General features: G+C 50.1%; 23 protein-coding genes across 23 annotated transcripts; 9 read left to right on the top strand and 14 right to left on the bottom strand.

Annotated features, from left to right (window-relative positions):
• Positions 1-243: 243 nt before the first annotated feature.
• On the bottom strand, positions 244-1038 carry ALTATR162_LOCUS457 (uncharacterized protein; the record flags this gene model as incomplete). Its single annotated transcript, XM_043308051.1, has 1 exon — positions 244-1038. One exon carries the CDS (start codon positions 1036-1038, stop codon positions 244-246), a length of 795 nt encoding a protein of 264 aa, XP_043163986.1.
• Positions 1039-2231: 1193 nt separating this feature from the next.
• ALTATR162_LOCUS456 (uncharacterized protein) lies at positions 2232-2669 on the bottom strand (the record flags this gene model as incomplete). The annotated part of the gene is made up of 1 exon (XM_043308050.1): positions 2232-2669. One exon carries the CDS (start codon positions 2667-2669, stop codon positions 2232-2234), a length of 438 nt encoding a protein of 145 aa, XP_043163985.1.
• Positions 2670-13651: 10982 nt separating this feature from the next.
• ALTATR162_LOCUS455 (uncharacterized protein) lies at positions 13652-14342 on the bottom strand (the record flags this gene model as incomplete). Its single annotated transcript, XM_043308049.1, has 2 exons — positions 13652-13936; positions 14052-14342. The coding sequence occupies 2 exons, from the start codon at positions 14340-14342 to the stop codon at positions 13652-13654; spliced, it is 576 nt and encodes a 191-aa protein (XP_043163984.1).
• Positions 14343-15623: 1281 nt separating this feature from the next.
• ALTATR162_LOCUS454 (uncharacterized protein) lies at positions 15624-16817 on the top strand (the record flags this gene model as incomplete). The annotated part of the gene is made up of 3 exons (XM_043308048.1): positions 15624-15666; positions 15719-16073; positions 16151-16817. 3 exons carry the CDS (start codon positions 15624-15626, stop codon positions 16815-16817), a joined length of 1065 nt encoding a protein of 354 aa, XP_043163983.1.
• Positions 16818-18542: 1725 nt separating this feature from the next.
• Positions 18543-20166, bottom strand: ALTATR162_LOCUS453 (uncharacterized protein; the record flags this gene model as incomplete). The annotated part of the gene is made up of 4 exons (XM_043308047.1): positions 18543-18620; positions 18672-19362; positions 19409-20037; positions 20089-20166. The coding sequence occupies 4 exons, from the start codon at positions 20164-20166 to the stop codon at positions 18543-18545; spliced, it is 1476 nt and encodes a 491-aa protein (XP_043163982.1).
• A 3995-nt stretch (positions 20167-24161) lies between these two features.
• ALTATR162_LOCUS452 (uncharacterized protein) lies at positions 24162-26747 on the bottom strand (the record flags this gene model as incomplete). Its single annotated transcript, XM_043308046.1, has 4 exons — positions 24162-24410; positions 24464-24915; positions 26377-26509; positions 26559-26747. The coding sequence occupies 4 exons, from the start codon at positions 26745-26747 to the stop codon at positions 24162-24164; spliced, it is 1023 nt and encodes a 340-aa protein (XP_043163981.1).
• A 1772-nt stretch (positions 26748-28519) lies between these two features.
• Positions 28520-30554, bottom strand: ALTATR162_LOCUS451 (uncharacterized protein; the record flags this gene model as incomplete). Its single annotated transcript, XM_043308045.1, has 4 exons — positions 28520-29406; positions 29469-29480; positions 30217-30326; positions 30394-30554. The coding sequence occupies 4 exons, from the start codon at positions 30552-30554 to the stop codon at positions 28520-28522; spliced, it is 1170 nt and encodes a 389-aa protein (XP_043163980.1).
• An 86-nt stretch (positions 30555-30640) lies between these two features.
• On the top strand, positions 30641-31601 carry ALTATR162_LOCUS450 (uncharacterized protein; the record flags this gene model as incomplete). The annotated part of the gene is made up of 3 exons (XM_043308044.1): positions 30641-30877; positions 30927-31274; positions 31323-31601. The coding sequence occupies 3 exons, from the start codon at positions 30641-30643 to the stop codon at positions 31599-31601; spliced, it is 864 nt and encodes a 287-aa protein (XP_043163979.1).
• A 219-nt stretch (positions 31602-31820) lies between these two features.
• Positions 31821-33217, bottom strand: ALTATR162_LOCUS449 (uncharacterized protein; the record flags this gene model as incomplete). The annotated part of the gene is made up of 6 exons (XM_043308043.1): positions 31821-31904; positions 31958-32149; positions 32198-32484; positions 32530-32868; positions 32924-33020; positions 33068-33217. 6 exons carry the CDS (start codon positions 33215-33217, stop codon positions 31821-31823), a joined length of 1149 nt encoding a protein of 382 aa, XP_043163978.1.
• Positions 33218-38283: 5066 nt separating this feature from the next.
• ALTATR162_LOCUS448 (uncharacterized protein) lies at positions 38284-43723 on the bottom strand (the record flags this gene model as incomplete). The annotated part of the gene is made up of 3 exons (XM_043308042.1): positions 38284-39102; positions 43251-43589; positions 43640-43723. The coding sequence occupies 3 exons, from the start codon at positions 43721-43723 to the stop codon at positions 38284-38286; spliced, it is 1242 nt and encodes a 413-aa protein (XP_043163977.1).
• Positions 43724-44274: 551 nt separating this feature from the next.
• ALTATR162_LOCUS447 (uncharacterized protein) lies at positions 44275-46015 on the top strand (the record flags this gene model as incomplete). The annotated part of the gene is made up of 3 exons (XM_043308041.1): positions 44275-44374; positions 44424-44871; positions 45889-46015. The coding sequence occupies 3 exons, from the start codon at positions 44275-44277 to the stop codon at positions 46013-46015; spliced, it is 675 nt and encodes a 224-aa protein (XP_043163976.1).
• Positions 46016-47200: 1185 nt separating this feature from the next.
• ALTATR162_LOCUS446 (uncharacterized protein) lies at positions 47201-48928 on the top strand (the record flags this gene model as incomplete). The annotated part of the gene is made up of 1 exon (XM_043308040.1): positions 47201-48928. The coding sequence occupies one exon, from the start codon at positions 47201-47203 to the stop codon at positions 48926-48928; it is 1728 nt and encodes a 575-aa protein (XP_043163975.1).
• Positions 48929-56071: 7143 nt separating this feature from the next.
• Positions 56072-57655, top strand: ALTATR162_LOCUS445 (uncharacterized protein; the record flags this gene model as incomplete). The annotated part of the gene is made up of 1 exon (XM_043308039.1): positions 56072-57655. One exon carries the CDS (start codon positions 56072-56074, stop codon positions 57653-57655), a length of 1584 nt encoding a protein of 527 aa, XP_043163974.1.
• A 4509-nt stretch (positions 57656-62164) lies between these two features.
• On the top strand, positions 62165-62725 carry ALTATR162_LOCUS444 (uncharacterized protein; the record flags this gene model as incomplete). Its single annotated transcript, XM_043308038.1, has 1 exon — positions 62165-62725. The coding sequence occupies one exon, from the start codon at positions 62165-62167 to the stop codon at positions 62723-62725; it is 561 nt and encodes a 186-aa protein (XP_043163973.1).
• Positions 62726-64182: 1457 nt separating this feature from the next.
• Positions 64183-65010, bottom strand: ALTATR162_LOCUS443 (uncharacterized protein; the record flags this gene model as incomplete). Its single annotated transcript, XM_043308037.1, has 2 exons — positions 64183-64281; positions 64330-65010. 2 exons carry the CDS (start codon positions 65008-65010, stop codon positions 64183-64185), a joined length of 780 nt encoding a protein of 259 aa, XP_043163972.1.
• Positions 65011-67482: 2472 nt separating this feature from the next.
• Positions 67483-69463, top strand: ALTATR162_LOCUS442 (uncharacterized protein; the record flags this gene model as incomplete). The annotated part of the gene is made up of 3 exons (XM_043308036.1): positions 67483-67530; positions 67582-69334; positions 69372-69463. 3 exons carry the CDS (start codon positions 67483-67485, stop codon positions 69461-69463), a joined length of 1893 nt encoding a protein of 630 aa, XP_043163971.1.
• Positions 69464-72102: 2639 nt separating this feature from the next.
• On the bottom strand, positions 72103-72750 carry ALTATR162_LOCUS441 (uncharacterized protein; the record flags this gene model as incomplete). Its single annotated transcript, XM_043308035.1, has 3 exons — positions 72103-72390; positions 72461-72685; positions 72745-72750. 3 exons carry the CDS (start codon positions 72748-72750, stop codon positions 72103-72105), a joined length of 519 nt encoding a protein of 172 aa, XP_043163970.1.
• Positions 72751-75393: 2643 nt separating this feature from the next.
• ALTATR162_LOCUS440 (uncharacterized protein) lies at positions 75394-75978 on the top strand (the record flags this gene model as incomplete). Its single annotated transcript, XM_043308034.1, has 3 exons — positions 75394-75399; positions 75459-75683; positions 75754-75978. 3 exons carry the CDS (start codon positions 75394-75396, stop codon positions 75976-75978), a joined length of 456 nt encoding a protein of 151 aa, XP_043163969.1.
• Positions 75979-80824: 4846 nt separating this feature from the next.
• On the bottom strand, positions 80825-81464 carry ALTATR162_LOCUS439 (uncharacterized protein; the record flags this gene model as incomplete). Its single annotated transcript, XM_043308033.1, has 2 exons — positions 80825-81009; positions 81071-81464. 2 exons carry the CDS (start codon positions 81462-81464, stop codon positions 80825-80827), a joined length of 579 nt encoding a protein of 192 aa, XP_043163968.1.
• Positions 81465-85419: 3955 nt separating this feature from the next.
• On the top strand, positions 85420-86998 carry ALTATR162_LOCUS438 (uncharacterized protein; the record flags this gene model as incomplete). Its single annotated transcript, XM_043308032.1, has 5 exons — positions 85420-85624; positions 85863-86011; positions 86062-86130; positions 86309-86459; positions 86508-86998. The coding sequence occupies 5 exons, from the start codon at positions 85420-85422 to the stop codon at positions 86996-86998; spliced, it is 1065 nt and encodes a 354-aa protein (XP_043163967.1).
• A 2571-nt stretch (positions 86999-89569) lies between these two features.
• Positions 89570-90956, bottom strand: ALTATR162_LOCUS437 (uncharacterized protein; the record flags this gene model as incomplete). Its single annotated transcript, XM_043308031.1, has 3 exons — positions 89570-90648; positions 90700-90831; positions 90878-90956. 3 exons carry the CDS (start codon positions 90954-90956, stop codon positions 89570-89572), a joined length of 1290 nt encoding a protein of 429 aa, XP_043163966.1.
• A 6857-nt stretch (positions 90957-97813) lies between these two features.
• On the bottom strand, positions 97814-98629 carry ALTATR162_LOCUS436 (uncharacterized protein; the record flags this gene model as incomplete). Its single annotated transcript, XM_043308030.1, has 1 exon — positions 97814-98629. One exon carries the CDS (start codon positions 98627-98629, stop codon positions 97814-97816), a length of 816 nt encoding a protein of 271 aa, XP_043163965.1.
• Positions 98630-101682: 3053 nt separating this feature from the next.
• Positions 101683-102153, bottom strand: ALTATR162_LOCUS435 (uncharacterized protein; the record flags this gene model as incomplete). Its single annotated transcript, XM_043308029.1, has 2 exons — positions 101683-101955; positions 102001-102153. 2 exons carry the CDS (start codon positions 102151-102153, stop codon positions 101683-101685), a joined length of 426 nt encoding a protein of 141 aa, XP_043163964.1.
• Positions 102154-121005: the final 18852 nt, after the last annotated feature.

Below are 121005 nucleotides of genomic sequence, written 5' to 3'. Positions count from 1 at the left end.
GAGCCAACGCGCACAACACTAATAGGGACACATAACTTTGGGCGTGCGCCTCGCGCCCACCGGTGCCACAGCTAGTGAGCAGGAAGCCTCATCATAAAGCAGCGGATCCATCCGCCGAAAAGGTCAACCTCAAGAGTATTGAAGGACTATCACCACTCCTGCTGTCACCCTTTCATCGACAACACCACGTCGATTCTTTGCCAATCTTCTCTTCTTCCTTGCCACGCACCGTGTCTTCTCTACTCACAGACACAACCATGGTCTATTGGCAGCTATGCGAGCCTCGTAGACAGCCAAGAGTCCTTGCTGGTACATCCAGGCTCCGGCGACCGCTATGATGTGCATGACGTGGTGGCTGATATCTGGCAAGCCGAGGTCCCTACCGATAGCTTTGTCGAGAAGGTGAGTTGCATAGATGCCGCCTCCGACGCCGTTCCCAATGACGAGGCTCCAGAACTCTTCCAGCAGCTCGACGCGTTGCCCTTGAGCGTGGAGGTACCAACAGCGCAGCCCGGGTATGGCTGCGACCGCTCCAAAAGCCACGTGCGCGCTGAGCCGGTCTTTCCGAGATCTCGCGTCGTGCTCTTGAACGCGGGCGAGTAGAAAAAGAGACAGCCCAGCAGCGGCGGTGACGAGGGCTGTATACGTCCATCGCTCGCCCTGTCGGCACTCAAGCGAGGCCAGCGTAAAAGAGACTGAAGTGGCCCAGATCGCGCAGACGATGCCCACGTGGTCGATGCGCAGCCAGAACCAGGCGTGAACATGATCGGCGAAGACGTGGTAGAGGGTCGAGCTCGCGAAGCACAGAGCCGTAGCCACGAGGTACAACGAAACACCTACAGCATCACGGGTGAGCGGACCCTGGTGAACAACGGCGAAGCGCACTATGCTGGTGCCGAACCAGAGCGCGCCGAGTAGATGCGACCAGATGTTGAGAGTCTCGGTGTGCAGGCTTGCGATGGAGAGTACGGACGCTCTGTAGGGTAGTTTGTCCGGTCGCCTTCGACTTAGGCTGTAGAGATCTCTTTCCGTACGCATTGGGTACTGGCGGCGGCGTCGAAGCGTCTCGAAGCTTGTACCTGGGCGGCGTGGGTGATTTCGAATGGTGTAATATACAGCCGGGTCTCTCGCCTTTAAATGGGGCGAGTGAGTGGATAAGCCTTCAGCTGGCTTGCCCTGCGCATCCCGGGGGTTTCTGTCCTGAGTGAAGATGTTGAAATGACAGGAGAGATCTTACTAGATTTTACCGCACGAGAGTCTCGACACGCGCCACTCTCTCCATCTAGAACAGAAACCTTGCCTAGACGACGGACCCGACTACCGCTGTGGTGCTCACTTAGAGTGGTCCCTACCCGAGTGGTTCTATCCAGAAGCAGTACGATCCCAAGTGGTATCAGGAGCACAGTGTACTGTACGTAGTATCCGCATCTGCAAGCCTATCGTCCTCCGCCCTGGCGATCAGAAGAGTGAGTTGTTGTGCTGACGGCATGTTGGTTTGTCGATCTAAGTGCCAGTGTGCATCGATATGTGGTCTTTGCAGCGTCCAAGCTGCTGATTGCACTGTACTTTGCTCTGCTATACAGTAGCAACCGCTCATCCATACTGTAACGTGCTGAAAGTGTTCTGTTCGGGGCTTGATTCCTGCTTGCGACTGTGTAACCCTGGATGCTCCCCTAAAGTCGTCGAGCATCGACCGCAGTGAGCACGCAGAGCCAACTCGTACCAGACCGCAGCTGGCAAATACAACAGATGGCGTGCGAAGAGGCGCTGGAAACGGTTTTTTCGTTCTGGATAGCGGAGATATGGTTTGCCGTTCAGGAACCCGATTAAAGGAGATCTGGATGCCTGAAGGACACTGATACTGTATGACAGAAGGAAGGATCGATATGTAGACTGTTGTACGTAGCATGGACGCGAAATTGTATCGGGTTTCTAATCACGTACACTGTCAAGTGTGTGTCATGTCCCTTGCCTTTCGTTGTGAGCACGTCAGCGTGGGCAGCACGACACTGTCCTGCAGTATTCTTGAAGTTGGGGCACGTCTTGTAGGATAAAATGGTCGCCTGCGCACAAGTTCTGGCGGCTGGGGAGCCTTATTGCGGACTTTATTGAACAAGTCTAACAACAAACCGTCGACAATGCCGCGTGCTTTACGAGTTCTGTACAGGCGCATGTCTGTCCGCCACAGGTATTATCTCCACGACAGAAAGTCATGTTGTATACCGAGATCGTCACACAGTGGCAGGTTCAGCAACGGTACATAATCTAGATCTGACGTTGTCGAACAACCTGGATATCTCCTTCATCTCCTGTACACAAATGTCTCTCTGTTGCTGCAACCTCTCTGACAACTCAGATGCGACTTGCCGCTCCCGGCGCAAGTCCTGGATGACAGAGTGGGCGGACTCCAATTCAGCCTTCTTGGCCGCAAGCTCGTTCTCCGCGCTCACTCTGAGCTGCCCGTTCTCTGTCGCCTGTACTTTCAAGCGTTCGCACTCCTCGACCACGTGGATATGGTCCTGCTCTAGCAATGCAAGACTCTGCTCCAACTGCTCGATCTTGCTTGTGAAGCTGACATCGACCTCTGTCAGGCAATCAGGCGCCCCAGGGGCTTTGATTGCCTCAAACGTCTTCCCCACCCCGACGGAAAGCTCTACGCATGCGCCCATCGTGTGTTTACTGAGATGTTTCTGAAACAGGTGTGCCTTATCTGGCATGTAGCTCCAGGCATAAGGTTCGTCCGGGCTGGTGATGAGCCTAACTTGCAGGGGGTCAATCCGGAAGCCTAGCTGCTGCTCTTGTCCTGCATCAGCGAACGCGCCTATCTGAGTGCTTCTTCCATACCGATGTGCTGTGCAAGCTTCTCGCGGCAGAGGGTTCTGCATCTGGCTCGCTCCTCGTTCGACTTCTTGGGGAAGGCATCCATCGTCATTTCGCAAGACAAGTCACTGGAGGTTGGTCAGCTCACTAGCGAACAGCTCTCTCGGCGTCGCTGCGTTATCTGACTGCAGCTTTCACAGTACTATACTGTACTGTACTGTCCGACGTGGGGAGAGGAGGGTCGCGACGCAGGCAACGGCCCGTGGCCTCACGTGGTGATTGTTGGGATGCAGAACCACACGGGATAAGAACCACGCGGGATAAGAACCACGCGGGATAAGAACCACGCGGGATAAGAACCACGCAGGATGGAAAACCACGCAGGACGAGCATCGCCGAGGGCAGCAGCTGGGTGCAACGGTCACGTTACTGCAATGTACACATGTATGCTGCAGACTTCTTCACTTATATAGTCGTAATGTTTTTCGTTCACCCTCTTAGTCAAGTGCAACTCTTATGAGATGTCGCAAGATATTCTACCAGAGCTCATTGCCTCGCCCTTACCACTAGTCGCCGATAAGAATCAGGATCATCTCTCAAAACTAGGATGGACGCCTATCGCGTTCGCACCACCCAATTCAGGTGCTACGACGGCTGTGGATACTACGGAACCATATCCTCCACAAACAAGCCTGCACCTGCTCCTCCATGCCTCTGAAGCGTTACTCGCGAACAGCCAAAAGTTCTTCGACCAATCAATCGAAGAAAAAAAAAAGATGGGAAAATTGGCGCAAGATTCCAGGAGAGAAGGAGTATATCATTCTGCAGGCCTTGGAGGACTGTCCAGAGCTCTTGCGGGAGTCGGCAAAGATGTATTGGGACTGTATGGGGAAGCTCCTAGAGGATACGCTGGAAAGCATTGAATGCTCTCTGGATATGAAAGATTGCGGGAGCACGAAGGGAAAGCAGCTACTCAGACAATTCATTGGACCTTGCAACACTATGCCCACAAGGCAGAAAGACAAAACAGCCTCACTGCTCTGTAAGAGGCTGAAGCCTTGGTTAGTAGTACTTGGCCTGTGGCCTTCGTTATAGCTGGTTGGGATAGGCTGCAACCCTCGGAGCGTTGTCAGGGCTTCATCGGCGCTCCACGGACCCTTAAAAGTTTCTCGAACCTAGCACTACGTGATACATAGACTCAGCGCAAGCGTAGTGTAGCTCCTCTATCGAATTCATTACTGTTATACCTTGCACTTATGGTCAACCCATCGCACCCTTACATAAATAATGTAAACAGGTATCGAAGGAGGGAGATAGGGTGCATCAATAGTAGGTTCCCGGCGCGTTCTATGCTACTCTCCCTCATCGCTATCGTCCCACAACCCCTCGCTGCTGGTACTGCTACTTGATACGCATTGTACTTCCGCCATCTCGTTACCGCGTACTGCGTCACTACGGTGTTTAGCAAGGGTTATAAGGCCAAGCTTACCCCAGTGTGTAAGGCATAGCATAGCTTCTAGAGTCTCTTCGCGGAGTCGACGTCGTCTAGAGTTCAGTATAAAACCAGCAGAGCTGAAGACACGCTCCGCCTCCGTGCTCATTGCTGGGATAGACAGCATGTCGATTGCCATGCGAGCAAGAGAAGGGTACTTAGCGCGAACAGCTGAGCGGAGCCAGTATTGAAAGGAGACGAGATCGTCGTCAGTCTCGAGCTCAGCCTCAAGGTACAGCGTCAGCTCATCACCGATCTTTTGCGGGTGGGGTAGATGACGCTGCTGTTTAATAAGCTCGTCAATATTGCTGTACTTCATCCGCTTACGGGGCCGCTCGTTACGATTGCGTTCGCTCAGGGGTTGGCGCAGCTCACTGTCCTGGGATAAAGCAAGGGAGCTTTGGCGTGAGCTATAGAAGTCGACAGGAGAGGTGTTAGGCCTGTAGTCTTGCTCCCATAGTCTCCTAACCGCCTCTACGCCACATTTGTCGTCTTGCGGACCCCATTCTTTCGCTAAGTACTGATACTTTAGTGTCGCACGGATAGGTGCGGTGTTGCAAATATGGGAAATTAAGAAGAGTGTATATGTTCTATTGTTTGTAGCATCCTAGCTCAGCCTATATGGAGGTCATCACATGGCGTTATTAGTAATAAGGTTCATGTTCCCGACAGCGCTTGGCTTGCGACAACAATACAATCAGTTCGTACAAAATTGCCAACTCATCTCATCAGCAGCAGATGGTTGAGCCGCGCGATGAGCACTGTAGTATACTGTAGACGATCGTGCGATATGCAGAGGGCGTGTGAGGATCGTCGACCGGGTATGAATTGATAGCCGCCGCCAATATCGTAGCCCCAGTATCTAACAATAGAACATTCAAGCATATGACCGATAGATGCGCAAGCTATAGCTCCTAATTCCCGACCGACCTAATCGATTCCGTATCGAATATCCGCGCTCTTTAAAATCAATAGTTGTCCTTCTCAGCGATGTTCTTATAGCTGGCAAGTTTTGCAACCAGTAACGTTACTAGGGTATTGTCTGTTCGCAGTGTTTTCTTCGTGGCATAGGTGGACATAGATCAACAATCCAATCCTATATCCGTTGTTCTTGTTGTTATGTAGGGCATCCAGGACGCTCTGGAAAATAGTGAGTAAACTATCAAGAGGTAGCGGCTGTCAGGACGCAGCCCTGCACCACTACGCCATGCAACCAAAAAGGTACGTATGATCAGTGAACTACTGATCAGGGTGCAGGATAGTATATATTGTCAGCCAGGCCTGACAGCGGCTGATAGTGCGTACATGCTGTGGGTTGTCATCGTAATCGTCAGGAACAGGATGTTGATGGTTTTGAAGTGGATTGATTGGGTGATGTGGGGAAGTATGCTTCAGCTCAAGGTACGATTCTCTCATCTTTATACATCATATCTGGCCTGTACAGAACAACTGTAGCCACAACATGCATGAGCTACGTGCTCAATCCAGTCGTAGCGATCCCTCGTCCAGGCCGTGAGTTGGCGTTATTTTCAGCGAATGTATTGCTTGTGAGCAAGGGTGTAGATATATGTTGGTTGACTGACTTATGCCTTGGTTGGCTTTCGTTGGCATCCGTGAGCTCCTACAAAGCGGCGTTACGCACTGGAGAAGGGCTAGGAAGGAAACAGGTTAATCATGCCTCGGCACAGTGTGCGTAGACCTGCTGCAGAGAATGGTCTGCCAGGGGCAAGACCTGGCGTAAAACGGCGCTTGGCTTCTGCTTACACTGCTATCCGATCACGCAAACGACAGTCTACCCACTTAGGCAGCTGTAGAATAGTGCGCCACACTGTGCGCAACGCGACCCTATTCTTAACATCTGCGCGACCTACATTTTTGACCTTAGTACTGCTGGACGCGAAGTATGCGATCAGTGTGTTGTTCCGCGATCCTGCCACGGCGCAGGACCATCCGCCCGATGGGGAGAGGACTGATGAATGTGCGATGTTCGAAGAAGAAGAGAATACTATGCAAAGTTGATGGGCGTATGGCGATTCCTTCACCGGCGCACCCATGTAATCAATAGCGTCTATCCTACACGGCAGACATTTTGCACGAGTGCTGCGACTTGCTTATGCCCATGCCGCATGCCTACCCCACACTGAGCACAGTCCAGCTGTCGACCAATCACGTCATAAGCCCATGTGATGATGTACTAGCTCACTTGGCTGTTCGGGCCAGTGTAGCCACATACGCTCAATCGCACACTCAACCGCACGCTCACTCTTACAGTCAATTACGCAGTCAACTACACAGTCAATTACACGTTCAACTACACGTTCAACTACACGGTTAGCTACACGATGCCACCTCAGCGGAAACGTGTGCGAAACGGCTTCAAGGACGTTGGTTCCAGACTTGTCAACAATCAAGCTGAATACAAGCGCTTGATTGAGGCTTGATCGAAACTCCAAGCCGATCAAGCCAAGCTTCTGCCTAGCAATTTTGCAGTCAATCAAGCCTTCCTCCCTAAGGCTTGATTGATTGGCTTGATTGGCTTGATGTTTTAGCGTCAATGTTGGTGAGGCTATTTAGTTTGCCGTACTAGCGATCTCGCGATGCATTTCTAGTGTTGAGTTTCGCTTAGTCAGCTATGCTTTAGCGCACAACCTTGATGTGATTATCTCCGTTCTAGAGCTGCTAAAGCCCACCTGTTCGCGTATACTGACGCGTTTTTTGGTGTTATACTTGCCTCTATCGTCGCTATGTCGCCTCCCCGACCCCCTAAACGTCCGCATAAAAACGCTTTTACACCAAATAAGCGCGCCAAAGTCGCTGCTCGCGGCACTAAGTCGCAGCCTTTCAACATCGATGAGAGCCACCAGCTACCTCAGCGTCTTTCACCACGCAAAGCCCTAGCGATTGCCGCGTCTCAGGCTACCGAGCCGCCCACGTTCGAGTCGCAGTTTCGCGAGAGTCAGCCTGAAGCCGCTATTGTAGCGCCAACCGAAGGCAGCAGCGCCGCGACAGTTGCTATAACTGGGAGGACGAGGACAGTAGTGAGGACTGCAACAAGGGTCTTGATGAGCGCTTTGCCGACAACTTTGATGGCATAGATTGGGCGCGCTTGCCGCTATATTGCAAGCCTGTAGCTACCCAGAAACAGCGCAAAGCTGGGTATACCGCTACGGCTATCGCGTTGCGCTTATTAAGGACCCCGATCGTCTTTTCTTTGTCTGTCGCTATTGCCACCAGCACAAGTGGATAGACGCAGGGCAAGGTGGTATATACGAAACAACGCTCTCAACGTCAACCTCAGCACGCCATCTCGAGCAGCTCAGACGCGGCCACAGCCTCGCAGCTCCTGGTAAAGTGCACAGCGCTACGAAGGCAGGCAAGGGTGGCCTACGCGCTATCTTGAAAGCTACCACTGCTAAGGTATCGCAAGGTATCGCCAACGAGCTTGGAGGCTTTGATTGTCAGGCCTTTCGACATACCGCAGTCGCCTGGCTCGTAGACGGTAACCACCCGCTCTCTGAGTTTGAGAAGCCTGCGTTTCGACAGATGCTTGAAGCTGCAAACCCAGAGGCAGCTGCAGCGTTGTGGACGTCTCACGCAAGCGTTTCGCGGTACGTGATGCGTCGTTTTGACTTCATGCTGCCCCAGGTGGTCGCTAATCTGTCAAAGTCGCTTAGTAAGATCCATATCAGCTTTGACGGTTAGACGACGAAGGGCGGTAAGCGCGGCTTCTTAGGCGTTGTTACGCACTACGTTAACAGCGCTGGCGACCTTGTAGACCTCCCTATCGCGTTACCTCAGCTAACAGGCGCCTATACTGGCGAGAAAATTGCTGAAATTATTAGCAAAACTCTGCAGCAGTTTAGTATTAACTCGCGTACTATTAGCTACTTTATGCTTGACAACGCTACTAATAACGACGCTGCTGTCCTTAGGATTGCGGAGCAGATGGGCTTGAATGCCACCCATCGTCGCCTCCGCTGCGGTGCTCATACTCTTAACCTAATCGGCCAGGCGTTGCTTTGGGGCAACAACAACGACGCGTACGACAACGATAGCAGCGAGGCTGCTGTTGAGAGCGAGCTATTACGCAACTAGCGCGAGGATGGGCCACTTGGCGTGCTTCTCAGCGTGATTAACTACATCAAAACGCCGCAGCAGCTCGAGCTTTTCGAAACATTCCAGGGCCTAGCTAACAGTGAGCTGCCCGCTGATCAGCGCGAAATACTTGCTCCCGTTAAGCCAGTTGTTACTCGCTGGAACTTATATTATTCCGCCTTTGAGCGTGCTGTTAAGTTACAGCGCGCTGTTAACGCTTACGCTAATCATCATATACGTCGGATACGAGATGAGGACACGTACGCGATCAGCCGTGGTAGCAAGCTGCCTGAGGCTGCGACCTGGATGCGATCCGACGGCCTCACAGCTACTGACTGGGCGGTCGTTACTGAGTATATCGATGTGTTGAAGCCGCTGAAGTCTGCAACAAAGCGCCTTGAAGGACGTGGCAGAGACGCTGACGGTCGCGTTGGAGGTGGCCGTTACGGCGCTATCGCTGAGGTTATCCCAGTCTTTGAGTATATACTTACTTACTACGAGCAGCGCGTTAAAGCTTACGAGTCCGTCGACTATAACGCGCACAACGAGGCGCCTGAAGACCATCTCTTGATTAATCTCCGCGCTGCCTGGGCGAAGGCTAATAATTACTACAACAAGCTCGACCTCTCACCCGCGTACTATGCTGCAACTCTACTTCATCCGCGCTATAAAACGTATTGCGAGCTTGTCTGGGCGGACAAACCTGAGTGGCTAGAGGCTAACAACTGCGCGTTTCGCGCGCTTTGGGCAGAGTACAACACCTTACCACGCGCGGTAAGACGGCCAAAGGTTATCTCTAGCGAGATCGACGACGCTATTGAAGCCCTCCTCGACCCAGACGGTGCCGCGGCTGCTATTGATGGCGATATAGATGAGTATGAGAGGTGGAAGGCGCGCGAACCAAAGGTCAACAAGGACAGCTACGCTGCCGTTCACCCTATTAAATACTGGGTAGGCTTGCGTGATCGCTACCCCAACCTTGCCCGGATGGCTATTGATGTGCTTTCTATACCTGCTTCAAGCTGCGAGTGCGAGCGCATGTTCAGCGAGCTTGGCGACCTCCTTGAACCCCGACGGCGGCAGATCTCACCCCAGTTACTAGCAGCTATACAGTGTGTACGGCGGTGGTATAGGGCTGGTTTTGATCAGTGTAGTAGCAGTGCGACAGCAACACTAACTGACGCTGAGATAGACACTATATACGGATTGTGCGATTGGGATCGTGAAGATGAGTAGTTAGTATAGGCAATTAATCTGTATAACTCCAAGCCAATCAAGCCAATCAATCAAGCCTCAAGCTAGTACTGCAAACAAGCTAATCAATCAAGCCTTTTGACACAATGTTCAAGCCTCAAGTCAAGCCGGAGGCTGAGGCTTGATCGGCTTGATTGTTGACAAGTCTGGTTGGTTCGGCATGGACACACCTTAATAACGTATCAAGGAAGCTGAAATATTCGCAACACTTAACGAAGGGCCAATCCCATCGCTTTCAAAGGATTTCAAGAAACAGGACAGAGGAGGGATTATCAGCAGCAGCCATCAAACACCATACCTTCCTTAACCAGGTCCTCGATATAGACTCCAACTACCATACGCTGTGCATGATTGCTTTCACGCAAAACCAAATCGAATCTACAAGAGCCACTATACTTGATGAGCTGATTGAAAGGATACGAGAAAGACAGAACGATCCATTGGTCATATCTTCCAGCATTCGATCACTGACAGCGGATTTGGAGGAACGTGGAACGGTGCAGCCGCCTCAAGAGCCCAGCCAATGGCTAGCGAACGCCTCAGAGAAATGGTTCGTATTCACGCATGCTCGGCTAGAAGGAACACGAGAACTTCTCGGCGAAGACATGGTGCATAAGATCAAAAGTTCACATTTAGGAGATGACTGGCGAGCAGTGACAATGCACTTTCCTTCTTGGCCAACACCAGAGAACTTGGACTCTTGTTTCATGAGACTGGATATTCGAGAAGAAGACGTGGAAGAGCTTGCAATGGCGCTTTTCAACGTCAAAGTAGAATGGGTTTTGGGCGTTTGGCAAATCGTCTATGGAAATGGGATGGTGCAACTTATACCTCAATCCGAATTTACTCTAAAAGGCGTCTTGGACGAAGATATCGTTACGGTTTTCAAGTCGGAAATACATGGCGCTATCACTGAGTGTCCCATACGAGTGGGAGAACGAGCCGAGGGGAAACACCGAACGGAATGTGTCTCAATGGCTTTTTTAAGAAAGGAGTGCACAATCACTTTGATAATGGGCTTAGACAGAGGTATTGAGATTCAGAATAAGCTCAACTAAAAGATCGCTGCGTAATACCACGCCTTTCTCAAGCCTCTTTCTCTACAAATTGTCCTCCCAAGATATATAGATCCCAGCTTGAATCAACCTTCATTGACCCATTCGGTGAGTCAGAAAGTGGTGTATGCTTCTTCGGTCCTTCGCCATCCTTCTCAATCACGGTGACTTTGCTGGACTTCCATTCGATCACCTGTCCCCTGCCTTTTACCATCTTTACACTGTTCGAAGGCACATTCGTGAAATCTGTACTTTTGTCGGGCGGTTTTACATCTTTGAGATCAAAAGCCTGAACGGTGTTAATATAAGACTTGGAAGAGGCGAAGAGGCGTACCATGAGAGGTCTTTGGCGACAAAAGTGCGAACAAACTTGGTAGATCTTCGCTCACGCGTCTGTTGGTTTCTGGTTATAGAGCGGTGCGCTTGCGTGGGGAGATGTTGATCGAAGGAACGGCACAGATGGAATGCGCAATGCCGTGCCGGAAAATGAGTGTGAGATTTGACGCCCACAAGAGGTGGTCGGCTGCTATATGGCTACTGCCGGAGGAGTTTAAGGTAGTAGAAAACTGTTGGCGGGGTCGTGGAGCCATGTAATTTGTCGCAAGCGTCAGGCACCAGCACACGTACTTGGGCCGTAGAATAAAATGCGATAAGAGTGAAACCGAAGCATGTAGATTGCTCGCTCTACTCGTAGAATATTATATAGCTGAGAGCTTCACTAGAGTTTTAGTAGTCATGCCACAATGCTACTTTTGCGTCCGCGTCTGAAACGGCCCAGAGCCGCCGTTGCCCCGCACTATCACGTGATACAGGTTCCAGGTAGTGTCACCTTATTTTGCCAATTGTTTTTCGTAGTAATGATGTGCCATAATGACAATCAATTTGAAAGCATTCTTGTGCACTTATTTGTGCAGTTAGTCGTACTAATTATAATAACACTGACTATACTGATGAGTACGCTATGCACCTAGCTGTGCATTCGACTGTGCACTTGATTGTGCACTCGATTGTGCAGTTAACTGTGTACTTGACTATGCACTTAGCTGTCCACTAATACATATACTGGAGCGCCTTAGCAATATCCATACGAGGGACTATAACAATGTCATGATATGATGAAAAGCAGCAGTAATCGCGCGTGGATGTGGATCGTGGAAACAGGTACTAAGTACCGCACTCCTCTTTCACACCTCCATCCTTCATGCCTATCCTACTAAGTTTTTAAGGTGTATATTCATCTAAGAACATTCTTAACAAGGATTACTAGAAGCGATCGCTAATACGTATGCTGAGGAACGAACTAATGCATACATAGCCCGTGCATTTTGGATTCTCCGCTTCCCAGTATTCTGCAAGCCCCTTCACACTTGCAGGCAAGTGTTTGTTGCTTCTGCAGACGGCAATCGTATCAACGTGGAGAGGAGGCGTGGTTGTAGGCGATGAGAGGGGCGCATGTACGCTGTACAAGGTGATATAAAGTCCGTAGTCGATCTCCAGCTCTTCCTTTTCTAAAGATCTCTTCTTCACTGCGCAGTTACTTTTATCCAGTTCAATCCTCCGACACCTTCGACGCCCTCGATTTCCCGTTCATTCTCAGCCCCCTTCAGCGCAGGGCCCCTCGTACACCCACGGCCTTCACTGTACGTTATGAAGCTTTATTTCAGGACTGAGATAGCCTCTAGGTGGCCTGAGGCTCAGCTTTTCCATAATAGGCACAGCATCCAAATGCAAGCTAGTAGAGTCGGCGCAGCGGTTGCTTCCTTTGAGCACAGCCTGACTTCCACAGCAGTCTTTGTTGAGTCACTATGTCCAACTCTCAAGAGCCAGGCCGACAGAACACCAATCTTCCAGCAAGACAGCCCGCCACCTCACAGCAATCCACCGCTCTTAATAGCCGCGACCAACCCGCAAATGGAGCTCCCAGCATTCGTCCCTCCTATACAACGGCAGATTTAGGATTACGAAGAGACGGTACTCAGACGCGCCCGACAGGTAGCGACAAGCGCGTAACAAATGGTGTATAGTATAAGTCCATAAGTCATCGTGTTCGAGACAGTGTTGTTATCAAGGCGTACAGAGCTATCTCGCGTTAGCTGGCTATTATCAGGTGGTCATGCAACAGTGATAGAAACAATGGATCTTGAGATTACTCAGCCACTTGAGCAAATATAGGCTATACACGTGATCCCAGCTACGATATTTGCGTTACTATCTGGGGTCATTGATGCCAAGTGTCCGGAGCGAGGTCGGCTCCCGACGTGCACGGTCACTTCCCACATAGCACTGCACCTAACATACGGTCATGTTTCTTGGTATAAGACATCGCCGGCTGCACTTTGACATTAACGTCGCCAGCCAGCATGCGACGGAGCACCATTAAAAAGCGCTGACAAACGAAGCTGAAAGACATATGGGAACACAGTCATGCACTGTATATAGTCGTTTGTTTGCGCTACCTCCCTTACCATATCCAGCTTTCTGTAGGGTTCCGACAGTATAAGGGGCCCATGTAGGCTTTTCAGTAGTCACCGTTCGTGATAGGTAGTAACTGATATTCAGAGTCAAGTAGACTTGCCGATGGCTGCGGTGGTAACGTGGGAGTTCGAGGGAACGAGGTCAACTTCCGTAATGAAGATAAACGATATTGTGAAGCCTATAAAATCTGCTATTGATTATTTAGAAATAACAGCCAGGTACTTGGCCAGCGTTTATCTTTGATGCAGATTTGGCGGTTGTGTATTGCGGGATAGTGCGAACAAAGAGGGTGTAGAAAGCGCTTTGTAGGTCTAAGTCAACGGATGTCAAAAGTCACTGAATATGAACCTTCAAGAGGAAGTAATAACTGTCCGGAGAGTCATAAGGGCGAGTGCGTGCACTGATCTTGGTGCGCAACAACGGTAGGTATTGGTGCCCAAGGGCATCGCAGCGGGCTATCTCATCCGTGGGGGCCACTCTGGACGCCGACCAGTGTGGATGTGTTGGAGCGGTCATATCTGTAGCGGCGGCCGTCGCCAGCCTCATACTTACGCTTGACGCATTGTGCGTTCTCGTCCAGGAGCCGTTGTTCGCACTGGGCTCCAATGGCCTGTTCGTCGTCTTGTTTGTCTTCGGTGTTTACGTGTAGGTGCGCATCTTCCTTCTTGACGGTTGGCTCTGGTTCGGGCGACGACTTAGCCTCTGGTGGCAGAGTGTCGAGGTCCAGTGGTGTGTGTACTTCCGCCTAATTTATTGAGACGGCGAGCGCGGCCTTGTCGCGTTAGTTGCCTCATGGCATGTGTCTTCCACTTGCCGGGCGCCGGGCCGAACTCGGGAAAGCTGTCGTAGAACTAATTGACCGCCTCGTCTCGCTCATCGGCCTGTCCCATTGTGAAATAGGCGCCATTGGACATGATTGCGCAGGCTGTCTGCTCGATGCGGCCCGGCCGCTCCAGGTTGGCGAGGCAGTCTTGTGTGATACTCAGGCCTTTGGCCAAGTCCTTCTTGTGCAGTGGAGTCTTGTGATCGTTAAATGGTGTATACCATTCGTTGGTGAGCCTGCCTATCTTCTTATGTCGCTTCTTCGCGTCCTTCTTGCGGCCACGCTCATCGTCGGATCCGCAGGCTGGGCGGCCGCGTCTGGTGCCCATTGTAGCAGTGTGTGGTCGGCACGGCGATCGGCTCAAGTGTAGGTGTCGCCACTGTCTGTAGATGTGTGGCGGGGCTCGCTGGTAGTCGCGGTGCTACTGCGTCGGTGCTGGTGATTTAAGTCTGGTGGGAGACGCGAGGTGCGGTTTTCGGCATTCGACGTGAGCAAAGAGTGGGTAGGACGAGGCGCGGTGACTGAAGATATGAGGACTACGTAGTGTGAGCTTGCATCGCTACGCGCAAGGCATCTCATGATGAACCGCAGACCCACCTTTCATCTTGCACCTCATTTGTCGCGTCATGCCCATTGTGAGTGTCCGTAGTTTGTTGGAGAGTATAGGAAGACTACCCTTCCCAGCAGGGTAGATGCATTGCTTGGTGACGGTTCAGCACCGTCAGGCTCTGCCATCGCCGGCGACGGTTGGCACGTCGGGTCGTGAAGCTGCTCATGGGCGTCGCTGTCGCTGTCGCTGTCGCTTCCGCCAGCCCAATATTGAGAGCAGTCTCGCTTTTCGGCAAAGCACCATGTGGGGTTGGTCTCTCGAGTGTTTCTACGGCCAACCCGTCGTTGGGGTGAGATTGCCTCGGTTCCGGGAACTGAGGCCGGCTGGCGCTACGGTGTCTTCGCGCCTTCCGCACTGCCGGTCGTCGGTTGCGCCTGCTTTCTCAATGCTTCATGGTGCTAGTGGTTTGGGTTGGTCTTGTCATTGCTTTGTGTGAGATGTCAGGCACGGTGATATACTGTAACCCTCTAGTGTTCTGCCACAGGTTCTAATCCCATCTTTCCTCTCGCGCTAGCACGTTCTGGGATTAGCACCAGGTTCGCCCCTTCGTACATAGCTCGCTCCTCCCATAGAACCAATACAACACGATTCAATCATGTTTCATATCTGGTCCTGTTGACATGAGAGGCTGTCTTGCCTACTAAATACTGGTGCTGCGTGCTCTTGAATCGGGGTGCGCGATAAGGCGGGTCTCCACGGCAGCCATAGTGATACGATAGTTGTGTGCAACGTTTACCAGCACCCCGCTAAGCGTGCCAAGAGCCCATGTGCGATCACTGAACGCTAGAACCTCTCCTGTCCATTGAGCAAGCGCTCCGTTCTACTTTAACACCATCTGCTAATGAAACCGCTTAATATTCACGCTCAATATGACTGTATGGCGGCTTTCATTAATATTTGTTCACAGTACGCTCTTTCGAACAATAAGATGTTCATGAGCCTCACTCATCTCCAGGGACTGTCTCCTTTACTTCACGCCGACATGGCAAGAATAGCAACATGCTGCAACAATTTTCAAGCAAGTTGCTAGGCAAAACAAGAGGTGAGCTACGCTGCCGAAGTATAGGTGCAAGACTGCTTACTTGTGCGCCTAGAAGCCACGTTCGACGCGTTGTATTCCCACTCTGCTGGAGGATGGCATCAACAAGACGATATTGTCCATCCTTTCAGTGGCTGCGGATGCGTTAATGACCACCGACACGTTCAAATTGGAACAGTCTGGACTTTCGATCTTGATAGCGACATCCTGCGCATGGATAAAGAGGGGCATCATGGTCAGATTCCTCTTGAGCTTGCACATCGGAATTCCATTGCAGCGTCTGACTTTGAATCTTACGATCGGCCATTGCGCCCCAAGAGTGTAGCGTCAACTATATTCCCACCACCGTACTCGGAACTGAAACGCCGTGATTTAGACCTATCGCTTTTGAAGCGACGCGAAGCATTTTGGTCAGAATCCTCAACGACTCTGCGTTTTAGTGGCGACATGTCCTATGCGGCCTACATAACAACTCCACGTTTCGTAGGCTTACGTACGCGGTCGTCAGAATCGTTGCTCTGGACTTTACGATTGTCGAAATTAATCTCCCTCGTCGCGGTACCGGTGGCTACTTGGTACGGCTACAGGATCTTCCAAATTGGGAGCCGTGGAATGGAGACATCATCCGGGTTGGTGGAGTATCTATTGTCATGTGCCAATATGTTGCCTATGCTACCAGGCTTATTCGAGCGGATTTCAAGAAATGGACAGTGCGCAATCTGAAGCAAGACCCTACTGGGATACCCGACGGATTTAGGACGTATCTTATACTCTCGGTGCACGAGCTCATTGTATATCAGATCAACAGCCACGTTGAAAGATATACAAAAGCCAAGCGTCTATTCGACAACACGGGGGCATTCTCTCCTGGGGCCGTTGACCTCCTCCTCAAGTCTACACAGCACCGTGCCCCTACGACATGTATTGACGATCTTCCCATTGAGTTGCAAGATATGATCCTGGACAAGATTGGCGTAGGACCACTTGAACGGGCCAAACTTGGCTGCAACCTCCAGATCGGACCTGTTTTTAAGTGGAAGTGTGACGACCGCAGCATAGAAAGGGAAGAAGGCCGTCGAAACAGAATCGCTGAGACACCAGTAGAGTCTCAGATCTGGTTTGATGGTTGCTTTAGCGGTGTAGCATATAAATAAAGGTGTTTATAATAATAGTATATCCCGCTCTATACGAACGGCAACGGATTTTTCTTAAGATATAGGCGCCAAGCAACAACGTCTTTGGCATGGTTAACCAGGTGCATGCTCCCACCAATCTTTTCCAATTCGTGCCCTTTAAACTTAAATGGGAGCGTAACTTTTTTTTATTTTTTTTTTTTTTTTTGGAATCGTTCCCATTTCCAGCGACTTGCTCTCGATGCTGAGCCTTAGTAGCGCTCCACAATTCCCCCACCCGCTTGCTTTCAGCAAACATAAAATCCCTTTGAAAGAGAGTGCCACCAGGCTTACGTAGGACTTTGAATACGCACCAGTCTGCGCAACTGACGTCGCCCTCAGCCTCCTGAACAACATCATACCCCTCGGCTGCGGTAAACAGGAAGCGAAGCATAGCTCCTATGGGTCTTCGATAGACATGCTCGTCAGACTCCAGCACTCTCCAGGGTAGGTCAGGAGCAGCTTCAACGTTGTTGTCGTTAAGGTAGGCTTTGTGGACGAGGATTGGGGTTGATCAGGGTTGCTCGCCCGGTCCTACTGTTGTTCCTAAGTTGTGTTGTTCAGCACGATTCGTAAGTCCGTAAGCGGTAAGCCGAGCACTACCGTATACCACTGTGGCGAAGTCTTTGATCCGTCCAAGTGGTTATGCAATCGTAATAGAAAGCATGGATCTTGAGGTTACTTTTTTACTTGAGCAAATATACGCTGTGCACGTGAAAGTGAAAAATTAAAAGGGTGGGCGATTGAAAATGCATGTGATACGCGGCTTAAGGGTTCCCCACTACGATGCTTGCGCTACTATCTGGGGTCATTGATGCCAAGTGTCCGGAGCGAGGTCGGCTCCCGACGTGCACGGTCACTTCCCACATAGCACTGCACCTAACATACGGTCATGTTTCTTGGTATAAGACATCGCCGGCTGCACTTTGACATAAACGTCGCCAGTTGCACTTTGATGTACTGAAAAAATGTCTCCTTACGAAACCGGCGAACAATCGACCCAAGCGGACGTCGGAGCGCCATTGCTCGCAAACCTTGCAACAACATCAACTGTACAAAAACATCTTCAGGAGATCGCACCACTCTTGGGAACGCAATCACATCTACAGGGCATAACAAAGCTGAAAGATGGGGTTTTTGCGTATAGGTGGATCTCAGAATTCCAGTGTCTTTGTACCGATGTTCTCAACAGCGTAAGCAGACAGTCACGTTACATTACTGCAAACAATGACAACGCTTCAGGACTATAAAGACACTGTAGCGAAAGCAGGCGCAGTGGTTCGAGAGCCGCAGCCGAATGAAAATGGCTACCCCCGAGCCGCGGTGCTACTCCTCCACAACGCCAGACTTCACACAAGTGACGATGAAATATTTCTCCTTCAATGCTTTCCTATAGACACGAAAACACACAAAGCAATCATTCATCGCATTCTGGAATTGGATCCCACGTTCAAAACTGCCAGCGTTACAGACATAAATACGAAGCTCTTTACACAGAGTCTTACAGTTCCTGCGATGAAGGGCGAGGCATCATTGCAGTCAGACTCGCTTTGCCTGGTACTGCAGAACGTCCGTTTGGAGATGGTACCGCAACTAGTTCCTTTTCTCCTCGTTCCCCGTCTCACATCCAAAGTCGAAGTAGCATAGCCAGGCGTAGTAAGAGACAGCTCATGCCTGAAGACTTTTGAGCCTGTAGCTAAATTCAATTTAAATTTCGCCGAAACAATAGCTTGTTTGATCATGTCCGAACAGATCTAACATTCCATAAGAGGGCAAAGTGGTGTCCTTGCTACAGTCAGCTCGATCCGCAGATGATGTTGTAGGCCGCTGACTTACCTCGGTTTCCTCTGAACTTGGTACAAGGTCCCCATCGGGGTCCATATGAGATGTTGGGCTAATTATCCCGTGCTCTATAGTGCCTGCCTCTTCGAAAGGTGATGCAGAGTTGTACTGCTGTTCCGGAAGAATAGAGATGTCCGTTGAGAAGCGCTGGCCCTGTGCTTGAGTTGTACTCCCATTGTCTTCTGGCATTAGGATTGGGCATACCGTCGGAGGCTGCACGTCTTCATTTCCGGAGACTCTCCGCCGTTTGGCGGTGTTTGTGTATGTCTCCGCAGTGGAACATAGTTGCTGGCTTTGTAGGGCATGACGAATGGGTACAGGTCCTTGTGAATCAGGAGACATAGTATGGGAGGGTGGTCTGACATCCATCCTGGTTTCAGATCCGGCGGTAGATCGCGGAAATGTATGCTGGGCGTGTTCGTTGCTGCCTATGTTCACGCTTTTTGGAAGTATCGTGTCACCTTGTGTAGAGCTTTTGATTTCCACGTGACGGCAAATCAACTTTGCTAAACGAGTGCATCCTTCTGCAATCTCGGCTACATTCACTCCTTGGGCCTGGAGACCGTGAGTAAACTCCTTTATCACTATGGAATCGAGTGCCCGGGATTGCTTTTCCGCTGTCGGGAGCATGTCTTTCCGGTAATCGCAGAGCAATTGTATATCTTCTTCACTGACTCTTTCTATACTGCGACGCGTCAGAGAATGCCGAATTTGGTTGTTTTTGTGCTTACTGCCACTTGAGGCCATTTATTGAACGCAGAGAACCTGGGCCTCCAATCTCTGCGATTTTCAAGTATCTACGAGAGAGAGTATATTTCTTAGCCACAGTCTTCGTCTCTATACCAAGTTCTAGAGCAATCTTTTCCAAAGCGGCGGTTTTGCTGTCACGCCCTTTTGAGAGGTGCAGTGGCTGCAATACTGCACATTGGTCGACTGCATCTCCAAAGAGAATGAGCCAATGCCGATACGCTGTGGTACTTTGGTTCGTTGGCTGCTCTATTCTCTCGTACATCGCCTTTGCCTGTGCAATCGGATCCGCCGAGGAGAAGCCATCATGGACTTCAGGTGATTGTGTTGTGATTTGAGCACCAGTCATATGTTGAGCGATTTCGTTTAATCTCCTTAATCTCTGTAAGCTCCTTTCTCCTTTCCCTGCAACGCGTTTTTCAAAGTACTCTTCGTGTGGTAGTCTGAGAGCATCGTGTGGCTGTTGTGTGGCTGCATCGGCGGCGCGGACCGGCACCCGAAGATGTTCGATAGCATTAAATGCATCGCGAGCCCCAACGTTTTCTGGAAGAATCCTACACCACTCGTGTATAGTCCCTCTTTGTATGAAGCCACGAAAACATTCAAGCAAGGCCTAAATATTGCTCAGTCATACACCAACCCCGACTCGAAAGGACCGGCTCACTTTGTTTTCGATGACATCGGATGGCTTGCACAGATTCAATGCTTGGATCAAGTCCTCCTGATACTCAGGAAATGCCATTTCTCTCGGAAGGGGGACGGTGGTGTTCGCAGATCCAAGGACGAGGGGGATTCCGAAAGCAGTTTGGATTTGAATGTGCGTCGCGCACATTCAAATCAAACTACTTTGGGAGCCTTCCGTCATGCGGGGACAACTCTAACCGTCTTTGCGTAAGCGTGAGTCTGTCATTCGGCGATTGTGCCAGTCGGGGTTTCGCCTCGCTTAAGCACATCACCTCCGCGCTTGCCACTCGCTTCATTACGGATCGGCTCCTAGACTCGAACGCTATGCATCAGCTAGACCCTGCACTTGACCTTGACCTTGTCCAATGTACCGGATCTCTTCCACCCACGACACTAGTGTTTGCAACGTCGTTCCTTGAGGCGCGGGCCGCCTGGCCTCCCTTCTGCTGCATCGACTGCCTCACTGAGCAATCTCCCCGCATGTGCTAGTTGCTTGATTACCATAATCAACCCGCGGCACCGTCCTAGGTGGCTTTGATTAGCGTAGTTTTCGATAAGCCTAGGCCCTTCAGCGCAGGCCCCGCAAACTGTGATGAGGCCTACTATGACCAAGTCTATCGTGAGATGAGAATGAGATGAGAATGAAATGTGATCGACCTGTGCACAGATAGGGTCTCTCTGGTTCACACTGAGGGTGTTCAACGCTTAGCCAGGTTATTGAAGACGTGCCGCGCGGATTGCCTCATACCCACACTCTCGTCCATGCCGTTCGTCGGCAAGCGCCCTGACTGGAGCGACCCTCCAGACAGCAGTGACCTCTCAGTGTCTGAAGCGTTGCCCAAAGGATGGCCTGGAGTCGGTTGGACGACTGAGATGCTCATATATCATGCAGCCTTCTGCAAGGCTGAAAGGTCCTCCATCCGTTGCTTTACCGCTCTTCCATGCTCAACAGTTGCCTTCTTTCGAACCCGATCTCCTGGGAAGATGGGTCACTATTCCGCAGCTGTGCCTCGGGCATGTGGCTTACCAAGATTTCCAACCCAAATTTCGTGGAACAAGAAAGAGACTAATCTTCAAGCCCGGCCCTGCACTAGAAAGCGGTCGTTACTAATTCCGATGGCATATCACTCTTTGGTTCAATCCACAGTTCTATTATACTATTATAAGTGTTCTTATTCGCCCATCGTCTCATACTCAGTTCCCTTCCTCCTCTCCGCCGAACTCCAACTCCGAACCGGCGGTGTGTATTTGTACTTCGGGTTGAACGGCGTCTTGCACTTGTCGCAGCGATACACTCCGTCTTTGTTGGGACCTAGTGCGATCGGCACTATGTTGCGACATTTAGCGCAGAACCAGTCTCCCTTTGATTTGGGGCAGTAGGCGATGCTGTTTAGGCAGCGGCCGTTGTGCGAGGCGGGGTTGGGGAAGTCGCATCCAGAACAGCGGTATGGTGTTGCTGCTGGCATTGTTGGTAGATTGGTATGAAGGCAGGTTTGAGTTGGAAGTTTACAAGCGGGCGAAGATTGTTGCTTCGTGAAGATTGATCTGTGACGAAGACGAGTTGATTGAGGATTGTGAGGTGTGGATGTGCTTGAAGTTATGTCGTGCCTGGAGACAATGTCGGGAAATGTGGTATTTAAGCTTGGTGATAGCTGAGTGGTATTTCTTTTGAGGTTCTTCTTCTTTCTTTCGGCTTCGTACCGATAAGTTGCTAAACATATGCAAAGGAAAGGTTTGCGCGTCGTGGGGTGGTCGGCGACAATGATTCGCACAAAGGGTAGTTTTTCGGTACTCTTCAACGGCCTTATTGGATACTTGGATATAAGTCTAATCTATTGCGGGCTGGCGGTTTCTAATACCCGTCTTTGACATCCCATCATCTCCAAAAGGTCGTCCTGGAAGCATATAGCCAAACGTCGAATGACCTCACATCACTCAAAGCGTCACTTTTTCGAACATCAATCCGAAGACAACCTCGTTCGTCCCGAGTGATGACCAGAGTTCTGAAGCAGGCGAGAGTTACTAGGGCGCACACGAATTTGGGCACGAAGGGATCGCCACATCACTAGCCAGGCTCTTCGCCAAAGCCTGCAGCTGGGGTGGAGTCACACAACCAAGGGTAACCCACCTCATACAGCACTCCTGTATACCAACCAGATACTTGTATTCGCCTATCGGATGCAAGCGCAACTGGCTTCGGGTTTGTTCACGCCACAGGCATAGCTATATCATTACTACTTGTTTTCAGGTGCTCATCAAAAGTGGGATACACTTTTTTATAGTATCGATCTATGGAAGAAAAGTCGGGTGCAGAATAGTGGTTGGGGGGTTCGGCGTCCATCTTCGAACGTTGTTCAAACAACAGAGTGAATTAATGCTAAAGGGCGGGTGTGTATCTAGTAGTACAAAGAAGCAAAGATCTGCAGCTTGTCGGTCATTCACATTGAATCTTTCTGCATCCTAAGAACCAGCGATATTCGATGGCACCTGTTCAGGAAACCGGGAGACCAGTTGCCCGGGCTTTTCGTTCAAGGTAAGGTGACTGACAAGGTGTTTGGTGCCGGAGAAGCCTCTCCTTCTGACCCTGGCAGATATACAATGCCATACAGATCAATGCATGTCAATTTCGTTATTTATATATTCTGAGCCGCTAACACAGGGCTTGAGCCTGCGTCGTTTTATAATGGAACCGGATGAAAGCTAACGCGGCCTCTACCGTAAGCCTCTCGCGCCATCCAAAGGACGTAGTCGTTGCAAATATGTGCAACCTGTCATCACGAGCGTCTCGGACTTGGGGCACATTTGGCGTTTCCGAATCGGATATCTGTTATCTCAGTCTCTAAAGATAGGGGCGGGGAAAGAAACATACCACAAAAGATACGTGTCAGATGAAGTAAGCGATACTGCATCGTGGACGGTATCACCTATGTATCACCTAAGTATCACCGATGTATCAGGTTTATGTTCAAAAAGGAGAGAGAACAGACCAACGAAAAAAACAACAATGATCAAGACATAATCTATCATCGCAAGCATAAACTTCTCCTGAGCTCATTTTTTTAGCATTTCATCCGACAATACGAAATGAGCCGCAATGGTAGAGATGACCGCATCTTTTCGTTCATCAGATTGGGAAGAGTCTTGCCAAATAGAGACAAATAGTCTATCAGAACTGGCATAAGTAAGACAGGACGGTTGTACGGCTGATAAAGACCCCATTCTTCTAAGCTCTTCTGTAAGTGGGGAAAGGATGCCTGAATTGTTGCTTCTATGTTGCTACGGTGACGTGCGAGCAGAGCTATAGGTCCTTTGCAGAAATCCGATGGTATAGGCATAAGAACAAATCTCTCTCGATGAAGAAATGCAGTCCAAGTCTCAAAAGCGAGGTCTTTACGGTAGGAGTAATCGAGCGTAGCAAGCACACTGCAAAAGTTGTCGAAGATCCTCTTGTGTGCGCGCTCGGTTGCTTGCACTGGACAAACGTCATGTCGCCGCTCACATAGGGCCTGCACGCCCTTCTCTTTCCAATGTAACAAATCGTCATGTCCAAGAGGAACGTTGTAAGGATTTGGGGGGAAATCCGCTTCATAGACGTCTGGCTGGACGAAGACGGCCAGGAATTCTCGGAAAGCTGGAATCTAGAACGTATCAGAATATTAGCACACACAATCTTTCGACATGACTTACAATAATCTGGTGATGATCAGGCGGCGAGTTGTTTAGTGATAGCGTTGAGGCAAAATCAAACATCCCGGCCAAGGCCATGCTTGATGTGGGGATAAGACAAAATGGAGGGCATCGAGCTTCCCTATGGTATATATATCGACTGCAAGCCCTGGGCGGTTAATACCCCTGTCTGTCTCAGCGTATGGATGGTCATTTCAATCGCCTTTTTAATTCGCGAGACTTCCGGCTCGAATTGGTACAGCATAGAGAATTAATTTATCCAGAAGTGGCAGTAAGAGAGTACGTATTGCAAGGCTATACATAGAGATTTTTAAATACCATCTAGACGGACATTCCTATGATACGATAAAAGCCAGTAAAGGTCATTCACCTCCTTCTGTCGCTTGTTCCGCGGGATTGCCAATTGAACTGGTATGATGGGGGTGGACTGAACCAAATCTTACCAATTCCATGCCTTACGGAGAACCATTCAGGATGTCTCAATGCAGGGGGCTTTGCGATCTCCGCGCTTTGTTCGATACCGTCTTGCTCTTCCTTTGCATTGCCGATTACGAGGGGGTGATATACGATATCTTGATATTCAATCGTCAAACTCTCGCCCCAGTCGAGAGTGGTCTATAGTAAGTTAGCTTAGTCGAGAGTAGGTTAATCAGAATTATATCACCAACCTCGATTTCCTCGTGGAATGCAGGAGTCCATTTCACACCGCGAGCTCGAACCTCCCTCATAATTACTCGCCTGCGAGGCTCACTCAGAGTGGCATCTCTTAATATGAACCTCGCGAGTTCATCCTTCTGCGTAATTTCTTGTAGTAAGCGAAGAGCTTTCCACTCCTCAGTGTTATGTTTCCGAAGCGTGTCGATGAGCAGTTGGAAATTGGTATCGTCAAACGAAAGACCCTTGTATTTGTAGATTGCGAGAATGGCGTCCTGTCCCCATTTATCGTAACGCTCCTCGAAAAGAATGTTAGCATCGTTGGGGATGGTAGGCTCGACGGGTGAGGCAAGCTCGGCGGGTGAGGTGGCGACTACAGTCGTCTTCGTAATTGCAACTCCCGGTCGCGGAAGCTGTTTCACGCTTGACTCTACTCTTCCAAGTTCGATATCGTCGCCATGCGCTACTGTAACGAGTGAATGTACGGCAAGGAAGAGGCCTATGGACGAGCAGCAAATAATGGTTAAGATAGTAATGGGTTCCATGGCAGCAACGGAAACGTCTCCAGAATAGTCAATGGAAAAGAAGCATCGACGATAACGTGCTTCTTTTGTAGTCCAACCCAGAAAGCTGTCATACTCCCATCTTCTCATCGCGGCGCCCATCTTGTGCATCACGGCGCTTCGGGTCTCATGCCCAGCGAACGCCATAATGGCCCGATCATCCCAGGTGTCGCGTACCTATCCGGCTCCCCATGCATAGCCAATCATCTCGTCTCATGGCGCTGCCTATTCTAATAAGGTATAAAGGCCGGCCCCCCTCATAGCATGGCGGCCATCTTTTGCAGTGTGGCCGCCATCTTCTACAGTGTGGCCGCCATCTTTTACAGTGTGGCCGCCATATTTGCTAATCTTTACAGCGTAGCACGTATTCTTAACTTCACAGCGTACCTCTTCTACAGCACAGCGTCAACACGTCGCAATCGTCGTTCACCCGACCGCCTCCGCGATGCCTAGACCAAGCAAAGAGTTGGATCTGGCGATCAAAACTATCCTAGCCACACCGAACGCTGAATTCAGTGTACGGACGCTTGCGAGACTCCAGGAAAAGTTCAGCAAGACCCGGTCTCGTACGAAACCCATGTCTGACAAGCCGACTGCTACCCTGTCAACGGAGATAGGTGATGAGTTCGTCAATGCCGTATGCCAAGCCGAAGAAGGCGCAACCCAGACCAGGCGTTTGTGGGAAAAGGTTAGAACGACTTTAACCCTCTGGGACATTGCTGGGAGTCCCGAGACACACAAAAAGTGTGAACTGTCTGCGCGTCAAAGGTTATACCTGGATTTCGCAAGCACAGCATTTGACATCGCGCGTCTCGATGAGCAAGGACGCGATTTCCTTTTGCTATTAGCATATGCAAAAGTACCGCCGATGCCTCAGGAAACACTCCATCTCTTACAACGAAAGTTTTCCTGGTTGGTAAGCAGCTGCACAAAGGCCAGAGTGCTTCTAGATGAATACTTCACCGAGGACAAGTTCCTGAAAAGAGTGTTCTCGGCACCTGCACGTAAGTTGCCAATACCGTGCATTAGCTGCATATGATACTGACTACGGCAAGCGAGCGTTACGCATGACGCGGCAACTACCAGCTCAGTACCAGGGGTCCGATCTGAGCATACCCTATCTCATCACTCATATCCCATTTACCATTGCTCAGGTCAGCCGCATGCCCTCGAGAGTGCTACCATGAGTTACTTCGAAATCGAAACAAACCCACATGCCGAGTTCGATCCCTGGGAAGGTTCTAGTATACCCTTCAATCAGCCCTTCGATCAGGCTTTGTGGAACGCGAATGCCAATACCACCAACCTCCCTGAGTTGACCGAGACTGAGAGTGGGTCATGGCAATGAACGAGCTGCGTATTACCCAAAGCCTCTCCGTTCACTAGAACTTCGGGATTATCAAGCTGGTCTACAAAGACGATAACGTAGGAATACGGTCCGGAAAACACGGTTGTTCCCGTCGCTAGGACAGCACCGAAGGAGTGAGACAGCTCTTCCTTCCAATACATTAGTAAAACAAAGTCTATGCTATTATTGTGAACATACTTTACATAGCTGCTCTATGCAGATTCGAATGCCCGCATGCCGATCGACGTTGAACGTGGCGTGGGATGTTGTAATTGTGACCCCGCGCGCGTAACTACGTAATGTGTCATCGCATAAAACCAACACCAGTTTTTGGAGGTCGCTTGACGGTTTGAGCTTTGAGATATGTGCGCTATTTCGGGATTGCATTGCGATCTGAACTCCTGTTTTTACGGTGTTTCGTGTTGGGATGACCGCGGATCTTGTTGAGCGTGACGTAGCAAGAGCAGCCGGTTGAGCCGTGCAGCAATTGAGCCACGGAAAGCTTGGCATACTGCAACTGGCTTGCGAGAGTTCTTCCAACACCAGTCGAAAATGTTGCTGCCCTTGCGATCCCCTTTAAATTGTTCCATCACATCGAATTTCACGAGGCCTCACTTAGCCTTGTTGCGCCAGGCTCACCGCCTCGCTGTATTAGTTCACCGGTAACAGCCCCGTACCTCTTCCAAGCCCGAACACCACCAGCCAAAATAAGGGAAGATACATTGCGGCACGAACACCCATATTTATGCACATTTGAATCTTGCAAAGCTTACTGACTCCCGCAAATGCAAGCTGTAATCGCTGTTCATTGAGGGATCGAGGAATCGTGTTGGTGTGAAAATATAGGCAGCAGAGTTGTCAACAATCAATCAGGCCTGGACCAGTGCGATCTCTTCACGATCTGTATGGCTGCAATAACACGTTGAGGGAGTGCCTATGCGACGTCGACAAGCATAGCGGACGAGTACCTGCAGCTACAACTTTCCGCATCGCGGTACCCTTCTCATTGACATCATCGAATCGTGTGCGCAATGGCCAGAATGCTTCTTAGTGACTACATCCTTGAGAATAAGTTCTTCTCGAGGGTATTCCCAGCATCAAGATGTGAAAAAGCGTCAAAAGAACAGCGATGCATTTATAAAGGAAGGCTGTCTTCTGATTGGACATAACCGTCTGAGCTGCGCGTGGCGAGGGTAGAATAGCCAAGGCAAAAGATACGTACATGAAGTGACTCTCGGAAAGACGGGAAGACACACATAGGTGCTTAGAGCGACTGTCGGCAAACCGCGCTAAGCTTACATGCATGCATAGACCAATTACTACATGGATGCATGCAGCGACTGTCGGCAAACAGCGCTAGACTTTACCAGCGACTTTCGGCAAACAGCGCTAAGCTTGCGTCCATGCATGGGCCAATTACTACATGGTTGTGTCGAGCGACTGTCGGCAAGTAGAGAAGAACCCAATGTGCTGTAAAAGAAGCCGAGATAGGAAAGACGAAGAGTCAAGCCAAGGGTTCAAGTTGAAGGTACCTTTCAGAAATTTCTCCTTCAGGTGGCCTCCGCCATAGTTTTGCCATTAATTCACAAGTTTATGGGTAGTGGCGGAAATTTCTATGCATTATGACGTGTCGTCAAATAAGGACATGTTTGCTACTTAAATCGACCGTTTAATCAAGCCCCGTAACCTTCTCAAAACCTTTTTGCACACTCCTAAGAAGCATTTCCATTCCGACAGTGCCGCTCTATCAAAGATGTAAGCAAGTTTTCCAATGCACAATTTCCTACTAACACAGAATGAGGTGCACGCATACCACTACGATAGTCGTCTATTTCGATGAAAACGGTCGTAGAAGAACGCGAACAGAGGTTAGAAGAGAGGATTGTGGAAGATCAACGTGCCCAACGTCCGACAGCAATCCAAATCGACGTCTTCAACCCCTAGGCTGCCCAAAAGCCGTTTACAACAACTTCTAGGAGGAGGCTACAAAGACGGAAAGGACACAGAAATATGTCGGTGAGCTCACTGCCTGTTGTGTTTGGAGCACGGTCGATACTACATCATACACATATCAAGACGCCTAGCAGAATCATTGGGGTAGACTTGAATATGTAAGCAGCCCTCAGACAACGCGAGTTGTGCGTGCACAATGAATACATCTAGTGTTGCTCTTGAGCCTTACTCAAAAGCCACGCCTCTATCTTTTCTGCAGCACGTTCATCGTGACTTTGAGCTGATGTGGTGTAATCCTCGTCTATCCATCCATATGTACCTCCTGAAAGGAGAATTTCCCCAAATCTTCTGCAAGATCCAAAGTCTAGTAGCTTTGGGTTGTCATCGCCATCAATAGCGATGTTTGTGGGATTGAGGTCGTTATGCGCGAATCCAAGAGAATGAAGGTGCCTCAAAGCCGCACGGATACCGCGCATGCAAATATCGATATCGAGAGGGCGTGGGACATCCTCGTGGCGGTATTGCAAGATGACGCTGTGCCTCTCAAGAGCAATACCAGTAAATCGACCACGATTGACGGTGCAACCATGGAACCTGACAATATTTGGATGAGGGTTTTGTTCAAGAAATTGTAACACCTCTGCTTCTCCGAGTAGCATTTGTGGCAGGAGCTTTGCCTCTTCCTCGTTATCAAGACACAATAGTTTGGGTCGCTTGATATAGAGGTGACTCCGGGTTTCCTCTGATACTACGGTCAGAGTGGTGGTTTGCAGCGGATATACCCTCTCATCCGGAACTCGTTGTAGAAGTCGATTTAGATCCTGAACAGTTAAGTCGTACTTCCTTATATCCTTTGTCTGACCAAACCACGCTCTGTCGTGTTCATCGATGTAGGTAAAGGTACATCGTACGAATGCGCCGGTCTCTAAGTTTTCTACTTCGCAAAGGGATGTCAAATCTTTCTTTGAGCGAATTTGAGCACCGATGCCAGGGTCGGCGCGCATTGTTCGCTGCTGTTTGAGTAGACGCAGGATGGAGACGCAGGACGGAGACGCAGGACGGAATCGAGATAGGGTTATCGCGTAAGTAGGATCTGTAAGATATTGATTAGTGACGCAGGTTCGAAGACAAAGCAGGTCCAGAAAAGTAACTCACTATGTATGTATTCTGTATGATTAGCAGTGAGAAAGACAAGAACCGATTCTGCGAGGCACTGAGCGCTCGCCCTATATGGTTGTTTGACCGAATGGTTGACTATGAGCTAAAGCTAAATGCGAAAGGATCTGGGAAGTCGCTGGGCAGCGTGGTTCAATTTAATTATGTTAGTGCGGGTTGTCGCTGAACGCCCATGCGAGTATGGCGTTGTTCTCGCGCTTTCTAAGCGTGTCGCTTGAGACGTGTATCGGGCCGAAAGTGCTCATTAGCTAATTATCATCAGAGGGGTAGCGCAGCCGTGTATTCTTATGAGGATACTTTTAGCGCCGCTATATTAATAGATCAGAGCTTATTGGATCGGCAATTAGTGCTGTTGTGCTGCGCGACTTAGCGCCCTGGCTGATACCGCTAACCTTCATTCGGCCGGTCTTGACCCGCAGCTTGCGGTACTATAACTAACCATCCCCCAATCTAAAGTCACGCTAACTTGTCTCCTCGACCGTGTCTAACGATGGTGGATTCCCTTGAACTGTGGAAGCAACGTCACAATGTATCTAGCAATGCTTTTCTAGACCTTTTGAACATTTTGCGCAATGATGCTACGAATCCTCACCGCACAACACCACTACCAGTAGCTACTATTGCGAGACCGTTTGCGCCACATTCATTAGCAGTTCCTAAGCCCTCTAGTCATCAATTGTCTTTGCACGAGCAATCCGTCCAACTAAGCTTGTCGACGTCCTCGTACTATCAAAGTAATAGTTCGCCATTGCAGAAATCTTCCCCCAGCGGGTTTCGAGTTGCAAAGCGGAGTCGCGGGCGCCTCGCGCAGCAGGCCTCTTGCGCTCGTTGCTGGTCCTGGAAGCGAAAGGCAAGGTTCACTCACAACACCAGAAGGGAATGCGCTAACAAATTTAGTGTGTACCTGTAGAGAGTTCGCTCTGCGCTTGTTGCAAGAAGAGCAAACTGCCACCAACTCTTTGCGTCCGAATACGCTTTCTTGACGAACCAGTTTTCGCGAAGTGTACGAGCTATCCCTCGATCCCTACGTTTAGCTTTAATATCAATCAGGGAGACAGTCGACATATCAAGAGAAGCTTGTATGGGGAGATCTCTCCTTGTGCTATCCTCCAAGCACTGTGACTCTTCAACACTTCCGAAATGGGCCAACCATGGAAGTCAGGTGTTGCCAGTTCGAAGTCAGGAGCTTCGAGGAGACGTGCCTGTTCCACAAGACGACTTCAGGCTGGAAGAGCATGAAGACTACGCCATTTGCGTTGTCCCAGTTACCGTCTGGGGCGACGATCGACACCTATATCCGACAACATGTGGTCTTCTTCCTCGATCAACGAAAGGGCAGCAAGTCATGGCTAGACGATGTTCTTCAACAAGCGATACAACACGCATCAGTGAGTGGCCAAGAGCACTTGATATCGTAATCTAATTCTTTATTCTTAGGATGCCCTGCTCCAAGGAGTTTTGAATTTGTGGTCTGCTCATTGCCTTCTCATGGCAGGCTGGCAGCTAGCCGTACCTGGAGATCTTGGAATGTTTCCCGTTATACATCAAGGATCATTGCTGAATGGCACAACACCCGCTCCACGTGTGCTTCAGAATCAGCTGGATCGAATGCTAGAACAGTACTGCGCAGACAAAGAGCTCGAGTGCTTGAGCGAACTTCAAAAATCTATGCGCAGGCAGGTCAAACGGCCGTGGATAGTGGTTTTCATCGTAACAGTCCTCCTCTTACATATAAGGGAAAGAGACGTCTGGAGATTATTGTACTGGACTCTACACAACAACAATGTAAGTGTCCCACGTTGTCATTCCCGATGCACACTAAATCCACTTTAGACGTATACATGGCGGCATCCAGAGCAAGCCAATACACTTATAAAGCGAAGTGTACACGCAAGTAATGTCCTCCTGGCACATCTATATGTTGCTGGGGATGTGCCTGATTCCTTCTTGTTTCTTACAACGCATTATGCGACTATTCCTGTTGCATCAGCGAAGGAAAGATACCATTGGATGAATGAGGACAGCGCAGATTTCTCTTTGTGTAGATTGGCCTTTATCAGACAAGGGGTATCCAATTCTGTCCAAGCAAGCCCTTTGGACTTTGGTTGCTGAGCCGATACCTCACAGAGTTGTCAACAATCAAGCCAATCTGCAATCAAGCCAAATGTGGCCCCTGCTTACTAGCGGCCTAGAATATACAGGTACAGCTATACCTAGATAGAGGGATGGCACGTCTCTCTTATAGGCCCGTGGCTGATCGACAAGGCTAGTGAGCAGGGGCCACATTTGGCTTGATTGCAGATTGGCTTGATTGTTGACAACTCTGATACCTCATACCTCTTGAATGCGAAGTATCTCCTGGGCTGCCCCACGTACACCTGCGTACACCTCATCAATCGATCCACGGCATTCAATCTGTACGTTATGTTATGCTTTTTAGTCATATTCAATTCGTATCCGATGCTCACATGAAAGAGAGGTCCGCGTTGTTGTAGATATTTGAGGACCTCAGTATTGTTTTCGTTGAAGGTCTTAAGCCTTTTCGTTATGGAGTCCGGGTTGTCATCTATTCGGGTCGAATACGCGGAACGATCGTGTAGATGAGTCAACAATTCCGTCTCGGAGCAATCTAGCGAAATGGTCGCGTAGTCTTTGCAGATCTATTGAGAAAATTAATATGTATTTCTGATACAAATGAAAGAACGAACCTTGGATTCAAAATCAACAACCTGCGCAACATTCCTAGGAAATCCATCAAGAAGAAACATAGGTCTGTCTGGTCCTCGCATATCGCCCATGGCTTGGCTCAAAAGCTGAGTGGTGAGCTGAGCTGGAAGTAGGATCGACCGTTCGATGCTTTCGGGTATGAAATCTTTGTAGGGAGATTCTGAGCGTGCTGCCTCCTCACGCAACAAGTCGCCAACGGAGATGTGATGGAAGCCGAATTCCTCTGCGAGGAGTGCGCTCTGCGTCCCTTTCCCTACACCAGGACCTCCTAGGACAATTAGCCAAATTAGACAAATGTGAATAATAATCTCACCAGAAACGAATATCACAACGGGGCTTTTTGCTTTGCGCGATTGTATCTCTTCGTGCTTGTGTAAGCAGTCGTTTAACAATTGTTGCCATCCTGGCAATGTCACTTTCTCTTTGAGTTCCATGAACTCCCCAAGATCTCTTCCATTACGTTGTTCGTATACGACGGCCTGATGAATGCACTCCAGCTTATCGAGTTGTCGCACCAAGATCGCCGTTTCAGTCTTCCCATCCTCATATTCGTGCCATAATTCCAGTAACAAATCTGCGAAATCTGGGTTCGACGAGCGAAGGGTGCAAGCAAGGAATTTCAAGGCCATCTCTTCCCGTTCGTGTTTCTGTGCTGGTACAAGTCAGCGAGTGTAAGAAACAAACAGGATTGTTTGCCGAACCTCGACTGATTCCATCGGATGGAGTGATATCTCCAATCAATGCTTCCCCCATGTCGTGAACTAATGCCATACAGGCAGCCCTCATGCGTAGTCTTTCATGGGCCTAAAAAATGTCAACTTGAACTAGAACATCAAGCGGAAGGAGCGTACCCCAGGTGCCATGAGACACATGATTGCCATACGGTACATGTGATCGCTGACGCTCTCAGGATCTGGCACTCCGCGAAGCACCCAGCCCCGCCGTGGAGTGGTCTTCAGTGCTTCAATCAATTCGAGGAAGAAGAATTGCATGCTTGCCATAGTTCATACTACGATGCGATGAGGTTTTGGCGGTACCAGCGCCAGGTCATCAGAGCGGGGTAGGACTCTTGGCGTACGGTTAATCGTTGTTCCGGATCCAGATTGCATGTTAGTATTATCTTGCGTTATTGTCAGACACAACGGCACGCTTAGGGTACATGCACGCTTTTAACTTTCCATGTGCATACTTCCAAGGTTATTGACAGTACGTAACTAAATCCACGAAACTGTTGGTTGCGCTATTCGGATTTGGCGTCGACTCGTCGTCCCAATAAGCGATCAAATAAGAAGACTGCGCTATTCGTTCTTCCGTAGAATAACAAGGAATGGCACTCTCTAAATAGCACAACGGCAAATTCGGAAGGGTGGGGCATATTAAGCGCAACGAAGCCCCCTAGCTGAGTGCATAGAGCCAAGACGCTCTGATATTTTTAAAACTAGGAATTAGAATGTAACTATAGGAGGATTTGGTCCATGAACTATCTTGTATTGAGGTTAAGGCCTTACGCATCCGTCACTTACACAACATACGACAACCTACCTGTACTAACACAAAAAGATTAAAAGTTCGTAGCGGGCAGCACTATTAGACTTATTGTTCGTTCTGAGAAGGCTATTAAAGACTAGAGACGTCCGAATCACGCATAGCAGAATATAAATCCAGCATTATACTGTAAGGGGCTGAAGCCTTGACTGATAGTACTCGGCCCGTGGCCTTCGTTGTGGGTGGCATGCAACCAATCGGATGCTGCTGTGATAGGCTAGAACCTAGTCGGTTCAGTTGCCCTCGATGGAACCCTCGGAGCTTACTCCGTGTTCTAGGGACCGGTGGAAGCTTCTCGAATACATGATGACTCGATGTATATAAACTTAGCATGAGCAGAAGATAGCGCCTCCATCGAATTCATCACTGTTTACCTTGCACTTATGGTTAACCCATCGCACCCTTACATATACGAAGAAGCCCTAACATTATTTGGTCCATGGAATTGAGCCTAGGTGTAACAATGGAAAAGTTGATATTTACAACGCGCGTACGGTGTTATTAACTATTAGTCTATGCCTCTCTACCCTTGTCTTATGGAGACATTCCTAGCAAGTCATCACTTAAGCGTGTTGGGCGCACATCTTCTCTGGCCGTGCTGTCCCAAGTGCTGTTATCAGGCGTACTAACTTACCGTGAAATATATCAGCGTTTACTAGCCGCTGATCCCCTAATTACATCAACAGATTGCGGAGACCAATATTCCCTAGAGGCAGAAGGTGGAGGGTTCTAAATCCGAAGCTGTACGATAAGATGAGAGAGATACTTCGGACAACATGAGATGAGTTAAAGGAGGGAAAGGGATAAGGATACGTTTCTTATTCGAGCTAAGGAGAGGAGGTAGTTACATATTATCAACCTAAACAGCAAGAGGGAACAGAAGGCTTAAAAGGAATGTACGCATGAACACTGAACGTCTGCCAATCGCAGGCTTCTAAACCCTGCTAAGAACACTTTATGAAGTACTGTAAACTAAGCCAACAACAATATATTCAAGTAGAGAAGTGTAATGCCGTGAACTGCATTAAGATGGTTTCGCAAGTCCTTTTTGCTGAAGTCCTGTCCTTTACACGAATAGTGAGGGCATTTCCTACAACCCTTGTCAAACTGCCTGTCAATGTGATCTTCTATGTGCTCGGCATAGTGGCCCGCATTTTCCATCTGTACGAATCGGCCCTGCATCATGCAGAATGGACAGCGACGAGGCGCCGCCAGAATGCCCTCTGCGGTAATAGGACCATAAACAATGTTGGAACTTCTAGCGTGCTGTATAGCATGTCTCTCCCAGTCGAGATCACTAGAAATCCAGACTCCACACTCGATGCAGAATCTGGCCCGTGTTGGTATCGTCATGTGGGTAAAGACATCATGTTCGATAACAAGATGTACGTGAAGATCAGTTAACTTGCTGGCTTTGTAGTTGCATGGGCCCCATTGGCAGTAAACAACATCAGCCGTAACGTGATCGCTCATGTGACTTGCCGCCGCTTCTGCATTGTTAAGGTTACCAGAACTGCAAGAGGTCCACATGCATCTCCATCGCCTCTCTTTCAGGGCTGTGGTGAGCTGCTTCTTCATCTCATAGTTCTTGTTCTTTTGTGAACACTTAAGCAAGTGTGCCTTCATCGGAATTCTAAATACGATGAGCCTGATCGTTATGCGCATGTAAATGAGTCTGCAGGTAAGGCTTACCGTTTCAGCCGAGCATCACACCACGGACAGCCCCCAGAGGCACTAGGCAACGCATCTGCATAATACGGCTCATATGCGACGGATTCGGCGGCCTTAACGAAAGGGTACAGTATGTCGGGAATCGCGTGATATGCGGCATATGACCCATATAGATAAGATATTATCATTGACCGTGTGATGTCATATTTGAGTTGAACATCTAACACATACGGCAGTGGATAGGGCGATTTGAGGCTCGCGGGTGTGCGAAAGGTCTTCGTGTCTAGGGGCGTGACCGGTTCAGAGGCTAGTATCACAGAAAAGCACTTTGCTTGTCCACGCCCAATCAAAAACGTCTCGGCGTCAACGTAACCGGCTGCAGTCTTCCGTCGCTTTTCCTGCTGATTCGCATTCCTGATGCCCCGAAGCATGGTTGCAAAAGTTTCTTCGTGTCCTGCTCGGTCCAACTGAGCCTGCATCATTGTGTAGAATACTGATGGCTTTATACTACAAGATGAGATCACTCTGGATTTATTACCGGTTCTCCGAAGTACCGGCAGATGTGATACATCCTGTTTGTATGGAAGAAGCAGCCACCCAGAGTGTTGGTGGCCACGAAACAACGATGCTATGTCACTGGTGCGATCAATGCCGTCGATGACACCATCGGCAACAGCCATCGAAAGAAACAGAGTAACGGGGCACATGTGGCGCTTCGTAGGCTCATCAATCAAGATCATTGTTTTTCTTAGTAAGTGTTAGCTTTACCAGAGGATCGAAAGGCGACTCCATAATTACCCGCTCCACTTGCGGGTCGCCCGCGCATTTTCATCCCGATTATCCAGGCGGATAAGAAGCATTGCTCGAGTGGTGTTTTCAAACCGAGTAAGAAAGATCCTCGTATCGCTGTAATACAGTCCTTCTTTAAGAGCGACATTAGGATGTAGTCCTAAATGGAATATTAACAGGATACTGAAAGCGACTTGGAGACGATAACTTAGGTGATCGAAACTGTAAGTATCGCGAGCCCAGATGAATGAAAACAGGTCGTGTAAATCAGCCTCGAGCAGTTGCGGTTTTAGTGGCTGGAACTCGTGGGCATGGTAGGACGCTGGAAAGCAGAACTTGGAAGCAAGATCGGGGGTAGTACACATTGTATTGAGTCGATGTATCAGTACTCTACTTTCCCCTCTCCCCACCTCAAGGGCATATGTAGTCGTGCACTGCGCTCTAGCCGTGTGGCGTTGTGATGCCTACACAGACTCCGGGTTCGGGAAACGGAACCCTCACCAACACTGCGCCCCAACCACCACCACTAACAGTTCACCCATTCCTGTAACTTGAGGTCGCGTTCACCGGTTTGTGTTACTATCGTGCCACACGGCGAGTTGATGATGTATATTAAACCAGCGTGAAGGCTGATAAGAATGGCGAGAACGCATAATGGAACTCGAGCTAAGCTCAGCAGGAATGCACTGCTGAACGCGTCCCTTTTGACTGGCACATTCATCGTAGGCGGATCTCGTGATAGGCAGGGTGTCGCGAATGAAGTACCTGAGAAGGAGTAACTTAGCATAGCTACCCACTCGCTGCTACAGCAACACTAACAATTTTGAGGCCGTATCTGATCTAAACGCTTCGTCCGCTGAGCACTTCTCAATTTGAGAAAGTGATGTAGAATCTATACTAGGTATAAATACTAAGTTGCATCGTAACATGACAAGATCGGTAACCATGGTCCGCTTGACACCGGCGCCTCTATGCCCCCGTACGTCATCTCTACCTACAAGAACCTTAACAGAGCCCAGTTTGCTTAGCATGACACCTGTCTCGTCCATGTTGTATACGTTTTCCGGCAGAATAGCCGGGTCCTGTAGCACCTTGCCGATGACGTCGAACCACTCTGTGATCTTATCATATATGTGTATCTCATGGCGCCTCCAGTCTATGGATCTTACTCTCTTTGACTTGAGCTCGGGATGGCGTTTCCCGAAGGCTTGAGCCCAGTTCTTACCGGGAGGTTTGTTCGGTCTACTCGCGGGGGATCGACGTCGGGCGATGCTGAAGGCTAGCGTTGGTATGTACTTGATGCGGACAGGCTGCACAAAACTAGACATTAGTAGCAAGAACGCAACAAGAGCTTTCTCCTCTTCTACGGTAAGGTACTGTTGGCCTTCGGCCTTTTTCTGAATCGAGGGCCGCCCTCGCCAACGATTGTATAACGTGGTAATCGCGATGCCGCTGGAATCGGCCCGGGCAGCCCATGTTCTATCGTCGTTTGCGGGAGCCTCTGCAAGTGCCTTGCTGGCAGCATCCATCTCGACGATCGTGGTAGTACCATAGTCACGAACGGACAACCAGCGAGGATGTCCTCTGCAACCCGCTCGAATGCTAAAAATAGCTCTCTGTCCGTAGATGCTTCTAGAAGAGCGCCGCACTTGTACTGCTTTGAAGATAGCTTGGAATACAGTACAGCGCGGCTACGATTTCAACATCGCGCGAGCCGCCTCTACAGTTCGAAAGGCTGCATCGCAGCGGAATAGAACGAAGCAAGAGGTTGTGGAGGATCAGGTCGTGGAGGATCAGGTTGTGGAGCGCGGTTACGGTAGTTAGAGCAGTGTCAATCAGGGCAGACGCGGGAAGGCATGGTTGCCAGCCCGTTCTATCGATAGCGCGCTGTCCCGCGCCCGCGCTCTACCTAGCGAAGGCTGTCCGTGCCTCGCGCAGTTGTTGTGAACGCCAAGACTGTGTTCTCCATTGTTTTCTTATCGACAAGCATAGAGTGTCATTCTTCTATAGCTTATAAACCCTACACCACCTGGTTTCTATCCTGTGCCGCCCTTCACTAGCTTCAGCTGCCTCTCCCGAATGTAAAACCCGACATTGTACCAGAGTTGTGGCCCAGCTGAAGGCCAGTGTTTCCACTGCCTGAAAAGACGATGTGGTGCGACTTCCCAGCACTCTCCGCAGCCTTCGTGATAGCTTGCTCTAACAACTTGTCCTGGGCGGCGGCAATTTCTCTCAACACAGAGATGTCTTGATCTTCTCCAATAGCAGAGACTTCGATGTCGCAGAGCTCACGCTGCGACTGCTGAGTGGCGGGGAAGAGGTTGTCCAAGTCGTTGACCAACTCGGTGATGTCCTCAATCAGTCGTCTAAACTGCTTCTCTTGGTACAATGCCCATCTGGCCTTTTGCCGTACGCCGGACCGGTTCTGGCGCTCGATGGCTAGCTGACGCATCTTCTCGTGGAGCTTCGCCATCGCCGGATCTAGGTCGGTTTGTGGATCGTATACTGCAAGGCTGCCGTCCTGAGGCTCTGTCCGGCCTCTGTATCTGCTCGACACGCCTTCAGCTTCGGCAAATAGTTCTACGATCTGGCCCAACAAGGCTTCGGCGTGCTTGACGTTTGCCTCCGACCCAACACGCCCCTGGAGCGACACCGTATCTGGGACATTACTATCCAGGCTCAGAGACTTGCCCCACCGCGACAGGCGGAGTCTTGCGCTGTCGAGCTTGAGCTGACTTGTCTGGAAGTCTTTTCCAAATGTGCGGCCGAGCTGGACGAACTCGAAGCACTCGACTGTGTTGTTGAAGAGGCCAGCAAGGGCGACGACACCAACAACAAGACCGGCTGCCTCTGCCATATCGTTCGTCAGAAATAGAGCGAGCTGGGAACGTCGGATTATGGAAGATGGAAAGCGAATATCAGCATGCGCAGACGCTCATCGAGGTACGAGCGCAAGATCAGTATCTGACGTTGGAGGCAGCAGCACCAGAGCAGGAGAGATAAACGCAGCGCTATACATAGAATGTGCGGGCAGCTCAGCTGAAGCGCCAGCCCAGCCTCGACAGCCCAGCCGTGACGGCTAAGCCTCGCGCGCCAGAGCAGCTGCGGGTTTGCACAAGGCTCTCCCTCCTACACAAACCAGATCGCCAATGTGTGCGATGGCCTTACCTAGCACTAACATCACGTTCGCAGGTGACAGCAACCAGGGGCTGCAGATAGGGCACAACTCTGGCGCTATCCACCTTGCTGCACCCGGCAAGTGCCCGCTCCCGCCTTGACCAGCGCTGCGCTAACTGTGCTTTGTCTCTGCAGAACGTCCCGAGACCCCACCACAGCCCTCGTGCTTCGTGCCCTTCCGTCGCGACCCTGACTTTGTCGATCGCGGGACGCTGCTCGACCAGATCCGCAAACGATGCGCTGCGCCAGCATCGCGAGTTGCGCTGGTGGGCCTCGGCGGGGTGGGGTAGGTTCGGCAAAAGAGCTTAGGTCGGCGATCGCATCTAACGCAGGCACAGGAAGTCGCAGCTGGCCATCGAGCACTGCTACCGCACCGCTGAGCAGTCGCCAGACACGTGGGTGTTGTGGGCGCACGCCAGCAACACGGCGCGACTCGAGCAGAGCTTCCGCGAGATCGCCGACCAAGTCAAGGTTCGCGGGCGGAAGGACCCGCAAGCGGATGTGTTCAAGCTGATGCACGACTGGCTGCGCAACGAGAAGAACGGACGGTGGCTCTTAGTCCTCGACAACGCCGACGATACTGCTGTTCTTTCCCCGACAGACGGCGGCGCTCTCCAACAGCATCTGTCGAGATACATCCCCTTAAACAGGCATGGCTTCGTCCTGGTGACGAGCCGGACAAAGCGTGCAGCAATGCAGGTCGTGGAGGACAGCGACATCATACCGATCGAGCCGATGCACGATGCAGCTGCACACGCTCTGCTCCGCAAGAAGCTAAGAGATGCAGACCAGGAAGATGGCAGCATCGCTAAGCTGGCGACGACGCTCGACCACATGCTGCTTGCTCTCGTGCAGGCGGCGGCCTACATTCGAGAGCGAGCGCCGCGATGCTCGGTGCGGCAGTACCTCGAGGAGTACCGGCAGAGCGACAGGAGAAAGACAAGTCTGCTGAACCGGGAGGCGGGCCACCTTCGCCGAGACGGGGCAGCCAGCAACTCGGTCCTGATAACGTGGCAGATCTCGTTCGACCACATACGGAGCACAAGACAGTCAGCAGCAGGCCTGCTGTCGCTGATGAGCTTCTTCGACCGACAGGGGATCCAGGAAGCTCTGCTCCGCGGCCAGAGCAGCACAGCAGACGACGGATTTGAGGAGGACGGGTTTGAGGAGGACGTGGTGGCCCTGCGAGACTACTCGTTCGTCACAGTGACTAGAGACGCGAGCACGTTTGAGATGCACAGCCTGGTGCAGCTAGCGACGCGCACGTGGCTAGAGAACGAAGGACAGCTGGACAAGTGGAGAGAGCAGTTTATCTCGAACCTGTGCGCAGAGCTGCCAACGGGAGAACACAAGAACTGGGAGAAGTGCCAGGCGCTGTTTCCACACGCACAGGCGGCATTAGCGCAGCGGCCGAAGGATAGAGAGTCACTAAAGGAGTGGGCGCTGTTGCTGTACAAGGCGGCGTGGTACGCGTGGCAACGAGGGAGAGCAGGCGAGGCAGAGGAGATGGCGATGATGTCGATGGACGTTAGGAGCGAGGTGCTTGGGGAAGAGCATAAGGAGACGCTGAGCAGCATGGGGATGGTAGGGGTAGCTAGAGAGCTTGGGGGCAAGTACGAAGAGGCGGAGGTGATGAACCGGCAGACGCTGGCGCGGTACGAGAAGGTGCTGGGGCCTGAGCATCCACACACCCTGACGAGCATGAGCAACTTGGCGTCAGTGCTGGACAGGCAGGGCAAGTACGAAGAGGCGGAGGCGATGAACAGGCAGACGCTGGCGCGGAGCGAGAAGGTGCTGGGGCCTGAGCATCCACACACGCTGACGAGTATGGGCAACTTGGCGTTAGTGCTGGATAACCAGGGCAAGTACGAAGAGGCGGAGGCGATGAACCGGCAGACGCTGGTGCGGAGAGAGAAGGTGCTGGGGCCTGAGCATCCATCCACGCTGACGAGCATGAACAACTTGGCGGTAGTGCTTAACAGGCAGGGCAAGTACGAAGAGGCGGAGGCGATGCACAAGCAGGAGCTAGCGATATGCGAGAAGGTGCTGGGGCATGAGCATCCCGACACGCTGATGAGCGTATACTGTCTTGCCCACCTCCTCACACATCAGCAGCGCTACAACGAATCTCTTGCTCTGTACGAGAGAGCATGTGCTGGGTACCAAGCTGTACTTGGGAAGGATCACCCAACCACGCGTGCGTGTCACCAGCATTACGCTGACGCGCTTGCATCGCACGAGCAGTACCAGCTTGCTGTTTCTCCTACAATAGCAGATAGCACCCGAAGTGCACGCACAGGCAAAGGGTCGAAGCTGCTGCGCGGACTAGCAAAGATAGGCATTGGAAGCTCAACGTCGTCTGCGAGATGAGGATAAAAGATCCTGTATAATTATCTGCACCAATTACTCTAAGCTATTTCTAACGCTGCTGCAGGACTGTATATAAGTCTCTGCCTATACTACTATCCGCTCCCAAGACAGGCGTGGGTGGAGTCTAGTGCGGCGTTTAAGCGTGTATTCGAGCACGAGCAGCCTTAGCCTTAGCCTTCGCCTTAGCCGCCAGTCGGGTGGCTCGCGTAATAAGGGTCTGACATCAGCGTGGATAGAATACTGCTAAGCTAGTTGTGGCGTTTCTGTACGACCTGCAGGTAGCGCGCCTTGGTTGTCGATCCTGCTCTGCAGAGCAATAGACTTGCACAACAGCGCCACAACCCATAATGCCATAGAACGTCGCTCGGGATACACTCTTTACATGTCTTTGTATCGCTTGACAGACTCTTAGATACATGCATTGAACCTTTAGCACGTCCGAGGCAGTCCGAGGCGGGGCTGTAGTGTATGCTGGCAGCGCATTGTGGTATTGCTAGCCAAGCAGGAATCTGTAGGCGAAGAGACGCAGCGTAGAGAAAGCTTAAGGGTCAAGTTCTCTATCCCGAGATTTTCGACGCCTCTCAGCCATGGTTGGTTTTGCTGTGGTAGGGAGCACGATCGGCATGCCGGCACGCAGGTTTTTCCCCCACACACGGAGGGATAGTACTGCGTGTGCCGGAGAGGCAGCTAATTACCCCTGCGGTGGAGCGTTCCCCGAGCCGTTAAAGAACCCTAGGTGTGTGCTCTCGCAGCCTGCTGATGCGTAGCCGCCATCGAAGCTGCTCTTCTGTCAGCTCTCACTCAGGCAGACATGATGCTAGCACTTGGTCTATGGCCGGAATGGCCAGCAATCTCTGTAAAGAAATCTCTGTAAAGAAGCTGGTGCTGCGCTCTCTTCTTTGTGTAATTATTTACTGTCTTTGATCTAGATAACGCTTATGCACATCACATGCTTCCCTCCTCTAGACGATTCCTGGTGCCGCTTCGGGATCTACTATCGAGTGTACAAATGTACCCACATCGTGCCCCAGCAGAAGAAGGTACTTGATGCAGTACCACACTAGCATGGCGCTCCAACACACGAAGCTAGCTACCATCACCACAGCGGAGCGCGCGTTTGCGTTTAGACCTCCCCTGCCCCTGCCCCTGCCCCAGTCTCTGCTGGGGCGCATGCTCGACGCTCGGAGAAACAGTCTCGCGGGCGGATTGCCAGCTCTCTGTCTCCGCTGCCTGCGGGCTCTGAGGGGCAGGTCTCTCTGCCCTTCGCTGCACGAGCACCTTGACTTGATCCCTCTGATGAGGCTTTGGTTCTAAGGTTTGTTGTTGTTGTTGTTGTTGTTGTTGTTGTTGTTGTTGTTGTTGTTGTTGTTGTTGTTGTTGTTGTTGTTGTTGTTGTTGTTGTTGTTGTTGTTGTTGTTGTTGTTGTTGTTGTTGTTGTTGTTGTTGTTGTTGTTGTTGTTGTTGTTGTTGTTGTTGTTGTACCTTGTGGCGCTCTGCCTCGAGCGACTCCAATCTCCATTCCTCGGCCTGCTCGGGCTCCACTTCGGGCTTGGTGGTCTCAGCTCCACCATCTCGACACGCTTCCTCCTCTTCCGCGCCATGACTGATTTCTCGCTTCTGCGCCGCAATCTTCATGTTCTGTTTCTCGACGGCAAGTTGCCATTTCAGTGTCGAGATCTCGTACAACATTGCGTTGCGTTCTCGGTTGGAGTTTTCCTGGAGATTGTGGATGATCACGTTCTTCTCACTCATGCGCTGTGCAACGGTACTCAGCAAGCTCGAGCAGGCTTGCAGCTGTTCGAGCAAATGGCGATCATCGTACTGCAGGTGCGTGTAAGCGTAGTCTTTGTAAGGTCGAGGGATGGACATACATAGTATCCGGGCGACCAGCTAGCCTGCTTGGTCGTGTTGTGAGAAGCCAGGGTGCGAAAGGTTGAGGTCTGTCTATCAGACATCGCAAGGGAGGTGCTGGGAACTGAAAGCTAGTAGATCGCAAACAGAGCAAGAAGAGAATCGTGCCCGTCGAGACGACAGCCCTTGCCTCGAAGGCTTTAAGCAGAGTCACGCCCAGTTGCTGTCGCCATGGAGAGGTAGCAGAAATGCTTCTGAAGAGTGCCGCATGCCATCCCGAGCGGTTGCTCCTGATGCCAAGTGGTGTCACGGCACCCTGGGTGGTGTGTACTATTCTGGACAGTGTACTATTCTGGACAGTGTACTATTCTGGTAGGCGTGCGCATCGTCGGGCGGCCTGCACTATCTTGAGCCATATCCTTGCGCCTGGAGGCGTCGTTTCCAGCCAGTGGTCGGGTTTCCCGTCGCTGTGGCCGTTGTCGCGGCAGGGCCTGCCAGAATAGTCCTCCATCTCTCGACGACCCCCTGTGGACGGCCATAGGTAGCACACGCTGGCCTCGGCATGCTGGCGGCACAGTCGCATCTCTTTTGGACACCGAAAACTATTAAATCGGTCGCCTCCTGCGGCCGTCGACCCGCATGCAGATCGTGCATCATGTCTTGCCGTGCTGCTCACCAGACCGATGACTGGCACCAAATCACAGACCGCGCCGAGCGCCACAGGACACAGAACCGCCTTGCTCAGCGTCAATACCGTAGGTAAGAGCCGCCCCGTTCTGCGCTCCTTCGCTGAGACCCGTGCAGGCAAGAAACTCAAGGAGAGACTCGAGAAAGCTGAGGGCATCATCGCATCTATATCACGCTCGAGCAATGATCTCCAGCCTGTGAAGCCCCACGCTCCGCCCGATCCGTCCTTTCCCAAAGGCTGTGTCGAGACCGACATAGCAGATCTGCATCGCGACCGAGGTAGCCGGCCGCAAGACAGCAGCGTCGCGCCGGCGCAGCAGCAGTGTAAAGAAGAACCTCCAGACGCTCTGCTGCCAGCTGCACACTCGCTGTTTCCAACATCTGGTGGGCTCGCAGGAAGCACGGCGCAGAACACCAGTCTTTCTCTTCCACAACACTATCCTTCAACAGCCGTTGCGGTCGGCTTGGCCACACCGCTCGCTGTCGAGTACCTTCCGTCGAACATATGCTACACCAACGATGGCAGCAGTCCGTTCAACCAAGGCTACCTAGCCATGAACGGACCGTGGGTGGCGGCGGCTCAGCATCGGTATCTGTCGCATAGCTGGGTGCGGGTATTGTAGACAGAATAGTTAGAAGAGAGTGTATGTGTTGTATTGTTTGTAGCATCCTAGCTCAGCTTATATGGAGGTAATCGCACGGGGTCATTAGTAATAAGGTTCATGTTCCCGACAGCGCTTGGCCTGCGACAAACTCTCTTCTAACTATTCTGTCTACAATACCCGCACCCAACCGTGCGACAACCAGCTTAAAGGGACATCTCGTTGAGCGCATGCTTGTGCTCAGTATCTTCGCGCTTGACTGGTACTTCCGGAATCGGTCACAGTGGTAGTAATATTGTGTTTTGATATCGGGATTGTGAGGTTTACTCCGCTTTAGGACAAAGCCGTAACCGTGTTGCATGCCATACGCCTTAAGAGTACAGTAGTAGAGGTACAGTAAGGCACTCAGCTACGCCAGTAAAGCTATCACCGGTTATCAATGTTCCAGACCCCGTGCTATTCCCACAATACCCTCTTCATCGCGTAAGGCAAGGCTCAAAAGGCCAACTTCGCAAGTGATTTCAACACATAGCGGTGCTGGTGCTTTTCGTCGCCATGCCGTTCTCACGCTTGAGGGAAGTAACTAGAGAACAGGGAACTTGGTGATGCAACGAACAATTACGTGGTGTACCGCGGTGCATCAATACTCTCTACACTACTATCGTAAGAACGACTCGAAGGTGAGTTCGCGCACCATTCACTGCGCGCTCTCACGCCCTAGGCCGTATCGCAAGCTTCCAGCTGTCAGCACTTTGGGTCAGTCACGCCCTTGGCGCGCTTCCCTAGTTTCCGCCTTGTGGTGTAGACCCACTCGTCCAGGAACATCCACAACCGGAGAAGCACAAACCAGCCAGCGACAACAGCGCACCCTACCAGACTCAGCACGCTGAACCAACGAGACACATACCAAACAGGAACCCATTGTGACGTCACCAACTGCTCAGCTGCAAGCGCGACTTGCATAGAGCTCAGGATCGTAGATACGAGAGCGAAGACGAAGAGAATGGGCCCGTACAGCCGCGCGAAGAAGTCGCCGTACTGCCCATGCACCTGCTCGAAATGGAACTTGCGCAGGAGCAGCGGAGCATAGAGGTTGAGCTGCGTTGAGCGCAGCTCGCCATAGCAGTACCTTCCCGACACAGCAGCATCGTCTATGCTGCTGAGCTCTGCCGTGAAGCGACAGAAGGACGGCCAGTCAACGTCCTTAGGGATCAGGCTGAGGTGCTCTTGCTGAGCGATGTTGAGGTCTGTCTAGTGTCGAACCAGATGCTTGTATGGGCGCAGAAAGCCAGCCGCGGCCCTGCGAATGTCACTCCGGTCCTTGCCTAGCTTGTTCGAACGCTCGTCCAGATAGCCTTCCCAGAACGCGTACGACAGCAGGTACCGGGGCAGGGGCTTGATGAAAATGCGGTTGTATATCCACACCAGGTGCAGTCGGGGCTCTTCTGTGACTATGATCTCACGCCCCTTGACCCGTTGCCGATGCAAAGCGTTGATGTTGGCGCTGGATGGGGGGTGGTCATGATCCACAAGCGTGGCGCCATCGTCTCCAGGTCGGGCGAGCACAGGTCATCTTTGAGGGAGGATCGTGTCCACTGGAGATCGCTTAGAGCGATCGAGGGCTGGCTGGGTAATGAAACGTCATGAGACACTCCAGGTGCAGGCGTAAGGTCGCGAACGAGCTCCGTCGCGTGCAAGAATGGTGGCATAGCAGCGAGAAGGAGCAATGTTGTCGCAGTGAAGTTTAGTTGCGTGCCTGACTGGGGAAGCGCTGATGTCGAGACAGCGCAGCTCGAGGAGGCTCAGCCTTGCCACAGCCACATGCATGCGCACGCAGGCGCCAGGCAACCGCTGCCCTCTGTCCTCTGCCCGACATCCCAGCCTGACTGCCTTTGGATTACAACCTCTCCACGTCTCCAGTTATCCCATTTTATCTACATGTCTCGTCGCTCGTTCTTTACCCTATAGCCTGAGTGCATAAACGGCAAAAGTGGGTCGCTACGTGGATCGAAGCGCACGCGCGCCTAGTGACGAACGAAGCTAACGCGGGTCGCAATCCGACTGGTGACCGACGACAGCAACGGCTTGAGGGTGCTCCACGACCCGCGCAGCAGACACGCACTGGAAAATTGCAGGTTGTTGCGTGTCCCTCTAGAGTTACCTTCTTCTATGCTTATCGTGGTGTTACATCAGTCACGTCACAAGGATAACCTCCGGCTTTTTCCAGGTATTCTGCTGCATTGTTGGGTGTCTCTCAACATCCTGACAGCCATTCTCAAGGCTTACGCTACAATGAGCACAGGCCTGCACATGTGCTCGAGTACGAGTAATGTCTCGCAGCCTGGACACGACATCTTTAGCACACCTGACAATGACGAGTTCTACGCCGCCTACAAATATGAACAACTAGATCCGTCCAAGCAGGAGATACGTTTGCTCAGAATACTCCCTGACCGTGGAGATGGCACAGTCAAATGCGAGTTACTAACCAAGGCACCCCTCGACAGCGTCACGAAAACGTACTCCGCACTCTCTTACTGCGCCGGCGAACCGAAGCGGACGCAGTGCATCGTAGTCAATGGTCGCAAATTTAGAGCATTCGCAAATCTTGCACATGCTCTCGCGGAGGCGCGCTTTTTCTGGAAGAAAACATATGGAACGAGAGAGCTTCTTTTGTGGGTAGATCAGATCTGCATAAGCCAACACAACCTACTTGAGAGATCTCAACAAGTCGCGCTCATGCGAGAGATCTATTCGAGTGCAGAAGAAGTTCTCATATGTCTCTCAACACGGAAGATTAGCAGCCGAGGCATGCACTGGTTACACGACCTCTGTCAAAACGTCCCTCGACAAGGAGACGATCTTGATGAGCAGTACCGCGGAGAGAGCTCATTCACTCTTACCTTGGGTGTTCCTTTTGTGCGGTTTCACTGGTTCAGGCTCATCGAACATCTACTGGACAGCGTCGCGAATGCAAAGTTTGTCGAAGATTGGCTTGCAGTATACGACGTATTCGAAAGCCCTTGGTGGACAAGATCATGGGTATATCAAGAGTTCATGAGCGCGACCCGCGCTCATTTCCTTTTCAATAAGGAGCCCATTGCTTGGGCAACTGCATCGCCAATCCTTGACACGTATCTGTCTGTCGTTAGGCATCTCATCCTCGCAGATGTCCTCTTCTCAAAGATTCAAGAAAGATTCGGCGCAAATACACCTGAGTGTCACCGAATGCTTCGTATTCGAGAGCGGTCCAGCCGGGCTGAACAAGCAGAAGGACTGGTGGCCTGGATGGTCGAGAGCAAAAGTCGCTGGTCTGGACCAACCGATCTTGTTAGTTTGCTTTCGTGTTCGCGACATTATGCAACTTCAGATGTTCGCGACAAGATATATGCCATGCTTGGACTCGCGTATCCAGGATATCGGATCATTCCCAACTACGCTCCTGAGTGGTCTTTACGTGTTCTTCTCATCCATACTGCGATGCGAATCATCGAGTTCGAAAACAGTTTGGAGATTCTGACGCATACGTCAGACAGAGGAGCGCTTACCAGTTTATTGCCGTCATGGGTGCCAGACTGGACTTGCCAGGAAGACGCGAGATACCGAATGCTTGTGAGAGAAAAGCTATCCCCTATAAACACCATCAACGACCCACGATGGAGTAAAGCCAACGCTTCGTTCCTAGAGCCCACTACCTCTGACTGCTTCGTGGCTTTGAAGGCTTGGGGTACTTATATCGACACGCTGATCACTCCGGTCCATAGGGACGCTCCGAGCGGGGATCGATTGGGCGCATTTTACACAGTCGCTGGAAACACCGTGCTGTGTACCTCAGAAGCCCGTATACAGGACCAACTCTGGTTACTGTGCGGGTCACAGAGGCCAATGATACTGCGACGAGGAGAAGAGGGATATTGTTTTATTTGCGCAGCACAGACATTGGAGTCGCTACAAGGGAGCGGCATCCTGTTGGAAAGTGCCATTAAGACTCTCGGAATACAACAGATCACAATACGCTGAGCAAGGTCGCGGACAAGTCCTGTGGATCTCGGGGAAGGCAGCGGGATAGACTGGGTGCCAGCATCGTTGCAGCGAAGAGTCTGATGGGATGAGAAAGCGCTGATGAGCTTGAGACTGTCGTTCTGCCGATACTCCTCGAGGTACTGTCGCATAGAGCACCGCGGCGCTCGCTCTTGAATGTATGCTGCCGCCTGTACGAGAGCAAGCGGCATGTGATCGAGTGTCGTCGCTAGTATAGCAATATTATCGTCTTTTTCGTCTACGTTTCTTAGCTTCTTGCGGAGCACAGCGTGTGTAGCTATATCGTGCATTGGCTCAATTAGTATAATGTCACTGTCCTCCACGACCTGCATCGCTGCGCGCTTTGTCCGGCTCGTCACAAGGACGGCGCCATTCCTGCTCGAAGGCAGATACCTCGACATATGCCGCAGAAGAGCGTCGTCGCCGTCGCTAAGCTTACTGCTGTGGTCTGGTAGAGAGAGCACGGCCGCATCGTCGGCGTTATCAAGCACAAACAGCCACCGTCCGTTCTTCGCGTCACGCAACCAGTCGTGCACTAATAGCTTAAACACGTCTGCTTGCGGGTCCTTGCGGCCGCGAACCTAACCTGGTCAACGATCTCCCGGAAGCTCTGCTCTAGTCGCGCCGTGTTGCTCGCGTGCGCCCAGAACACCCACGTGTCTGGCGACTGCTCGGCGGTGTGGCAGCAGTGCTCGATAGCTGCGACTTTCTGTCTACGTCAGATGCGACATGCGAGCACTAGTTTGATGCTCTTCCACCGAACCTACCCCACCCCGCCGAGCCCCACCAGCGCGATGCGAGATACTGGCGCAGAGCATCGTTGACGGATCTGGTCGAGCAGCGTGCCGCGGTCGACAAGGCATGAAGCACGAGGGCTGCAGGGGAGTCTCAGGACGCTCTGAAGAGACAGTGCATGGTTAGCGCAGCGCTAAGGCGGGAGCGGGTACAGTGTCCGTGCACCCAACGCCCGGAGTCACCGGACGCCCGCTCCGAGCCTTGAAGCCCATCACAGAGATGAGGCTACAGAGCCACGGAAAACACGACAACAGCGAGAATTTCACTTTTTGGAATTAACGTAGTACAACGCGCGCAAAACGTCCGCTAGAGACGGCTTTCGACTAGCCAGCACTCAGAAGTAGCGCCCACTGCTGCTGAGGCGCCATGGCGACACCGTGGCCCCGAAGGTCGACCTGGCCGATCCCAATAGACGAGCATGCTACCAACCTCAGCGCTTTCCTTCGCGAGGTGCTATCCTTGATCGAGCGCAACGGAGGCCAGCAGCCTCTGCCGGCAGACATCGTTGGCGACATCATTCGCGGCGCATTGACGTTCGTACTGAAGACGCAGCACTCCCCTGACCTCGGTGGTCTCAGCGACGCGCTCAACGTCGCGCGGACCGAGGCAAGAGCGACAGCAGAAAGCACGGCGCGAACCCTCGACCAAATCAAACAAGAACTCAAGTCCACCGTAGAACTCGTACAACAGTCCGCAACAAAGATACAACAAAATGGCAACATGGCAGAAGAGGCGAGGGCGGCAGCCAAGGACGCCACAGAGGTGGGTAAAGCGACGCTGGAGATTGCGCGAGAGATCAGGAACAAGAGACCACAAGAGCAGGCGAACGGACCAATGAGCTACGCTGCGGCGGCAGCCAGGGGAGTCCCGTTAGCAGGTACATACAATGCACAAAGTGTCAAACAGCCATCTGCGCAGACGCAGCGTGAGGTCATCATGAATATTAGAGACCCCCTTACCGTACAGAGCCTGAGGACTATGAATCCTAGCAACCTCAAAATGCATGTCCAGCGTGCCATCGAGCAAAGTGGCAATGAAAACATAGTCAACGTGAAGATCGTCTCATCTAACCAGCTGAAGAGCGGAGACCTGAGCATCAAGACAGCAAGCAGCAGGGAAGTCGAGGCGCTACGACAGTTCGCGGACGACTGGGCCCACCGCATAGGCAGTGGAACTACAGTGCAGATCCCGACGTTCGGCGTCCTCGCACACGGCATACGCACGAGCACGATGGACATGAGCAAGCTCGACGAGATCAGAGCGCAGATACTGCAGGACAACCGACCGTTCATACCCCAGGCGGAGATAAGACACATAGGCTGGCTTACTAGAGATGCTACCACCAAGACGGCGACAACTATCACCATCGAGTTCACCAAACCAGAAGACGCCAACAAGATCATCGACGAGGGTCTGATCTGGCAAGGTGAGGTTTTCCAGTGCGAGCGATACGAGCGACAGTGCCGAGTGAAGCAGTGCTTCAAGTGCCAAAGATACGGCCACATAGGAACCCAGTGCAAGGCAGCAACAGCATGTGGCCACTGTGCGCAGGAGCACGACACCCGAGACTGCCCATCGAGGGCCGGACAAGCCGTGACCAGGAAATGTGCCGCCTGCCGCGGCGAGCACGAAGCGTGGAGCCGCCAGTGCCCGACCAGGAAAGACGAGATAGCCAAGGCAAGGACCGCGTACGAGATGCGACCGCGCTACCACCCCGTTTCGCAAACAGCCGGACAAAACGTGCAGACTGATATCCCGACGTCTACGATTCAAAGGAGAAGGACTAGTCAACCAGTGGCAGCTACGCAGCCGATGCAGCTTACCAGGAACCGATCGCAAACCGGACGAGGACAGAAGAGAACCAACGCTGGAACCACTATCGACCCGTTGGATCAGGAAAATCCATCAACGCAAGCAAACGCGAGCCAAAGACCGCATCGACAGATCATACCTAGCAGGAGAGCTCTAGAATCGACTAGACTCAACACCCGGGCGATGCAGAACAACAGCAGTCACCACATGGAGATCGACTCCGACGATGATGCATGAATAAGCACAACACACTAAGCATACTACAGTACAACGTGCACAAATCAAGAAACATGGTGATGGCGAGCATGCTACGGGACCCCAGGATCCATGAGTACGACATACTGGCCATCCAGGAGCCATGGAGAAACCCCTTCGCGGCGACGACACACCATCCAGCGAAACGCGTCTTCCACCTTTGCTGCCCAGCAGGAAACGAGGCAGGACCCGCCCGGGTATGCTTTTTCATCAACAAGAGACTAGACCACAAGAAGTGGCAGTTTAAGGAGCACAGCAGAGACATTTGCTCGCTCACAGTAGAGTTTGGCGACGATCAACAGGAGGAGCAAAACGTGATCATACACAACGTCTATAACCCAGCGAGGCGCAGCGAGAGCGACAGTACCGTACTAGTGGATGTCCGCACAATACTGCACGACAATCAATCCAGCGAGCAGATCCTGCTCGGCGACTTTAACTTGCACCACCCCATGTGGGGAGGCACAGGCGTGAGGCACATCGACCATGAGTCTGCAGACCTACTGGCGATCATGGAGGACTTCAACCTGGGTAGCACACTACCACCTGGAACCATCACGTACGAAGAAAGAACCTCACGCACAACCATTGATCTTTGTCTGGTGACCGTGGGGTTGGTCGATCGGGTGGTTCGAAGCCAGGTCGACCGGGACCTCGATCACGACTCCGACCACCTGCCTATCAGCACTGTGATAGATATGAGGATACAGCAACTCGATGCAACACCAAAGCGAGACTGGAAACGATTAGATGAGGCCGTCTATAACAAAGCGTTAAAACAAGCCCTGCCGCCACTTCGCAGACCCGCAAATAAGACAGCGCTTGACACGTATGTCCAAGAGATCGTTGGGGCAATTCAAGGGGCCATTGACAAAGCAATACCATACTTACGGCCGTCAGACCGCATCAGGGAAGGCTGGTCGGAAGAGTGCAGAGCAGTGCTCGCAGAAGCAAAGAGACTCAAGAGAGTACACAGCCAGCGTCACACAGGCGAGTCGTGGGAGGCCTATCGTGCGGCAAGAAACCACAAAGCGAGAACGATCAAGAAAGCACTAAGAAACGCTCACAGAGAACAGGTAGAGCAGGCCGCGAAGTCGCCAGAAGCACTGTGGAGACTCGTCAAATGGGCGAAGACGAGAGAGAACCCGGCCCCTGTGGTCACACCTGCCATCCAACACCCAGAGACACAGCAGGAGGTAACAGATCCGGCGAAGAAAGCAGACATCTTCCGAGATACCTTCTTCCCAGTACCACCGGGGGCAGATCTGGAGGACATAAGAAACGCACACTACGACAATCAGGTGGACATGCCGCCAGTGACAGAGAAAGAGGTGAGAGATGCCATACGGGCAGCATCACCACTCAAAGCACCAGGTCCGGATGGCATCATCAACAAAGCCCTGCAGGCGGGATTAGCCCAGCTTGCAACTCACCTGACGAGGATCTTCAACCAGAGCCTGCACCTAGGATACTGCCCGGCCCACTTTCGCGAGTCGACTACGGTCGTCTTACGCAAGCCGGGCAAAGACGACTACACGGCACCGAAGTCGTACAGGCCCATCGCATTGATGAACACCACAGGCAAAATCATGGACGCAGTCATAGCACGGCGACTCAGCTACCTAGCCGAGACCTATCACGTCCTACCGCCGACACACATGGGCGGCAGGAAGATGCGCTCGACTGAGCACGCTCTTCACGCCGTGACCCATAAGATATACGAAGCATGGAGCCACAACACTGGACGGGTGGCGAGTCTCTTGCTGCTCGATGTCTCCGGAGCCTTCGATAACGTCTCACACACACGCCTGCTTCACGATCTGCGGAAGAGACGAGTAGACGAGAAAACAGTAAAGTGGATCGCAAGCTTCCTCAGCAACAGACACACCAGCATCGCAATCGACGGCTTCCGGTCGATAGCATACCAGATCAACACGGGTATACCCAGGGCTCGCCGCTATCGCCTATCCTCTACCTCTTCTACAACGCCGATCTGATAGATGAATGCAACCAAGCGCCAGACGCCATGTCCACAGGCTACATTGACGACGTCGGCATCCTTGCGTGGGGCCAGACGACAGAGCAGACATGTGAGACACTGGGCAAAATCCTTGAGAAAGCACAACGATGGGCCAGCACACGCATCGGTCTTCGCCCCAAACAAGTTCCAACTCACCCACTTTACAAGATCACGCAAGCGCATTAACACAGAGGCCTTAATTCATACCGCGTGGGGCGAGATACGGCCCGAAACAACATGCAAATACCTAGGCTTAACGATGGACGCGAAACTGCACTGGAAGCAACACACCGAGGAGATCAGGCGGAAAGCGACGAAGACAGTGAATGCGCTCAGCTGTCTGGGAGGATCCAACTGGGGCGCTAGCCTCCACGACCTGCGGCGAATATACGAAGGCACAGTGCTCCCCAGATGATGTATGCATGCTCAGTGTGGTCAAACGCTAGCATAAAAGGAAAACTCTACACTAAGAGGATGCTCAACACACTGCAGAGCATACAAGCAAGAGCAGCCAGGGTCATCAGCGGGCATACAAAGCTACATCAAGAGCGGCACTAGACGTAGAGACATTTCTCCTTCCCATCGAGCAGCAAATATGGAAGCACAACTCATACACTGTCGTCCGCCTACTCGAGCAAGAACATCGCAGCCACCTCAGGATTTCAGACAAACACAGCACAGCCGACAGTCCCAGACAAGACTCGCAGACATACCAGCTCCTGGCAGAAGGTTTACAACGACATAACGAGCATGCGAACCCAAGACTTCGACAGGCAAGAGCAGATTCCGTGCTTCCTCACGCCGCCCTGGAGACAGGGCCCAACCACTTACATTGATGCGACCGCTGAGGAAGCACGGGCGCGACACGACAAAGAACACGTAAAGGAAGACAGCCTTAGCATCTACACAGATGGCAGCGGCATCGAAGGCGAAATAGGCTCTGCGGCACTGTGTCCGCTCACACAACAGGCGCGATCCGTACACATGGGTTCAGACATAGAGTCGACGGTATATGCAGCAGAACTACAAGGCATCAGCTTAGCACTGCAGATCGCTCAAGAGTATGCGAGCCGAAACGGTGCGCGACGAGACGTCGCCATATACACAGACAACCAGGCCGCCGTCTGGTCCATCGCCAAGGCGGAGGGACGATCAGGCGCCTACATCCTCGCGGACATCGCGCGACAGGTCCGGGAGCTCCAAGACAACGGACGGACAGTGATCGTCCGATGGATACCGGCCCACGTCGGCATACCCGGGAACGAGGCCGTCGATAAAGCGGCCAAGGAAGCCACCGGATGGAGAGAAGACGGCCGCAGAAGCTTGCCGGCAGACGCGCCTCCCCAGCTGTTCACTATAAGGTCGACTGTAAAAAGATGGTGCAGCATACAAGCCGAACGGGCATGGATAGCAAAGTGGCGCAAGGACACCAAGGGCCGAGCAACCTACAGACACACTCCAACGCCCACCAAGAAAGTACTCCGGCTCCACGAGGGGCTCACTAAGCGGGAGAGCGCGCTGCTGGTGCAGCTGCGGACAGAGAAGATCGGACTCAACGACTTTCTCTTCGCCCGAAGAGTGCCAGACGTCACCAGCCCGCGCTGCGACTGCGGAGCGAGACGACAGACGGTCGCACATATCCTTCTCCACTGCAGCAAGCACAGGCATCTCCGGGACCGTATCTTCGCCAACCTGTCCGGACGAGACAACATCCGGACCATCCTAGGCACGCCACAGCTAGCCACCAAAGCCATCGAGTATGTAGAGCAGACGCAGATCCTTGGGCAAAATGGGGATCGCAGGCGCGAAGACGATAGCTGAGCGCTGGGGGGAGACTGAAGGTATTGCAGACGCAGAACACGAGGCAACCGTGCCTCTACGAGCCTAGAAGTACAGTGTTCAGTTAGTAGAGCCATTATCTAGATGAGCGGACAGGCAAATGTAGATAGTGGTGGGAGGGAAACGGCAGGCCTCTGGGGACAGATGGTTCTTTGGAATGAAGTGGGGCGGCGCGGATCAACGTCCGCACCGCGTCGGCTGTCTGCCAAGCCTGTCAGCCGGGCATAGCTGCTTTTCGCGGCTGCAACCGTGTAGGATCTAATCAAATCAAATCAATCGAATGACTACCCCGCATTTCTCCAGATGCACTTAGGAGCATTCTATTTTCTAACGCCAACTGAACCTTCATAACGTATCGGAGACTCTATTGATTCCATCAAGGGTACGATCTTTTACTTCTCATGTCTTCAAACCAAGATGACCCACAAAAGCCAGTGACTCCACGCAAGAACGCGTCCAGAAGTTCAGCGTCAGTGACTCCACTGGCTCAGTTTAAGCGTTCAAGTGAAGAGCTTCAAGCAGAAATAGTAGTCGGTGCCCATAAAGACGGCGATAGCCGCGAACTGTCCGATGTCGCCACCTCAGTCGCCTCTACCGTGCTTTCCGCGTCCTCCTTGAAAGACCATGATCAGACAGAGGCCGAGATTCTCGATAGTGAAACGCTCAGAACACGATTGAAACTCGACGACTGGCGCTGTGGTGGGTGTAAACCAAATGGGGAGCCTTGTCAACGACGAATATCTAAAAAGCGACAAGTCAAGATCTGCTCCCAACTCGACCAAATGTTGACTCTTTCGCAATCAAGCGAAGGTTTCGACGATGAGCTAGAGGAGTTAATCACGCTTGTACATTGTCAGTCTCATGATCATGGATATGCTAAGGAAGATCGGCTCGAGCTCTGGGCTAAGGTCTTCCCCCAAGGCTCTGCCAGCTCCACTGTCACCACTGAAAAACAAATCAAAAAGGCGTTCGGTCGGCTGGAGCAGCGTTGCATAGGGATGAATCAGAAGAAAGAGCGCTGCCGTCGAAGTATTGGCGGCCAAAGGGTTCAAAATTGCCGCAAAACCATCGACGAAATCTTGCAGCCAGATGTTTACGAGGATGCAGAACTCCTCGAGGGATATTTGAGAGTACTTGAGGTGAATATGTATTGCCCTTCTCACATCGACAAACAAGGATATAAAATGGTCAGCACGTGGAAATCAAGCATCATCGGCATCCTTAAGAAGTCCAAACCCGAATTTGTTCGAGATGCCAATCTACTTATATCCTCGGTCGAGGACGATGCTGAAGCCGTCAATAGCGGAGCTGTATCCGAAAGTACTGATAACACTAAAGAGACTGTCTGGCGCAATGGACAGCTGCCGACTCCAAGGAACACACGCTCGTTATCGCCCGAGTTCTATCATAGTCCATCCAAGTTTTGGCCCTCAGCCTCGGACGCTAGTTCTCTCAAAAGGCTGCCAAGGTTCGACGACATCCGAAACCCCAAGGAATGTTATGATCTGGTGAAGGAGGTTGTCACACGCAACTTGGCCAAAACCCACAACACAGGGGGCTATGTGTACTTGTACGAAGTAGAGGGTAATGAAGGGGTTGTCAAGATCGGATACACCAAAACACTCGAAAAAAGGCACAAAGATTGGGCTTTTGATTGCAACCGGGAGACAAAGCTCTTATACCCACTGTCAAAGGACAGTTTGGAGGAGGTCCCGAATGCACCCCGTGTTGAAGCTCTCTGCCACAGTGAGCTACATTATTGTAGGATTCGGGTGGATTGTAGGGCGTGTTTGAAAGAGCATATTGAATGGTTTGAGATATCACCGAAGAAATGCATCCAGGTCATCAAGAAGTGGTCACAATGGATGAGAACAAATCCCTTCGAAAACGTTGCGACTGACCAGGGGAGACTTTTGAAAAAAGAGGAAAACGAGAAGACGAAGGACATGGATGAATTCATGAAGAGCGTTGCCATGCTAGCCTAGTTATTGGGGACTTTTGGTTTGAAACGTGGAGTGTGGGCAACTTCGACTTTCAGCACGGGCGATCCTCTTGGGCGTTGCGTAACATATGTGTGAGAAATATGAAACTATGTTCCTTCCTGATCCCTCATAAACGAGATACAAACTTAGCCTGCAATTCTATACCTAGCTCTGAGAATTTTCTACTTGCTCTCGTATCCTGTACGATTGAAAAGGCTGAAGGCAGCCTGTCGTAATTCAATACCCCAGGTAGAAGCCGCGTTTATACGTGTCTGTAGCTCCGCTGTCAACTGCATAGCCCTTAACAATCCATTCACTGCCTCCGAACAATCAAGCGGCCAAGACTCTCTCTCTTTTCTCACTCCAATTAATAATTTATCACCCTCTTCAACAAGGGTGTGGCCAGAACGGGTCGGCCGCCCTCCCTGCTTGTGGTGATGACAGCGAGTGTCGAATAGCTTTTATTGCAGTTGAAAAATTATTTGTGAACCAGCTAAAATCTACTCTGGATATCACTCGGCTAGCTAAATTTAGAATAGATCCTGTTACGTTCTGCAATTACCACCTGAGGTTACTTGCCAAGACGTTCACAAAGGCAAGCTTTTTCTTAGCCGACCTCGTATCAATTGTTGCGCAACTTCTCATTACCTCGCTGCTACACCTTCATTGCCTAAAGTCCTATTTTTGTGCATCAAGAAGACTTCAGCGAAACTCAGTCCACAACATTCTACGTTCATTGTAGCCCATGCTTCCGATAGAGCCCGTCAGCTTTACTATTAGTGCAGTTGCCTTGGCTGGCCTTTTCTCTTTGTGTATACAATGTTTCGACCTGATCGAGATTGGCCGGAAGACTAGCGTGTACTACAAGATTTTGGTTGTGAAACTCAGCCTAGAGAAGCGGCGATTGATGGTCTGAAGCGAAGCAGTGGGTATACTCAGGCCGGATCAGGACAGAGATCTTCTTCTGGATGACCTGGAAACGCGGACACTGGTCGAGAGAATACTCTCAAGCGTTCAGAGACTGTTCGATGAAACACAGAATCTTAAGTCGAAGTATGGTCTGGAGAAAGCATCCTCAACGCAAAATAGTCCGAAAGCAATGATTCAGGGCAGCGCGGTTTGCTCGCTGTCTTTTGAGAGCTCACCACTGGTCCAATTTCAGACGAGGTTCTCTGAGCATATTAGAAAAGTAGGGCTTGTGGAGAAGACTCGATGGGCCATTCGAGATTCAAAGAAGTTTGCCACTTTGATTCGAGATTTGAAGGATTTGCTGGATGGGCTTGGTGAGATCACAACATCTTCCAGATCAACGATCCTCAAGGGACAGCTTATTCGGGAAGAGACGCAATCAATGTCGGATCTCAACATGTTGAAAGTTATTGAGTGGACGTGTTCCGATACAGATTGGAGGAGTTCTGCCAGTTCTGCGAGCGCCTACTTTATCAATCAGAATCGGCTGACAACTGAGGGGCGAGAAGACATACAAAAGTGGATGCAGGTTGATCCTCGCCGAGAAGTTGCAGAAGGAATATCTCCAGGTCGGGATCATGTTCAAATGCTGCCAGATACTAGCGAGATTGCGTATGAATCATCACAACTCGCGGTTTCCCTGTACTCGCCACCTCATACGAGACCGAGCAGTCCTAGTAGTTCTAGTCGTCTTAGACTGATAAATTTCGGTACATGTATCCCTGTCATAGGTATGATGCGGATTTTATGCTTACTTGTAAGTAGATTGTGTGTATTCTTCTTCCGATCACCGAGAGGTCTGTGATCTAAGCTTATATACATAGAGTAGTGGGCTGATTGGTCGCTGGATAGTCCACGTGACCATGCAAGGTACCCTGGGCTTACACACCTCCCTCAGGTTCGAACGTATGTAGAAGCTGATGTGATCATAGGCCACCCCCTACCCTGTTCAGGTAGAGCTGCTTGTTTGAGTGCGGTGGGTAGCCGCTTGATTGGAGCAGTTCCAGGTGGGGATCGTCCGCCGTCGCGGTGTTGGTTGATCTCGCTGATGAGCGTCCTCAAAAGCATATGAGATCTAATTGCCTCTCGCTCTGTATGGAGGTTGGTGGTATCCCTAACAAACATGAAAGTAAAGAGCGTAAGGAGTACAGCCTCATTAAACCTGTAAAAACCGTGTAGGAAAAACCAGGAAGAGTACTGTACATTGTAGAGCTCATAATTTAGGAAATGTGTTGAAATGCAAAAGTGATACCCAATTTTCGTGTCTCTGACGAGGCAACAGTTTAGTTAGACCATCTGCTGGCTGGCTTTTGGTCTGTATGTATGAAAGATTGATGTTGTGTGCTTGTGCTTCCTGGCGAAGCCAGTGATGATGTATATCGACGTGTCGCAGTGAGGTCTTGAGGCGTGGCGTAGCCGTAGTGACTAAACGAATTGTCTGCTGGTTGTCACAGAACAGTATTTGCTCATTGCCTGGATCGAATTCGATGTCCTTGAATAGCCTCCACCACCAGAGAAGCTCAGTGCCTGCTGATGATGCAGCAACCAGCTCAGCTTCAGTGGTAGACTTGGTAACACATCGTTGAAGTGTCGCTTTCCAGTCAATAGGGGCGCCAGACAGGAAGAATATATAGCCTTGAGAGCTCCTTAGTGTAGTGTCTCGAAAGCGGCGTAAAGAGGACGACATCTAATGGCTGTAAGCTGTAGGTTAAATAAGGTGGATACATCATAACTATAATGCGTTTAGCTTCACAATACTCTAAAAACTTGGGCGTGAGGTGGCTGGCGTGGCCGTCAAGTATCAGAAGGCGCCATTGCCGGCGAGCTTTGGCTACTATATAGCGATTGAACACCTGCTCAAGCCAGGCAAGTCCCAGGGCATTGTTTAACCATCCCGTCGCCGAGTGGGAGACGAAAACCTGGTGTTATTCGGCTAAAAGGTCGTCAACCCAGCTTAATTGAATTCTAGAGGTGCCCTGGTAGATGAGAGCGGGCGGCAATGACTCCCCAGAAGCGTATACGCAAGCCAGTAGCGTTATCCATTCTCTGTTGCCATCTCTAATCGCCGAAGTACGCTCTCTTAACTCCCAAACTACCTTAGAGAAGATCCTTCTAGTGCGGCTAGCGATGCCAACAAAGAAGCCTTTCTTATACATATTGTACGTGTTGCGCTCTTCAATGCCATGTTCTCGCATCTTGGAGTGTAGTAGATTGAAGTATAACTCATATTTATGCTTACTCTCAGCTAAGTGACGCTCACGATCGATCCCGGTGTCCTATTTAGTGGTGAGCTTGTCTGCATGGCGATATTGAAACCAGGTAATCCAGCTTTAGGAAACCTCCAACTGCGCAACTGCGCTGCTAAATTTTTTTTAAAATACCTCGTGTAATTAGCAAGCCTTCCCTTGTGCATCTTTCTATACATCTTACTAACTCGTCCTCTTGTTGTGGGTTGAGTACTTGCTAGTGTTGTGCCTGGGCGCGTAGGGATCGCTGTACACCTCTGTGCCTTCGCGACGGCGTTATTTAGTTTACACTAAATATTTTTGCGACTTCGCGGTACGAGAAATTATATTTAGCTATACGCGATTCTAAATATTTAATCGCCTCTGAAATTGGATCTATGGTGGTGGAGTTATATTGATTTGAAGTTGGGATGAAACATTGTGGGGTGGCTCGACCCGCCAACTGGCTCGACCTGCGCACGGGCATTGTACCCCCTGCTTGCCTCAGGGATCTGGCCTTGCGGGATCCTGCCCGCGCAGCTTGCGATGCTACGCTTGAGGATGTCCTCGCTGCGCCCGTCCAGCCAGAACACCGAGCTGAACTGGCAGTAGTGTCGCCGCGCAAACTCTACTGCCAGCTGCGTCTTGCCCATCCCGCCGAGGCCACGTAGCACGTGTATCTTCTGGCGCTGGCGCTGGTCCTGTCTTGGTCGCGGCAGCAACACACGTTCGAGCTCCGCCATCTCTGCCGGCCTGTCTACGAACCTACGCGCTTTTGGGACGCCCTCAAGGCTAAAATCAGTTTTGTATATTCCAAAGTCGACACGCGCTTTAGCTACGAGCCATGCATAAGAATAGACGTTTGCACTGACACTCTCGACCAGCGATGCTGCCCGCGCACGCCTGCATCCTGCGAGCTGATGTACCGCCGCGTCGCTGCCGCCATCTCCTTGACCTTCTTCGCCTCCTCCAGCCCGATGTCCTCCAGCCCCCGCGCCACGTTAAAGCGATAGTACCGCCCCGTGCTGTCCAGCAGCTCCCGCTCGCGCCGGAACCGCTCCGCCGTCTGCTCTGTCTCCGTGGCTATCGCAGCCAGCGTCTGGCCGATGTTGAAGACGTCGTCCTTGAACGCCTTCAGCGACGGCACCCCTGTCCCGATCGAGACCAGACACTTGACCCTGCCCTCCAGCGGCTCGGGGCCCCACGCTAGCTGCGCCTGGTCCCACACCTCCGCACCGGGTTGTTCGCCCCTGTATCGAACATAAATATCTGAATACCCCGCGCACTGTCCGGCGCCTTCCTGCGATTAGTACAAGCAATGTTCTTGTTTAAGAACTGGAACATAGGGGAACACGGGTACAAGCTAGGAACAGAATGTTATAGTCAGCAGAAATATGCTGAGGCAGACCCGCTGTTGCGACAGTCGGCTGAGCAGCGGGAGAAGGTGCTGGGCGCGGACCATGAGGATACCCTTGCTAGTAAAGAGCTTTCGCGCAAAGTGACTCTTGCGCAGGCGCCAGCTGCTATAACAAATACCCTCGCAGACACCGTGTCTCGCCGGTTAAGCGATTTCTTCGCCGAGGGCAACCAAAGGCAAACAGCGTACACCGACTCTGGGATTCAGCAGGTCTCGCTCCTCTTAGGTCAAGTCAACCTGCAATGGAGCAAAGTTCCTGTAACATACATAGTTCTTCGGGCGATCGGCTGCCTAGACCTCCTGAACACCTTTATCGACCTAGGCTTCTCCGACCACTGGTTCCCTGTGACTGAGCGAAGCCTTCCGCCATGTCTTCGGCCCAGCAGGCGCTCACAGTTTGTGGCTGCTCAGGACTTAGTAATGACCAAGTCTGTAGACCTTGAGAAGGGCGAGAAGGGCTAGCACTGCTTCTTCCGAGAGCATGAGCCTCTTCCGCTCGAGATGAAAGGGATCCTTGGTTCTGGGGGGTTCGGGCAGGTTGACCGGGTTCTTAGCTTAATTAGCTTCCGAGAGTATGCACTGAAGCGAGTATCGCGGAGCAGCGCGTTTGGTGGACGAGGAACAGAACACGTCAAACAGTTCATCGCTGAGATTAAGGCGTTAAAGCGTATAAAGCACCACCACGTAGTAGAGTTTGTTCAGAGCTACACCGACCCAAAGTATATGGGTCTGATCATGTCTCCCGTTGCTGACATGGACCTGTCTACCTACCTCGCACGCGCCGACACGGCCAGACACCGAGAGCTGCGTACCTTCTTTGGTTGTCTGGCTCGGGCGCTTGAGTTCTTGCACGAGCAAAGCATTCGGCACAAAGACATCAAACCTAGCAACATCTTAGTGTATGGCTGAAACGTCCTATATACAGATTTTGGGCTCGCATTAAATTTCACCGACAAAGACGGCCGCACGACGGCCAGCATGGTGAATGGAACGACGCCGAGGTATTGTGCGCCTGAGGTGGCTAACTATGAACCTCGGAACACGTCGTCCGACATCTGGAGCCTAGGAGTTGTCTTTCTTGAGATAGCAGCAGTGTTGAAGGATAGAACAGTTGAATATGTTTACAACTTCCTTAAAGAGCACGGTTCACGGCAGGCATTTGTGCGCACAAATTCTACTGGCACTAACGCTCTTATTATAGAGCTTAAAGAAACAGGTGGTCTTACCGACAACGCAGCGCTTGTGTGGGTTCAGGATATGGTCATGCTACAACAACAGCTGCGGCCTACAGCGGCGTCGCTGATGGCATCTATTACTAGCGCAGATGAGAAGGGGGGCAGAAATGAAGCTTTCCGCGGGATATGCTGCGCTTCGCGTGATGACTTCTTGAGCGATTTTGACGAGCTCAAGATAGCTGATACTAAGTGAAGTGAAGTATCTGTCTACGGCTTGGTATATGTATTAGTTGCGATGTGCTCGACAGCACAAGAACGCGGTGGGTTGGATGAGGGATCAACGGCGGGTCTGCGGAGCCGTAGGGCGGCGCGATAGTGTATGTGCTGCCGCTCATTTTGTTAGTGTTGTCTTTCCACTCTCCTCCATCACACCCCTGTCCGTTTGCGACAGTATATATTTGCGAAAAGCTCGATGGGCTAAGAAGGAGGCCAAGGTAGCAAAGATCAAGACTGGATCCTCGCAAGGTCGACTTAGGGTGATATAGGCACATTCCGGCAGTTTCTCCGCGCGGACGGCAAGATCGTTAAATCGCGTCTAATAACTTGACTTAACACAAAAGTTTCGCGTACATCTATATAGGGATGCGTCAAGAAGCCTCGTGATGATGACTATTGTGAGTGGCTCAATAGCCCCATTATTGGCATGGTGAACATGTTGGTGGCGTGGCTCAACAAGCGCGTCGGCTACCACGGTGATCCAACTTGCATAGTATAGTGCCCGCCAGTGTCCGAACCCATCTTCCCCACATTGCTCTTCTCCGTGTTGAATGTCATGAGATTATTCTACGCACGTAAGTGACTGTTTTCACCGGACACAAGGAACAAACTCACAGCCGGCTTGATTATTTTCTCCAACGCTAACATCAAATCCTCGTCTTGCCCCCTCGCTGCATTCCCCAACTCCAGGAATGGTTCGATGAGATCCGATACCTCCCGGGCGGCGAGTTCAACTTGTCTTTGCTTTCGAGCCGGAAAAAGATCCACGAGCTGATTTGTCAAATTGGTAATCTCGTCAACCAGTGCTTTCAAGTGTTTCTCATCGTAGAGAGTAAATTTGATCTTCTTCGCCAGAGATGCACCGTTCTGCCTCTTCTTAGCCATTGCTCGGATTTTCTCGTGGAGCGAGAAGGTCATCGGGTCCATCATTCCGTCGTTGACAATTGTGAGGCTTTCGCTGTCGGTTGCTTTATCGGTCTTGTATTGTTTGGAAATCTCCATTGCTTTACTGAATTGCTCGAGAATATGGCCAAGGTTCTGCTCTGCTTTATGTTGGTTTGCTTCCGACCAGACGTTGGATGGCAACGCCGTCGCGTCGTTGATGCCACCTCCACTCAGGCCTAAGTCATCTCCCCAACGCGACAGCCTTAATTGTGCGTTGTCCAACTTGAGGAGGTAAAGCTCAAAGTTCGAGCCGAACGATTTACCGATGTGGACGTATTCGAAGCAGTCGATGACATTGTTGAAGAGGCTAGCTAGGCTAATCACGCCTACGACGAAACCACCGACTTCCATTCTAAGAGCAAAGTATTACTTTGTTTGCTAGAGCTTGATGAGAATGTCTCCTATATTAATAGTCCCAGGCCGTGGGGGATGGACGGGATCCAGAGGGCCGCGCTGACGGGCGGTCCGTCGCCTTGGCCAAGCTCCCTGCAGGCAGAAGCGAAGCAGTCTCCAACACGCCTACAGCCACTGTCTAGAACAGCTCGCCCACAACCACCCGCTCACGAGAGCTGGGCGAGCCGGAAACGGCAAATGCAAGGTATGCTGATTTTCACAGCACATGCAGCTGATAATGTCGCTTAGCGAGCGCTATCTAACGAGCTACTCTATTGATTGGCAATGCCGTGGAGATGAAGTGGCGAGCATGTCGCACAAGCCATAAGCACACAGAAGGACGCAGGCGGGGTAGAGCTAAGCCCCCGCTCCAATGCGTTTGAGCACAGACTAACTGCCGACAGCGTTAGACCTCCTGACCACTTGGAAGTGATACTGCATATTTGTGGCGCAAGTACTGATAAGACAAGGTTCTAGCGCATCAGGGTACCGGCAAGCAGTAGTTGACGCTGCTGACGGTTATTTGCAAGGGCCACGAGCGCCACGAGGCTAAATTCTTAGAGCCAACAATAGTACGAGTTGCTAATTCCGAGTCTATCGGCCTCCCGCTTCCAACAAGACATCTTAGACTGATAGTAAGACGGCTACGTTCTTAGCTTACTATCAGCCCTAGTACATTGCCGCCAAGTCCACTTAGTAATGCCTCTACCTTTTTTCTAGCTGGCCCTAGACAAGATCTATAGCGAACCGAAGGGATCAACTCGACAATGACCTCGCCTGCAACGTTCCCAGCTTGCACTTGCTCCACTCTCAACGCCAACGGATCAAATGTGCAGGCGTTGGGTGGCCATTATGAGAAATGGTAAGCAGCTGCAGAATAGAAGCCGAGACCTTGAACCTTAAGAGCTAACTGCGAATCGCAGCAATTTCACCATGTACCTAAGAGAAGACGATCGCTGCTTACAATACCTTCCTTGTACTGATCCTCGATTAGACAAGAAGCGTATCCAAGAAAGGAAGGGTGGACTGCTAGAGGACTCGTACCGCTGGATTCTCGACAGCCCCAACTTCCAGCAATGGAGAGACGACTCGCAGAGCCGACTGCTGTGGATCAAGGGCGACCCCGGCAAAGGCAAGACGATGCTGCTTTGCGGTATCATTGACGAGCTGAGCAAGCCAGTGGCCCCGACAACCCATTTATGCTACTTCTTCTGCGAGGCCGGATACAAGCATAACAACAACGCCACGGACGTGATTCGAGGACTGCTGTATATGCTTGTGGATCAGCAGCCATCGCTCGTTTCACACATACAGAAGCTATGCAAAACCCTAGGCAAAGCACTCTTTGAAAGTGTCAACTCCTGGGTCGCATTGTGCGATACCTTTACCGCCATCCTGCAAGACCCAAGCTTAGACAGTGCGTGCTTTTTCGTTGATGCGCTCGACGAGTGCGTGATGGGCCTAGACAAGCTGCTGGTGTTCATCGTCCAGATATTGTCTTCATCTTCGCGTGCCAAGTGGATAGTCACGAGCCGTGGCCTTTTCAACATTGAGAAGAAACTACGACTAGACAGCTCTAGAACGAGGCTAAGCCTTGAGCTAAAGGAGAACGCGGCGCAAGTATCGCGTGCTGTGGACGCTTACATCGACTACCGCCTCCAGGAACTAGAGAGTATCCAACACAACCAACTCCTGCAATTGTCAGTTCGGAACGAAATGCGACGGAAGGCAAATAGCACATTCCTCTGGGTATCTCTTGTTATGAAGGAGCTAAAGGATGCCGAGTCTTGGGAGGTACTGCAGGTCCTCAAAGAAATACCGACAGAGCTAACGGCACTTTACCAACGAATGATGGAGCATATCGAGCAACTGAAGCGCAAGAATCCAGAACTATGCCGGCGGACTCTTGCCACCGTTGTCACTGCATACCGACCGCTACATTTGCAGGAGCTTTATGCTCTAGCAGACTTGCCTAGGGAAGGCCCTAATGTAGAAGGAACGGCTGCGACCATCGTAAAGATGTGCGGTTCGTTTCTTACAATACGAGAACACCATGTCTACGTCATCCACCAGACCGCAACGGAATTCTTATCAACAAAACCAGTACTCCACACTATATTTCCCTCTGGTAAAGAGGAATTTCACAAGGCTGTCTTTTTGAGGTCGCTCCAATGCATGTCTACGACGCTACACCGAGATATGTACGACTTGCGCGAGCCGGGTTATTCTGCGAAAGAGATCCAACAGCCAGATCCTGACCCCCTAACAGCGTTGCGCTACTCGTGTATCTACTGGGTCGATCATCTCTACGACTCAGAACCCGACTCCCACACGGACCCCGATGCCAACCTGCAGGACGGGGGCACTGTGGACCAATTCATGAGAACGAAATACCTTTACTGGCTTGAGGCCTTAAGCCTTTTTGAAAGCATGTCAGAGGGTGTGCTTGCGATGGCAAAGCTTGATACTTTAGCTCAGGTGACTATTAAAGTAGCAGTGCTTTGTATGGTGTATGCTAACACGATGCAGAGAAGAGCAGGTGCTCAGAGCGTCAAAGAGTTACTTCAAGATGCGCGCCAGTTTATCATGTACCATGTCCCGGCAATTCAGAACAGCCCTCTCCAAGTATATGCATCTGCACTCCTGTTTAGTCCAGACCGCAGTCTTGTAAAGAGTTGTTTTAGAGAAGAAACTCCAAAAGGAATCTCGAGAAGGACAGCTATGGGGGGTCAGTGGAGTGCCTGCCTACAGACGCTTAAAGGCCATAGCGGTTCAGTCAACTCAGTAGCCTTCTCGCACGACTCGGCCCGGCTGGCGTCGGCATCGGACGACGAGACGATCAAGATATGGGATGCGACCCGCGGCGATTGCCTCCGGACACTTAAAGGCCATAGCGATTCAGTCCTGTCAGTAGCCTTCTCGCACGACTCGGCCTGGCTGGCGTCGGCATCGGCCGACCACACGGTCAAGATATGGAATGCGAGCAGCGACGACTATCTCCTGACGCTCGATGAACATAACGGTTCAGTCAACTCAGTAGTCTTCTCGCACGACTCGAAGTGGCTGGCGTCGGCGTCATCCGACCAAACGGTCAAGATATGGGATGCGAGTAACGGCGAGTGCCTCCGGACGCTTGAGGGCCATAGTGGTATGGTCAGGTCAGTAGCCTTCTCGCACGACTCGGTCCGGCTAATGTCAACGTCGACGTCGCCCGACAGGAGGATCAAGGCATGGGGTGCGAGTAATGGCGGGTGCCTCCAAACGCTCAAGGCCAATAGCGGTTCGGCCTCAGTAGCCTTCTCGCACGACTCGAAATGGCTGGCGTCGGCGTCGTCCTTCGATAAGACGGTTAAGATATGGGATGCGAGCAGCGGCGAATGCCTCCAGATGCTCAAGGGTCATAACGGTGAGGTCAGGTCAGTAGCCTTCTCGCACGACTCGGCCCGGCTGGCGTCGGCATCGGACGACGAGACGGTCAAGATATGGGATGCGAGTAACGGCGAGTGCCGCCGGACGCTTAGGGGCCACAGCCTTTGGGTGCAGTCAGTAGCCTTCTCGCACGACTCGGCCTGGCTGGCGTCGGCATCGGCCGACCGCACGGTCAAGATATGGAATGCGAGCAGCGACGACTACCTCCTGACGCTCGATGGACATAGCGGTTCAGTCAACTCAGTAGTCTTCTCGCACGACTCGAAGTGGCTGGCGTCGGCGTCATCCGACCAAACGGTCAAGATATGGGATGCGAGTAACGGCGAGTGCCTCCGGACGCTTAAGGATCATAGTGATCCAGTCAGATCAGTAGCCTTCTCGCACAACTCGAAGTGGCTGGCGTCGGCGTCATCCGACCACACGGTCAAGATATGGGATGCGAGTAACGGCGAGTGCCGCCGGACGCTTAGGGGCCACAGCCTTTGGGTGCAGTCAGTAGCCTTCTCGCACGACTCGGCCTGGCTGGCGTCGGCATCGGCCGACCGCACGGTCAAGATATGGAATGCGAGCAGCGACGACTACCTCCTGACGCTCGATGGACATAGCGGTTCAGTCAACTCAGTAGTCTTCTCGCACGACTCGAAGTGGCTGGCGTCGGCGTCATCCGACCACACGGTCAAGATATGGGATGCGAGTAACGGCGAGTGCCGCCGGACGCTTGAGGGCCATAGTGGTATGGTCAGTTCAGTAGCCTTCTCGCACGACTCGGCCCGGCTGGCGTCGGCATCGGACGACAAGACGATCAAGATATGGGATGCGACCCGCGGCGATTGCCTCCAGACACTTTCTATTGGTAAGGTACTTAAAAGCATCTCATTTGACACCGGCAGCTCATGTCTTCACACCGATATTGGCATTATTGAAATTCGTACCCTATCCAATTCAGGACCTCAGAATTATCAACGTAAAGGCCCAGCCTTAAGTGCAGATGATGTATGGATAGGATTTGATTCAGAGAACCGAATATGGCTACCAATTGAGTACCGGCCACGTTGTTCAGTGGTGTCAGGAAAGATGATTGGAATTGGTGTTCGATCCGGAAAAGTATGGATATGCAAAGTTGATTTAGATGCATTTTACGATGTTGGTGTATTCGTGTAATGATAATTTGATATGTATTCTCATTCCAATCCTCTTATGTAAGAATGGAGATTGAAACAAAACTATAGCTTGTTAAGTTAATCTCCGCAGTGAGTAAGGCTTCAAGCGTACTCTACATTAAGTAGCTGTTGAGGAGAAGAGCGTGTGAAGGGGTAGATCAATCGATCTACCAAGTGGTCTTACGGCCAAGGCTTAGCTTGCCCCATATGAATAGTACTTGGTCGTCCGATCCTTCGTTTGTGCAATCTGATCAAATTGTTCCTGCACAAAAAGCTCCAGCTCATCAATCCACGGCAGTTGGTGAATCACGTTCTGAAGGCTCGTCACTTAAGACGCGCCAGGAGCGGCCGAACGCCTCGATCACGCTAATAGGGAGGATGGTCAAGCCGCAGCAACCACACCCTTTGCCATGGATGTCTGGATTGGATGGCACTGAAGAGACATGAGGGTCATTATCCATGACAGGACGGCATGCAGCCTGAGATAGCGTAGCACCATACCAAGCATAACTACCATCAAATCTCTGCTCTGCCTAACCCCGCGCTCATAAGCGTCGATGACCTGAGCTCTTCATCCCCCTCAGAGATCAAACTGAAGCGCTTCTCCACCACCCTAATGATTGCAGTGCTCATGCAAGGAGCCATCCGCTGTATGACAGTACCATAGCTGTATCCCCAAGATATGCAGAGTCTTTCCACCTTTGTACGTGTGTGTAACGACAGCATTCTTCTAGTGGCACGCACTCCGCTTACCAAAGCGTACACTGGGACCTTGGTACTCTGTACCATGCCAGTCTGTGTCCCTTGCCATGCCCACTGTGTGATACCTGCCCGCTTTATCCTACAGAAGCCTCCTAACTCCCTGTATTCCCCTTCAACGAGCTGAATCGACATGCAGCTATTGCTTGATATACGTATCGGTCGCGATGTGCTCGAAAGCATGAGGAGGTGATAGGTCGGACGCGGGATCAACGGCGGGTCTGCGGAGCTTTAGAGCAGTGCGACAGTTTATCCCTGTGACATGCAAGCTTTCGCGTTAGCTATGGTCGTGCAATACCCTGCACCTCGAAGCTGCACAATGGCTGTATCGGAAGCTGCTTGCGGTTTCGATGCTAGGTGTGTTCGTTGACATGAGCTATACGCCAGGCCTTTCAACCTAGCCCTGCTCCCAATCCGAGCCGGTTTTCGGATATCCTGGAGCGGTTGGCAAAAGTGCCGTACAGCCACAGCCGCACAGCCACAGATCTAGCGTCAGTAGCGATAGATTACAGCTAAGCTACTTAAAGATAGGTGTGCGGGTTATCCTCATCTAATTAGCACTTCTAGTAGTCGGACTTAGAATTAGCACAGAAGCACAACAATCTCTCAAGCTTAAGCGCAGTGCTCGGGATAGGACAAAAATATAGCAAATTGTAAATTGACGGACTTTCGACAAGATGCACGAGCTTTCGACGCACCTACTGCTAGCCAAAGCGAAGCGGCCGTGTGACGCTCATACCAAATGGTCGTATTACACGATAAGCCGAACCTATTTCTCAAGACGTCAGAAAAGTATAGAATTAATAGCGTAAGACTAATACTCCGAGAATATCTATGCTTCTGACCTGTTGTGGATATTGTTATGTTGGGGGAATGTCATTGCCGCCCCGCCACGCAGGGTGTCCCATTACGCGGGGATGGACGTTAGTGTTTATCTTCTGTTTTCTGTAGAGACTGGCTGCTGACATTATCGCTCGACTTCCAGGTCACTCCATACAAATGGCGAGCAACTGCAAGCCACACCTGACGCTGAGCCACTTACCCATATGACTGGGCACCTGCAACCGCACAGCCCCAGCCAAAGCGCTGCCGCAGGGTTCGACTGCTGAATTCACCCAACCCCGCCGAGGCCCACCAACGTGATGCGAGACGCTGGCGCGGCGCATCGCTCGCGTATTTGCTCGAGCAGCGGTCCACGAGCGACAAACTCGGGGTTGCAGCGGAACGCCACAAAGCATGAAGCTGTAGTAGAGTCTTGGGACGCTCTGCGGCTAGTGTTAGAGTAGAGATAGTCACTTGCTGGGTGCGGAAACGTGGATAGCGCTAGAGTTGTAGTCTACCTACAGTTATCGCGCACTTGCACATCCTGTAAGATGCAGATGCTATCTCTATCAATCGTATAGTAAAAACTATGGTTAGGTCAACTTTGGTCTTGTTCGAAGTCAATCAATAAGTTCCATTGTTTAATGGATTTGAAAGTAAATAAGTCGTCCTCTGCAAGCTGTGACAGTAAGTACTACAACTCGTGCGAACCCCACTACCTTCACCTGCCTCTTCCATGTTATATAGTCTGTAAATATGCGAATTAATAGATTTAAACTGTAGAAAAAATCACTATAATAGGCATATTCCCACTGCGCTTTAATGCCTTCATAATTTGCTGCAGACTGTTTTAGTGTATCTAGGAACTAGGATATCTCGCTCAAACAACGTATTTCTGTTGCCAGCTAGTGTCACCAAGTTTGGTCCAAACTAACGCAATGCGTTTAGGTTCCTTTTGAGGATAAAAGTAAACCTTCAGTTGTCCGGAATTGTAGTTGATGTGGGCAGAAATAGAAGTCCCAGGAACTGCCTGTAGGTCGAGATTGCTCTGTCCAAGTGACCCCATGGTCCATTTAGGAGAGCTGCTTCCGTCTTGGACTGCTTGCTTTGGAATGTCTTTGCAAACCTCTTGGATCATATTGTTCTTGTCCGAATAGTACACCCTAGTCTGTGCGGTAGGCATCAGCGCTGCGACTTGTGCTGACATAACACTTGGGACATTGGCAAACTCTACTTACGCTCCATTTGTCGCCCCACTCATAAGCCAGAGCAGCAAGATCCTTACTGCCACACTCGGGATCTTGATTGGCAATTTCTACGTAACCATCCTTGTAGTTTAAGGGTTTTTCCTTGCTATTCTTCTCACCTTCCTGTACCGCTTCGCGGATGCAGAGGTTGTTCTGATCGTTAACAAAGAAGATTGTGCTCTTGCCAGCACTTCCTTGTGCGCTCGTAATAGGTCCCTTTTGGTAAAAAGAGTTAAATCCGCGCCTGAAAGATACCCTTAGCAGGGCATACTTACATTCATGATGAATTGACAAGACTATATGTAAAGGCTTGTGAGTTGGTTCTGGGGAATTCGATAGTCCTGCGTTCTTTAATTGCTATTAAAAAGACTCTAGGCTTGGTAGAGGGACAAGCTCATATTTATGTTCGGGGATGAAGCTCTAGATCTAGGCGGTAGTCATTCTCAGTTAGGCTACTAGCTGTGCTGGATCCTCAGCTCTACATGGTCAGCCCGACCCAACGTTATCTGTCTGAACTCCCCATCACAGCTGAGAGATCCAACTGATCGCTTTCTCGTAACCCGTCACAAGGGGGCTGATCTCCTGCGGTCTTTTCCACATCGAGCGATACGCACTGTCTCCTGCGGGTAGCTGCTTATAGGTTACCATTACTTTGACATTAGCGAGTGCAAACTCTAATATGTAGTAAGCGGGCATGTCCTTATGAGTAAGCATGGTCCTACGTAGTTATCCTTGCAGTTTAGATTGCGCCTACTACTAGTCTGAACGAGCATCCGCTCTAATGGCACCCACCGCACACGTATTCAACTCGCCACAATATGTTAATTTAATGCGTGTTCCTATTCTTGTATAGTACATTTATCTAGCGATTGTGCTTAGCGACGCTTAGTAACCTGATTTCGCCACACTAAGACCCTTGTCGTAAGTGCAAACGCTGTCGAATAGATAGTAGTCGCCACAACACTAGAGGCGGAGAAATGGGAGTACAACCCCTCGGAGAAGCCGCATTTTAGCGTCGTAAAGTCGTTTTGACACATTATTTCGTACATGGCGATGCATAATGATGCAATCGGATGAGCGTGCCGACCCATGGAACGGAACGGAACGGTGCCTAGTTGACAGCCGCAGCTGAATGCAAACGCGCAAGTTAGTAAGCCCTATGACTTCCAACAGCTTGGAATCTTGTGACAGACACAGACCGCCCACTAGCCCAAGCTTTAGCTAAGCCGAGGGATGTATCCATGTGATCTGGGATGTTGCCTGTATGATACTCAGTTCCTGTTGTGCCTCGAGGCTAGTCGTATACCGTGTATACCGTGATAGGTAAAGTCCCTCCCTGCGTGCCGAAAAACCCTGTGTGCCGAAAACCCACTTATACGCTGCATCACAACAATGTCAACACATGCTTAGAGGCGTCAATACTCTCGGAATATACTCTCCCTACCTTGAAATTGGTCGTCACTTCTCCGCTCCTCCGACTCAGCTCCAGTGTGTCCATCAACCAAGTAACTTACTTGGTTGACACTAGGGTTCCAGGCAACTGTGGACCCTCTGAACCGACCAGTTCAACCGGTTGCTTTAACGTAAGCAGATCGTCTTAAGGTGATTGGCCAGTGTCGCGCGTCGGTGCTTAAGGTTCCAACTAATTTAGTCCAGCCCACTGTAGTGCTCTAGCGCCCTGATGTCAACCAAGTAAGTTACTTGGTTGATGGACACACTGGAGCTGAGTCGGAGGAGCGGAGAAGTGACGACCAATTTCAAGGTAGGGAGAGTATATTCCGAGAGTATTGACGCCTCTAAGCATGTGTTGACATTGTTGTGATGCAGCGTATAAGTGGGTTTTCGGCACACAGGGTTTTTCGGCACGCAGGGAGGGACTTTACCTATCACGGTATACACGGTATACGACTAGCCTCGAGGCACAACAGGAACTGAGTATCATACAGGCAACATCCCAGATCACATGGATACATCCCTCGGCTTAGCTAAAGCTTGGGCTAGTGGGCGGTCTGTGTCTGTCACAAGATTCCAAGCTGTTGGAAGTCATAGGGCTTACTAACTTGCGCGTTTGCATTCAGCTGCGGCTGTCAACTAGGCACCGTTCCGTTCCGTTCCATGGGTCGGCACGCTCATCCGATTGCATCATTATGCATCGCCATGTACGAAATAATGTGTCAAAACGACTTTACGACGCTAAAATGCGGCTTCTCCGAGGGGTTGTACTCCCATTTCTCCGCCTCTAGTGTTGTGGCGACTACTATCTATTCGACAGCGTTTGCACTTACGACAAGGGTCTTAGTGTGGCGAAATCAGGTTACTAAGCGTCGCTAAGCACAATCGCTAGATAAATGTACTATACAAGAATAGGAACACGCATTAAATTAACATATTGTGGCGAGTTGAATACGTGTGCGGTGGGTGCCATTAGAGCGGATGCTCGTTCAGACTAGTAGTAGGCGCAATCTAAACTGCAAGGATAACTACGTAGGACCATGCTTACTCATAAGGACATGCCCGCTTACTACATATTAGAGTTTGCACTCGCTAATGTCAAAGTAATGGTAACCTATAAGCAGCTACCCGCAGGAGACAGTGCGTATCGCTCGATGTGGAAAAGACCGCAGGAGATCAGCCCCCTTGTGACGGGTTACGAGAAAGCGATCAGTTGGATCTCTCAGCTGTGATGGGGAGTTCAGACAGATAACGTTGGGTCGGGCTGACCATGTAGAGCTGAGGATCCAGCACAGCTAGTAGCCTAACTGAGAATGACTACCGCCTAGATCTAGAGCTTCATCCCCGAACATAAATATGAGCTTGTCCCTCTACCAAGCCTAGAGTCTTTTTAATAGCAATTAAAGAACGCAGGACTATCGAATTCCCAGAACCAACTCACAAGCCTTTACATATAGTCTTGTCAATTCATCATGAATGTAAGTATGCCCTGCTAAGGGTATCTTTCAGGCGCGGATTTAACTCTTTTTACCAAAAGGGACCTATTACGAGCGCACAAGGAAGTGCTGGCAAGAGCACAATCTTCTTTGTTAACGATCAGAACAACCTCTGCATCCGCGAAGCGGTACAGGAAGGTGAGAAGAATAGCAAGGAAAAACCCTTAAACTACAAGGATGGTTACGTAGAAATTGCCAATCAAGATCCCGAGTGTGGCAGTAAGGATCTTGCTGCTCTGGCTTATGAGTGGGGCGACAAATGGAGCGTAAGTAGAGTTTGCCAATGTCCCAAGTGTTATGTCAGCACAAGTCGCAGCGCTGATGCCTACCGCACAGACTAGGGTGTACTATTCGGACAAGAACAATATGATCCAAGAGGTTTGCAAAGACATTCCAAAGCAAGCAGTCCAAGACGGAAGCAGCTCTCCTAAATGGACCATGGGGTCACTTGGACAGAGCAATCTCGACCTACAGGCAGTTCCTGGGACTTCTATTTCTGCCCACATCAACTACAATTCCGGACAACTGAAGGTTTACTTTTATCCTCAAAAAGGAACCTAAACGCATTGCGTTAGTTTGGACCAAACTTGGTGACACTAGCTGGCAACAGAAATACGTTGTTTGAGCGAGATATCCTAGTTCCTAGATACACTAAAACAGTCTGCAGCAAATTATGAAGGCATTAAAGCGCAGTGGGAATATGCCTATTATAGTGATTTTTTCTACAGTTTAAATCTATTAATTCGCATATTTACAGACTATATAACATGGAAGAGGCAGGTGAAGGTAGTGGGGTTCGCACGAGTTGTAGTACTTACTGTCACAGCTTGCAGAGGACGACTTATTTACTTTCAAATCCATTAAACAATGGAACTTATTGATTGACTTCGAACAAGACCAAAGTTGACCTAACCATAGTTTTTACTATACGATTGATAGAGATAGCATCTGCATCTTACAGGATGTGCAAGTGCGCGATAACTGTAGGTAGACTACAACTCTAGCGCTATCCACGTTTCCGCACCCAGCAAGTGACTATCTCTACTCTAACACTAGCCGCAGAGCGTCCCAAGACTCTACTACAGCTTCATGCTTTGTGGCGTTCCGCTGCAACCCCGAGTTTGTCGCTCGTGGACCGCTGCTCGAGCAAATACGCGAGCGATGCGCCGCGCCAGCGTCTCGCATCACGTTGGTGGGCCTCGGCGGGGTTGGGTGAATTCAGCAGTCGAACCCTGCGGCAGCGCTTTGGCTGGGGCTGTGCGGTTGCAGGTGCCCAGTCATATGGGTAAGTGGCTCAGCGTCAGGTGTGGCTTGCAGTTGCTCGCCATTTGTATGGAGTGACCTGGAAGTCGAGCGATAATGTCAGCATGGCTGCTGAGATTTGTCCCCCGTTTTTGAGATTTGTCCCCTCCAAAGTACCGAATTGCTTTGCATCTACACAACTTAACACTAGCAAGATTTTAAATAAACTTTCAAACGTTAAAAAATCTTCTAGGGCCTCGCAAAGCTCCTATAAAAATTTGAAACTAAAGATTAGTCTGTGTTGTAGTTGAATTGCATGTTAAAGTTAGTAGCATTTTCGAAGAAATCGCAAACTTCAAGTCCACTTAGCTCATTCCCATCTCTGTCGAAATTTACAAAATACAAGCAAGAGGTACTCTAGTGCATGCGAAACGTATTCTAGGCTTTAAAGATAAAAATTACATGCAGTGTTGCGGTAAAATTGCATTGCGGAGCGCAAAAGTTAACATTTTCGGTACTTCGGAGGGGGACAAATCTCAAAAACGGGGGGACAAATCTCAGCAGCCGCTAGGCAAACGAAAGTACTGGGCATCCACGTGATGTGGGAGGCACTCGGGATGACCTGGAATGAACGACTCGGGATAGCAACAGAAGACCTGGAGCAATCACGTAAGCCACTAGTGATGCACAACAGACCACTCAGGACTGCAGATCCGCCTTATCCAGAGTCTGTTGTCACTGGGTGATTTGATAGTCGCAGGTCGTGACGGCGTCTTACCCTAATGACCTATTGAGTTCCGTGTGTAACATTAGAGAGATTGCACTAATGACCGCATTAGACGCAGTGTACTGCAGGTACAAGATTGACGATTGCGTCTCACTACAACACCACTTCCGCTGCACCTACCTCGCGCAGGCTCTGTACCCATACGAGGAGCTTAGGATGACATACTTCACGGACATGTTTTCCCCGGATGTTGGACTGCGGAACGACAGCCGCCCAGCGAACCCGCAGATATCTCGTCGTACCTCTGTATGCAGCCACCAGAATAAGTTCATCGAGCTGCGGCAACACGGTAACGAGGAACAGTGGCACGACTTGATCGCATTCGAATCATCCAGAGAACACAGTCGAGCTGAGAATCGCCCAGCATACATCGAGGCACAGTGTCCAGAGTGCGCAACAGAGGTGAAAGATGGAGACGAAAAAAACCAAATGATGCTACCACAAAGAACACCAGGCTCGTATCAAGTAGGGACATCATCCACTCACGTGGGCGAGACAGGCATACCATCGCGAGGTGAGTTTCACGACCTGCTGGAAAGGCCCAAATGTTCCCGCCCTCGAGACACAGCCGCCAAGCCTAACCCGCGCGTCTTCGAAGAGAAAGATCAAGCTCATCGCCGTGGAGTACAAGCAAAAACGACATCATACCGTAGCAAGTGGCTAGCGATCCCAACGAGACGGGTTTGGGACACGGCGCGTCACACCACGGGTAGAGTTGAATCAGGAGTCCATCGGCGAAGCATGTTTCCCTTGTCTAGATACGAGGACAAACTGATTCAGTCGAAAGCAGACGGCGGCATAATCCCACAAAGCAGGAGACGTTCCCTACCGTGTAGCTTGTGTTGGGAGGTACAAACAGAAGAAGGCAAGGATACCGGGGACGCCTTCAGAGCAAGTGCTGGAATCCATTTTGCCGACAGTGCCCATTGTCTCACTCTCGCGCGCACAACGAACAGCGAAGAGAACGGGTTTCAGGTAGCTGCCACGAACTCAAGTCTTACATCCGATCCAGGGCTCGCTAAGCAGCAAGGTCTCTCCAATGTGGCCGACTTGATGGAGAAGAACAGCGACAGTACCCTCTCCAGTCGCGCAGCGGACGCAGAATGCCGTCGTACTGCTGATACCCTAGCTCCATTTGCGGGAGAGTCTGCGCTAATCGAACAACTGATTGCCGATTATACCTCACTCTTCGACAGTCCCTTCGATCCGGATGTTGCGGACATGCGGTACGAGCGACCACGAGCTGTTCCTGCCGTCCCCAAGAGAGATTCGCTGGATTCTATAAAGCAGCGAGACAGCATCTCAACAAGAGCTATAACCAACTCCAAGCCGGTTTCGAGGAACTTCCGAAAACTCCGTTTGGATATCCAGCACTCTACTCGATCCACTTGCAAGACACAACAACACCAGGAGAGTCCAGACTGGGCCTGCCGAACATCCCTGGCCATCGAAGCTGGAACCATTTCGATGGACAGTGTATACATGCATAGACGGGATTCGACACCGAGACACATACTGGACGCTATGCGTAGCCCAGTCAAAATCTGTCTACCAGACGGTAGGAGAGTGCAGAGCTTCGGACCAGGAGGGAGGGAGGCAGTCTACCCAGCGCCTTCAAGTAAGCACAGCTTGGCCCATCCTGCGGCCAGCAGGCATTCGGAAGGCGCCTTGCAGTTTGTGCGAGGAGCAGATGCCGCTCGTTTCATGGGAAAACTTGAGGGAATGGAAGTCGCAATCGGGAGAGAGCCGCTGACATATCACTGTATGCAGGTGGCTTCACCAGTAGACTTGAACAAGAGCCTGCCTGCCTTGCCTCTGCACGTGTACGGGCAGCAGGGCAAGGAATAGACTGGGTCTCAATAAAGCAACCTAGGCGAGCTTCTACCAAGCTTGGAATATGCGATAGCTTGGTCATCGACTTGCATGCGTTCGAGGCAGATGAACCCATCAGGATGACGTGCAGTGAACTACTCAGGATAGCAACAGACCGGTGTAAAACAACCACGTAAGCCACTGCTGACGCTACCTCACACAATACACGCTTGTCCTCAGCTATCTACAGCTTACGTGTCTTGCCAGCCTTCTTAGGCGCGGCTTCCTCAGCTTTCGGAGTTGTAGCTTCCTCTTTTCACGCTCCTCTACGATCCCACAAGCACGTGCCTCTAACCTTCTTTGGTGGACGGAGTAAAGCTTCACCGTGATGCTATAGACACTGTTGTAGATCGAAAACTTGGCACACGTCTCATGCCTCCTCCTGCTGTTTGTAACTTTCTCATAATCGCTGCTGCTGTGGCAAGTTAGCTTGTTTTGAAGGAGATACAACAGAGCGATTGACTAAGCTTCCGTGATCGCTTCCATCTCACGTAAGTTCTGCTGTTTCGACCCGTGCACTGCTTTCTTAAAGTGATGCATGGTAAGTGCACAAACAAAGCTCGGGCCAAGGTGGTCTTACTGATGAGTTTCTGCATTAACTCGGGTCCACTAGCTTTCACCCTCGTGATCTAAGCAGTATTGGTGGACAAAGAAGCTTTCATTCGTTGCTGGAGCGCGGCTTGTACTTGCTGCCCCCGACGCCACGACAAGTAAGCGTGTGGAGTAGACAAAGGATACTATTTATGGGTAGTCTCTCCCGTTCCTGTCCTCGCCACCCACTGCCTCCTTCATTGCTCAATTCCTACGCTATCGAGCTGACCCGTGTTCCTCGCGGCATTGTGTGCTCCGCCGTTTGTCAATGGAAAGTGACAGGGAATTTCGTCTGGACTGCCCGTGTCGAAGGAGAGGGTTGCGGGTCGAAAGTAGTTCTCTTGGCCGTGTCGACAAATGGATCGAATCGTAGGTCCGTGCGAAAGCCGATGACTGTGGGGATGTAACTACTTGGGGTGGGGCGCTTTCGGAGACACCACTCGTGATTACCACTCGTGATTACCTCTCCGGTAAAATCTGCAAAACGGCGTCGGAGAGAAACCGCTAGCGCAACATCTTCCAGACTAAACATGTGGCGGTAGCTTGTTGGCGTTGTGCAGACCTGTGCGGTGTGCTTCCTCGGAACGACCCTTGGCTCTGTCGTAGCACTACGTTCGTCTAAGTCATGTTCCACTGGATCGGACTCCGCAGACGTAACCCAAATAACTTTGCGTGGACGTAGCGACTCCAAATTAGTGCGCATCTATTAAGATTTTGCATTTCTAGAGCATTCTAAAGTCTGCTGAATTCAATGAAGAGGGACGGTGTATGCCAGATCTCGGGCGTTGCCGCTTGGTTCTACCCCTCAAGGGCTCCCATTCGTATCTCCCATAGTCCGTATAGCAGACGAAAATCAGATTGTACGACAAACGCCAATAGGGTGGCTTGCGCACTCCCGCAAACACATGCCCCTCTTCAAACTTGCTCGGTCGTAACCCTTCGTGCTGTGCCCGACTCCGACGACTTTGTGTCTTCTCCAAGCTCTGTTGTGGCCGTCAAACCTCTTTTCCTGCCTCTGGAGTCCCTCAGCCAAAGTATCTTCAGTCCAGGTAAGGAGGCGACGATAATGGCGAGGGCCAACTCGACCATGCTGAGGATGTCTGCGTAGCATCAGGGTCAGTACACGAGTTGCATGGATACAGTAGCGGTCATCAAACCTACAAACAAGGTTCCCCTGGCCCGTCCCAACTTTGAGGCAGATGAAGCGAACGATGCCTGTGACTATGGGAAGTGCTCCCATAGCAAGAGTTAGAACGACTGCAGTGGACGTCTTGAGGATGCCTTGTATAAGGAGGGTCGTGGGGAGCATATAAATGATCAGATAGCAGGTCAGGCCGAGCGTGAAGTTTAGGATGAAAGGCTCCTGAGCATAGAACACCGAGCATGCGCCTCTCTCTTGAGACCACTGCACAGAGACGTCTTTGCCGCAGAAGAACGTGTCGTCTAGGAGAGTCGTCGAATAGCAGGCAATGACGAAGGCAGTCGTGAACAACAAGAACTTCCGAACCGTTCGATGACCGGTAAGGTCGAAGAAGGTCCAGTAGAAAGCCAGCATACTGAGCTTGGGCAACCCCAGTCCGAAATCATAAAAATAGTTCGGGCGAACGAGATCTTGAAGTGCAGGTGTCAGTGGCGGTCCTTGTAGAATCAAGCGGCTAGTGTGGAGTAACTTGGCGATGAGAGTTGATGGGCGGGCCCAAACAACGCGTACCTTGTACAGTTTTCAAGTCTGATAGTCGTCTAGTACGCCCATCTGGAAAGTCAGGGTGTCGCAGATGATCAAACCCAAGGCGTCAAGGGCAGAGGCCATCAGCAAGAACTCGGACCAGTTTAGTCTCTTGCCTTCGCAAAAAGGTGCGCGTAGATGCGCAGAGCAACAAGCGCAGGCAACGCCCAAAGAAAATCCTTTCCCTGTGACCGGGAAAAGGGTTTGGTCATCGCAATGCTATGTTCAACCTGTTTGCAGTAAGAAGCAACCTACCATGCAGTCTCTGCCATCAATGATGTATCCATTGCAATGACGTGGAGTAGCCGAGCAGAAGATGGCACAGATGATGAAACCACGGGGAGGGCAGTGACCCTTCTGAGGTCAAGATCATGCACAAGGGAGATGAAACTTTTCATTCCAGCAGTGTAACAATTTTCGCTAGTCTTGTGTGCGTTTGTTTCGGCCGAGATGTCCTATTACACGAGCCACAGCTGCAGGTTCACACGGGTAGAAGGAGTCAGCAAGATATCCGACTAGCAGTCGTGCCTAAGCATCATTAGGTCTCCACGTGTTTGCTCGTGTGGTTCCCCAAGTGGTTCCCCATGCGGTCAAGCCGAGGCACCTGAGGCAGCTGGCATCTTCACGGAGCTCAGACCAGCGATGACATCGATTATAAGAGTTTGACTTCACCTTCGAGACAGTGAGCTCATTTACAAGTCGGCCGAGGCACTCTTTATATAACATCCTTACAGGCTTATGAACATGAGGATCTCTGCATATCTGCTAGCTTTGCGGGGCCTGTTGGGAGTCGTAGCCGGTAAACGAGCCCCAACAGCTTGCATTACGAGGCGCTGACATCTTAGACTCATGTGTGCAAACAGTCCCACTCCAGACCTCGGCTATGAAGAACTCTGGCGCCCCCAGCACAGTTCTACGAGCGATGGATAACGCCCAATAACGTCAAAGCCGAGTCCATCAACCCCAACTATATTCTCTGACAATGTAAGATTACGACTCTTGCGTTGGTCACCGGTACTGACCATCACGACCCAAGGACGCTTTTCCCGACACGCACCTTCGTAGGCCGTGAGTCAACACCGAGTACTCTTCGGGCTCTTCATGCCCTCAGACTCTCTGTCTATCATCGAAATCCACCGGTACGAAGTTATCCAGTTTGCAGCGGTCCGAACATCGCATCAGCAACCACGGGGTCAACTTTACCTTTCCAGCGTTCAACAACATCTCCCTGCCAGTTGTGATCAACACATGGATGACGTGGAACTCTGCTCGCCAGATGACGCAGTATGATGTTGTGTTCAAGTGGTTTGGAAACCTCTCCAAACTCTTATACTAAGCGAGCGGCTCTGCTGAGGAGGCTGGCGGCAAGACAGTAAACAAGATTGCGACATCGATCTGCAACTCGCATGAAAGATACTGTATGGCACGAACGCCCAGTACGATTTTTGGGGAGGATGCTATAATTTTCTGACAAAAAGAGATACGCGTGGGTCAGAGTTTGGGCTGGGCATGAACACACTCATGTGCCGCAGTGTACACGAGCTCATGGTCAAGTATCGGCCTGGAGTTCACTGCAGCCACATTGGCCCTACAGGAGGTGGAGAGTGCGACGACACAATCACATATGTCGAGAAAGCGGAGGAGCGACTTGATGCGAACTCGCCATGGATCGCTGGGGGATCATAGAGAATTGCTAGCAGAGGCTTGCGGGTGGAATACGTCTGCGCGACCCTCTGTTCTCCCGCCATAGCTTGTAATAGTCTCTCCTTGCGTGCGGAGGTTGGTCACACGGTGTGACTCACACCCTGCACAACTGCTATGGTATTGTCTTTTCCCAGGTGGGGCGTCTGGATCGCGCACGCTATATATAGTTAAATCTATACGATGTTTTTTTTTCTAGACGAGCGCTTTTCTTAGCCATCTTATGAACTCCAAAGCAAGCTCTCTCAGGAAGCTGATATTTGTCCCAGATAACATCTAAAACATTCAAAGCTTTTGGGTCTTATTTGGGACTCAATTCTTGCAGAAGGTGACTCTACAAATACTGCACAGTACAGTACATCACTTGGGCTATGTTCGTCACGCTTGCCTGGTTTGCACGACTCGATCCCGTTTTCTCATGGCCCGTTCTTGTCCACATCTCATCAATTTTCCCGTATCTGGTCGATAACGACGATATGTTGGGATGGGCGTCAAGCTACTCGACCACGACTAACTTGGTGCGGATGCCGAGTGGATTGGCAGCCGAAAACCACTTGGGACGCTGGGTCTACTCGTAAGTAAGACCAGATTCATTGCCCTGCACCACAAGTAGTATCTTTAGTGCATTCCGTCGGACGCAAGCTTCAGCGGTGACACCGCAGAAACACACAATACTGCGGCATGGCGTACACGCGCCAGTTGGACTGGACGTCCTTGATGAATCGTAGTGCGTCTTTGCCTCAACTAGACCGGTGGGGCGACTGCCCGCTGTCAACGGCGGATAGCTAGAGCACATTGTCGTGAGGGATGCATCGGTGAACGTGCGCTTGACACGCTGGCGTGCCGTCCAGGAAAGCAACTGTGTTTTCACACCTCAGCAGCAGTACCGCGCCTGCATACAAGGATCATCTGGCTGCATCTGGCTATTCGGAAAAAGCCTGGAAGTACACCTTGCATATCTGCGAGTGTTGACCATCTGTCGCTGACCGTTGTTTCGGGTATCAGTGCTCAACGCCAGCGAGCTCGTGGCCGTGCTGCGAGATAGCTGCTAGAACAGCGCTGCTCGCCTCCTCAATTCGGGTCGACTGGTGTTCTTGTGACGATAGGGCGGGCCGGTGCTATCTGTGAGCAGGCGACACTGTGCGTCTAAGCTCATGGGCAAGGAAGTACGGTTCGAGCTGCTTCAATCTGTGGTCGCGCAAGTGCACGATCAGCGACGACTCTAATCACTGTGCCCCCTTGCAGTGCCACATTAGCCCCCTCCCTACGTGTGCTGCAGATACCAGTGGATCTAGTGAAGAGCACCCCGTTCCTTTCGATAAGGCTATGCTAGTTGCGTAATGACCAAGTTTCTTTCTTGTGCACCTGCGTAGGTACGCCGCTATCGAACGAGACCTGCAAACGAACCTGTAGTGTGGTGAGCTGAGACGATACACATTTTTGTTCTGATAGTGAAAGATACAGACCTTCTGCAAAGCCGCTCCATTCCAGATCTTTTGGACGTGGTCTGAGTGCTGGGTGGTGAGAACGTGTTCATCAGCGTCTACGCGAGCGGCATTTGGGACGACGGCAAAGGCGCCCTCATGGAGCGCGGTCTAGTGCTTACGAACTACGGAGCCGAGAGGGGCCTAGAGCCATCAACTACCACTCGCCTTGACGAGATGACTGTGCTGGATGATGCTCCCAGATGTGTTCGACGCAGAGTACAGGTGGCGGGACCGTTTCTGCTTGCTTTGCTTGATACGGTTGGTCGCATAGCCACCTCTGTTCTGCTCGTATCCTAGATCCCAGGTCTTGTCCACACAATTTGGCCACTCTCTAGTCCTTACATCTACCTGTCATCTTCGCAACACAGCGGTTCTTTACGTGTTTTGCTTAGCTGCCCGCTGGAACAGTTCCATCACTCGCTAGTGGGTTGAAAGACGTCCTCGAGCCGACCTGGGAGGCAACTCGCTGGCTTATACGGCCCTAGCCGATAGCTGGAGACGCTTTTAGATCTCCATCGGTCACTGCGCTGCGGCTTTCTTGTATCGTCCATCTCTACCTCCAGCGGCTATACCCACAACCTACCACCTCACTCACTATGGCGAATCACAGCACCTCCTCGAACGTCGTCGGCATCCACTACAGAATCGGCAAGCAGATTGGTGAAGGCTCGTTTGGCATCATTTTCGAGGGCATCAATTTGCTCAACCAACAGCAGGTTGCCATAAAATTCGAGCCCCGCAAGAGCAAAGCTCCTCAATTGTACAATGAATATTGCACGTACAAGGCTCTCGTAGGCTGTTGTAAGTTCTCTCGCTGCTTCTATCATTCACCCTAATATCGCCCGTACGAGCAAGTGAAGGCACTGTCTGTGTATGGGAAACTGCCTCACATCATAAGGTAGATGGAACGTGTTCTGTACGGAACACTTTAAATGCTTTTCTTGGCTGCTCTAGAGGATTGCTGCCGTCCTACCGGATATGGCTTTTGCCAATCAACCTGATCTTCAAGCACATCAAAGACTCAACTAACATGACGCAGCGGGGGTTCCCAATGTCTATTACTTTGGCCCGGAGGGCATGCACAACATTCTGATAATCGACCTGCTCGGGCCTAGCTTGGAGGACCTGTTCGGCCACTGCAACAGGAAGTTCACAGTCAAAACTGTAGTCATGATTGGCAAGCAAATGGTGTGTAAATATAACGATCTCACCGTCTCCCTAGTCTGATGTATCTGTAGTTGTCAAGGATACAGGCTATCCACGAGAAGAACCTCGTCCACCGCGACATCAAGCCTGAGAACTTCCTCGTTGGCCGACTGAGGTCTGAGACCGCCAATTAAATTTCCCTTATGGTGGATTTCGGTATGGCTAAGCGTACCGTGCCCCGTGACAGAAACACACTTTTCGTAAGGGAACCGTAAGTCTCTCACTGGTACGGCGCGTTACATGAGTACCAATGCACATCTCAGACGGAACAGCTCGTAGAGACGACCTGGAACTCTGGTCACGTCTTCTATACTTCCTACGGTGTTTCTTCCATGGCAAGGCCTCAGGGTTTCTAACGAGCAGAAGTACGCGAAGATCGGCGAGATGAAGCAGACAATTCCCATCGAATACATCTGCAACGGCCTTCCTCGTGTGTCCCTTGTCTTAACTTCCGTCCAACACTGCTAACAAAAAACAGGCGAGTTCAATAGATACCTCATCTACGTCCGTAACCTGGGTTTCGAGGATACACCTGACTACGACTACCTGCGGGGACTGCTCACGGAAGCGCTCAAAAGCGTCGGCGAAGTTGAAGACGGCGGATACGACTGGACGAATTCAAACAATGGAAGAGGCCAGAAAGTCAACGACCGCCAGGGCACCCCTAACGCAATCATCGTTCACCACCGATCTAAGAAGAGACATTCGTCCGCCAAGCGGTACCACTTGACCGAGCTACTCCCAGATCCTATAGCAACAAGATCTGTACCTGGAAGAAACTGGGACCAAGCAGCGTCGTGCCAGGCTCAGTTTCAACACAGCCGATCGTACCTGAACCAGATCCAATACTGCGCGACTCCGTTACAGAGTACGAACTCTCAGCAATTGCGACAGGAACGAGAGCATCAGACAGAGGGCTTCATGCAGACGCTCTCCAAGATACTTTGCTGCAACCCGAGCCGCAGATAACAGGTTCGCTGCTCTATCTAATCTATTACATATTTGTATTACGGAAATCGTTCATCAAGCGGATTTTGATGCTAACGTCTTTTTTGTTTAGATAGTCTTCTCATGGTTGATAGACGGAATCGAGATGTTCTTCTTTTTCTTTCACTTAAAACCTAGGGTACGTGAGTTCTCATGTGTCCTATCGTTACGGGTGCTGTTTGTATGGTTGCAGCAATGTGATGTCTTACATCCAGTATATAGCTTACGATGTTCATCACTTTCTCTTTCGATCTCTATGATAATACCAGCCTGCATCTCACTACTTCACAAGCAGTCAATTCAGTTGAGGCTTCTAGATTCAAGCCCAATGCCTATGAAAAGTAGATAACATACCCTCCTCTTTAAGGACTGGGAAACACCTGAATAGTTCATATCTACAATATGTAGAAAAAAAATGCCTCCGCAGGGGCGTTCCACCGCGTGTTGACCTTGTAGTGACAGAAAATACAGCGCACATATCCCCTTCGATGGCTTCACACTTCGGTGTGCGCGGTACGATAAGTACGATTGCTATCTCACAGACTGGGTCATTGTTGTGAAAGATGAGTATGGCTAGAGCTGTACCGCTACAGTATCGTTGCACAGTACAGAAGTGCTAAAAGATGATTTTCAGGTCAGTCCTGAAGTTACGTGCAGTGAATTGGCACGATAGTCGAGCAACTAAATTTTCAGGATGGGCGTTGGCGTTTTGAAGCCATACTATCTCAGTCAGCATCTACCGAAACAAATGGATTTGCTGTAAGCACTAATGACGCTACCACTATGGATGTGTAGTCGAGTGATTGCATGTAACACCTGGGTTATGCCATGTGACGACAGTTTACATTAAAGCTTAGTCAGATTTTGTACCGCTTCAGGCTCCAGCACTGAGATTATGCAAGCACTTAGGAAGAATAGCCTCCTTTGTTCCGATCGTGTAAGCTGACCAACTCAGGGTCCCGGGAAAACGAAGAAAAGGGTTTGGGCCCGCTCAGAGTTAGAGTTGTTAGTATATCAGTACCAGAGCATCCACCGTTATTCCAGTCAAAGATGCTGGCTTCCATGCTCACTTTCGTCAAAGCTCCCCACGCTCCAAAGCTCCAGCGAACACCGCCACAACAAATGTGGGAGAACCACGCGACTCCATACCAGGCTGTCGTCCCATCGCCCCAACGATCTGGGAGCACATCTATCCTTCTACCTCGAATTTAGAAGAAGACAAATCAGCACCGTGCCTCATCATACTCATGACATGGACTGGCGCTTATGGTCAGCATATTTCCAAATATGTTTCGGAATATGCCACCATGTTTCCAACTTCCCGCATCCTCGTTATCACCACGTCAGCAAAAGACATCGTCTGGAGAAGTTCTGCCCGCAAGCGACAGCGCCTTCGACCAGCAATCGAATACATTTTAAGCCTCTATGGAATTTCACAGATACGCAAAGGCAGTATATTGCTGCACATCTTCTCGGAAGGAGGTGCCAACAAAGCCTGCGAACTTGGAATAGCATACCATGCCGTTACCGGCAGGCAGTTTCCTATTTCAGTGATGTGCCTAGACAGCACACCTGGCCACCCACGCTTCCTGCGGCTCTGCTCCGCCCTGGCGAAATCGCTCCCTCCGATACCTGTCCTGAAGCAGTTCGCCACAGTAATCGCGGTTGTTGTGTTGGGACTAGTATGGACTGCGTATCACGTTTTTAAGGGGTACGAGAATAACCCTGTCTCGCAGTCGAGGAAACAGCTTCTTGACCCAGAATTGTTTGCTCTTACGGTTCCGAGGTGCTATCTCTACTCGAAGAGCGATGCCCTAGTCGCATGGCAAGACATCTACGAGCATGCGAGCGATTTGATCAAGCAAGATGGATGTGTGACGGAGACTATCTTTGAAGCCTCTCAACACGTCTCTCATGCAAAAACCGAGTCGAGGCGGTATTGGGATACTGTGAGAACGGTTTGGATGCACAGCCAGGAGAGACATGAACAGACCGACACAAAACCTACAAGTAGAAATCCACAGCTACCCAAGTCCGTTTTCCAAGATGGAGTTGTTACAGCTCTGGCCCCTGTAGTGAGGGAATCGCCCGTAAGGAGAGATATCAGGCGGGAGAGTGAGAGGTATAGCGTGTTCGTCTAGGGCAGATCGCCTGCTGGCTCATACGTGCTCTTGATCAATCCCAGGTCTTGACACCTTCTACGGCGTGTTATACATGGCATGTTGGTTGATTATATTGATACATAAGTTTCAGAAAGAAAAATTGCAGTTGTGCTTGCGTGTAGTAGTCGTAAGGTAGTAGCAGCTGTATGATGAATGCGCAAATCGCTATCCAAAGCACCAAGTCTTTGATTAGGTAATATCAAAATGACTAGATGTTCACAATCAGTTCTTCTATCGGATGTTCAAAGCCTAACGCCAGCCTTTTTTAATATTATCTGGAACCTAGAACGACCCGCTACTTGCTGGAAAAGGCTCGATCCGTGCAGGACTAATGCAACCAAGTGCTAGGATCAGCACAGTACGACCGCTCATGTCGGCAGACAAAGAAAGCCTAATCACTAGTATCGGAGGCATCATTCAGACAGGTGCGAGCGTTATGTCCCGTCCTTTTGCAGCGTCCGCAGTGCCGTTTACGCGGCTTGCACGTAACCATCCGCCCCCCACCTTCGTTCCTTCTCACCTTGATCCGTACCCTGGTGTTCGAATAGGCATTTAGATCTTCTCCATCTTCATCTGAGCATTCGTCCCCTCGTGACTTTCTTTTGCGTCGCGTACATTCGGACGCAGCCTTGTCCAACGCCTCTGGTTGTACTGGTTTAGTCGCCAGCAATTTCCGTAAACGATAAATTTCTTGTCCGAGATCATCAAGTATCTTGATCATAGAAGGAAATAAAGAAGGCTGGCCAGCTCGCATCTGGCCGCTGGATGGACTCGAGCGAGCCATTGTTTTCGTAGCGTTGTCGGTTGAGTTTTGGTGCTTCACAAGAGCCCAGTAGTCCTGGAGGAGCTTTTCGCAATCATCGAGGTTGCTCTCCGGCTCCCATGTCATGTCCTCTTCAGACCATCCACCCCATTTGATGAGATAACGCTTCCGACCAGCATACTCGTCATGATCCACGATTCGCTCAACTGTGCATCGATCTTCTTTGTCTTCACTAAGCGCCCTTGATCGTTTCCTGGAGCCATGAGTGGATTCAATGTCACTCTGTCTGTCTTCATCTCTCGAATCCGTCCATGCAGACGGAACATCCCGGTCTACTGCTTTCAGAAGTGAAATCGATCTATCCGGTGATTGAAGCAGCTCTTGTCTAACCTCTGACTCTGGTGCGCTCCCAGCGTGAACATTCACGCCAAAAGCTGTCATTCCAGTGGAAACGGTAGGTTCTATATTGCAGTCGGATAGCAACCATGATACGTACGCATCTGTGATCGGTATAGGTGACAATCCGGCTGTGTTCGGAGCTGTCAGGGCTTCTAGAGAACCGTTTTGTTGGTCTGATTGCAATCTGCAATCTGGGTTCTTTGTCGCACAGATCGATTTGCTAGGAGAGGAGCGCCGTCGCTCGTCTAATTCCGATGGTGTGCTAGCGGCTTCACTATTACAACTAACAGGAGGAGGCATGCCAATGGCTGTGGTTTGAATTAGACGACGTTGGACTGCACTTCTCGACTGGTACTTACTATGGCTGTGTGTATCGTATATAGGAGGGTCGGATGTGTCAGTGTCCCCTGACTCCTGAAGTATCATTTGCAGGCAATCTCCGTCGCCAGCAAATTGGTAACCACAGTCTTTCATTAGGAACTCCCAATCTCCTATCGATTATTAGCAAATGATTTAGCCTTGTCCTAGCGAACCTACCTGGAGTACTGTCAAACAGGAAAGCTTCCGCTGCTGCATTTGGTTTCGCGGTATCTGCAAGGTCCTGCTTTTCTTCCATGATAGAGGCTTTATCTCCGACCTCACATCGACCTTGGTTTTGATTGAGGACAGCGGCGCCAGCATCAATGACTGTATCGGCAAGCTCATGTCAGTTGGGACTCGACAAATTGCAAGATGCATCAGCCCACGGTACCTTCATTGTTGACAAGAAAGCCGGACTCTGCGGTCACAAGAAGAGCGGGTGACTCCACATTAGAGATGTAAGGCAATTCAGGAGTTGGCCCTGGAAGGATACTGATATCTTTGATTCCTGCACAATTTTTGTTTTTTTTCTTGTCGCTGGACATGTGCTGGGATACCTTCTTCCTCGCGTTCTGCTTTGTAATAATTGGCTTGGACCTAGTCAATGATGGGTCATACGATACGAACTTCGTTTGATTGTACCCTTGGAAAGCGGTAGAAGAATTGGCAGGGAAAGAAGACATTTTGTAGGATTCCTAGGAGCCTACAGTTTCGTATACTGGACGAAGAAGGCTGGTATTCCTGTGAAAGGCTTCTCTTTCGTCTATATACCATCGCCAAGGCGGCCGGTGAATAGGCGTATAGGTTTCGCATGAACGACGCCCCTGGGACGATATGGCAGAGTGGGGACAAATATCATGGCCTAGAGCATGGCCTAGAGCATGGCCTAGAGCATGGCACCATAGGAGCTGCAAATGCGTTGGTTCGAGGAGCCATGGGATCCGGTCACGATAGTGCTGATCCTTCATTCCATCCAAATGAGCCCAATCATCGAACTTTCTGACAGCCACTATGGTAGGGGGTACGTGTATCCCGGCTTCGATAGGTTGGAGAATCATGGAGGAGCGGCTGGTTGAGACAAAATCCTTTGATTGCCAACCTATTGGCGCACGGAACATGACTGCTTGCATGAAATGGGGCTGGCGATTAATCTCTCGGACTCAGTTTGCCGTGTTCCATATCATCATCTTTCCAGGCTATTAGTCACATTGGCCACTCACAGCCCGATCGATGTTATTTTTGGGCCTTGGGCTACCCACTTCCTGGAGCAGGGCCATTCGAAAGCAGTGTTGAATTTCAACTTCTGGTCTAGTATCTGCAGAAGTTGGGCCTCAGACCATCTACCCGCACTCAGAGTGCTGCATGAAGGTCAGCCTTTACAGGTCTAGTCCATCCGACAGCAGGGGCAAGCTGCAATATGAGGACAAAAGGCGCTGACCTGATAGCCTGTTCGGGTCTAGACGACCGTGAGGTGCTCGAACATACTCGCTGGCTTTGACAGTGCGAGCAGTGTTAAATCTCGCGCAGGTTGGAAGAGAGACAAATTCGAAGGAGCATGTCATGACTAGATGGCGATGGGTTGGCAGACCCAATTGCTTGTGGAAGGGCAAGGACAGCCTCTTTGTTATTACGTGCAACGGTCGACACTAGAAGCAAAGCCGTGACTTCAGGCCTAGATAGGGGTGACTGCAACAGGGGCCGGTTGGGCGCAGCGTTGGGTCTGCGTATGGATGTGGATGCTGGTGTGCGGCGATAATGCCTCGTAGGAATTTGTTGGGAGACAGGCAGCGCTGAATTAGGCGATGCCATCCGGCGCGAAAGGGTGGGAATAGAGAGAGATAGCTGGCAGATGGGAAAAGAAGACGGGGGGGTCAGTAGCCTTTTATGGTAGGAGTCGAGGTCAATTTCCTATTCGGGCAGTATTACGAAACGCTGTAAGCCAAGGTTCGGATTACCCGAATAAGGTGCAACCATTTCCTGATGCAGGTCAACCATTTCCTGATGCATGCTTGCCGTCTTATTATTTACCTTAATATTAACCTACGCGCTGCTTAGCGTAAGGCTAACAAGTACTACGATAAGCTTGATTAATTGCCTGCCTACTACGCTGCTGCCTGCCTCTATCTATACTATAAGTACTACTGCAAGAACAGCTAGGTTAATAAGCTAGAGTAGCTTACTGCCGCTAACGCTAGGTTTCAGCGACTCTAGCAGTCGTATAGACCTTAGCGTATACGCCCCTAACCTCTACTAACTTTAACAACAACTGCGCGTAGTATAGATAACGTAATTAGCGCCTTTGTACGCCGTAACAACACTATGCATAAAGCAGCTTACAACGACAAGTACGAGCGCTAGAGGACTCAAGAGCTAGAGTAGAGCAGAGAGCAGTACTTAGGTAATAGTTACCCTGTCGTTTACTAGATATAGATGCGCTTAAAATACCTGTGTTTAAGCTAGTTTGCGATTAATATACTAACAATTCTAGCATTAAGCTACAAGTGTAAGAGGCTCTTTAGTAAGCTTAGCGACCTACTTAAGCCTAAGCGACAAGCTATTAGTAGTAAGTTGCTAGCTGCTCTTTAGTTAATACGATCGTAGATAAGAGCAGGCTTTAAGACTTATTATAACAACAGGGACGACGTACTAGATAAGGATATTATACAAGACTATAATATAGACAAGTGGGCTAATAAGCCACTATAGCTGTATACAACTTAATCCTTTAGCGTCTAATCTAATTAATCTACTAATTAAGTCGCAATCAAGCTACCTAAAAACACTAACAATTAAGCAACAATTAAGCGACAATAACGTCGCTAACAAGCAAGTTAATCGACGACCTTAAGATTGCTTAACTTGCTTGTTGCGGACTGTAGTAGCTACTAGTACTTTATTTTAAGGACCGCGACTATCTTGTTAACGCCGTAGTGTCCGCCTATAGGATTATTGTAATTCCTTATAAGGAGGTTCGCGCGGAGTGCTGCGTCTTCGGGTATCTACACTTTCCTGTTCCTGCGCAAGATACTAGTAGGGTTAACTTCCTACATATTAGCTGTCTTATTCGCCTCGCCCTCCGCTTAACGCGTTAGCGCTTCGTTTCTGTAATAGGCCTAATTACGTTCCTAAACTAGTCTAATGTGTTGGAGTAGGAGGTCTAGGGGTTCTAGTGCGAAGGCGTTATTGCCTTACGCAGCTTTATGCGCTAGGCTGTTTAGCGAGAGGTATTTGCTGTTAAGGCTTTAGAGGAGGCCTAGGGCTACATTAAATTTCTCTCCCCTAGCTTCGTAGGTTTCCTCCTCGCACTAGCATTCTTTGCCTGTAGGTTAAGTGCGAGCTAGGACAGGCGACTTATCGCTAGGGTCTAATAACGTGTTAGGGAATTCTAGCTCTAGAGCAAGTGTTCTAGATAGTTAACGGGACTGCTCTAGTCCTCTATTAGGGGGTTTGCTGCCTTATACTTCTAGAGTAGTACTAGAAGCTATAGACATCTAGATAGTCTATATTCGAAGCTTTTGCTAGAGGGTTAGTGTGAAGATCGTCCGAAGATGATCTAGGGTTAGTTCTCGGGGAGTAAGTGGGCGACGATGGACGAGGGGTAGTACTAGCACGATTGGTAGATCGATATAATAGTACGGGGTGTGTTAGCACGATTAGTAGACCGATGTAATAGCACGAGGGTTTGAGAATCAAGTAGTAACGTGCCCCACTATCGAGATGCGCACACCATCGAAATGCGCACGAAATACAGCAATCTATGTTCGCATGCGAATAACTCAACACCACAACAAGCTATCTACGCATTTAATAGCTCGAATTAATCCTCTACTTCTGCTGCATATTTCTTGCATGTGCGCTTATTATGTCCTGCCTCGCCGCAGTTCTTGCAGCGTCGGATACCTCCTGCACTACCACCTGCGCGCACCCTCTCCTGACGCCTCTCCACCTCTAACTGGATCTCAACATCCCTTTGCTCAACTATATCCTCTGCCTCTGCCTGCGATAGGGTTCCTCCCTTCTGGATTCGCTTTTCTTGCGCTTTATACGTTTAGATGCTGCCTGGTTTGCCTCCTCAAGGTTGGCTATTCTAGCCTCTAGCAACGTGTGTGAGTGCACCTTCAAAGTTGATCCCTTTTTGACCTGCAACACTATCTCAATGATAGAATCAGGTGATGATTCCTTGTGATCTGTTATCCTCTTGACAATCAGCGTTGTTTGAGCCTCTATCTCCCAGGCGTTGCTTGGTGTTTTAGGTTCCTAAGGGGTAGGCCCTAATGCAGGTGGTGTTGGCGTACGAGGCTGTACTTTAAGCCTAGATAACACCACATCTGGGTTATGTGGGACTAAGCCAGTTGCTTGAAAGCTTGATAAGATATTGTTCTTTGAGAACGCCTTGTCAAATATTGGCCTGAAGGCAGCTAGGAAGGCTTTCTTGTCGATGTGGTAGATGTGGCTGTCTGCCAAGCCCCTGACTTCCTTCTTGTACGCCTGCTTCAGCGGGGCAAAACAACCCACATCAAGTGGCTGTAGGATGTGCGATGAGTGTGGAGGCATGCAGAGGGTGATAATATTGCTTTCCTCACACAGATCCTGGAAGGCGAGCGACTTGTGGCTCTCATAGCCATCAATAATAAGCAGCCGGTGACTACCCACTGTGCGAGCCTCTGTATGCTGGATAAAGTGCTGCAGCCATGCAAGACCAAGCTCGTTTATTGTCCAGCCATTCTCACTAACTCCTATCCTCCAATCTTTAGGGTTGTGATACCAGGCCTGGTTATGGTTCTTTGCCTTGAAGATGAAAAAGGGTGGGATGGACCACCCCATCGCGTTGATGCCAGCAATCAGCGTTGCCCACTCACGATCGCCAGGCTGAACACCAAGTGGCTTGAGACGTCTCTCAGAGGCTGTTACTACCTTAACAGACCCTCTAACGCCTATCTGGAAGCCAGTCTTATCAAAATTATAGACGTCTTCATCTAGAATCCCATACTTGGCCTTGACGTTGTGTACAAGATTGAACCAGGGCCCAATAATAGCTGGGTCGCTGCAGAGGACTCTCTGATGATCCCGCTGTCTTGTTACCTGAGATTTGATCTCAGGTCTCCGGCGTACAAGCCTGTAGGTCCAGTTTTCTCCAACCTGGCCACCACTACGTGTAGCTAGTAGTTGGTTGGCCATTTCTCGCACATAGTTAAGCGTAGGGCGAAACCTCGCGCGTCAAGCTTCCTTATATATTGTATAATCGCCTCCTCTTCATGTCTCTGGAGTTTTGATCGGTTGGGTTGAGTATCGCGTCGTGAAGCCTTCCCAGCGCGTCGATTGCGGAGAGTGCTTTCATGTATATCGTAGCGATGCGCGGCTTGTCGCTGGGTAAGCGACGCGTTAGATTTCATAGCTTGGATAGCCTGGATGACTCTGTCTTCAGTAGAAAGCAGTTCAAGATTTGGTAGTTGAGACATTGTAATAGAGAGTTGAAAGTGGTGGGGGCTTGGCAGAGTGCGCATTTCGATGGTGTGCGCATCTCGATAGTGGGGCACGTTAATCCTTAGATTGAACTATAAGTCGAAGTTGAACACAATGAGCTGTAAGAGCTCATTGCCTAGTACTATATACTTAATGAATGTCCTACATGTTCTACATGTCCTACATGTCCTACATGTCCTACGCGTGGTACATTGTAGTACTCCGTGGTACATCGTGGGACACACGTGACTTTGTCCTACAGTAGCTTTCCGCCAAGACCGTAGGATCACGTGCCCTGCGGGGTGGCGTCATCTATTGGCCCTCAAAGTGCTGACCTCCAGGCCGACCCGCCTAGGTGTTTCCTGTCATCCTTTTCATACATAGATTGCAGGTTCCCTTCCTTTAGGTTCGTAACACTATCCCCCTCTTCCGCATTTATGTCCTCATGAACTGACCCAATGGTTTCCCGCAGTACCGCTCATCGTTACATCGTTAGTAATCGCATAAACCGTATCAGAACACTCGCAATGGTCGCTTGTAAATATTGCGCAAAGAAGAATTTGGAGTGTTGGATGTTGTCTTTGAAGAAGGAGTGTAGGAACTGTTATCAGAATGGTGTGAGGAGTCCGTGCGTTCTGGTGGAGGTTCCCTTGCCGGATTTCTCGAAATTAGATAAAGAGCTGGCTCGCTTGGAGTAGCAGGAGGCGGATGCCAATTAGGCCGAGGCAGACGCGTTGGACGCTCTGTTAGCGGCTCGTGCGAAAAAGGATCGTCTTTGTAAACAACGAAAGGTGTTAAAGCGTCGTGAACAACAGTGGGTTGACGAGTCTAGGAAGTTTGTGGAAGATATTAAAGCTCTAGAAGCGATTAACACGGTTAATCAGGAAATAGGCCTTCTCGAGGATGGCATGATGCCTAGTACTCTGGCGCTTGACTAGAGTGCTTTTATGCCGTCCGTTCTCGAGGGCGATTCGGGCTTCGACGAGGCGTTTGGTGCTTCGCATACTGCGCAAGCAAGTGTCGGCAATTCGTAAGGTTCGTGTCCGGTTCCCATGTATTGTCGCTGTCCAGATAGTCTAACCATTTGACTAGGTATTCTTTGCCGTTGCTATTGTTTCGATGTGCGAGGATCTTCTCGACTTCGAAGACGTTGTCTTCTTCCGTTTCGAAATGAAAGGTTTTTTGTAGTGGCGTTTCTAGGTCTGCTAGTTCTAACATGTTAATATGGAATCTTAGGTGGATTTTTGCATTAGGTGGAAGGTCGAGTGTATAAGTAACTGGTCCCTTCTGGTTTAGAATTAAAAACGGTCCGACCTTAACGTAGTTAAGTCCCTTGTTTGGTCGCTTAGTGCGAAGGTTCTTTGTAAGCAAATAAACTTTATCCCCCTTCTTTAGCTAAGGTGCCGTTTTTCGTTTCTTATTAACATATGAGATGCTTTGGCGTTAAGCCTTTTCGAGTGTAGCTTTAAGCGACTCGTGTACTTTCTTCAGCTCGTCGGCTGTGGCGATAGCTGCTTCTGTTTTCAGACTAGGAAATGTACGTGTAAAGAGATTTGGGTGTCTCCCGTGGTTCGCGTAGAACGGAGTCTGTCCTGTAGACTCTGAAAGCTTGTTGTTGTATGCCATTTGTGCCATAGGTAGTAACGATACCTAGTTGTTTTGTTGTTCGTTAACATATATTCGTAGGTAGGCTTTCATCGTGCGATTTGTTCGCTCGGTTTGTCCGTCTGTTTGCGGGTGGTAAGCTGTCGATAGCTTCCGTTTTATTCCGATTACAGCAAGTAAAGTAGTCCAAAAGTTCGAGGTGAAGAGCTTGTCTCTGTCACTAATGATTGACTTTGGTATGCCGTGGTATCTGATGATTCGATCCTTAAATATGTGTGCAAGTTGTTCCGCCGTGTAGTCCTTTCTGAAGGCAATATATTCGGCTTGTTTCGTGAATCGATTAACGACTAAGAGAATTGCGTCGTAGGATACTTTGGTGACAGGGTCTCTTGAGACTGGTAGGCCTGTAACAAAGTCCATAGAGATGTCTGACCATGGCGCGTCGGGCAACTCCATTGCCTGCATTTCTCTGTAAGGTGCGTAGGTACTGTGTTTGTTTTTCTGGCAGTCCGCGCATTTGGCGATAAAGGAGGCGATTTTGTCCTTTATTCCTGGAAACTCGTAATTTCGCTTGATGAGTTCTATTGTTCTTGCAATACTAGGATGCCCATGTACGGGGTCGTCGTAGTGTTGCGCGATGATTGCTTCCTGCAATTCTTCTGGTACTTTATGTGCGATTGTTATCATTAGGTTGTTCAGCGTTTTAGCTGGTCCTAGTGATCTGTCTTCGTTGACCTTAAGTATCGCGGTGTCGATGATTTCCTTAGTTCCTGCGATATCGTGTCTTCGGCTAAGAGCGTCGGCTCTGCCGTTGTCTTTTCCTGGCGTATATACGATCTTGAACTTGTATTGTCCTAGCATTTCTGACTATCTAACCTGGCGTTAGTTAAGTACTTTGGTGGTCGTGAAGTTGACTAAGTTCTTATGATCCGTAAATATCGTCAGTTCCGAGCAGCTTTCTGCGTATACTCTCTAGTGCTGTAAGCATGCGACAATAGCTAATAGCTCCTTGTCGTGAACGTCGTATCGTTCTTCTAGTCCTGAGAACTTGCGAGAGTAATAGGCAATAGGGTGCCATTTGCCTTCGTGTAGTTGGCTGGCACAACCTCCTAGTGCGAGATCTAATGCGTTGGTCTCGAAGCGTAGTAGTTGTCCTGCTTGGAATATGCGGAAGCATGGTAGTTCTATGCTTGCATTCTTGAGCGTCTGGAAGGCGTCTTCGGCTTCCTTGCTCCACTCAAAAGGTGTATCTTTCCTTGTAAGTTTGGTTAGTGGGATGGCTATCTTAGAGTAGTCTTTAATGAACTGTTAGTTAAAGTTTAGGAATCCTAGGAAGGACTGTATCTCCTTGACTGTTTTCGGTGTTGGCCATTCCTTGACTACCTTGATCTTTTCTTCGCTCATGCGTACTCCGTTGACCCCTACGATGTAGCCTAGGAAGTCCACTTCTTTCTTGTGGAATTTACACTTCTTAGGTTTCACTCGTAAGTTGTACTGGTCTAGGCACCTTAGTACCGTGCGGACATGTTTAACATAGTCTTCTTTGTTCTTAGAGTAGACGAGGATGTCGTCTAAATAGGCGACAACAAAGATGTCTAAGTGAGCTCTTAACACGTTGTTAATAAGTTCCTAAAATGTTGCTAGGGCGTTTGTTAACCTAAACGGCATAACAGTGTATTCGTAGTGTCCGTATCTTGTTCGGAACGCTGTCTTCCATTCTTTACCTTTCTTAATCCTAATAAGGTAGTATCTATCTTGTAGATCCATTGCTGTGAAGATCTTTGCTCAAGATAATTGATCCTGAAGTTCTGTGATGTTCGGCAATGGGTATCGATTCTTCACTGTAATGTCGTTCAGTTTGCGATAGTCAACGCACATCCTTAGTAGTCTATTCTTCTTTAGTACGAAGAGTATAGGGAATCCTGCTAGTAACGTAGAAGGTCTGATGTATCCTTTCTTCAGATCCTTGTCCAGCTTCTCTCTTAGTATTTTAAGTTCTATCTCTAATAGTTAGTATATTAGCCCAAAGGGTAGAGTCTTCCCTTCTTCTAGGACAATCTTGTGGTCCTAGGGTTGGTGCTTTAGTAAGGCTTCGCTGTCTACTACTTCCGCAAAGAGGTGCTAAAATTCTTTGTACTCTTTTAGGATGTCTAGAGTTACGCGTTTCTCTGTTACTCTAACTTTGTGACCTAGGGGTGCCCTTCCGGTATCTGTTGAGTCGAATCCTCGTGACTTAAGGCCGTTCTTGTGCGAGGTTCGCTTTCCTTTAGCGAGATTGTTGTTAGTCTTCCTCTTATCTACTATCTAGTCTTGTTAATGCGTAGGCTAGCTCGTGGTTGCGTCTAATCTACAGCACTCGAATAAGAACGTTTTCGACTTCTAGTCGATCCGCGGGTTGTGTTCTCGTAGCTAGGGGAGTCCTAATATAATGTCGTGGGTAGCTAGTCCAAAGACGTCTAGGTCTAGTTCTTCCTAGTGGTCCTGGATGCGGAGTGTCACTTTACTGACCTCGTGTGTAATCGTGGTTTCGCCTAGCATAGGCTAACCGTTGGCAACATGTAGTAGGTAGCTTTCTTCTTTCCTCAGTGGCCTTAGTCCGGCTAAGAGCACTGCTCGAGCGGAAATGTAGTTTGCTTGTGATCCTAAATCTACTAGTGCCTGCATCCGTCTTCCGTTAAGCTTTACTGTAAGCTTAAGGAGTGTAGAGGAGTTAATGCTGTTAAGCTCCTTGCTAGTTCCTTTTGTCTAGAACGCTAGTCTAAAAAAGACTTTCTATATCCGTAGAAATCTTTAGAGATGCAATGTTTATCGCATGCTGTGTTAAGACATGTGTGCTAACTCGGCTGGTTACATTCTAGTGCCGGGTGGTCTCTAATTAGGACTTCCTCTACTAATTGCATGTCTAAGGCTTCCTGTAGATTATCATAGCCGGGGAAGTAGTGCGCTGTGCGTTTGTCCTATAGGTAAATGGCGCATAAGTCTGTAGTGCAATTGTACTACTATTGTTTGCATTTAGGGGTGCCGTAAATTCGTCTTAGGAACTATCCTGTTCCTACCTTATCGGAGTAGTGTATTAGGCATGTGTTGTGTGCACATGCCAACTAGTTAAGTTTGACATGCTCTGGGTTTCGGTAATCCAACTAGTAGTGTGTGTCAGTAGCGCGGCTGATGTCGTGAGCTTTGCGCTTCTTTCGTTCTTAGGTCTTAGCTTAAGTAAGCTAGTCTTGCTTAGCTTGCTTAGCCTATTCTAGCTTTGCAGGGTGCTAGTTGTCTTTCTAGAAGCGGTATTCCTCATCCAGCTGCGTGCCGCGTAGCTTGCATTGCTGTTAGAGTTCTTTCTTAATTTCCTGCTTCTCTAGGTCGGAGAGTTAGTGTGTAGGTTCTTCCTATAATGCTTTAGCATCCTTATTCTACTGTTGTACGAATTCCTTGTGCAAGTCTTCGTTAATAGAGTGCATGGTCTCTTTGACCCACTCCTAAAGGGCCTTGTTCCCCTCTAGTGTGTCTCCTTTAACGAGAGTTACTTTAGGTGTTATACCTTAGGTACGTACTTCTTTCTCTAGTTCTAAGAATTCCGAATATTTCTCGAACTGTGTGTAGAAGTCGTCTTCGTCGTTTTCGACGGGTCTCTTGGTTCTGCCTAGTTGTCCTAGTAGAACATTGATCTTTTGATCTAAGTTAGGTGGACACTGGATTGCTGTTGTCTTAGAGTTAGTCTTGGATTTTCCCTAGATGTTGACTGCTCTGTTAATCCAGTCCAGTTCATCTGTAGTAGGCAAGAATTTCTTGATGTTGCTAGGGAGATCCTCCCTGAATGGTTCAACTTGTTGGGACAGGTTATAGAAGTCTTGTCGTATCGTAGCTATGACATCTGGTGTTTCGCTGGCGTACTTAATAGGTGGCTTGTTTAAGTATTAAAGTAGCTTGTTGATTTGTGAGGCGAGTGTCTTCTGTTGTTCTTTTGGCGCGTAAGGCGTTGGTGCTCGATTGCTGTCCTGGAAGTTGGCCATCTTGCCATACTTGGTTTTGTCGATTTCTGTGACCTCTAGGTCCTCATAGGACTCTGACTCGGAGACGTACTCGTCCGAGGTAGGTTCTTCTTTGGTGATGATGGTGAGGTCGTCGATTCCGTTGACGATCTCGTCTGTTTGTCCAGGAACGGTTACAGTTGCTCTTGTTACTACGTTCTATTCATTATCGCTGTCGGTGTTAGGTACTGCCCGGTGTAAGACGTTGAGTTGTCGTACGACCTTGCCTTGGCTACGGCAGTCCTGTTTTATGTGGCCTTCTTTACTACAGGCGTAACAAGTGATCTTCTTCTTGTTACCCTTGTTGCCCTGAAACTTGGGTTTCCCTGGTCCCTTGTTGAGGTTGTTGAGGTGCATAGGTTCGTAGCCATTGGTGGCGTATGCTCCTGGGATCCTAGGTACGTAGCTTCGTTGGCGTCCCTAGTTAGGGTGCGATCTTCGTGGCTAGTGCCTTGGTCGATCGTTCGTGTTTCCCAGTGCGCGAGTTCCCTGACTGAACAGTCGTTCCTCCAGCATAAGCTCATAGAGTTCATTATCTACTCGTATAGCTTCTTTTATAAGGTCGTCGAGTGTCTTCTAGGTGGCTCCACTTCTCATGAGTTCTCGTCGTACGGTAGGCTTAAGACCTTGTTGGTACATCCGCATTAAAGCGTTGTCGTCCTAGTCGATAACCGTCTAGTACTGTTAGAACTTGGTCGTGTAGGCGGCAGTAGATTTAGTTTGCTTAAGCTGCTAAATCTTTTATTCCGCGATTACTGATTCCTTAAAGGGTGAGAAGATTTCCTTTATCTTAGTCTTAAAAGCATCCCAATCTTCGACTAGATAGGTGTTTTCGCTATCCTCGATGTCGTTATCTATGTAGCGGCTGATGATTGGGTTGGCCCATTTCTCGGCGTCGCCGCGAAAGTAAGTGCTGGCCTAAACGACTTTGTCGTTTTCCTTAATCTTGTTTCCGCCTAGGTAGAAGTATTTGTTAACCTAGAGTAGCTAAGCTGCAAGCTTGGTGCGGTCGCTATAGTAAAGCTCGGGCTTGTTGGCATGACCAGCGTTTACTCGGGTCTAGGACTCAGTTGGGGTGTCTATTGCAACGTCACTCATCTTGAGGGTGTTCAAAGTGTGAAGATCGTCCGAAGATAATCTAGGGTTAGTTCTCGGGGAATGAGTGGGCGACGATAGACGAGAGGGTTGTACTAGCACGATTGGTAGATCGATGTAATAGTACGAGGTGTGTTAGCACGATTAGTAGATCGATGTAATAACACAAGGTTTTGAGAATCAAGTAGTAATCCTTAGATTAGATACGAAGTTGAACACAATGAGCTGTAAGAGCTTATTGCCTAGTACTATATACTTAATGAATGTCCTACATGTTCTACATGTCCTACATGTTCTACATGTCCTACATGTCCTACGCGTAGTACATTGTAGTACTCTGTGGTACATCGTGGGACACACGTGACTTTGTCCTACAGTGGCTTTCCGCCAAGACCGTGGGATCACGTGCCTTGCGGGGTGGCGTCATCTATTGGCCCTCAAAGTGCTGACCTCCAGGCCGACCCGCCTGGGTGTTTCCTGTTATCCTTTTCATACATAGATTGCAGGTTCCCTTCCTTCAGGTTCGTAACACCTTGTCTTGCCGCGAACGTGGCTATAACAGAGCCACCCGGCTAGCGACTAGCAGGTAAGGCTAAGCATAACTCGCTTATGCTTAAATACACGCTTGAACGCGGCACCAGACTCCACGTACGCATGTTTAGGGAGTAGATAGTAGTAGAGGTAGGGACTTATATAGAGTCCTACAGCAGCGTTAATATAAGCTTAGAGTAGTTACTACAGATATACAGGATCTTTCATTCTTATCTTGCAGACGACTTTGGGCTTCTAATGCCTATCTTTGCTAGCCCGCGTAGCAGCTTCGACCCTTTGCCTGTGCGTGTACTTTAGGTGCTACCTGCTATCGTTAGAGAAACAGCAAACTAGTGCTGCTCGTGCGATGCAAGCGCGTCAGCGTAATGCTGTCGACACGCACGCGTAGTAGGGTGATCTTTCCCAAGTACAGCTTAGTACCCAGCACATGCTCTCTCGTACAAAGTAAGAGATTCGCTGTAGCGTTGCTGATATGTGAGGACGTTAGCAAGACAGTATACGCTCGCCAATGTGTCTGGATGTTCATGCCCGAGCACCTTCTCGTACCGCGCCAGCGTCTGCCGGTTTATCGCCTCAGCTTCTTCGTACTTGCCCTGCCTAGTAAGCACCGACGCTAAGTTGTTCATGCTCGTTAGCGTAGATGGATGCTCATGCCCCAGCACCTTCTCCCTCCGCGCCAGCGTCTGTCAGTTTATCGCCTTAGCTTCTTCGTACTTGCCCTAGCTGTTAAGCACTAACGCTAAGTTGTTTATGCTTGTCAGCGTAGAGGGATGCTTAGGCCCCAGCACCTCCTTCCTCAAGAACGATGCTTTTCGATGCGACATCTCTGCTGATGCATATTGCCCCAGACTCTCTTAACAACTGCCTAGTCGTTCTAGGAGCGAAGCACTCATCGCACTATCTACAGCTTCAACCAGTCCAGCCACGTACGTCGCATGTAGAAGATACACACTCCATACTCCTTTTCCTTCATGCCCACCGTACAGCACTAGTTCCTTAGCTTAGGCTGCTGCTGTGCCTGCCTAGTCCGCCCGCTTACCGTAGCCTTCTAGCCACCAGATCAAGGCCATGTGCACTAGTTAGTGCATGTCAAAAAGCTTCTCTTTGCTAGATCCTAGCACAGTCTGCTAGCGTTCTGTAATAAATGCGTATCCCGTTAGCGTTCCGAGTGCTTTCGTCTGCTGTAAAATAGATCCTCCTAACAGCAACAGTGACTAAGGAATGTTAATACGATTGATGCATGCAATAAACAAGAGGTAATCTGCTGCAAGAGGGTCTTGCCTGCGAATTTGCTCAAAAGAGATGTGCCATGTCTTTGCAATCGTGCTATCCATACTGCGGTATCTGCTAGAATCTTCAAAGTGCTCGCTAAAGAGCTCAGCTTTCGTGCCAGCATGCTAGAGCAGCGATACGTACTCGGAGACCGGTGTATCGTTTTGGTTCATAAAAGCGGCAGCCTGTACGATAGCAAGCGGCAGGCCTGCGAGTGACTCTAGCAATACGCCAACCGCCGCCTCATCGTTTAGCAATGCTTATCTTGTCGTTCGTCGCGCTAGCAGCTGCCTAGCCTCAGCCTTGCCTATATTGTTTAGCTTAAGGACATTACCCTAAGTCAAGTCTGTAGCCGCCTTCCTACTGCGAGTAGTAAAAAGAATTGCGCCTCTATTGCTGTGCAGAATATAGTCGATCAATTAAGCGGACCCGTAACTTTCATCGTCTACTCCTAGCAAGACCTAAGAGTTATCGACGTTATTAACGACCATTAGCCAGTCGCCTACATTTCCTAGGCTTAACGTCTCCTTAACAAGTCCCTTCGTGTCCGCGTTGTCATCGCTAATCCCTAGTATACGAAGACGGACTCTAATCTCCCAATACGCAAGCTTAAAACTCTTAGGACTTATAGCTAGCACCCAGAAAACTAAGCGTCTAGCGTGTCCTGCAAGTGCGCGATACGCAAACTTAAGAGCAAGCGCGGATTTTCCACATCCTCCTAGTCTATATATAGTTATCCGTCAGTAGGTGTTAGGTAAGAGGAGGGCTCCTTCAATCAACTGGAGCTAGCTCTCTCGTCTAACGAAGAGCTCGTTTCGTAGGAAAGGCAGCGATACTAAGACTACAGGTCGTTAGCTAAGTGCGGTCTGTGCATTGCGAGGCTATCCGAGCCATACTTAATACACACCGGACAGGTCTTGCATATCTACAGTCTCCCGTCCTTGCTGCCGCTTCTGTATCTCATCTTAGAGACGCAGCGTCGCATACTCTTCTCCTTTACCATATATAAGCGGCAGGAAGACCCCAAAGATGCCGAGCAAATAGTATACTCTGTCCTCTTTTACCGTCGTTGTACGTTTCGCCGCCTAGCCCGTTCGCTCCTCAACGCTAAACTTAGTAAGCCTTTAGCCTCTAAGCGCATTAATAGGTATACTAGTAATGCTGTGTATCTCCTGCTCTAGCGAGATCCTGCTGCCTAGCCGCTTGCTATCTTAGGAGAAGAACTCAACGCTAGCTAGCGCGAGTAGCTCTTGCAGCGTCCAGTCTCGTGTAAACCACCAGCTGCTCTAAAAAGCTTGCTGCTACAATATGCGAAAGGCTTTGGCATTAGTAATCTCATCTAGCACTAGGACGTCTGTCAGGTATACATAGCACTTAACTGCGCGCTAGTACCAGCGAAACATAGAGTTGATCGCTGTGCTCAGCTCGTCGCTCTTAGACTTATCGATGCAGCAGGTGTCCACCCAGAAGTACTCGAGGCCGTCTGCTGCAGCTCTCTCGCCGCAGAAGCGGATCTTAGCATAGCCGCGCTTGTCTGCGCCTGTTCCCGCCAACAGCTCATTATATGTAACTTCTTAGCCGTCCTTCCAGGTGTACGAGAGAATAGCGTACAGAGGAGCATAGTCGTCGCTGAAAGACGTCAGCTCGAAGCCGTCGCCTGCTGAGAGACGCTTGAGAAGGCGCATTGTGTTCCAGCATGCTCTGTCTAGGATGCTAGCAAACTCAGTCGCGGTGTGTAGCACAGGCGGGCAGAGGTAAGTAGTGGAGGGCGGTAGGAGACGTGTCTGTTGCGCACACACGTGAAGCACATCAGGCAGGCAGTGAGCAGGCAGCTGATAAGCACGTAAGGCTGCATAGCTGAGAGAGTTCAGCTGTGCTTAGCCGCAAGCTTCATGCGCGCATGGCAGTCTTAAGGCGCAGCGAACCTAGGCGCGTGGCAGTAGACTTGCTACACAGCGACTTTTGGGGGCTAATCCTAGGTAGGTAAAGCGCGTATTTTAAAACAATACGATACACAGACATCTGAGCACGCTACTGCAAGCCAAGAGCGGCGATAGCGCTATGCCCGTGCAGACGCGTTTTGGCGATCTTGCTATCTGCGCGGAGAAACTACCGGGAGGCACACTACTTAGCTTAAATCGATCTTTAGAGACAGTGATCTAAATCTTTAAGATTTAGGCTCTCTTGCTAGACATCCGAGCGGTTGACAGAGATTGGTTGTTGCGAGTGGACAGGGGGGTTCTGTGAGGAGGTTGATTAATAGCAATGACAGATTAGCCTACAGCACGTCCAACACAACGCTCTTCTTCATCAGAGGTTTACAGGCTAGAAGAGTAGCAACTACAGGATCGATGCGCGTTGAACTTGACTTAGTGTAGTCGCACCAGCCCGACGCCGAAGGTCCGGAAGAAAAAGTGTCCCGGCACACGGGGCGTCCCGGCACGCGTGGATCGACGTTATAAGCCTGTAATGTTACTACGAATAATTATCCGTTCTAAAAACAGGCGTGCGTGGAGTCTAGTGCGGCGTCTCAGCATGTATCCGAGCATAAGCGAGTCATGCTTGGCCTTAGCCGCTAGGCGGGTGGTCTCTATCTAAGTCACGCGAGACACGGGTCTGAGATCAACGCGGATAGAATACCGCTAAGCCACTTGCGGCATTTCTGTACGACCCGCGGGGAGCGCGCCTTAGTTGTCGATCCTGCTCTATATAGCGATAGACTTGCACAACAGCGCCACGACCTAGGATGTCGCAGCACTTCGCTCGGAATACACTCTTTACATGTCTTTGCACAGCTTGACAGACTCTTAGATGCATGCGTTCAGCCTTTGGCGCGTCCGAGGCAGTCCGAGGCAGGCCTGTCGTACGTGGCAGCAGCATATCGTAGTATTGCTAGCCAAGCAGGAATCTATTGACGAAGAGACGCAGTACAGAAAAAGCTCAAGGGTTAAGTTCTCTATCCCGAGATTTTTGACACCTCTCAGCCATGTTTTGGTTTGTTGTAGTAGGGAGCACGATCGGCATGCCGGCACACAGGTTTTCCTCCACACATAGAGGGATAGAAGGTGTATAGAACAAAACAATTGAATAAATTCCATGCTTCATGACAGCAGCTCGGCTATGACCCTCAGGCTTATTCTGTATCTAAATGTACTCTCCTCGATCGTTAGGGCGTTCTGGCGGCTCCCTTGCTATTCTCGATTAGGCGTCTTTCGAATCGATCCCATCGTCTCAGAAGGACGCCCGTCTTAACACGCGCACACGCTGCACGGGGGACAGAGTACGTTTTGCGTGAGCGTCGGAGATCGATGCCTGACTTTTAGCCTAGACCTGAGTTTCTCCTCGTCCTACGATGGCCTGCTGCACTCTAACTGCACCACATGCGCGGTGCTCGAGGACATGTCTGCTTACTAGACACCGCCTCTGATGTTCTCTCACGCGAACGGTACTACCAAGATCGTTCCGCAAGTTGGTAGGATGGTGATGTAGATACGGAGGACCCTGTCCAAAAGCCAGAGCTAACACCGTTACAGCTACTACTTTCTCTTTAGGGAGAAAATCACAGCTTTTCCACCGGGGTTTACGATGATTGCAGGCGATGCGGATAGGCGGAATGTGTCTGTGCGCACTCTAGACATTCCGCAGTCCTTGTGGGGCCTAGACGACAAAACGCCGAAAGCGCTGGCAGAAAAAGCTACTAGCTTCACTTGTCTGAACTACAGTGGCTATTCCGAAGGCGCCTTAACGCGTCATATGCTTCTAAATAAGACGTTCGTCGATGCAAACTGTGCGAATGGCCTTCGCCTTAAGCTAATGTTTCCGTTATGCTAGAACAGCGTGGCTCTCAGCGCTGCTAACCACAAATCTCACGTGGCCTATCCCGACCTTGTCATAGAGGGCACGTGTCCTGAACACTACGACGCTCACATTCTAGGTCTATTCTACGAGACTATATAGGACACTGCCGTCTTCAGAAATATTTCTGGGCACTTCCTGCTTAGCAACGGCGACCAAACAGGTAAGAGCATCCACTTCCTAAGAGCCTTGCCTCACATAGTTCTAGCTTCTAGCTACTACGGAGACTTTCAGAATAGATGGAACGTAGACACACTACAGCAGGCGATTGGCAGCTGCACAAACTTATCAGGGCTGATCGAAGACTGCTCAGTCTTTTCGCTGCAGTCTCCAGCCCAAGCAAGCCAATACATCCTACCACCGCTAGCAGCGATTGCCAACGAAAGCTGTCTTGGACCGCAGTTGGGCCTCTGCGGCAATGTTACTTTGTAGAGCAGATAGAACAGGCTTTGAATGCTTGCATACTAGAATACAGCTCAGTACTATCCTTCTCTGTGTAGCGGAAATCCTGGTGTGACGGAAGCAGTCAATAAAAGCGCAGGGAAAGCAGATATCCTGTCACGACGCCATGTCTCATTGGCTAGTTTCGTCACACAGTGATTTCCGCCATACAGTGAGGGATAGTAACTAATTATAACCTAAGAGTTAGCTCTTTAAAGTCACTCGCCTCGCAACTAAGTTAGCCTTTCGAGAAGATTGCGCTAACGCTAAATTCTAATTGAAAAAGAGGGAATTACAGAAACCTTTTAACGTTCGTTTCAATTTATTAATTGAAAAGTTATAAACCTAAATTTGTATCTTCTAATATAAACAATAGTACAACATATAGACATCTCCAGCTAGCAGAACCGCGGAAAGCCTACGTGTAGTTGCGCATGTTTGATGTTAACCTCTTGCTACTATATTCATCTCCCGACGTCTACGTTCTGCTAATTCATGTCCTCTCCCTTTACAATGCCATCGTCCCATTCGCCCTTATTGTTAGATGCCAGCCTGACGTACTCGTGTTTAAGCCGAAGATAGTCTTCTATCAGAACCCACACAAGCGCTCCAGACTTCGTTCGCAGCTAGCAGACCTAGAGCTCGCTCATTAAGCTGTCGCGGTTATAGCTAAAGTCGTCGACTGAAAGGTACTGCGCGTCTTTAACCTTGAATTTTGCAAGTCGGTGCTTTTTATTAACAGCTTTCTTTTCCTTCTTTTCTAGCTTTTCGTCACCGCTCTTTAGGTCTTCTTCTATTACTATGGCAGGAGCTGTTAGCTTCTCTCTACTCTTGTCAGTCTCATGGAGATTTCCTTCTTCTACTTTATTAGCGAAGGAAACTGTTCCTTTTGAAGCACTTGTGTCCGCTGCTGCTTTGGCTGCCGCTTCTTTGCCTAGATTTCCCTTCTTAAGGATCTCTTTCGCCTAAGGTTTGGATGATCGGTCGTTGTCTATGTCTCTTTTACCCGTAGGCTTCTCTACTACATCTGTTTTGCCTGCTTTCTCATCCCCGGACGATCTTTTGTCTAGATCTGTCCTCACTCGGAGCTCAGTTCTTGGGCTTTCCGATCCTGTAGCTGCCTTTTTCGCATCGTGCTTGGCCTAGTTGTCTTAATTTAGTACCTACTCGTGTTTTGCAATGCAAGGACTTAACTAATAGTTTTTGCACACAAAGTGTTCTTCGCATGAAGGAGACCTGTAGAGCGCTGATCTGAGTTTGAACTTACAGCCCATCCTAGCGAAGCACCTATCCTGCTTGTCTAGCTAGTCGAGGTAGGGCCATGCAGGTTTCGTGGGATGCTCCTCCCCGAGCAGCTGTACCATCTCGTCCCTAAGCTCCTCAGACTACTCGAGGTCCTTAATACAAATGCTCTTATTAAGAAGCGGGAACAAAGCGCGCTGAAAGTCTGCTATCAGACTGAGCGTGACATTCTTACGCCCGGCGTCTGCATATGTCGCTGCGAGGTCAACGAGCTCAGTGTGCACCTTGGAGAGGATGGACTCTATGGTCGTGGTCTACAGTATAAGAAGGATAGCGGTGTATTGTCGTTTCTGTGCTGCATGCATCTGACCGTATTTGTAGGTGCAGTGAATGCGCGTGAAGAATCTAGCGGCCCGCATCTTTGTGCTGGCCTCAATAAAAGTGTCGCGCATAGAGTTAGAGGATCATCTACATTAATCTAGCTCTTAGTCAACGTACAATGTATTTGAAGAGCAGTCTAGGTATCGAATGCGAAAACGTAGCCTTCCGCGATAAGATCCTTGTACTTCTTGGTATCCGTTGGATTGTCAACTGCGTCGTTCGAGCAACGAGAGGGTAACGCTACTGTTGCAAACACTATTAACGAGACCTGCAAAAAGACGACGACAATTACTGTTACGAACACACTAAGTACAGCGGGTGCGACAGGCTCGCAACCTCCTCTGTTCCCGACCAGCCCCTCTCTCCGCCTGCCACTGCCCTACTAGGATAATAGAACTAATGCGACCCGAAACTTCTCTGCGCCTACCCAGCCTAGCGTTCCTTTCTCCGCCACATCGAGCTAGAGAGATAACGTAAGGGGGGTGCTAATGTACAAGACTCTGCTCGTCATAGTCGTTTCTATGCTTCCTATAGCCTTAACGCTCTAAGTAGGCATCTTTAGGGGGTGGTAAGACATGCTGCCTAGTGCTGTTTGGCAAGTGGCGTTTCGAGACTAGCGTGGCGAGCACCAGACATTTGTCCTCTCGTGCTTGTCACGCTAGTCCTCCTTAGCCGGCACCCTACTTCCGTGTTTTACTGTTAGTTAGATAGTGTGTATTCTATAGCAGCCTACGCAACGTTAGATCAAGATCTTCTGTCCACGCCACCGCCTACTTTGCCTCGTTCTGTAGTCTACATGTAATCTTGTCTTCGTCTCCGAGGTTTCGTCCTACAGTCTATCCCTTGTTATAATTGTTATCGTCGCATCCTACACGGCTTCAGACAACGACAACAAGGCGATAGCGAACAATCTAGTGACATAGGGTGCCAAGTCATCATTAGGGGAATGCATGCATAGCTAGCCGAGGCCATCCTACAGCATTATTAGTGATAAGGCTTATGTTCTTGACAGCGTTTGGCCTGCGACAGGGGAACATATATGGTGTGTTAATAACTTAATTAATTTAGTATAGGTTAAATCGATTTCTTCTTCTTGTTATAAGCCGTGCTTAAACTATCCTTTAACAACCTTTATAACGTCTGTCTAAGCGAGATCTCCAGTAGGTAACGTTACGATCGGATTATTGCGGCAGCTCCGTTCGAACATCCGCTAACAAAAACGTTCTTCCTTAGGAAATATGCGGATATTACTTGTCATTTTTATAGGTGCTGTGAATAATTCCAAGGCTGAGTTCAGATCGCCTAGCCCTACAACTTCTTGAGCGAGTTGTGCGATATGATGAGTGTCTGCTCGTAAGGCGCCAAGAAAATAGAGACCAAGGAGCAGAAAACTTGGATCTGCTTGGGACCAGTAGGGTACGTGTACTCGTACCAGGAGGTTTGCGCGTGTCCTGCAGTGCCTCTCGATTCTAGAGAAGAACCTGTACTCGCTGCAACTACTTAAGAAAGATAGCAAAGAGCACTTGATAGTTACTTCCTGAAGCGTGTAGCAACGACCAAGAAGAAATGTGCATTGTTAGAGGGCATCTTTTTCTGAGCTGTCTTCAAAAATGATGCAGTTATACCGAAAGTCTAGTCCCTTGGTCTTAGTGTAAAGACGTTTGCAGACATACTTGAGCTGGTTGTTTTCGCGAACAGAGCGTCTGCGCGTTGTTAACAGTCGACGAAACGAGTATTAAAGAAGACATCTGCTAATAGTGCTAGATAGCATAGGGATCCTAGGGTGTCTGTATAACTTGCTAAATCCGTTGCGGCATGTTTGATAACGAAGCCCAGCTTCGTCATAGAGGGCAAGTGCGTAAATCTAATCGCGAAGCTCTTAGGGCAGCTAGAACAGTAGAGAGGATATCATAGCACTACCTTCTATATGTAGTAACTTACTCTTGTCGTTAAATAATCGAGGGTAGATGTGTATCTGCCACAAGGTTAGGTGCGGGTATTGTAGACAGAATAGTTAGAAGAGGTCATATGTGTTATATTGTTTGTAGCATCCTAGCTGAGCTTATATAAAGGTCATCGCACGGCGTTATTAGTAACAAGGTTCCTGACAGCGCTTGGCCTGCGACATCCTATAAGAAGCCCTACCCGTAGCTTACTTATAAAGGCGAACATCGGCTCCCAATCAGGCCAAATTTGTAGTTGCCATCTTCCTCGCTATAAGTACCTTCGCTGTCTCAACACACTCAGCCCAGCCGTCGCCACTATTTCTACATCGCTGTACATAATGCAGGCCAAATCGCTAAGCGATGTTAGAAGAAGAAAAAAAAGTGTCAAGCCAGTATCGACGTTAGCAGCGTCTCCGCTAGCCGCAATAAAAACCTATCCTGAAGACGCTAAGATTAGTCTCAGACTCCAAGTTCTCGCAGGTGAAAGATCGTAGGGAGATTTATTTTCCACATCAAGATGCAGCTAATGTCTAGTAGAGGCGTCAGCCAAAGTTTTAGTCGTGTTGCTGAGGCTTCTAGCAGCCTGTACGGTATCATAGCAGCCTCGGCCTTGTGCCAAACCGTTCCGCCCCAGTAGACTAGAGGTATGGCAGCACAAATCTCAAATGCAGACGTCTTCGGCTTTTTCCCTTTCTCACACTACCTTAGCTGCCTCGCACACTGCACGCTCCTATGCAGCCATCTTGAGCCTATACAGCTTAGCAGCCTTCTCAAGCTCGGCTCTCTGAGCTTTTTGTAGTTGTAGTTACTCCTTTTCCATCAACTGACGATCTCACAAGCACGTGTCTCTAACCTTCTTTGGTGGTCAGAATACAGCTCCACCGTGATACTCTTGGGGCTTCTGTGGATCAAGAGACTTGCCACGCTTTTTACGCTCCTTCTTGATACTATCCTCTTCTTGCGATCGCTGCTGCTGTGTTTGAGTTAGCTGATTCTGAATGGAGATATGATGGAGTAAGTTAATTGGCTTAGCTTCCGTGATCACTCTCATCTCACGTAATGTCGATCCACGTGTGCCGGGACGCACGGTGTAACGGGACACTTTTTCTTTCGGGCACTCGGAATGTTCTCACGACGCCTGTAAATCAACAGGTTCAGCGTGCATCTATTGTGAAGCTCTCTTCTTTTCAGGACATCGGCCTCCGACACCGAAAAGCGCATTGTTAGCCATGCTGTCGCCCGTTCTATCAATGCTGTTAACCGACTCTCCTCTAACACCCCCTGTTTGTTCGCGACGGTACGTATCTACAAAACACTCGGTGAGCTAGAAGGCAAGCCAAGATAATAAAGATTAAGACTGCAGATTCAAAAGGTCGATTCAAGGTGGAGAATGCACATTCCGGCAGTTTCTCCGCACAAACAGCAATATCGTCGAAACGCGTCTAACCGGCCGCGCATGTCTAGTCACTCTTGGCATACAGTAGCTTGCAGTAGCGTGCTCAGTTATCACAGTATAATACTGTAACAAATTCGACGCTATATCAATTATGGAGACTGCTAAAGATAATTGTGGCGCATGCCGGCGGCTTTCTAGAAGCATCTACGCTCTCGCGCTCAGTCTGCCTGCATCGTGCCTACACGACCCACCAACAGCGAGAACCTCATGTGTGAAATCTACTCAATAGCGTAATGTGCTACACTCGCTTGCAGAATTGGCTTCCGGTATCTACACTTCGCGGCCTTTCTTACAGCAGGGGGGGGGTTAGCCTCGCTTAGCGGGAGCTATACCTTATACGCTTTAGATTAACTTAATGCGCCCAGCTCCTGCTAGTATCTGTAATATAATACTCCTTTACCGCTAGAAGCTTCTAACCTTGTGGCTAGTGCGGGTTAATTGTCCTCCCTGCTAACGTCGCTAGAGGAGTTCGTCAGTTTAACGATGTTAAAATAGCGAATCTTTCGTAACGGGCGGGCCTATTAGGCCTTGCACGCAACTACACGCGCTAACCGCGCAGCTAAAAGGCTAGCACAAGATAACAAAGCTGCGCGTTGTCTTGCGTAGTTAATACTTAAGGCCGCCGCTGCAGCCTGCAATGTGAGGCGCACCACTAAAGTACAACCGAGGATCCTACTCTAGGCCTAGCCCATTACATCTTTAACGCTTACGTCGTAGTTCTAAAAGTAGCTATCTTACTACTACTTAAATTTAGGGCATGCTCGAAGCTTGTCTGTGTTAAACTAATGTAGTATATAGTTATGCTTATCCCTAGCCCTCTATAAGATAGAGAAATGATAATTTATATAAGAACAAGTTACGTTTAATGAATATTGTATCCTAAGTGTAACAGATCTACGCACGGCAGCTAAACACATAACTAGCTAAGCGCAGAGCTAGCAAAGGTTCGGGGGTGCGCAGCTCTAAACCTTAGGTCGCTTAACGTTAGAGTGGGCGCCCTTGTCAAGCAGCAGCTTTACTACCGCCTCGTGGCCTCCTTCTAAAGCCGCGTAGAGTGCGCTACCCTAGTGTCTAGTCTGCTCGTTAACGTCGGCGCCCTTGTTGAGCAGCAGCTTTACTACCGCCTCGTAGCTTCCCTGTAAAGCCGCCTAGAGTGCGCTGCTGTAGTATCTACCCTGCGCGTTAACGTTAGCGCCCTTATCAAGCAGCAGCTTTACTATTCTTTAATGTCTATGTTCTGCTACAAGATCTAGGAGAGTCTGGCCGTCGCTATCTCTTCTTTCTAATATAAGTGCTGTCTCTCCTACTTAGTTTAGGAGCAGTGCCTCTAATACAATAGCTAATCTAAAACGTGCTGTAAGATGCAATCCTGTGCTGTCCTTAGGATATCTCTAGCTATACCCCTAATATGTGTATTCTAGACGTAAGAGTACCTGCACAGCGCAAGAAACTAATCCTTTGTAGGAAAAAAATAAGCAGGCTAGCACACATATCTGGGCTTCTACTGTTAACGCATGCTCTCCCTAGTGCTTAGCAGCATAGTCTAAGAATTAGCTTCCTTAAAGCCTCTCTTTAAATTCTTCGTTAGAGGAGTAGCTCCTAGTTTTAAATATACTAAATAATAGATACGTAAGACATGTTAAGGCTATATGTAATTAAGCGCCTAGATTCTATGCCTCTTAGATACGTTCGAAGTATTCTTAGGTAGTGTAATGCACAAGACAGATAACAGCGCTTTCTTAGTTAACGACGACTAGTCTAGCACACACAGATAATAGGTCCTTAACATTAGGTACGTTCTTAGGATTAAGCTCTGCCTCGTCCGGCTCTACTGCTAGAGCACAGCAGATCTCTGTTGTAGTAAGCAGCCGTTTCGCATACATAATCTACGACAGTACTCTTTTAGCTAGTTTGTAATCCCTGCTTAACTAGCCTTCTATACATTAGATTGCCTCCTTATATACGTTATCGAGTGCGGCTAAGCCTTTAGAGAGCTTAGCTAAGGTTAACTTCACGTCCTTCGCTGTCCTCTTGTCTAGCAGTAAATTAGTGTAGAGGTAAGCAAGAAGAAACCTAGGAACGTGTAAGTCTGCGTTATATCACGAGTTAGCTAGGACGAACATACATGCCGTCTACCGCCTCTACAACCTTTTCCTAGACAACTTCCTATAGCGCAGGGTTACGCTAAATACACTTCGGCAGTTAACATATCTAGCTAGCTACAAATCGCTTTACATCCTCTTTACTAGCCTGCACCTCTAGCTGCAGCCCTTTATAAAACTAGTCTATAATCTCTAGAATAAAACGCGAGGTAGCTATTAGGCGAACGTTACGTCCTGCCTAAAGATTGCAGAGTTTAGCTAGAAACTAGCGCTAAGTGCTATCGCTATCTAGACATTTATCTAGAGCATTAACTATAATATAGATAGTAGAGTAATATGTAAGTATATCTTAGAGTGCGTTAAAGACCTTATTAGGCGATAGCCTAGTTCCTCTGTTAGTATGCTAGTTGTGCAACCGTTCTACGGGATTTACTAGCGACGGTTAAGCCTGCACTAGCTGCTTAAGGATAGCTGCTAACATCCTTAAAGTATCCTGCTCCTCCTAAGCCTTATAGTTGCAGTACACGTAAGCAACTCTATGTTAGCTGCTCTGCACTAATTCTAACAGATAGTCGATCGCGATAGCAGCTACTATAGTCTTACTAGCTCCTAGGATACCTAGGCAGAAGAGTGTTGCCTAGTGTTCACTAAGCCACGTAGCTACCTAAGGCGCATCTAGAAACTATTAGCCTGTTCCCTCCTGTCTGCGCTTTATAATATTAGATTGTTATACAGGGTAGTCTGTAGGAGAGATCTATTCTAGAATCCTGCGGTGCTTTGCGGCGTCTTAATCTTGCTAGATCTCGTCTACGCCTAACTAGATAGCAGGTACGTGCGTCCGAACAAAGTAGGTATCGTCTTTAATAGCTTAGGAGAGTTTGCTTTAAGATGTAAGCAACACTGCTCTACTGTCCTAGTAAGGAAGCTTACAAGTAGTCTATGTGTAACACGGTCTCTACGAGCGACTTTAAACGCTCTATTCGATCTAATATACTAGCAATATCCTCTTTCTTAAACTTCTACACGAGCGCTTTACCTACTTTATTTATTTAACCTCTGTTTATAATCTTAGTCTGCAGGGCTTTAAGTGCCTACTTAAACTAGTCGAACAGGCCCTTAGGGGCTGTAAGCTCTGCGATAGCGGCATACTACGGCTAGCTTAGATCTCTAGTCTAGACGTAATCTTGCAAGGCGCGAAGTAAGGCGGAAAGGTTCGATATCTGTTACGATGTTCTATTACTACAGGATTCTAGCTACAGACTAGTGAGCTACTAGGAACCCTTTAGGGCACTGTCGGATTACACTAGCTACAATTACGTGACGTAGGTATATATTATCCCTCTGAGAGGCTTAATAGCTCCTTAAGGATTCGTCTTAATATAAGCCTATACTAATATCTTAGTGCCTGCCTAACTACTCCTTATAATTTAAATCCTTCTTACTCCTTGTCGGACGGACAGTTGTTAAGATATCCTTTTTACTCTATTTTAAATACTTTACTATAAGTGTTCCTATTAAAGCTGCGAAAAGATAAGCTCTTTACGCAATATACAAGGTGTCACGGTAACCACCGTGGTTCCCTTGACACTGAACGCGCTACAGAATCCGAGTGCTCCGCCAAGCACCAGGATTCTGCTGATTGGCCGGCCGGGCCTAGCGCCATGCGCACGGCCCCCATCGATAACTTCTCACCGCCTGTACATGCTGATTCTGTTTCCTTACGCAACGTCTTGTATTACACCAGATATCGTACGTAGCCACAACTAACGCTTCTAGTAAGCTCTTAAACACGTGCTCGTAGCATCTCGTGACATTACGTTGCGTCAACCTACTATGACTACCCACGAACAACCTGACGCGTTGCAGCTAATCTTGCGTCAGCTGAACGCAATTCAAGCGGACTCGGCTGCGTTAAAGGCTAGCAACGAAGCACTCCTTGCTAACCTAGCCGAGCAAGAGAATCGACACGCGCAACAGATATTAGAGCTCCGTCAAGAGATAGAGACTATTAAGACTAGGTCTGCTCCTGTTACTACCCCAGCTCTTACCCGTACCGACACTGAAGCTGGGCAAGTTCGTTTCGAGGAGCCATCTGGAAGTGGCTTGAAGCCTGTGACGCCGCCAACTGCGAGCCTCAAGGACCTGCCCCGAACCGACCGCCTGCCTGACCCGCCTTTGTTCAATGGCCGACGAAAGGACCTCCCGCCTTCGTCCGCAAGCTAAGGTACAAGCTCGAGGGTAACGCTGACCGATACCCGAACGAGATCCGCCTGCTATATGCCCACTCTCGACTGGAGAAGGACGCTGTAGCCCTTATTGACCCGCTTATGGACAAGGACGTCCATACTGTAGACCAGCTTGTTACCTTCCTTGAAGCCACCTACGGAGACCCGAACAAAGAGCTGACAGCACTTAGCCGACTAAGCGGATTACGTCAAGGGAAGCGCAGCTTTACTTCCCACTTCGCCGAGTTCCGACGACTAGCCGCTGATACTGGATTGAATGAGATCGGTCTCATTGCTTCCCTCCGAAACTCCCTGTCCCACGAATTGCAACGCGCAATGGTTGGAGAAGCCCTGCCTAACGATCTAAACGACTACGCCAATCTCATATCTACTTACGACAACAACCTCCGCTTCCTACCAGACCGCCCACGCCGTCTCCCTGTAGCACACCCTGACGTAATGGATATAGACGTGATGAACTACGCACCCGCTGGCTCGGCTGAACGCCAGAAGAGAATTAAGGAAGGCCGCTGCTTTAAATGTAACCAGAAAGGCCATATATCCAGCAACTGCAGTGTCCCCTTACCTGCTCAGCATATCCGATCGCATAGCACGAATAACCGATCCGTACTCGCTCCGCAGGATCCGATACCTCAAGATCTTCCCGATCCTCAGGATCTCGAGAGAGACGCTCTCGCAACCGGTCCCGAAAGGGAAAAGCCTCGTCCCGAGGATAAGTCGCTCCCCGGGACCGCGCATACACCGAATCTCTGCTGAACTCTGGTCTGAATCCCAAACCGACACATGGAAACGCTGTATCGTGATACCCTGCACAGTCCAACAAGGCAACACTAGAAGTAATCTTAAGGCCTTAGTTGATACTGGAGCTACTGGTATTGGATACATTCACAGAGACCTCGCGCGCAACCTGAACCTTCGTCAAACCCTGCTGCCCTACGTTATCTATCCCACTGGATTTCCCTGGAACCGTACTTGACGGTGGAGAAGTGTCTCACACCGTCACTCTAAGATTACAATACGACAACCACGTAGAGATTATACGACTCTACGTTACTAACACTGGCCGCCACGAGATAATACTTGGCCAACCATGGATGAACAAGCATCGAGTAAACTTAGACTATGCTAATGAGAAGCTGCTTTTACTGCCCGAAGATGCACCGAACGATGCCTTAGAGTTAGCCGTACCTCTGCTCCTACTCCCCAAGGACAGTGGGGCAACAACAGCTCTAATAGAACTCACTCCCGAACCCCGAAACTCAAACACGTACTACGACAACGACACGATCATTGGCTACCTAAGATGAAGCGCCAATTAAACGAACCTATACACGAACCCACCTACGACCTGACTCTGACTGCACTCTTTTAACCAACGACCAGGACGACTCGTTAAAGTCACAGCCGAAACTTAATATCTATTGCATAGGCGCGGCCCCATTCATGAGCCTGGCGCGTAGAAGAGGCTACGAAATCTGTGCTGTTAGTATTGCTGACATTGATAAGGCACTAGCTGTAAAGAAGCACACCGATCCACTCACGAAAGTCCCTCCTGAGTACCACGACCTAATAGACGTCTTCTCGCGAGAACTCCGACAAATTGCCCGTACGACGACCATACGACCACAAGATCGAACTGATAAAAGGCAAGCAACACGGGTTCGGCCTGTTATACGGCATGTCCCAAGACGAGCTAAAGGTACTGCGCAAGTACCTCGAAGACCACCTGTCGAAGGGGTTTATCCGAGCAAGCTCCTCTCCAGTCGCTTCTCCTGTTATCTTTGTCAAGAAACCTGGAGGCGGATTACGCTTCTGCGTCGACTACCGTGCCTTGAACGCAGTTACCGTCAAGAACCGTTACCCAATCCCGCTGATCCAAGAGACCCTAAGCCGACTAAGCAAGGCTAAGTACTACACAAAGCTTGACATTATCGCTGCCTTCAACCGACTCCGCATCGCTGAAGGAGACGAATGGCTGACAGCCTTCCGTACCCGATATGGGCTATTTGAATATCTCGTAATGCCCTTTGGACTAGCCAACGCGCCAAGTACGTTCCAGCACTTCGTGAACGACGTGCTACGCCCGTTCTTAGACATATTCTGCACCGCTTACCTCGACGATATCCTGATCTATAGCGAGACCCTCCACGAACACAAGGAGCACGTTAGATCTGTTCTGAACGCTCTTAAGGAGCTGGGCTCCAACTAGACGTAGACAAGTGCGAGTTCCACCAAACTGAAGTCACTTACCTTGGCTACGTAGTTGGAGTAGATGGAATACGAATGGACCCGAAGAAGGTTCAAGCCATCGTGGATTGGGAATACCCAAACAACGTCAAGGACGTTAGAGCCTTTCTAGGATTTGCGAACTTCTATCGACGGTTTATAGATAGCTTCTCCTACCTAGCCGCTCCGCTTGTAGCATTAACTAAGAAGGACGCTAAGTTTCTCTTTAACGACGACTGCCAGAAGGCCTTTAATGCCTTAAAACGCGCCTTCACTACTGCACCGATACTGCGACACTTTGATCCTGACCTCCCGATCATCGTAGAAGCAGACGCTTCCGACTACGTCACGGCAGGTGTCCTCTCCCAGACAGAACCCGGACGGTACGCTTCGCC

This window comes from Alternaria atra (assembly GCF_907166805.1).
Source record: "Alternaria atra isolate CS162 genome assembly, contig: 20, whole genome shotgun sequence".
Classification (NCBI taxonomy): domain Eukaryota; kingdom Fungi; phylum Ascomycota; class Dothideomycetes; order Pleosporales; family Pleosporaceae; genus Alternaria; species Alternaria atra.
The sequence above is the reverse complement of the archived record's forward strand: the minus strand, read 5'-3'. Positions and strand labels throughout refer to the sequence as shown.